Raw genomic sequence first — 144,179 nt, 5'->3', positions numbered from 1 at the left:
CGGAGAAATAGTGAGCAGTTAGATTTACTGAACATACTACAAGGAAGCAGTGGTAACTAGATCAGGTAGGGGCTGACTACTGCTGCTAAATTCAAGTTTTTGAAAAAGAGGCATGTTTATGAGTGTGGTAGTGATTCACAAAATTATATGCAAAATGTGTGCACATATGCATATGTTTTTGTGCTGATGAAGGCTCGTTAGATTTTAATCAGTTCTCATGGGGCCTCTCCTGACAGCAAGAACTCCCAGTCAGCCTGTCTCACTGTCCTTCCCGCACCTACTCTTCCTTGCCTCTCTACAGTCACCAGTGACTTTTCCTTGCCAGCTGTCATTTATCTCTTCCCAGACAAATTGTTCTTTTGTGATATGCCCAAGCAAAGTTGAGCAGAAAGAAAATAAGAGCAGCCACAGGTAAATGATAAGACTGTTGGGAACCCTGCATGAATGATCTCTGAGTTAGGCAATATCACCTGACCAACCCAACCAGGAAATCTCCAGGGCTTCACCAATTTGATGGGGGCGGGGTGGTCATACTTCCATTTCACAGAGGATAACTTGAAAGAGACACTGTCAGGGGAATGAGTGGATTGACAACTAGCTTTCAATTGTTCCCTACTTTCGTTCCCCAGTCTCATATTTATTTAGTCTTTTGGGAAGTTTTTAATTTTCCTTTTCTTATTTCTGTGTCCAATACCTAACTGATTCTCAATGGGACAAGGAGGAGATATTGCTTCTAGCAGGATAAGATTTTCTGCCCTGCTGGATGGCTTAATTTTCATTGAGCACAGTGTGGTGCGAGCAGAGCAAAAATACAAGATACAAATCCAGCCTTAGAAGTTCATGTCCTGGAATAGGTGCTGTGATTTAGTGATTAATGGGGCTGCCCAGGATACCACCATCCCATAGGGCACCAGTTCTACTCGTGGCCATCCACTTCCAATCCATCTCCCAGTTAATGTGCCTGGAAAAATAACAGAAAAATAGTCCACATCCTTCTGTCTCTCCACCAGGAAAACGTTCCAGGCTCCTTATTTTGGATCAGTACAGCTCTGGCTTTTGTGGCCATTTGGGGAGTGAACCAGCAGATGAAAGACACACTCTCTCTGGCTTTCAAGCAAAGAAATGGTTCTTTAAAAAAAAAAGGTATGTCCTAATGAAAATGTGTGACAGTGTTGTTAAAACACCATTTTCTCATGTAAAAAATATAGAGTATCTCAGCTGTGGGACTTTCACAATCCTCCCAACTGGTAAGCAGCCCCAACACATTCTCATTTAGTAACAACAGAGGCTACATACAAGCAGGCCATGCTTGTCTTATTCAGTCACACCACTATTTCCTAGCATAGGAAAGGAAGGCAGAAGGTATATTTGGGATGAATACATTTCCCCAGGGTCCTAGCAATGTGCAATTTTGCTGCATTTTGCTTGAAACTTTTTTTGGATGATAACAGGACCCACATTATAAACTGGTGTGTGTGTGTGTGTGTGTGTGTTGTGGTTTTTGTTTATATGTATAATTCTTTTTTTTAATAAAATTTATTTTGACATTCTTTACATAGTTAACTTGGGTAAGAAGGTTCAAGGGCTACAGGAAAGTGGATAATACTAGTATGTTTTCCATATTGTTACCTTCATGTTAATTCTTATATCACATTTCTCTTATGTTTCTCTTCCCACATGTCTATAACTAAGCCTTATTATGTCTCCTCCACATTTCCATAGTGGATACATTCTCTTGCATCCTTTTTGTTTAGAATGTGCCAATTTGGAAACAACAGAAATGTGTGAGGGGAGGCATGGCTGCAGGTGGTGACGGGGAGCCTGTGCCGCACGGGGGAGTCAGCCCTGAAGCCCCAGAAGCCAGCAGGCTCTCAGAGTACTCCCTTGGTGCATCCAATCTACACGCAGGCAGCCCATCTAACAGCACACAAAATGGACAAAATTTGTTTTTCCAGGGTGAAAATGTGAACTCAGTTTCCCCAAATAATGGCTCTGACCCTGAGGAACTCAGAAAAATGAGCCTGTTACTGAGCTGCCCGTAGAAGTCTCAATCTGGAGAAAGGGTGCAAATGTCTTCAGCAAGGTGAAGTATGCATACTTGATTTTCTTCTAGGTAGTTAAGTATTTTCCTCTAAACATAGAGCTTGCCCAGAAGACAGAGGGTATGTTTGTGGATAGGCAAATAGTAGGGAATTGAGGAATGGACTTATCAATCAGAAGGGTGGATAGGCACAAGAAACAGAGATGAAAGAACACAGTCACCTGTAGAGTTGTTTTCTGTTTAACTTCAAACCAAGGCAGTGCGGCCCTTTCTGTCCATTTGACAGGCAATACTGCTATCTAGTGGCCATAATAGATACCAAATCTGAAACAAGCTACCATAGAAAAGCCTTCATTTTAAGGAGCTGGACTCAGAATGGGGCCTCTAAAGCTAACCCAGAATAAAGGACGTTCCAGAGGCCTGGGGAAATCACTGCAGCCAGCCTTCAGCCTCGGAGTTATTCTTTCCTACTCTAAAGTTCAGGAGCTTTATCAGAATCATCCTGTCCCAGAAACACAGAAAAATTATTTTGCCAAAGGAATTACAGATATTTTTTACTTGAAGCAGGTTGGACTTTTAACCTCTGGTGTTTCATGACTTCTATAAAATATGATAAGAACAGAAATCATTAAAACAAGGGAATACCCAATCCTGTATCTTAAAAGTTGAACAATATAGAAAACCTCTTCAATTTGTATTTCAGCTCCAATGAGATGGCCTGTTGAGGGATGACTAGGTGGAGTCAGAAAACCATCAGTAGAGAAACAAGTGGTCTGCAACAAGCATTCTCAAACCCAAGGTAAGAACTATTTCTCCCAGCTACCACCAGAGTTTGGTATATGGAACAGTTTAGAGCCATGTGCAAGTCAGGCATTTCTAGCTGCCCGGTAGAGGGAAGCAATCTTTCACATTTTTAAGGCCTTGCTGCTTCACTAAGGCTTTGTTCTGGGTTCTGAAGAGCAGCTTCCTCTCTCCTGGAGCTTACATTCAGGGGCTCAGTTGAATGGAAGTGTACATAAATTGTGTGATTTCAGAGAAAATGCTAAGGGACTCTGTAGTATTTGTTAAGTAAATGGATAAACCAGTGAACGTTAGGATTCTCCCCTAAGACCACCTCTGTGCAGTGTGGCAGTCAAGCCATCTGTTTCCATTGGCAAGAAAATTTAGCAAACTTATTCAGTCATTTGTACACCAGTTCCTATAGCATCTATTACATGCCAGTCACTGTACCAGGCATTACAGAAAGAAATGCAAAGTATATATCAAATACTCCAAAGTCTGTTTTCCCCTAAGAATCAACTTTTATTGCTCTAGTTATGTGATCTTCCACCAATTTTTTGGGCCTGAACTCCAGTTAGTTTGACAAAGGACTATAATGCTTTCCTCCCTAACTTCATCCCTCCCTTGGATCCTACACATGTACCTTCTTCAGAGATTAATGCAACCATCTCTGTAGCATGTTGACACATCATGTTAGCCTCTTTGTTTCAGTCTTGGCTAGGGAGCCTAAGAATTACCAAATTAATTTTCTAGATTTGCCTTAGTTTAATTTCTCACCATCCCCCTGCTCGAAGTGGAAAAATGTTCTTTTTAAAAATTATATGTATTATCATATACCACCAATGAGTAGTAATGCAGCTAATATGACCTTCACATTACATAAAAGTATTAGTGATTTTAATTTTGTTTTGACTGCTAAGGAGAACTGAATATGAGTTAAACTCTTCTTCCAAATGAAAAATTGTATCACTGCTAGACAGTCAGTGCTCTAGGCAGAGGCAGTTCAGCTCTTATTTGGATATTGTGACATGGTGTGCTCCTGAATAAAATTCATATGTTGTGGGGAGGAGCATGAGAAGATAAGCACTTTATATGCAATTGCTCCTCCAGCAGTCAGGACTAGAACCAGCACCTATGTGGGATTAGCCCATGGAAAGGATTAGCCTGTTGAGCCAAGGTAATAACTGTTTTTATAACTCATTAGCACAGAGGGAAGAAGAAAACTACTTAAGCCCAAAATGGTTTGACTTGTTGTTTTCAGTGTCTGGTTTGAAAAAGAGAAAACGTCAAATATCAAAATGAGATGCTTGTTTTGTGCTTCTGTGGGTTTTAATTCATCTGTGCCCTCGTTCTCATGGCCCTGAAAGGTAGGAGACTGCCACCTATTGATCTATTTTGTTAAAATTTGTTCTATATTTTCATTTTTACTGGTTTTGCTTTGCAAGACTTCTGCAGGTAGACAGACTTTAAACCTAGGTAGCAGATCTGAAACTATGTTTCCTCTTTTCCTGCCATGTTTCCTGCCTTTTTCTTAGGGAGAGTTGGGTGTCTTTATGTTTTCAACTGCTCCTTCAATATTTAGTCCTACACATTGCTTGTGGAGCTCTTTTACTCTTTGCTTTGTTGCTGTGAAGACTCTTTGGCTTGTCAGGATGTGTCTCTGCAAGATGAGAACTGGAGAGAGAAATTTCTGACAAGAGAAAGTTTTTATTTGGTGAGCTCTCTTGTGAGTTGAAGTTCTTTCCTCATCTTACCCAGACAGGTGATGGAGAAGCTTCTTGGATCTTTTTCTCTTTTAGCAAACTGTGCACATCTGGAGCAAAATCCTCCTTTCTTATCTTTGCCATATTGTTTAAAGCTTTTAATAAAAACACAAACAGCAAAGAGAAAAATTTATTTTTCATCTAGAGATGGTTGCTTTTGCCTTTGACTGTAAAGAAATATTTAGGGGCAGGTGTTCACCTTCATTTGAGGTCAGACAGCTGCTATATTATACTGTCAATTTCTGACTGGAAAGAACATCTGAAAAACACATTTCTAAATAGGAAAGTTGAGGCAGCTTTTAACTCCACCAACTTCCCATCCTGGTCTACTCATGGTGCTGGTACAAGACTGGCAGGTTGGCTTCTCCCACGTCTTTCTGCGTTGCCACTTTCTGATGGACCGCTGTCATCTTTCCATTTTTCACAACTCCACTTCTGTAGGTGTTTTGAATCTTTTACTTTAAAAGTCTAATATCTCCGTGGCAACATTTAAATGGCATTTTGGTCCCTGACGGAATGAATAAATCATCAAATACACCTTGAATTGCGAGCTGAGGAGGGACCTCACTTAGAACGCTCAGTGAGGTCTCAGTGTTGCCATGGAGAGGCATTTCATACAGACATGTCATGGTTCTGCCTATGACCTTGAAGAGACATAAGGTCTCCATTTCCACTAGTCAAAGAGCCAGAGATGAGGGCTCTCTGGGAGGAGGAAAAAAATTATGAGGTCAATAATATGCAAATAACGCTATGAGCTAGTTTTATTGAACAGTACTAGGTACTGTAATGTTTTTGTAAACACTATCTCACTCAATATTCTCATCAATACTATGATTTATTTTTCTTCTTTGGGCCCTGCAACTCATCTATACATGAGAAGACATAAATGAATATAGTAAACAAGAAGTAGATATACACACACAATGTTTGTAGTAGCCATAAACTCGAAATGATTTGTCCAGTAGTAGAGACTGCTTGAGTATATTTTTAGTGAAGAAAATATTTAGAACATAATATTGACTTTAAAAAAAACCCAGCATTTTCTGGGGTAAAATCAAATATAATATAATTGAATATAATAAAAATTAAGCTCAGTGGGCCGCAGGAAATCCAATCAACTGTCTCTGAAAGAAAACAGTTTCTGGTCCTGAAGAAGCATTATGTACATAGTTTACTGTGCTATTAAGCATAGCACCTCTTGGGATACTGATGAGATCAGTAAGCAACTGGCAGTGTAATTCAGTATACAGATTGGTACCTTTGTAGAAGGAAAAGGGGGTTATGGTCAATACCCAGGGAATAGGAACACACCAGGACTATTCAAAGCAGATCAGGAAATACGCTGACCTATCGACAGGAGACCCTGCAAACACAGCTATGATTCTGATCCAGGTCAGAGCAAGCCCATATACAGATATGACTCGCAAACAAGTTCTGCACCTGTGTTAGAGGTGCACCACAAACAATTCCTACATTTTCCAGTGCTCTTTCTTTATGCTTCTCATCCCCTCACTTCCACTCATTTCTTCAAGGGAATGAGGTCATCCTTTGCTGAAAATCATTGAATACACAGACTCTGTCCCATTGATATCCTCTCTGAATTGTTACACAATCACTGCTATCTGCAGTGCACTAACAACAGCACAGAAAAAAAAAAATAGATGCATAGGAACTCCATGAAGAGAATGTAGAATCTACAGAGGGCTGCTCAGAGGACTGAAGACAAGACAAAAAAAGTGGGGTGTTGAGAAGGACACAGAGGAATCCAGAAATGAAAAAGACAAACTGTGTGCCACCCAAATTGTCTGTCACTTGCCAGAAAGCAAGCACAGAACTCTGATCTCAAATAAACAAATTCTGGTTTTATTTTCTTCAAATTGAATAGAACACAGATGAGAGTTATCTACATCTGCCTCAGATCACATTATTAACCAGAAGCTTGCTATATCACATAAAATATTACATAAGAGAGACCAGGCTCATCAATTCATACAGACATATATGAGGTTCTAAGTTGTATTTTCATAGGGTAGGAAATGTCATTTAAAAGCATTACCCAAACAATGTGTTAAATCCTGTTTCTTCACATTTTAATGGTAATTTCTTTGGCTTTGAATTACTTGGTTAACTAGAAACAAATGTCAACTACTTTGTTCCAAAAGCATGATACAGCAGAAGCCGTTTCTTGTGTTGTTTCTCAGGTCAATCATGCAAATCAGATAGTGTTCCTGGGAAAAAGAACCACTTCCTGTGGGACATGCCCCACATATCAGCTTTAGGAAAGTATTTACCCTGCATTCCCTTTGCTCCCATTCTGGCTTAGAAACTCAAAAGTGTTGGAAGGATTCAAGAACTAAGCTGCTTCCTTCAAATCCCTTACTCTATGATTCTACCTTAATATAAACACAAAAGTACACTCCCCATCTAAAAGATCAAATCCAAGAAAACAATCTCTCCCTCGCCCTGTGAGGAAGGGAGGAGGTTGCCAGACATGCGTGACCAGTGCCCACTCCACCCACCCACACACACACACACACACACACACACACACACACACCTCTGTGCTTTATTAACAGTCATAAATCAATAGTTGAGCTGATTTTTGTATTGTTAACCACAACTGGATACAGAGGAATAATTACTAAGACAAATTTAGGTCATAGCTGGAATTGGAATAAATTAAAATTAAAAAAAATTGTATGTCTCCTAGTTGTGTCAATATTTTAATTTGAATTATCCCACAAAACACTGACATCAATTTATTTAGAGTTAATTTCTCTTACATAAAGAAAATAATTTAGCAACATACAAGTTGCCTAGTGTAGGAAGAAAACTGACATTTGTTGAACATTTACTACTATATACTAGCACTACGTCAATCCCTGCATAAATACCACTTTATTCTAAGCTATCCCTATGAGCTAAACATTATGAAACCTAGTGACGGTCAGCTGTGACTCAGGGTATCATGACAGCTGGACAAGACCGTAGAGTACAAGATCCGCTGTGCCACCACTTCATCCTGCTGTGGCAGCCTTCTCCGATATCAGCATACAGAAGTCAATTTTTTTTTTTGGTTTCTTGAATCTATTCCTAGGTCTATTCACCAGTACAGCTAGCCCTAGTAAATGTTGGCCTCAGTGAACATCCAGGCCAATGTGAACATCCAGACAAGCTTTAAAAAGTGTGTTTCTGGAAGAGGGAGTAGGGAGCAGCCTCAAAGATGTTAATCTGTACGTAGAAAGGATTAGCAGTAAGCAGAGAGGGAGAGATGCTTGCTGGACACTGGCTTGACTGTAGAGAGGTTACCAAGAGGGGCTAGAAGGAAATCAGACAGGGGCATACATTATTTGTTCCTTTATATTAAAGCTACTTTTGTTTTTTCCCATTTCTTTATTCTTTTTTTTTTTTTTTTTTACATATCTTACTTAGTTGATTAGGATACAAAGGGTCAAGGGCTACAGGAAAGTCGGTAATACCATTGTTTCCACACTAACATCATCATTTTTTCCCTGTATCTGGGGTCAGAGAAGAAGCAAAGGAAAAAAAAAAAACACCCCATCCTCCCACCCATCCCAGGTCTCCGATATGAGGCACACTTCAAGGCTCCTGCTCAAGCAGCTTTGATAGTTCAACAGTTCTGAATTGTTGCCAATCTCGCCATTGTAATGGCAATGAAATCTATTCAGAATCCTCTGGCTAACATAGTCTCTTCATGATTGGGGTTCTGAGATCAGCAGTTCAGTTAGAGGGAACTCCAAGGAAACTTCGTTTGAGGTGATCCCAGACCTGATTCTACCTTCACTTTTGTATCCTATTCCTACCTGCTGCTAATTCTCACCCTAGGGGACAGCATACAATGCGGCTCTGGTAGGAGTCTCACTGTGAAATCCACCCTGTTCCTGCACCACCTGTTTTGGATCTGCTGCTCTGTCTTTTGCTCCTGATCAAATCAAACAAACCAGCAGGATGGACAGTTAGTTCTTTTTCTAGGTTAACCTGCTGAACTCCTGGTGAACTCCCTTCCCACCTGGCTATTGGTGGGGTTCCAGCCACTGGGGGAACTCAGAATGCTGCTGGCTGACTGCTGCTGGCTTATCTGGTCACTGCAATACCACATCATTGTCTCCGCTGCTTTCCCGTGTCTGTCAGTCTCCAGATGCTCCTCTGTAGTTGGTCTGTGCTCTCCTATTTCCTGGGATGTTCTCTCTGCTTCACCCTGGCTAATGTTTCTCCATCTGTTTAAATGTGTCCCTACCCTATTTCACCAACTTGATTTTTCCAGAATTAAAGCTATTTTCTTTTTCACTTAAATTTTTATCTTTTTCTTAGTGTCAACTAAAATAACCACTTCCTTCAATGAGTCCTTTGACAGTATGGACTATGGACATACTGACGTATGGACAAGTGGACCAACACAGAAATGAGCCTTATTGTAGCCATAGCCTGCACCTGTCATTATAGCCTCTACTTCCCTCACAGTCTCCTTTCGGAACCCTCAGTAAAGTGGCCCCTGTGTGCCTATCTTCACCTTCAGTGCCACAGCTCTAACATTAGAGGCTGTGTTCACATGGGGTAGATGTGGGATTGAGAGCTAATTATTTCTGTCCAATTTAAGCTAGCTTCTGTGGTTGCCAGGAGTCTAACTGCAAATGCTTAAACTATTTTTGAAAAACAAATTGCAAAATTACCAGATGTGTATAAATATATATATCCATAATTAGAAAACATATAAATTGAAGTTTTACAAAGTAATCAAACTTTACATTTATGTATAGTAACAAAATGGCCCCAAGTATTTCCATACTTTCATAGCTTCCCTTGTTTTCATGTCCAAAAATTTTCCTGGTCCTGAAGAAGTGTTATGAACAAAGTTTATTGCACTTTTGAGCATAGCAACTCTTGGGTCTCTCATGACATATCCAGTGAGGTGAGTTGGTAGTCAGTCTCAGGCTATCAGAGATAGGTCAGAAAGGTACCACAAAGCCTTCCTTGTGCCTAAACTTACATGGTCCACTCTGATTCAACATGCGTTTTCTCTAAACTCAGTATTGTTATCTCATCGTTTGATTTCTTGACAAGTGGGCAAGTTTTTCTGCCAAGAACCACTTGGATACTTATAACATTTGTGGGCTATATAAAACTATAACTTTAAAAATAGTTTTTAGTCCTGCCTTTGTTGCCCTGACTCAGCAATACCAAATGATTTCTCACGGATTACATGGCTGGAAGATTTTCCCCAACCCTGGAACCACTGTGCCCTTCCCTCAGCCTTATTCCATAGCATTCTTCATTCCAGATGTTGCAAATGGTAGATTTTACTAGTTTGGAGAATGTAATCACTTACTGAACATACATTTATTGAGCACCAACTATAGACTAAGGTCTGTTGAAACACTGAGGATTCAGCAACAAAAAATGGAATAAAAATGTTTGCTATCATGGCAGCATACATTTCAAGGGAAATCCTCAGTCAACAAATACGGTAAGTAAAATATTATTTGGTGTGTCTGCTAATAAGTACAGAGGGCACACAGAGCACTAAGGAGAGTGTTGATTATTCACATAGAATAGTCAAGATCACGTCATGACCATCTGTTGTACTAAGTAAACCTCATGGTTACAAGTACATAGAGAAAAAATTGCAGATGAAATAAGTTGGAGTGTGGAATTTGCTTTATCACACCAAAGGAGGAAAAGAAGTGAGTTGGGATTTAGATGAAATGTGAAACACAATCAGTTCTAATCAACTCTTGCTCAATCTGGGTTATAATTATTTGCAAGTTCTTTCTAGGTCTGCCTATTTTGGGTACTCAGGAGAAACACTCTCATGAAAAGTTAAAATAAAAGGCCATAAAAAAGGTTGGTTCTTTGAGCTGTTGGTCTTGGGCCTGGCATGATGGCTCCATGGCTAAATCCTCTCCTTGTAAGAACCAGCATCCCATCTGGGCTCCACTTCCCATCCAGTTCCCTGCTTGTGGCCTGGGAAAGAAGGAGAGGACGGCCCAAAACCTTGAGACCCTCCGCCTATGTAGGAACATCCAGAAAAAGTTCCTGGCTCCTGGCTTTGGAGTTCCGGCCACTTGGGGAGTGAACCCGTGGATGGAAGATCTGATTCTCCCCTCTGTAAATCTACCTTTCCAATCAAAATAAATCTTAAAAGAAAAAGAAATTTACTGGTTATGAATAGAGAGGAAAGATCTAGATGTTTCCCTCAAGGGAGAATTATTTGATTTGGCTTGCTCAAAAGTCTCTGCCCTACTAGCAAGCTTGAAATAGGTCTGACACTTTAGCAGGTGGGCAGTGGTGAAGATGGCTTTTGGGATGCCTGCGCCCATTGTGGAGTACCTGTATTCTACTCTCAGTTTTGGATACTATTCCTACCTGCTGCTAACTCTCGCCCTAGGGGACAGCAAGTGATGGTTCAAGTAGTTGAGTACCCACCTATCCATATGGGAAACTAGATTGAGTTTCAGGCTCCTGGTGTCAATTTAGTCCATTTCCAGCTGCTAGGAACATTTAGAGAGTGCACTGGTCAATAGAAGATATCTCTCTTTCTCTTTCTCTCTCTGAACAAAAAAATGGAAATAAATTTTATAAAATTCACCTGATGTTTATTGTATTTCAATCTGTCTGAGATCTATCTCTGCAGGGTTTTTTGTTTCACAAGATGAAAAGAACTATTCACTGGCAAATTAAAAGTAGCAAGAATTTTGGAGTTTTTAGTAGAACACTTCAGCAAGTGGTAGATGATGACATATTTACTATGAACTGATATACATACTGATCTACATACGGGTGGATTTTTTTTAATTTTTAATTTAATTTTTTTTTATTATGTGACACCGTTTTATAGGTACTGGGATTCCCACCACCCCTCCCATAACCCTCCCCCCATGGTGGATTCCTCCACTGTGTTGCATGACCACAGTTCAAGTTCAGTTGAGATTCCTTCATTGCAAGCATATACCAAGCATAGAGACCCTCATCTTACTGCCCAGATAAGTTCAATGGCTTTTTGGAGAGACCTTCTCTGGTCTGAAGGTAGAGCCAACAGAGTAAAAACCCAATCAATCAAATGCCCCAACATTGAGGTGCATAACCATTATAGGAGGGATGTGCAGAGAAATCTTCGATACCTTGGTGAGGAGTACTTGCTGTGTCCTACCTAGCAAAGTATGTGTGAGTCCATGCTGACCAAGCTTTCCTTGTTGTTCTCTGTTTATCTATTCTAATGTGTGTGTGTGTGTGTGTGTGTGTGTGTGTGTGTTTGGAGGGGGGCTCTGGAGCAACCCTGACAGTCACTGCAGAGAGGGTGGAGACCCAACGTTAGAGGAAGTAAGGACAAGAGAAAGCATCTCTCCTTAGTCCTGAAGGGAGTTTACTGTTCTTTTGATTTTAAAACCATGTTTACAGCTTGCTTAAGTACTATGTTATACAACCCTACTAATTCTTGAAAGCATTGCATTAGTTTCATTTACTATCCCTTCACTCTTGCAACATTCTTTTAAGATAAGGGATTTTTTTTATATAGTCTTATTCCAAAAGATACATGTTTAAATAAAAAATCAAGGAAAATAGTAGCTTACAATGAAGAATAAATACCTTTTTGGCTCAAAAGTTATATTCATGTTGAGAACAAAGCTGGCCCTAAACCTGGTCTGGGGGTGGAACGTTTTTATGTGATAATTCACTACCTCCTCTGGGAAGTAATTGGCATTACTGTTAAAATGCATGAGCACTTTTCTGATAGACCTAAATGAGATTAAGGACTTCTGGGAAACCAGGGTTACCCACCCAGCTGACTGGTCAGACTAACAATCTTTAAACAGACATTATTTTTTCTTGTATCCAGTTTAACAATGATTAACCATTCACTTTCCTATAAAACCCCTAAATGGAGTCTTGAACCAGCACACTTAAGATTGCATGCTTTGTGGCTAGCTGAAATTAAAGCTTTCACCCAGGCCTGGAATCCATTTGTCTAAAAAGTTGGTTTAAAAACATTTAGGAAGAAATACTGTATTTTTTTTCACTTCTTCCTATTGTTAAGAGTTATCATTAAAGGTATTACATCCATACATGTACAAAAGAATCCTCAACACACAGAAATTTGGTCCCTTTGAAACCTCAGAAAGCTTTAACTCACAAGGACAAATTTCTTTTCTGGGTAATGTAAGTCAAATTTAGCTGCTGTCATGGAATAAAAGATTCTTTTTCAGATTCTTTTCTATCAGCAAATTGCCTCTTGGACACAACTGCTGGGATTGGGCCAGGCTGAAGCCAGGAGCCAAAAGCTGCATCCAGGTCTCCCACATGGATGGCAGGAACCCAAACCCTTGGACCATCTTCTGGTGCTTTTTCCAGGCCATTACCAGGGAGCTGGATCAGAAACAGAGAAGCCAGGACACAAATTGATGCCAGAATCCCAGGGAGTGACTTTACTACTATGCCATGGCCCAATCATGTTCTTCCTGAATCTTTGGCTCATATATTGCAGTGTGTGTATAAGTGACTTCCCATCCCAGCTTCCTCCCCACAAGACTGCAGGAGAGCTAGGCATCCCTGAAACAGCTCCCTTAGGACAGCTTCAACAACAAACTGTCACAATGTACAGGAGAGGGATTACCTTCCAAATTTTTATTTGTAGAAGTCTGGAAAGTACCATTTGGCATAGAAACAAGAAACTTTATGCACAAGAAATAATGACATCCTTTGCTCTCAGTGCAGTCTCCCCAATCTAAGTTTGAGGACCCATATCTGAAACACAGCAACATTTCTCTGCCTCATTATGGAGTTCACTAACTTATCTCCAGAAGAAATGTTGCATTGCAAAGCTGCACACACAAGCAAGACTACATCTAAATGAATCACCTGCCACTCAAAGGCACTGTACCTCAGTATCACACTTGGAGAAGCTGTTTCTCTCCCCAAGAAAGAAGACCCTGTTTTCATTCTTCCCAGGAGGAGGATATGCATATGCATTTGTTTGTGCCTGTGTGGGGGGGGGGAGGTGGGGGTGGGAAATAAGAGAGGAGGGGGAATAATTACCAGACATGTCTCATAAAGAAGGTTAATCTCCAGTGAAAAAGAGAGGAAGAGAGGAGCAGGTTGGCCTGTGGTTTTATATCAACTCCTGAAAGGAATACAACCAAAAAGGATGTCAAAGATGGCAGGAAATTTTGCTATCAGTACAGTTACCATGAGAACAACTTTTATAAGATCAAGACACATCAGGCAGCTAAAGGCCTTTGGGACAAATCTATAAGCCCAAGACTCAGGGAGAATCCAAGACTATAGGGCATCTTCCAACTATCATAGTATTTGACTATTTTAGAAACATCAATATTCACAAGGAAACAAACACACTTCTAAGAGATTTCAATTGACACATTCCACTGATTTCAGGGAAACCTTCATATTGTACAAAGAGGCAACCTCAGTTGGGGAATTACCCAGTATGCTGAATATCTTCTGCATTTGCCTTCCAGATGCAGTCTCCCATCCTCCTCACCCTTCCCTGTGTTCGGGAGGTATTTTTCCACTCACTGCATTATCCAGCTTTTTTCTCCTCTGGTTGTGTTGCCCCTCTCTTCAGTGCAAGGAGTGGGTATACAGATCTGCTCTGCTCCCCCAAATCCTGCATAACCAAAGTTTGCCAGTGGAAAAAGCCACAGACCCCATCATGCTGTGTTCACTGATGGCTAAAGCTATCTGCCTGGTTCCTGGCATTGTTTCCCTCCCTTTGCTCCTGTCTAGCACTGGTGATAACTCTGGCTGTCACTAAACCTGGAGTACTTCAGCATCTTTTGTTGGCATCCGTTACACTTGTTTATACCTTTATGCATTTCCCTTTCTGAGTTGGCCTTGTTGACTACCAGGATGAGCTTTAGGCATTTTTCTTCTTTGTCAGGGATTTAGTTTTGTGTAGAGAAGCTGACTATGTGCCTATGCTGACCCTGCCAAATCTTTTTGGTGAAGGTTTTTAGTACCTGCCATCTCTGTGTCTCTCTTTACTAACACCTGCTCTTTCATCCTCTGCTGTTTCCCTCTGACTGCTGTTTTGCTTCACCCTGACTTTCGAGACAGACCTCTCCCATCTTCAGACAGCATCCTCTGCTATTCTTGCCCAGGGCATCTTTGGCCCTGTCCTCACTCTGAAAGGCTATCTTTTCACCATGCGATTTCAGTCTTCTCAGGTTTCTGGTTGCTTCATTTTGTTCTGGCTTAGACAACAAGATAAAATAAAGAATTCTCCATTGCAAAAAGGCAGAGTTAATCAGCAATTTTAGAAACAGTAAAATGATGATTCTTGTACAATCCTGCCAACTGCATTCTGAAATTCCTAGGGAAGCCCCTCCAGGTCATTCCCATCTAGAACAAGGATCAAGTTCTTGAGATTCCAGGACCTCCTTTTCAACCCTCTGATGAAGGCCCATACCGAATACTCCTTTCTGAAAAAGAAAAGTCCCCCCCCCCACCTCCAGTGGGCAATAAGAGTTGGCAGAACCAGAAGAGAAATAAAGCAGATGTGTCCAATTTGATGTATCACAAATAAAGATGTTGCCATTGAAGGGTTTTTTCTTTTTTCAACCTGCCTGAAAAAAAAAAAGTGCCACAAGACAACATTTGGAATTATTACATGTGTTCTCATAGTCTCACTTCAGCTACTCAAGGCCATAGATATGCAACAGTTTCATCTGAGCTACAGTGGCCATACAGTGTCTAGCAAACGGTTCTTGTTTTAATGAGAATTAAATAGAACAGTTGTATGAAAAGTCTCCAAATATATAATGTGACACAAAACAGGTAGCTGCCATTGCTTATTCAGACTGAGAATGCATACTCATTTAAAAAGAACCTCATTTAAAAAACAAGACTAGCTACCTACTCTTAAACAAAAATCCTAGTAAAAGCACTGGAAAAAAAGGTAATAATGTATATATATATCCAGAGCAGAAGAATCACCAGAGTTCACTGGAGACCCAGTGGTCAGATTTCAAATGATTAGTTTCCTTGAAATTTCCAAGAAAAGTGTGAGGGGTTTTTTTTTAACTATTCTAATAATTGTGTTACTAAAAATGATTTTTAAGGAAATCACCACATACCAACTTGTTTGATATTTCTACAGTGGGAATAAATGATATCACAGTTTAATAGAGGTTTTCCATTTGGCAGACTCAGCAGGCAAGGAGTAACAGCTGAGCTCTGTCAAGGAGAAACAAATTTGAGTCAGACTGATATGAAAATTAAACTACTGTAGTGTATCAGAATATAGCAATGTGCTTTTAAATCTTAGCCGAGGTGATTTATTGAAAAGAAGGAAGTGCTTTATTGAAAAGGAGGAAGTAAAGAAGAATAGAGTATTGGTAAGAGTTAATGATTATGGAAAGGGGAAAAAAACAATCATGAAACCAGCAAATTCCTGCCTTAAGTTTTTGCACCTGTTTTATTACATTTAAAGAGAAAGCATAGAAGCTGGATCTGTAATATTTTTCTCTTTTGGAAGACAGAAAAACCATTGAGTGTGTAAGAGAAAGTGTGGTGGGAAAACAGAAATGAAAAGTAAAAAACATGAGTAAAAATAAAAACATGAGAACATAATGATTTTATAAAGGAGAAATAAAAATATGAAAACTGGAAAAGACAAATTTGTTCTTCTTATAAGGTATTTTTGTCCATCAAAATTATTTTAAAAAATCATTTACTTTTTTTTCTTCTATTCTGTAGATTCTTGTGCTCCCTTTTTCTGCATTGTTGAACACTGACCACCATATTCTGTCTTTTCTATTCCACTCTTCAATACTTTGTTTCTAAGATCCATGAATCTTGACATCCTGAACATCAGCATTTGGAATTCTTTTTTTTCCCAGAAATAATAAACAATTCTGTGTGGTGAGACACACCATCAAAAATTGAAATAGGCCCAAATTGTCTATATTTGAAATAATTCTTACATCTTAGAAGGAAAGAGCTAACTCATAGACATCAACTTTAACATTGATATAAGCATGTGTAGTTTATAGAGCCGTGAAAGAGTGAAATGAGTTAATGTATATAAATTACCAGAGAGAGCCAGGACCATTGCAACAGTTCAATAATTGGCTTCGAACAAAGGCTCAGTTTTAAAGAGGTATGGTGCTTGAGTTGTCTCAAAAATTAAACTAATTTAAAATTGTTCAAACGTAGGAAACCTGCTTATTACTTCAATATCTGTCCATTCTCCAGTGCTTTCGAAATATAAAATCCACAAAACAAAAGCTACTACAATAGACAAACTCAGATGGTTTCTTTCTTATTAAAATCTGGGTCCTGGCATGATGGCTCAATGGCTAAATCCTTACCTTACTAGCACCAGGATCCCACACAGGTGCCTGTTCATACCCCACCCGCTCTACACCCCATCTAGCTCCCTTCTTATGCTCTGGGAAAACAGTGGAGGATGGGCCAAAGCCTTGGGACCCTGCACCCACATGAAAGACCCAGAAGATACTTCTGGTTCCTGCCTTTGGATCAGCTCAGCTTCAGCCTTTGAGGCCATTTGGGGAGTAAACCAGTGGTTGGAAGATTTTTCTGTCTCACCCTCTCTGTAAAATCTTAACTGCCTTTCCAATGAAAATAAAGAAATCTTTTAAGAAAAATGACTCTAGTCCCACACTTCTTCCTATTTCAAAGAAAACCTATTCTTCGTTCATTTTCTATCTCATGACTTAACAGTCTTTCCTGTGAAGATTTCCAACCATATACTCAGTAACACTCACACAGCACAAGCAATGGAGGCATCTCCCTAATTCTTTCATTCATCATTCAGCTTCTTTCAGTTTTTCTACAAGAGCACAGAATGACAGCCAGGCTGATATCTAACTGTCTTGCTAGAGTAGCACTATGAAAATAAATTCAAGAGGGCAATTTCCTCACAGCAAAGGATCAAAAATGTGCCAAGTAATTTAATTTTCAACATGATGTTAACACAGGAAATTAGAGGCTGGTTTGCAGGTAGTGCTGGAAAGGCTGAAGACTGTGATGAAGGCACAAACCTTACACTGCTTCAGACTTAGCAGGGTTCAGCTCTGGAGGAGAGCTTGTAAGCCCTTGGTAAAACAACATTTTACTTTTAGGCCTCTGTCAGTCCTCCACTCTGGTTAATATCATCAAGGGAATCCTTGTCTGACAGAATGTAATTTAGAATCTATTAAATATGATTACTTGGCCTTGAAAATGATGGATATTGGACAGAATTATGGAATCACTTTACAAAATAGAAGTCTCTTTTACATCTTTTCTTATAGAAATTAAAATGAAGCCTGGGGAAAATCTTTCAGAGGGGCTAGGGCATTTGTAAGGTTAAGTTTACAAAAAAAAGGAATTGATATTCATATTAAAAACTAAAAATTGAGCAAGGTGAAGATAGTGAGTATGCAGACAGCTGTGACGTGTGTATAAAGGGTGAATGGCATGTTGCCCAACTGATTCACTGACTTTAATTATAGTAGTGAGGTGAGAGTCGACAGGATTTGAAGCAAGTGTTTATAATTTTTATCCAAATACTAGCCCCTAGTGACTACTTTTTATGATCCTCTCAAGTTTCAATTATTTAAGTGTTCATCGTTAAAATACTTGAATTCATTACTGGGTTTTTTTGGGGGGAAATGACCTATACCTGAGTTTTCATTTAATTATATTTTTGTTCTGGATTATTATAAAAGTTATGTATGACCACTGAAAAAATCACAAAATAATTGTGAAGAAGAAATTGAAGTCACTAATAATTCTGCCACCCAGAAATTGTCATTAATATTTTTCTATATAGCTCAGATGGCTTTCATATAAATAAATACATACATACAATTATATATATACATTTTGCATTACTAATTGTCATAGTACATATTTAGATAGATATACTTGATTTTATATATTTTAAAATATTTATTATTGTACAGTCACCATAGCTCCACATTTTAAGTATTGCATGAGATATTTAGTGGTTATATACTACTCATTTTATATATCAATATCAAGTTTTGAATTAATCTTTAGCTAACTGTAATTCAGGAGACTTGTTGTTGTTGTTTACTATTATCAGATGAGTATTTGTATATATCCTTAGTTATTTTCTTAGGTCATATTTCCAGAAGAATTACTTTTTCTGGAAGTTTGCAGAATATGAGGGTTTTTGACAGGCAGCTGAATTGCAAATTTCCCTTAGGTAAATTATACGTTACAGCATCTCTTTATTCTATCTTTTATTCATCTTATCTGGACAAAACACAAAGGAGGTGGCAGATGGATTTGGGAATACAACTATTCTATTTCTCATTGGTTGTAAGTTTTGTTTGTGTTAGGGATAAAGTGAGAGCAGGATTTGAATGCTAAACTACTTCACAATACAAGGAAGTTAGAAGGAGAGACTGGGGCACTTGTTGAATGGACATAGTTTCAGCTTTGCCAGATGAAGAATTTCAGATACATGGTGATGATAGTTTCACAGTAGCGTGAGAGGACTCAGTATCACTAAATTGTACAATTTAAAACTAGCTGAAATATAAAATTTTGTTACACATATTCTACCACATATTTAAAAAATGAAAAATGAAAAAGCAAGGAAGCAAATGGAGAAGTCTCCTTTATTTGTGCTGCAGAGGAGCTCATCTGGAAAAAATAAAACAGTCCCCCCTACACCATATGGCTTCAGCAGATAAAGCCACAAGCCTACACTTAAAGGTTATGCTCTTATACATATAATTTCCTTGGCATAACCTTATAAAATAGTTGATATGTTTCATAAAGACAGTTGGGCAAGACGTTGAGCCCCTGGAGTGGTCTTGCTTCTGCCTTTTGCCAGTTATATAACTCCCCCAAGGTTATATAACTGGTAAAAGCTTGGTGGGAGGCTCTTGTGTTGGAGAAAAATCAGTAATTGCACTTGACAAGAAAAATGTTTCATACTTAAACTAAAGGCAAGTGCATTGCATTCACAGAAACTATTTAGGTTAGAAAACCATTTCTTTTCTTATTAGCTTGGTGGTTTAATCAATGATTTTGCTAAAATTAACATGAAATAATATTCTACTGTATACTTTGTATTTTTGTACTTTCAGACCCTGTTTTGATTTTTTTTTAGAATTTTTCATCTATGACATAGTTCTTATTGGAAAGGGGAACATATACTGTGACAATTCTTGGTGTGGCCAGGCTAGGCTAAGCTATTGGGCTGGGAATGAGATGGCTTTAATAATCTAGATGTCTCCTCTTCCACAATAACTTATCCAATTAATATACAAAAGTTATATATTTCCAAATTAACAATGAAAGAAGTTTTTTTAAATATAGCAGATTTTCCTGTTCCCTACATTTTTTCCTTAAATTTTGGGGGGGCAAAGGGTTTGGTCAAAAGTTAAAAGATGTTTATTGGTTCATTGTTATTGAATATCATCTTGAATTGCAATACATGATCTCTCACCAACTTTTCAAAATCTCTTAGATGTTTGTCTTGGGATAATACTCCAGTAATGTCATCTGACAGACAGGGGGATTTTGATGAATAGAAATCTGACCTGTGAGACATGTTTTACCTGTGGACTCACTTGTTTTTGTAATTATCAGCACCATAGAATTCATGAACATTTCCTGCTCTTATACATTGATTAATCACATGCATTCAGTACACATTATTATGGACCTGTACATGCCTGGTACCATATAAATAAATAATAGAGCATCTCAAAGGACTCCCATTATATTACGAAAGAATTAATACATAGACAAATTGCTACAAGGCAATAGAATGGGTACAATAGTAAAAGTACATGTCAATAACCCAGAGTATACTTTTTGTCTATATGAGTAATAGAAAGCTACACAGGAAAATCACAGATGTTTGAACTAAAAAAGTGAAAGTGTTTCATAAGAGAAGGACAGATAATGTACATTTATGAGTATTATTTTAGAGTTTGGCTTATATATTTGCTTTATGGTTAGATACGTTCTTAATAGTAAGGACCATACAAAAACAGATGCTCTGACAGTAACATTCAACATGCCTTTAGATTTCAGTGAATTAATCATCCTTTCATAATGTCTGTGTTGTTTTTACATTGACTAAACTGCTTATTTCCTTCCATTGTACCTACCTTTGAGTACATAAATAATTTACCACTGAGCAATAAACATTAAGCCTAATTATCAAGCCCATTGATTAACTTACCATTGCATTGATGGTGTCAAGATGTCCTGCTCTGAAGAAAGCCATTTTTGTGGACACTAACCATGAGGGCCCTGAAAGCCTTCTGCTTACAGATTTGGTTTGTGGCATTTCTCAGCAACTCTGTCACATACGATTCTACTTTAATGGCTGTACTTTCCAGTTTTTCCACTTGCATTATATCTGCAGTAAAAATTAGAGATAATTACTGCCTTGTGTGCATGCTGACTACTTCCATTACTTTTGTTACTTACTAGAATTGTTTGAATGACTCTCTGATCAGTTCTCTATCTTCATCTCTTACCAGGCTTCATGTAACAAGAATTACTAAACATTGTCATCTCCATTTTATGGTTTATAGAGATGGTCAACTGACTAATCACGGGCTTTTTGTCTTCAGAAATCATACCAGCATTTGGGTTTCTGATAACCTACATTGTGTGGTTTTATTTAACTCCTAATTGCATGGCAAAAAAAATGAATTTAATATTTTTCTAATTTCTACTATAATCAATTAAAAAATGTGTTATCTTCTGGAATCCTGAACATCTACCTTGCTTATTCTCTGCCAATAAATATTTTAAGTCTCTTTAAGATGTACTTGATTTTTATTACAAATTTTAATCAAGTAAATAGTAGACCAATACTTAACTGATTCTTTTGTATAGCATTACTTCCTTTCACAAAGTTTTATTCTAGACTTCTCCATGCCATTGAGTTCCTCTAACTTTGATGAATTTGCCGCAGGATTTTAAACAATGTTATTTTCCCTGTTTTAGAATATAACCCATTAAAGGATATGGACTTATTTTCAAAGAAAAGGAAATCATGTGAACAGAGCATTTTAAACATTCAATATTTGCAAAAATGAGTTACACAGGACTTTCTAGGTTTATAATTCTATTTAGAGAATGACAGGGTGAAAACAACAAACTATAATAATATGAATGGTATCTGTATTATGACAAGGAAAAAACACCCAAGTCATCCTGAACCAGACAATATAGGAGTCCAAAAAATTTTAATAGTGGTAACAAGCCAATTAATTTAAAATTATAATTTTAAGATTTTAGAACATATATAACAAAAATGGACAATGAAAAAAATATTAGCTTAAATCCTTCCAAAGGTTTTTGAATTCCATCCTTTTTAGTTTATTTTGGGATGAATCCTTTGCAGTGTGGATCACCACGAAAACCAGGGCGTCTATGCAGAATCTTGTGTCATTATGCCAACATAATGCTTTTCTAGGTGGTTCCTGCATAGTGATCTGTTCCCTGCAATAGCAAGTGGTCATGGCAACTAAGAAATCAGTGCTTCTGTTGTGAATATGCCAACAGATGAAAACAGATTTGTCTGTCAATGGATTGGTCTTTTTCCAATTTGGACAAGGAAATTTCCTTACAAGTCATTCATGCACAAACTGAGTATCTCCTCATTGCAAAACTGAATCTGTGACTGAATTATTGAAGAACAGGAAGAAAAAAAGTGATTTTGTTGTTCCTGTACCCAGGAAAATGTGACCATTTTCTTGTGATTTGTATGCAGCTGAATAGAGTTGCCTACATTACTCACTGGCAAAACAGTAATGCTTTGATGCTGCAGGGTTAATAAACTACCCAACTCAACTGTTTCATGGAAGTCATGTCATCTTTGTATGCATATCTTGAGATGGGTAATAAAAAGATTCATTTCTAAAAGAAAAAAAAAGCCTGTTTGCTGATATTGGGGTGATAATTGTTTAGTGGTTACAGCTTCCTCCACACCTTTCAGAAATGCCAAATTCTATTCATTCTAACATTGATTTCAGACATTATGCTAATCCTTAATTGACTCATGCTCACAATAATAAAAACCATGAGTTAAAAAGGGAATTTAACCAATGTAGCCAGAAGCTGAACTCATTCTATGTCAAACAAAATAAAACAAAATAAAATCTCTCTTGTTTTATGAGGTTAGGATTTAAGACCTGGATCTTCTATTCATACTGTCCCAATTCTTCATTTACTATGATTATAGCATCAAGAATGATGTATACTAGTCATTTTAGTGCAGCAAGGATCCAATACTGTAAAATACATTGTCACTCAGAATTCTAACAGTTGTTATTATCAGATCTGCTTCTTTTACTTCCCTATGTAAATGCTAATATAGCAAATAAGAGTTAATAAATAAGAGCATATTTCACTGAATATAAGTGGCTAAATTAGTATGACAGTTCTGTGACCAAAAAGTTCTAATTTTTTCTTCTCCTCCTTCTAATGTGGAAATTATTTGACCTGCAGGCCCACCCCTGAATTGTCACCTCAGCTAGGGCAATACTTGATCAGGTATCCTCCAGATAACCCACCACCCAATCCCAGATGTAAACAACTTCAGTTTAGAACAGTTAAGGCTAGGGCCTTGAGCCACCCTCCTAGCTTTCCAGGCCTTATGCAGAGAATTGGACTGGAAGGGGAGGAGTCAGAATACAAACTGGCACCCTTATTGGATACTGGTGCTAACAGGTAGAGGATTGGCATGTTCTGTCACCAGACTGGCCCCAGAACAGATAAGAACCAACCCAGTAGCTGACTTATTAGGTTACAAAAAATGGTCAGTGATTATTTTAAGCCAATAAGTTGTAAGATAATTTCTTATCCAGCAGTAGATTATACAATTAGCATCAAACAGTATTTTCATAGTAAAATAATATGAATATCATGGTTATTTCTTAAAAAGTATGATCTATAAAGTTACACACAAAGTTGTCCTATAGGCAAAACAGATGTGATTATCCTTTTTAAAGATAAGAAAATTGACACACTAAGAAATGAAATCCCATATCCAGCTTTTGTACAGAAAAAGAACAGGCTAAGGATAGATATAAAGAGTAGAATCCTGTTCACCTGTCTCTAAGTCCACCTCAATTTCTAACTATTGGAGCAAGCATTTGGCCTAGCAGGTGAGAGACCAGCTAAGATGCACCTCCTGACTAACACTCTGAGAGGAAGCAGTGATGGCTTAAGAAGTGGCCACCCACGTGGAAGACCTATACTGAGCTTCAGCTTCTGCCCCAGCCTTTGCAGGCATCTGTAGCCTGAATCAGAAAATAAGAACTCTTTTTCTGCTTTTTGATTGAATGAACGAATAATTCTTTTTAAATTTCCAAATACCTGTATGTCCTTCACTGGGTTTGTTGTGAATTTGATTTAAGGATTCAACATCTTGCCATTTTAGGATCCAGTGAGACTACTATGGTGATGAGTTCTATACCCAATCAGGAAAACAGCTTATGACTGCATACAATAAATTTCATTAAATAAATAATAATAATAATTTCCCAAAACCATACACATAATTCAAATTTAATTACTGCTATGCTTGTTGTAGAATATCTTAGGTTTTCACGGCACTTATCTTCACTGAGAAAAAAAAGCAGAGGGAGGATCATTCACATCTTTACTTTGGTGTCAGTCTTCGGACTACTTTTTAAACCAATTAAATTAAAGATTGAGAATGTGCAAATTTTTACCCTGAGATAACCACTCAGCAATCAATGATAATTAAAAGAATCAATTGGTCTTCTGTAGTAATTAAATTTGTCCACTTAGATATAATTGATATTGTTGACAACTAATTATCCAAGGATGGGCTCTGAGGGACTTTTAGAGACTGAAGAAATTGAGCCAAAGATTCTTCCTCATTTGAAATTGGACTGAATGTCATGTTTTCTCAAAAACTGATTAAGTCTTCCCTGAAAACAAAGTATTGAACAAACTCAATGCAGTCAGGAAATCAGTATTTCATTAGGGACAGTTTAGCATAGTACATAATATTCTCTGTGAGACCATGGGTGAATCACTTAACCTCTATGTTCCAGTCCTCTCATCCAATAACAGAGATAATAATTGTGTCAACCTTGTGGAGCTGCTGAAAGCACTAAGTAAGTTAATATTAGAAAGTGTTTAGAACACTGTTTTTAGAAAGGGTTATAATAAAGCCACTAATTACAAGTTTATTCCATTGTTTTATTTCCATCTGTGCCTGACCCCTATAGACATTTTGCATTCAAGGGTCACAATACACTTTTCCCCTTTATGAGATTCTACTGTTCTTGGGGGAAAACAAAGATGGCTTTAAAAAAAAAAAGGAAATAGGAAGCTAACATTTGCTATGTAGCATATCTAGTTACAAGTTATTAAGTCAATACCCAATTCCCTCTCATAAGCAATTCATTTCTTGGCACCAGAGGGGAGGAGTAATAATAAAATAAAACACAGGATCATCTTATCACTGATGCTTAGCATTTGTATATTCACTTAAAAAGGTGGCAGAGCAATTTACTGCAGCCCTCAGGCGCCTAAATGACATGTTAGCAAGTTTTATGGATATGCTATTACCTATTTATTCTGATACTCAATGCAAAAGTGCCAGGGAGATCCCTACTTAAGTACACTAAATTACTGACTCCAGGGGCTGGAAAGTACACTGAGAAGCTATTAGCTATTGAACCTATCCCCCGAATAAGAATCTATGATCTGTATAGATGCAAACCTTTCAAAATCTTAGAGAAAGCTATTAAACTATCTTTTACATTAAGCTCTTCACTCTTCCAGGAAATTCTTTTTAAGGTATTCTGGCTCCAGCTTAAGTATATGTGCATTTATTATATCATTTGATGGAGTGAAACAGCTGGAAAACGTTCTGACCCATTCACTATTTTCTTAAATTTCCTTAGTTCCAAACCTGTATTTCCCAGTACCAACCTGGCTTCCCACTGGGAATAAATTAAGAATACCCAGTTATGACTTCTCCAACTTTCTGAGATGCCTATCAGTCAAATTAGGATTAATGAAAAAAAGTAGTCCAAGGGTCAGATACTTCTCTATTATTACTATCAATGGTAAGTTCAATTATCTAACAAGAATCAAAATGAGAGCCAGAAGACCACTCAAGGCACACTGTGGCCCCTAAGTAAATATAGAATTAAAACAAGTAGATGTTTGATGAAAGACATCAAAAACTAAGCTCTTAAATTCCTAAACCCATTTTTAAATATGAGAATTATATCAAAAAGCTAGTTGAAAATAACCTGATATCTCATGTATGAAATCAGATTTTGTCTTTTTATGGTACTAATAAGGCATCAGGAAGAATTTGTTTCAGACTAAGCATAGCACTGCCTCTAAATTCATATGTATTAGTATACATTGTACTAGGAAACAAGAAAGGGAGCTGGTATCAAACTATAAAGGTCAAGGACATAATAGAGGAAGAATGATAGGATCAATAGGGAAAATAACATAGGAAAATGAGTAGTTCAAACCACCAAAGGTATGAAAAGTCATTTCTTAGAGATGGGCATTGTTAGGCTACTGTCACTTGGGATGCCTGCATACTGCATCACAGTATCTGAGATCAAATCTCACCTATGCTTCCAATCCAGTTGCCTACTAAAGTGACTGCCTAGTACAGTGACTAAACAATTCCTGGCTCCTGACTTTGCTTGGGCTCAGCTCTGGTGTTTTTGATATCTGAAAAGTTAAACTAGTGAGTGGTCCCTTCTCAATTTCTCTTCCTCCCTCCTATCTCACCCTCTTTTTGTGTCATTCTGCCTTTCAAATAAAAAATGCTAAAGTCCTTTATTAGAAACATTCTAGAGAAGGCCCAATTTGGGAACCAAGATTGAACCTGAAGACACTAATCTTCATTAGTGGGACATTCATCTTGCATTTTGAGTGCCTGGGTTTTAGTTTTAGTCCCAGTTTCACTCCTGATTTCAGCTTCCTATTAATGCAAACCTAAGAAAGCAGTGATATTTCAAGTAGTTAGATCCCTGACTTGCATATTGAGTACATGGATTATGTCATTGGCTTGGCCCAGACCCAGATACTGCAAATATATGTGGAGTAAACAAGCAAACGGGAGATTTCCTTCTCTATTTCTCTGCCTGTCTTTCTGCCTCTCAAACTTTAAAAAAAGAAGACTTTAAGTATCTTAATCCCATTTTCCATGAACTTTTGATGTCCACTGATACAAAGTCAACATTTGATCTTTGTTCCAAAAAAAGAAAACCCCACACTTTCAAAATGCCACTCTGGCTTTCAAAACAAACAAACAAACAAACAAACAAAAACAAGCCATAATGGTAGAGGTGGACATTTAGCCCAGTGGTATGCCCTCTGTTTAGACACCCACATCCCATGCTCAAGTGTCTGGGTATGAGTTCTGGCTCTGGTCCCAATTCTAGATTCTGTTTGCATCCTGGGAGGCAGCAAGTATTGTTCAATTAGTTGGGTCTATTCCAGTCATGTGGGAGGTATGGGATGAGTTCCTAGTTATCAGCTGCAGCTCCAGTGAAGGGCCACTGCAGATATCCGGAGAAGTAAACCAGGGAATGGGGGTCTCTCCCTCTCGCTCGTTCTCTGTCTCTTAAATAAAATGCAAAAATAATGTAATCCAGGCAACAAAAATATTTGAAAGTTCCAATTAGAATGAAGATAATGTAAGAAAACATTTGTGATAAAATTGCACATAAATTCACATACACAAGCAAAATCTGAATAAACTGTGTGGGTTGTTCTAATGTCAATTTCCTAATTTTGACATCATCCCATAATGTGGGAGACCCAGGGGGTATGCATTTATCTGTAACTTTCTGTGACTCTGTAACAATTTCTACATGAAACATTTTTAAAAATCAAATTATTATTATCAGAGAGTCAACAAATCATTAAATCTATTAAACAAGAACAAACTGCTTGGGAAGGAATAATAAGACAGCAACAACACAAAATTTCAGAAAATCAAGATTGTAAATTTAAAAATGTAATAATTAAATGAGTACTAAAAATAGTTAATATCAAAATAAAAATTAATTAAAGAAATGTCAGTCTGAAAAATAAACTGAATAATTTTAAAAAACAGGTGATAAGGAAGATACAAGCAAGCAAAATCCTTATCATATGAAGGAGAACCAAATAAATAAAAATCTAAAACAAACTGAGAGAAACGGAACATACGGGAGAAAGCCAGGAATTTCATAATTTTATGGTACATTGACAATTGAAGGCAAAATAATAGAAGAAGTAGAAGAGGAAGAGATTTGCTGAGTTAACAAAAAATTAATTTTCAGGATAAACAAAGCTACTTAGTAACATGTACGATATACAACGAAAAAAATTTGCCCACTTTTCTCACAAAGGTAAAATCCAAAGTGATCAGATTCAGATTGAACAAGACAAGACAACAAAAACAACACCAAATCCCCTATAATTATGGCTTAAGGGGAAAAAAAATTCAGTGTGGTTCAAAATCTAAAGGAAAGAAAAGATTGATAAGTTGATCTCAGATAAATTTAAATTAATGGGGCTATTTCACTTGTTTCTGTTTTGTTTTGTTTTTTAATTTGCAAGGGAGTTAGAGATCTCATCCTCCATGCAGAGGAAGCTGTCTTTACTCACAACTACCCCCCACAGTCCTGGGGCAGTCAAAAAAAGGTACAGTGGGGTACGACTTTGAGCCTTGGAGCTCACAGGATGAGTAGCAGAGTCCTGCTGGGCATCTATCACCCTTTGACTTCCCCCTCATTGCTTTCAGTGTTCCTAATGCTTTGCCCTTAAAACTGACAAGTAATCACCACCTCCGGGTTTGTTCCTCAGGGATCTGATCTGGATTCTTTCCTATATGAAATATGCCTGAGGGTGACAACATCATTGATCAGGGAAAGTCCTGTAAAGAAGAAAAACAATGACACAATGAAAATAACACCATTTTGAAAACTTCTAATTAAAAAATACATCTAGGCAATGATTATCAATAGCTACTAATGTCACAAAACAGAGAAAACGGATCTGTACCTTTTGATAGAAATACACACTGCCAGCAATGAGGCATTCCTGAAAAAGCATTCAATCTGGATCTGCCTAAACCTCTACATTCAACTACCAATTTATAAAGAGATGATAATTCTTTAAGGTGATTGATAACACTTGGACATTTGTAATACTCCTCCTACATTTACATTCTTTTAAATTCAATAAAATATTAAATTAAATTGAAACATTTACATTGAGCACTGAGTAGAGCTAATAAAATGCAGTGCTCAAGATTTCCTATTATAAAGTGGGAAATTGCCAATTAGAATGAGTAGCGATGGAGTAATGGAGACTACCATATTCAGATGTGGGGACACAATGCAACATGCATCCCTACTTCCAAGTCGGGGATGGACTCCCAGTGAAACTGTTGGACATGTCTAGACAATGGGATGTTGGACAATCTGATATTGTCTGTACTAGCAATATTGGGGCACATTTAAATAACAGAATGATAGAATTATAACTCCTTATGAGGGCCTATGCTATTGTGACAATATAGGGAAAATCAGTCAGGGAGTGATAATTGGAGGGGGGAGGGAGTCCCAGACTCTATATAATTTTGCCATAAAATTCAAATTTTAAAATTAAAATTAAAAAATTGTGTCTCATGAATCCAGACATGAGCACAGGAGAGACCCCTGAAGAATAAGGGAGTTGGAGTTAGGATAAGAAGGGACTGCCAGCCTGAGCCCACCAGCATTAAACCACGAGAAAGCTGCGGAGAAGCCTGACACAATGGGATACAGTGCAGTGTCTGACTCCCTTGCGAGTGAATCACATTCCGCGGGGGACTTAGCCATTGCTAACGTGTGAGCACTGAACAAAAAGGTGTGGCCAGATGCAGGAAAATCAACTGCAGAGCAGAAGCTGCTGCTGGACCTCCCAGGCTCTGAGTACATCTCACCCCATGTTCTGTGTAGCTCAGTATTGGACAGAACAGCAGGGGGGAGCTATGCAGAAGATGCAGGAAGGCCTGAGAGCCAGAGACTTCTGCTGACTCCTGGCCAGGTGTCAGATGGGAATGTTACTTGTGCAAAATGGCAAGAAGAGACTGAAAGACTGCAGTGAACCAAGCCCCCATCCTTCATACAAAAAGATACAGACACAGGACATTCCTGGTAACATCAGACCCAGACTACTTTCCTTGTATGCTTTTAATGGATTTATTTTCATTACAAACTAACCAGAAGAACACTTTTGTTAACAAAGAAAGCTAGCAAGCAGGGGTCAATGTTGTGGGATAATGGATGCCAGCATCCCATATCAGCACCAGTTCATGTCCCAGCTACTCCACTTCTGATCCAGCTCCCTGCAAATGTACTTTGGGAAAGCAGTAGAGGATATACTAAGTCCTTGGGCCCCTCTATCCAGCTGGGAGACCTGGATGAAGCTCCTGACTCCTGGCTTAAGCTTGGCCAAGCCCTGGCTCTGTGGCCATTTGAGCAGTGAAGCAGCAAGTGGAAGATCTCTTTCTCTTTTTCTGACTTTCAAATAAATAATTATTTTTTTCAAAAAGCTAGCAAGTAAACAAGCAATTTTTCATTCATCTACCACACGTTCTGTAGTGGGAAAGCAACTTTTGTGAATGTATCACCCATATTAGTTTTTGGTAGTATGATAAAATAACTGAGGCAACCTAATGTGTAACAGATTAACTCAAGAGTTTGGAGGTTCAAGCACAAGATCAGGTGTCCCCATAGGTTTGGCTTCTGATGAAGACGGCAGATGGCAATGGCTGAGCCTACACAGAGGATCCTATAGCAAGCCAAGAAGCAGAGAGTGATTTGGGCCCAAACTCAGGGTTCTATAGGACACTTCCATAGAACCACTTCCCTCAGTACTGCCAACCTAGAGCCAGTGCCTTTAACATGGATCTTTTGGGGACATTCAATACCCACATTAACACCAAAACCATAATATCATCTAGCAATTTCTCAATATGTTTCTGTATGGTTAAATTTTTCTGTGTGCTAAAAATATGTTCATCAGAATAAAATAAAATTTTCAATAAAATATTAAATTAAAACATTTCCATTGAGCATTGAATAGAGTTAATAAAATGCAATGCTCAAGATTCCTCCTTCCATAAAGTGGCAATTTGTGTTCAAATACACAATAATACATAATATTGACTATAACACAATAAAAAAGCTACAGTGATAAGTATTATCACTAATTTAAGGTTAACACATAAATGATCCCAAGAAGTACAGAAAATAATCTAAAAGATAAATTAAATCCAAATCCCCTATAAAAAACTAATAGGTGGTAATTTTGAAGGGCAGTTTAATATCAAAGAAATTAAGTGACAATATTCTATACATTTAAAGGAATGATACTATGATAAATATATTTCTATAGAACACGAATTTCATCTTTAATCATGGAACAGTTAAAACATAACTTAGAGGAAAAGGCCTTTCCATAATGGATGCAGAACACTCAGTTAGATTTGAATTTCACAACAGCAATGAATAATTTTCATTAATAAGTACGTCCCAAATGTTTTTATTTGAAAAATCTGGCAACCCTAATCCTTTTTGCTTGCTTTTGTAGTTGATCATTATTTTTCTCATCACTATTTGACTGCCTGTCCTAAAATACTATTCATTTGGAATTTCACTAAGGCAGCTGCTGTTTAAACCTCTCATATTAAAAAGTAAAGGGAGATTTCTAGCAATGTCATCTTAGAGGAGGCAGGTCTGGCATAGGCATTTAATTTCAAGAGCTCAGCAGAGGAATTACCACCTCCCACCCTCCCCCACCCCCCCCCAGAGAATGAGGAATCTGGAAAGCGCTTTTGACAGATCTACCACATACTTACAGCAGCCAATAGTGCCACTTTTTCTCTGTCCTCCTCCCCTTCCCCTTACAACAACACACAACCTGTATCAATCAGCTCAATAAATGGTGGTGATGAGTGGAGCCTGATGAGGGGTTTTGCTTTAGTGACTCTGTTCACTCCCCAGTTGCATGGCTTGAAGTGGGAAAAACAGGAACCAGAACGTGGCTCCTTAGTCCCAACCAGTCCTTCAAAGATTACCACATCCCTTCTATGCCTTCACAAAAGTTGATTCATATTGGTATTACTTTCAAAGCACATTCCTACACATTGTTCCTCAGGAAAACCCTGATGTTGAGGAAGTTAAACGATAGTTGAACTTCATACTTCTGAAAGAGTCTTGTGTCCCCAGTGTTAACCCAGGACTCTTGGCAAAATTATTTGGATAAGATAGGCACATAATCCTGGCTTCCCCTGGGGTGACAGGAACCCAAATTAATTCATCATCACTGTTTTCCAAACAACAGGAAGCTAGAATCAAGAGTTGCATCTTGGAATCAAAAAACATGCATTCCAATATGGGATGCAGGCATCTTAACTGGTGAGGGCTAACCTCTCACCCTCCTTCTTTCATCTTATTAGTGGCTTCTTTGAGGAAGGACTTCAGTATGAGACTATTTCTTGCTGAGAAGAAGGGCTCAAATTGAAGTCACAGAAAAAGGAATCTGTCTCAGTATTTCCAGCCTGTATCTGAGGTCCTACCTTGGGCACAAAGTGTATAAAAGCTACCCTACAGTTGTCTTTGTTCAATGTTGCTGAATTTAACTTCAAAGGAATATAACTCCTTTTTCTAATTATCCAAAGAACCAGGGTTTGAGTCTCAGAAGCTTCAGTTACAGTTTGGTAGCTGACTCTAACACTAACTTGGAGTCAGACCTTGGGCAAGTTGCTTGTCTCTCTGGTTACAACACATCTTTTGCAGATGATCTGATAAAGATTCTTTGCATTGCGGATACATAATACTTCAAACAGACGTGTTCTCTTAGATGGACTTGTAGAACATCTCTTCCCTTTAAAAAACAAAAAACTTGCTTGACGTTTTATGACCATGAAATATCTTTGCTTACATGCCTTGTATAGGTCCAACCCATGAAATGTTGCCTACAGGAGGGTCCTCCCTCAGTGCCTTGATCCTGTCAACCAGGATTCCCCTCCTGAAACTTCTGCTTTAGAAGACTCAACCCTGAGTGCCCTTTGGTCTTCCTGCTCCCCACAGGGTGATGAGACTTTCTGGGTTTTCACATCTGGAATCTCTTCCCTTCTTCTAGACCAAACTCTTTTTACTTAGAAAACCCAGAGTTCTCTTTCTGAAAAGCCTGCTTTGGGGCCTGATTTAGTGTCTTTCTTTGTTATTTCAAGAGCAAATTATATCATCAAAGTGTGATAAAATGGTGCTGTTTGTGGAGTATATATTTGGAGCTGTGGATATAGTTTGACCATGACAGGGGAATGAAGGAGCACATGCATATAAGCAGGTCTCTTTCAGGTCAATAGAAATAGTACATTGACAGGAGATGGAAAACATATTTCTGCACTTTATCCTTAAGCTTACCTATGAAGGTAATGATCCTGTTTGTGTGATACACTATCTTGCAAAGACAGACATTACAACATAGAAGATGGCTCCACAAAGACTATGAGTTACTTGTGGCTACATAAAAGGGCAGTAGGAAGAGGATACAGAAGCCACAAATTTTCATCTTTGGTTTTATTGAGCTATGAGTTCTGGACATAACAGAATCTATTTTTGTTAAGTACTATCTTACTTAAGAGTCAAAGAGTGATACACTCATGCATTTACACACACACAGACACACATACACAGGGAGTGGAAGGAGGAGACTTCCTTACACTCAGTTATTCCTTAAATGTTTGTGGTAGCTGGGACTATTCAGGCCTTTTCAGGGAGTCTGGACCACAATCCAGGTCTCCCACATGAATTGCTAGAACCTAACTGACATCACCTGCAATTTTCCAGATTGTGCATAAGCAGGAGGCTGGAGTCAGTTGAGCCACTGCGCATCCCAAGAGGTATCTTAATGATGAAGTCAAACACTTGTCCAAAGATGCTTTATAATTTTTGTATGGAATATATACTGACAAACTAGAGCTATGATTGTGTGGGTGAAAAACATAATATTATATTAACATTATTAATAATAGAATATTGATCCTAACCTGATTCCCACATTAACCTATTTCTTTGATTATGTTGGCCCATTTGTTTCAGATTTTTCCTCCTCTCCACCTCCATCACCCAGAAAAAGATATTAGGCAAACCAGAACAATGTTTTAGGCTGATCTAGCCAATCTTCGGTTAGTCAGCACTTCTGAGACCAAAGCTATAATCTATTAAAACACATATAAATGAAAAGCCTCATTTTACTATTTCTCATGTCACACGGTTTGACAGGATTAGAAGTAATGATTTCTAAATTTGATTCTGAAATTATATTATGATGTTTCAAAGGATTAAAATGGAAAAGTACACAGCCTTTATGATTTCAGTTGCAGTCTAACAGATTTCCTTAGATTTGTTTTTTAACTTTTATTGAAAAGGTAGATTTAGAGAGAGAAGGAGAGACAGAAAGATCTTACACCCACTGATTCACTCTCCAAGTGTCTGCAACAGCCAGAGCTGAGCCAACCTAAAGTCAGAAGCCAGGAGCTTCTTCTGGGTCGCCCACTTGGGTGCAAGACTTTGGGCCATCTTCTACTACTTTCCCAGGAAACAAGCAGGGAGCTGGATGGGAAGCAAAGCAGCCAGAATACAAACCACTGCCCACATGGAATCCCAGCACATGCAAGCAGAGGGTTTTAGTCACTAAGCCATTGCACTGGGTCCTCAGTTGTACTTCTATGAATTAATTAATTGATTAATTAACTAATTTTTGAAAAAAATCAAATTAGATTGCAAAAATTCTACTCTCTAGACCAATTTACTGGATGACAATGAATGAGTAAAACAACTCTTTAGTCAATAACACTACTTGATCAAAGCGTTCAATCCCAGCTGTAGTGAAACTATTACAGACAAAATGTACACTCCCTGCCAGAATGGCCTTTAAGTCCTATATCTTCCTGACATTCAGGGCAACTGAAACTATTTGACTTTTAGGAGTGTTTTAAGAATAGCTACTGCTTCAGAAGACTAGGAAGAACAACCATTGTGCTTATACCAGTATATGTTGTTTTATGTGACAAACATCTGTGTAGGGCTTTATGTGCCCAGCTCTGTATGTGCTTTCCAAATAGTTGTGGTTTAATGTTCATAACAACCCTACATAATACATGATCATCATTTCTTCATTTTCACAGATAAAGCAACTGATACACAATGGATGATTTGCCAAAGGTCCACAGCCAGTAAGCAACAGACCCAGTGCATGTGGCTGTCTGTAAGCTCTGCTTATGTTTTCCAACTCTCACACTTTGCTCCTCTCATACAGGGTCATTGTTTAAGGAGAGGAGGTGGGTTAGAAAATGTCCAGCATGGTAGGTATTTTAGCACATCACTTCTCTACTGTGGAAATACCACAGTGAACTTTTGGTAACATCTACTTCTTTATCCTGAAGATTCTTCCTCCAGTCTATGCCTCAGAAACATTCTTAGCATAATGGATACTAGGGAACAAACATCAAAGAATTTTACAAGTAATTTCCACAATGACCTTGCTTAAGAAGTTGAGATAGGTACACTAAAGCAAATCAGCAAGACATTAGTGGATTTTTATTTGCATAACAATAAAATGCCTTTTGTGGGTGTATTTATAGATTAATACTAACTTATTTTCAGATTAACAGAAAAAATTATCAGTTCCTATAAAATACATACTTTACCCAAGGACCTTTGAGATTAATGACCTCTAAGTACTGCTAAAAAGTAGCACAGAATATCAATTTGAAGGATTATATGATATAACAACATCTTTAAGGAACCTTTTTACCCATCAGTAGAAGAATGGGTAATTTAAAAAGCATCCATGCAATGAGATAAAAAGCAATTATTTAAAAAAATAGGATAGGAGGGTAGGCTGCCATCTATGATGTCAGCATCCCATATCAGCATTAGTTCAAGTCCTGGGTGTTCCACTTCCAATCTAACTCTCTGCAGATGTTCCTGGAAAGCAGCAGATGGGCCAAAAGCTCTGACCCTTGCCATCTGTGGGAGACCCAGCTGAAGTTCCTGGCTCTGGGTTTCAACCTGACCCAGCATGGGTCACTGCTGCCATTTGGAGGGTGAACTAGCAGATGGAGCATCTCTCTCTGTCTCTGTCCCTCTCTTCTTCTCTCTGTGTTATTGCATTTCAAATGAAATAAATATTTTAAAAACACAGTCTATCTAAATACATATGCATGGGAAATAATGTGTGTAACATACTGTTAAGCAAAAAACCAAAATGCCTACATAGTATTTTATCATTTCCATGGGAAAACCATTCAAAAACAGTATTTGTTTTTGTATGTCTATCTTATTTGGTAGGGTTTAAGTACAAAAAAAAAATACACACAGAACTTAAAATTACTTACATCTGGAGAATGTGCTGCAAGGATAAAGTGGTGAAAAGGAGATACATTTTACTTTATAGACTTATGCTTGCTTGTGGTAGGTAAAATTCACTAAATACACATGAGTTAAAGCACAAACAAGCATATGGAAACCATTAAGGAACTGAAGAGTGATTAAGAAATCAATGATAAATAAGCAGTGTATAAGTTTGACAAAATGACTCATGAGATATAAATTATTACCACTTTATGCATTGGTTCTTCCATAATTATGCATAAATTATTGTGTCAACTTCTAAGACTTCTATTTTGCTAATGTTATAGATTTGGGGGGTTTCATTTTTATAAAAACTTAAAGGGGGAAATGTCTTCCAAAGAACAGATCAATAACTAATGTAATAGAGCATTCTTTTCTTCCTACATGTCCTTTTTTGAAACTCATACACACATTTATGTGGGACCTCCCATATCCAACACAGTTAAAAAATAAGCTTCAGATAATTTGAAATTTTGCAAGTTCGTTGAGCAACAAAACATTCAGGAATTGAGCCTCACTAAAAACCAGGAGAGGTTCAGGCTGATCAGCTAGCTGCCTGAAGTTGGCAGAAGCTCAACTATGTATTATAAAATACATTGCTAAGGTTTGCTTTGGTTTTGCATTGTTAGGTTGTAGTTTACTACACAGGAAATCAAAAGTATAGAGACAAGTCAATATAACACTGATTGAACAGCAGCATTGCATGATAGAAACAAACAGGTTAAAAGACCAATCCACATGCTACCACTGACCTACTGGGTGACTGCTATCACCTAAATCCTATTTAATCCTCTTTTTTCAATCAATGATTTGGGGCCTGTGCAATGGCATAGTAGGTTGTGCCTCCGTTTGCAGCACCCAGCATCCTATATGGGTGCAGGTTCCAGTCCCAGCTGCTTCACTTCTGATCTAGTTCTCTGCTTATGCCTCTGGGAAAGCAGCAGAAGAAAGCCAAGGTGCTTGTGCCCCTGCACCAATGTGAGACACCTGGAGGAAGCTCCAGGTGCCTGACTTGAGACCAGCCCAGCTCCACCAATGCTACCATCTGGAGAGTGAAACAGCACATAGAAAGTTTCTTTCTCTCTCCCTTTTGCTTTTCTCCATCCCTCTCTCCTTCTCAATAAATCTACCATTAAAAAATCTGTGATTCAAAAACATAAATAATTATATCTTTCTTTCTTGACATGCAGCTCCACTGTTGGCAAAAAGCTTTGTTAAGCACCTTACTAAGCAGTGCTGACAACTGTATCTGGATGTTATCAGTGTCCTCTCTGTGGCTGTAGTGCGTGTTTCCCCCCCATTTCCCTCCACTCTGTATTACATTGTGTAGCCATGGAAGTCACCAGTGGCAGCCCTTCCTCTCTGCCTTCCCTCCACTGCTCTTTCTCCACTGTAATATAATCTGCTTAGTGAACTTCAAGGGTGAACAATCATTGGCCAAAAACCTATAAACAACCCACCATTCAACACTCCTCAACACATGTAAAGTCCCTGGATCAGCCTTGGAAAACTTGTGTGACAATGGGACTCGTAGGAATAATCCCAATGGAGTAAATAATGGGCTGATAGCACTTCTCTCACATATGTTAAATGCAGAGAGAGTGTTAGCTTTAAATTTTCTTAATATTGGGGTGAGCTTTGTGGTGTAGTTAATTAAGCTGCTGTTCACAACACCCACATACTATACTGAGCAATAGCTGGAGTGCTGGGTATTCCACTGTTCACCCAAATTCCTGTTAATGAACCTGAATGGTAGCAGATGTTGGCTTAAAGTCTTAGGTTCTTGCCACCTAGCTGGAAGATCTAGATAGAGTTCTTCCATCCTGGCTTCAGTCTGGTCTGTTGTGAATATCTAGAGCTGAACCAATAGACAAAAGATCTCTCCTCTCCCTTTCTCTCTCTCTTCTCTCTCTCTCTTTCACACACATACACACAATTCCTTTGAAATAAATAAAACAAAATCTAAGAAATTTTATAATATTACTGTATGATTCAAGAGAACAATGTATAAATAAACTCAAATGGCTAAAATTCAATGGTTTTAAATTTTTTATCATCTCCCCATCAAAGACTCTCAGAAATAATGAACAATTATGCACATGTACATCACTTAAAAAAACGATCCTCCAAATGGGTTATGCCAAACACAGTACGGGAGACACAACTGAAACAATATTTATTAACAAATGCTCCTAAACTTAAAAAAAAAATGGTAACTAAGCTTTTAAGCATACTTGAGGGGTTTTCTTAAATCTTTGTACTTTTCCTGTTATTTCCTCCCCCATTCAGTGACTTGGGTCCCTGAGCAGTGGCAGGAATTTCTGCTCAAAAGTTGGATGACATCTGGCTGGAACCACAGGACGTGTGCTCAGACAGAAACCAGAGCAGCTGGCAATCTGGGAGTTGGAGGTGTCTTAGCCAATTTTGCACATTTGGTCACCTTATCTGAGATTACATGTAAACTCACATTTTTCAGTCTTTCAAAAGGCAGATTTTACTGTGTAATTTTAAAGGAATTTTTGTGTTGTTTAATGATCTGAGTTAATTTCAAACAAGGATTTATGAAATGTGAGCTGGTGCTAGGAAAATGTGGATCAATTGTTGCTTCCTTAGGGGAAGTATTGGTGCTTTTAATAATAGATCCTAATAAAGAGTCTATATTTGTTTTAGAACTTACAAAAATGAAAAGTAAAATATGAGTTGAGTAGAGAGTTTTTTGTAAGTATGAAATTAAATTGCACATAAGGAAAAATAATAGACTCCAGCTTGTAGCAAGCAGATATTCAACAAGGTGTCTTTAGAAGAAGATTGGAATTATATGGATATCTTATCACTCAGAAGTAATACTGGTTGTAGGTGACAAAAATTCAAAGTAGTGGTAGCTTCAATAAGACAGTATTTACTTATTTCCTGAGTTTATATAGGCAGTACAGAACTCCATGCTAAAAGACCAACATGATTTTCTGCAGCATATTACTGGAAATCTTGTCAGTGTAAACAAAATTCAACCAACCAGATAAAGAATTAAAAGAGAAACACTTTCCCTTCTCCTAAGGCTATATTCAGAAAAGTGCACAAACCACTTCCAGTGATCACCCATTAAACAGAATATAACCGCAAGGTTATGCTTAACTGCATAGGAGATAGGGCAATGCAGTCCTTAAACCAGAAAGTTATATGCCCAGACAAAAAAGTAGAAGGTTCAACTCAGCATAGTAGCCTAGTGCTAAAGTCCTTGGCTTGCATACAATGGAATCCCTTATAAGCACAGGTTTGTGTGTCCCGACTGCTTCCCTTCCTACCCAGCTCCCTGCTTGTGGCCTGGGAAAGCAGTAGAAGACAGCCCAAAGCCTTGGACCCTGCATGTACATAGGAGACCCAGAAGCTCCTTGGTTTTCCCTATGCCCCTGCAGAATCCTAAAATAATCTCTAAAACATTACTTAGACTGATATATTTTTATCTCCATGCAAACATCTCCGGATCTCTGGTTCCAGAATAGATGCTGATGGCCTCTTACAAATAAACCTGCTTTCACTCGAATGTACTCTTAATAAGCATCCAAAGAAGCAGAACACAAAAACAGCAATAAATAAATTTACAAACACATGTGTGTAAGAAATAAATAAAACACCAAGCACTTTACACATAAAGATGTTTAATATATTTAAATATTAAAGATATAATTACAGAGTTGTGGAGATATATATATATAACTAAATTAAAACGTATGAATTTATTTATTTATTTATTTGAAAGGCAGAGTTTAAGAGTGAGAAGGAGAGACAGAGAGATCTTCTATCCAGTGGTTTACTCTGCAAATGAACACAACAGTCCAGGCTAAGCCAGGCTAGAGCCAGGACCCAAGATCTATAACCTGGTCTCTCCCACAGCTGGGGGAACCCAATCATTTGGCCCATCATCTACTGCCTTCCCAGGCACATTAGCAAGGAACTGGACTAGAAGTCTCAAACCTGGGCTCCTAGGGGATGCAGCCATTACAGGTAGCAGCTGACCAGCTACAGCATAATGCCATCCTTTAGAGCTTTGAGGACTTTCACATTTGTTGTAATATCTGCCTGCAATGCTCTGCTCCCTGAATGATCTATCTCCCTCTGTCATATTTATTTTAAAATTAGAATGACAGAGAAGATTGAAATAAAGATATACAGAAAAACAGATATAGAGATCTTCCATCTCCTGGTTTACCACTAGCTCTTTCTTTTTATTCAGCTTTCAGCTCCAATGTCTCTCCTCACAGAACTAACTCTCCGAACATTTAATCTACAGAAGCTCATCCACACCTCAATGTTCTCTTTTCCACTATTCTGTCTTCACAGTCCTCGCTATCATCAGGGATTACTTTATTATTTGGTTGTTATTTTCTGTTTTCCATTACCTTCAGCATCATAATGTATGTTCCATAAGAAAGATTTTCCTTTTTATTTGCCCGGTATGCAATAGTTTAATAAATGATTATCCAGGGAACAGATTAAAAAAATATTTGGATTCATATTACTTTCTCAGAACAGATAGTTTAAAGTGACAGATTTTTACTTTCTCATCTTTTCTGGAAGCTAAAAGTTCAAAACTCCATGTTAATAGTGCTCAGCTCCCTCCAAAGGCTGCAAGAATTCTTCCTTGTCTCTTCAGCTTCTGGTCCCTCAGCTGGAGGATGAAAGCATCACTCGAACTTCTGCCTTTGTCTTCACCTGGCCCTTCTTCTCTGTGTGTGACTTTGTCCTTTCCTATTCTGACAAGGACACCATTCACTGGATTTAGAGTTTACCCTTAGACCCAGTATTATTTCATATTGAAATCCTAAATTATATTTGCAAAGACTCTATCTCCAAGAAAAAATTCAAGTCACAGTTATCCAGGGTTAGTATGAACACATTTGGGAGCCAGTCATAATTCAACTCATCATATGGCCAATTAAAAGTTTCCATCATGCCTGCTTCTTTTCAGATAAGGTACTTTATTAGGACCATTAATGACCATTATATGCTATAATAAATAAAAATATGCTTAGGTAATATAGAAAGGTAATAAAGAATTTTATATTTTCCTGAAATATGGGATGAATCACTGCCAGAATAATTAATTGAATGTTAGCAGGATGCAGAATTAGGATTTTTTTTATTGCAATGTTGCCAACACATCCCCTGGGGGTAAACAGGGTAGCTGAATATGCAGCAATATTTGAAACTATGGTAAATTGCCTGAGTTGGTAAATCAGATTTTTGACACTGTAACAACTGGAAGGAGAACTGGTCTTTCATTTATGACAACATGTAAGAGAGGTTGGCAAACAACAAATCAACAAACAAAAAATTCTACACTGTTAATAGAAAGCTATTTGGAAAAGCCAAGCTTGTTGGACGAAGTTGCTAGCGTAAGAATTTAAGGAAAAACAACACAGGAGTTCAGAAGCTGCTATGAAAATGAGATAAGTTCCTCAGCTTTTGTTCTTGAAATTATGTAGTGAGAGGAAGAAGACTACTTTCCAGAGAACTGTTCATGGTTAGAAACAAAGGCACCAATTTAGTTACTCAGAGCTGGCAGTGAGGAAATTCAGCTACCCAAGTTCAAATTTCAAACCAATAAGGCTGTCTGACCATGGGATAAGAGGGTGCCTAATCAGGTGGGACAGCACAACACAAACAGCCTTGAATAAAACAAAAACTAAGAGTTTTGGGCCCAGGGCAGTAGTCTAGTGGGTAAAGTCTTCGTCTTGCATGCACCAGGATCCCATATTGGAACCAGTTCTAACCCAGGACGCCCCACTTCCCATCCAACTCCCTGCTTGTGGCCTGAGGAAACAGTTGAGGACAGCCCCAAGCCTTGGGACACCACACACACATGGGAGTACCAGAGGAGGCTCCAGGATCCTGGTTTCAGATTGGGTCCACTTGGAGAGTGAAGCATCAGGTGGAAGATCTTTCTCTCTGTATATTTAACTTTCCAATAAAAATAAAATAAATCTTTTTTAAAAGCCCCCCCATAAAACAGTTGGGGTAAGGAGTAGCAAAGCAAAGCATAGAAAGTTCTGTATTCATCCAATTTGGGAAGAAAAAAAAATGAGAGTTTCTTAACTAGGTAGCCCTACCTTAAATAGGAGAGCAGTAAGATCTCACATATCTACCCGTGGGATCTTGTAGCCAACACAGATTTAAAATCCACAGTTCTACTGAGAGACAGAAGCTAATGACAATGCCTGAATCCATTCTGGATTTTGTGAGAATGAACATTTTTTTTGTAAACTGTACATGTGAAAATAATTTTATTACCACTCTTCAGAGATTGAAATCCAGAAACATGAGAGGATCATGCTCTCCTGAATTCATAAGTAAAAATGGAGTAGATACCAAAGTTCATCCCTCTAACACTGGTTGACCTCGACCAGGATCTTAAAGTAGTCAGAGGATCATTTAGTGCAAGGGGTGGTGAAGTGATTAAGAGCCTCAGAGTAAATAAGTGTGGTCAAAACTCCATGTTGGGGCATAGGCATTTAGCCTTGCAGTCAAGACATCTGCATCTCACATCAGAGAGCCTTGGTCTGATACCTAACTCTTACTTCTGACTACTAGCAAATTCCTGTGAATACTGACCCAAGGAGACAATGATAATGACTCAAATAATTGAATCACTGTCATCCATGTGAGGAACCTAGATTGAGTTTCTAGTCTCCAAAGCTTCAGCCTTGTCCAGCCCAGCTCATTGACTGTGGGCATTTAAACCAGTGAGTAGGAGTGCATGTTCTCGTTTCGTTTCTTTCCTTTTCTTTTCTTTTCTTTCCTTTTCTTTTCTTTTCTTTCTTTTCTTTTCTTTCTTCCTTTCTTCCTTTCTTTCTTTCTCTCTCTCTCTCTCCACACACACACACACACACAAACTAAATATTTTTACTAAGCTTTTGTGAAGAATCTTACCTATTTCCCAGGTGACTCTGAAAGCCCAGTGTTGTTGAATTTGAACCAACGCATAAAAGTGGGATAGAATAGGACAATGCAACTACCTCACTAGACTCCGAAACTAATAGATATTGTCATGAAAGGAACTTTAAAGGATTTCAAATCTTCTCAGAGAGTATAAGTCGCTGGCAATCCACTTTACTAAATAAGATATAGCTCTCCTGTATTTTATCTTCAGATCTCTACTTATCCCCCATTCCCATACACAGACTCACCTCATGCCACAAGGCCTTCAAGAAATTGAAAACAAAATGTAGAAGAAGCTGAAAGTAGTTTTCTTTTGGAAGTATATGATGAGAGGAAGAAAGCTTTATTTACCAAAATATCTTCCTTAAAAGGAGAGCTGGGAATGGGAACCATGACATGCAAGGTTATTTTGCTACTTAAGACATCTGCAATCCCATTTTGGAGTGCTGGTTTGAGGCCCCAGCTACTCTGTTTCTGATCCAGGTTCCTGTCAATGTGTACTCGAGGAAGCAGCAGGCAATGGCTCAAATACTTGGGTCTCTGCCACTCACATGGAAGATCTGAATGGCATTCCTATCTACTGAGTTTGGTCTGACCCAATCCTAACTGTTGCATGCATTTAAGGAGTAGACTAGCAGATAGAATCTCTCTGTGTGTGTGTCTCTCTCTCTCCTCTTTCTCACTCCCTCCATCTTTCTCTTTTATTTCTCCTTCTCTGTCACTCTACTTTTCACATAGATGTCATTTAAAAAGTGGGGAGGGAGCTATTTGTTGGGAAAATCTTAGATGATTTCTTGGTGGCAGAAGCTAACACCCAAGGGATCCAGACCTTGGTAAACTATCTACAGGAGACAAGTGGATGGCTATTGTGGCTACCCTAATTAGGAAGGGGGAAGAAGAAACAAAAGAAGTGAGATGGAACCAGGACACGTGAGTCCCCTGTCAAACCTGATGATGGGAAGTGATATTAACAGCATTAAACTCAATTTCAAAATTTCTTCCTTTGAAATATTCCAGAAATTATACAAAAGTTGCTAAAACCGCAGACGCAGTTCAAGTACAATTAGCTTGAATAAAATGTAGAAAAAGAGGAAAACTAAAAGGGAACCTAGGCATGTAAAACTTTTCCTACCTCTTTGCAGAGAGCCTGATGAGCAGTGTGCATCCAATCCTTTGCCGAATGAATGACTCTCCTGTCATCCACTACTTCTCCCCACTTCATACTTCAGTAGGACTTCGCTACTCCCAGTTTTTCATTTGTCACACTCTGTTTACAGTGTGTCTTTGTGTACAGAATATTCTCTACTCCTCTTCCTTCCCTATCCTCCCCTAACAGCACATCCTCTTGTTCACTAAACAAGTCCATACTCATTTTTGTTCTGCCTCCTGTCACCTTCCATGAAGAGACTGGCTGTCTTATTCCCATCAGGTTTAAACTAAAAAAAAAAAAATCACAGACCAAAATTAAGATCATCTATGACAATCTATTGAACAGCCAACAACCTCTCCCTCCAAACAATAATAGCCATTCTCTATGTTTTACCTTTTTTTTCTCCTATTTGAGATTTATTTATGTTATTGGAAAGATAAATTTACAGAGAAAAGGAGAGACAGAGAGAAAGATCTTCCATCTGATGGTTCACTTCCCAAATGGCTGCAAGAGCAGAAGCTGAGCTTATCTGAAGCCAGGAACCTTCTCCAGGTCTCCCACATCAGTGCAGGGTTCCTTTGGGCTGTCTTACACTGCTTTCCCAGGCCACAAGCAGGGAGATAGATGGGAAGTGGAGCAACCTAGACCAGAATCAGCACCTGTAAGTCACCCATATGGGATCCCAAGCATGCAAGGTGAGTAGTTAGCTACTGAGTTATCCCGCCAATCCTTCCCCTAGGTTTTTATCAATATTTATTATTTGATATATTTTAATTATTGTCTGTTTTCTTCAGGAGAATACAAAATCTAAAAAGGCAAAGATTTTTGTGTAATCACTGCCTAGCAAAGGCTTAAGATCTGTGACAGATGAATGGATGTATGGATATATGGATGAATGAAACAGTGGCTGAAGTATCTGCTCAGGAACAGCCACCTCCTAGACAGATTTAAATGTTCCTTGTCCCTTATTTCTCCAAACATGTGTTTCTAATCATATTGTGCATGTCTGTACATTGTTCTCTAACAGCTGATAACTTTTAAGATGAAAGGTCTCCCTGCTTCATCTTTATATACTTAGAAATACATCCTTTGTTATGGTCCTAGTCAAGGAACAATTGAAGGACTGATTTTGTATTCATTTCACAGATAAGGGAACTTCAGGTTCAGCAAGTGTAAGTAACTTCTAAGGACATAACTTGTTACTTTCCGAGGTAGAATATTAAGGAAGCTTCCATATCAGCAGCCATTGGAAAGTCACAGCCATGGCTCGGTGCTACCATGGCCATGGGACCCAACAAGGGCCACCAGGTGATCAAGAACATGAGCAAGGCAAGGCATAGCCACTGCTGTAGGTGGCTGACCTAGCACACCCTGTTAATGTGGGACATGACCCAGGAGGTGTGCAGCTTTGCCTCCTATGAGTGCCACACCATGATGCTGTTCAAAGTCTCCAAGGACAAGAGGTCCTTCAAGTTCCTCAAGAATAAAGGTGAGTACACACATTCAGGTCAAGAGGAAGAGGGAGGAGCAGAGCAATGTCCTGGCCACCATGAGGAAGGCAGCCACCAAGAAAGACTGAGTACCTCTGCTTGTGCAATAAACTTCTCTGAGCCCTTAAAAAACAACACAAACACACACACATATATATAAATAATATAAACATATATAATATATAAAATAATATAGATTTTATATTGTATATTAATATATATTTGTATATTATATATTATACATTTATACATAAAATAATATCTATTTATACAATATGTTTATACATATAAAATAATGAAAATGTATGCCATGGCACCACCTTTATTTTTACTTGTCACACTACCTTTTTTTCAAACTTATCATCTCTGCCTCTGTCCCGTCTCCACATTTCCTATGTATCCATAATCGACTCACTATTAAGTATAAGCTCAAATTTCACATATTCAAGAAAACTTTGCCCTGATGACCCTTATCCAGATTATTTTTCCCATTTCTAGGAAAGATTCTCAAGTCAGTTCTCAGAGTAAATGGGAGAGTTTAAGAAGTGGGGCATGTGGCCTTAGAGAATAGCTTATTCCAAGTCCTCACCACATTTCATCCTCTGAAATAAGGTTCTTGGCACAGTGGCCTATTTGCTTTGTAGGTAATAGATAAAAGAACTAATCCCATCCTCCATTGAGCCATAATTTCAGGTAATGTCTCTCAGGGTCTAGCTACCTCTCTCAAGCATTTCTGTGAAGGTGACATTTGTCTGTGTTATCCGACTGAGTTGAGTTCCCCAAGAGAAGCTGCAGAATGCAGCAGGTCTCCAAGGACTTCCTGAACAATCCTCACCTTGGGATTGGCACTCAGGGCACCAACAGCTTTCCCCTTCTCTTCTTCATCACTCCTTCTGTTTGAAACCTGGACTTGACTCTCTCTCAAAGCGGACTCCTCCAGGGTTCCTACATTAGAAGCAAAGCTTATTTCATTTTGGGCATTTCTGCATGTTACCACATCCAAAATAGACTTCCTTTTGTAATTGGCCCAATATTTGTTTTCTTAGTAGATAAAAACATGCTAACATTAAAAACTAGCAACTATTGTTTTCAGTGACCTTTGGAAAGTAAGGCAAAAGTTGCTTAAAGTCAGAATGCACCCATGATACTTCCCCTCTTCTCCTTACTGCAATAGACAATGAAAGATAGAACTTTTGAAAAGCTACAGCTCTTCTCTAACGCCTTTTTCTGCTTGACATCTTTAGTAGCCATCTTAGTATCTTAGACAGCAAGTGTGAACTCTACCGGCCCTGTGTCTGCATGAGACACAAAAGTATGTATAGTTTGGAAAGTGATAGTGAATTAGAAGAGCAAATTGGCTATGAGACTAACTGTATTTAGTTTCTACTTCTGGGCTTTATCAGTTTAGTGGCATGAAAGCCCTTAATATCTGGGCTTCATTTTCCTCCTCTTAAAATAGGATCCTGTCGCTTATAAGAGTTGTATTTAATGTAAAAATAGCAGTTAAGTAGCTAAGCAATGCCAGTACCTCTTTGAGAGCCTGCTATATACAGCAGAAGCTTTGTTTAGTACATTGCACGCATTTCGTCTAATTGCCACCACGGTCTGAACACAGAAGTCGTTGACCACAGCGCTTGAACCATTGCAGACAACCAAAATACATCAAATTAATGAGGCCGAGCCAGGCTAACAAGGCCGTGGGGGAACCAAGAGTGGAATCCAGTTGTATGTCTAAGCACAAATCCATTCTCTTGTCAATGACCCTAGCTGTATTTAACAAGGTGCACAATGCTGAAGAGTTTTCTGTCCGGGGAAGCCCTCCAAACATGGCGGGTATCATTATTATTATTCATGGGGGGCATTACTATTATTATTACCCGCTCTCCACAGTAGAAAGGAGTTTACGGAGCTGACTGAAACGCCGACTCGCCTTGGGCCCACTGGTCCGGGCTACAGGTTGCCCGCACTGAGGCCCTTGTTTTCTCCCCCGGAGGGTTGAGGGCCCTGAGGCCGCGAGCGCCCCTCTCCATGCCCTTGTTTTCTCCCCCGGAGGATTGAGGGACGTGAGGACCGCCCTGAGGCCGCGAGCTGGACTTGCCCTATGGGACTGGCGGGAGGCCGCGAGGGCGCAGAGAGGCGGGAACCTGTTTCCAGCCGGACCGCGTCCTGCGGCGCGCCCAAGCGCCGCGCCTGCGCACTTAGCCGGCCTCCGCCGGGGGTTCCTGCGGCCGTGCGCTGGCGGCGTCGGCGGCTTTGGGCCCCGGGATGCGCTCGTCGCTGGCCCTTCCCAGCTTCAGGTGCGTGCGGCGGACCCCAGCAGCCCGGGAGCGAGGTGGAGCGAGCCCCGGGGAGGGTCGGGCGGCGTCCGTCCTGCGAGGTGCGCTGGAGCGAGGGGGCCGCGACCTCGGGTCCTCAGCTCCTCCCGCTGTCGCACTTGTTCGCCTGAGTGTGGCTCGGGGACGGCGGGGATGCCCGAGAGGAAGGCTCGGTGGGATGCTTGCTCAGTTGGGATGCCTTTGCTCCAGAGTGGGTCCTACCACACTTGGCACGTGATTTACCCCTCGGAGTGGGCACTCTTGCCCTTCGTTGCCTGCTGTGGGGTTTTGCGGACTCTGGACTCAGCCCGACCCTCCGGGTGCCCACTGGTTGTGGACCAGCACGCGGAGGACTCGCTGTCCAGGTCCTTTGTCCAGTGTGGTCCCACGAAAGGAGACTGGGGTAAGGGGCCAGTGCACAGCAAGCTGGTTAAAGGGCAACGTCACCAGAGATGATTCCCCAGCTGTAACCTCTCTCGGGCCTTTCTTTTTTAATGGTGTTAACTAAGATGTAGAAGAAAAGAGAATCCTGTGAAAAAGTCAGCAAGCTTTCTGCCGGTGGGGACGGCAACATTGAATTGTTATTGAATCTGTTTTTAGTCAAGGAGTGATGTGCAGCTTACTCGTGGCTAGGATACTTTCTGGGTTGAACTGTTGAGCAGATGTATTGTGTATTTTTTATTTAAGGTAACATCAGAAAGATCACAATCCCGGATTGGGTCTTCAAGATCACCAACAACAGCTACAACGAACATCAGAAGAAAGAAAACGAAATTCACTGACTTGGGATTTGGAGTTCTGTGTGTACCCTGGTGTAAGTTCATAGATGGTATGAACTCATGGTATGGTTCATAGAGCGCCCCTGCGTGTAAAGGAGATCACTGAATGCCAGCAGAGATTCTGGCAATACAGGGCTGCCAGCAAGTGCTTTTGGACAAGGTCGGAAGGCAAGTAAGAGAGTCCCAGGTCTTAGTGCTAGTGATGCATGAACCATAGACCTTACGTGTGGCTGTGTGTAACAGCCAATCTCTGAGACAATCAGAGATGGTTGTTTTATGTGGTTCTACTGTAGGACTTCCTTTTCCAGTTGGTGTTTGTAGAAACATGTATTACAAAGGAGAAGCTACACAAGGAATTGAGAAGTGAACAAGATCCCATGTGTGATCCATGATTCAGACCTAAGCTTGGATAATGGCTGGGCTTTGCCCTCCCGGCCAGAGTTGCCCTCCCATGTCACACTGGCTTCTCGACCATTGCAGTCTTCATGGCTCTTCCTATGCCTGCTTTCCTCCAACTGGGGAAGGTACTTCTCTCAGAGACCCTGGCTGAGGTACTTCTCAGGAGCCTTGCTTTGCTGAGACACTCTTTTCTACCCCTGGTCCTTCCCTCTCCCTCCCCTGGCCCAAGGATTCCTGAGAGAAAGGAGCTTTTTGTTAGCAAGGGAGTTCCTTGTGCAGTGCGTCCCTCAGACCCTCACCCAGAGATGTCGTGTTTGATGGACCAACGGGGAGCCAGTCCCTCTTTTCACCTCTTGCTCACACTATGAGTAAAGGTTATTAGTTTCCATTTGACTCATTGTCCTGATTGACAGACAACCTTGACCTCTAACTGCTCAATAGGAATTAAATCAGCTGGGAAGTTCCTTGGCAATTCACTAGGCCCATGACTTAATTTTTAATGCTCAGTTTGCTCTGTGTCAGCATGTTAGAGATTTTGGAAGTTTTTCACCTGTATCTCTTCTGACTCATTGCAGTGAAAACAGCTGATGGTGGCCAAGATAAATATCTGGGCTATATGGTATATTTTAAAAATTAATATAGTTACTTGCATCTTATTTTGCATAGATATATGTGGCTTTTTCCATTTCACTTTTAGTTAGATCAGTTCTAGCGGGAGAAGTAAATACTTTGAGGTAATGTGGGCCAAGTGAAAAAAACAAAACGAAACAGACCAGCTGGTTCCTTTAGTTGTCATTCTGTGAATTTTGATCTTCAGTCTCCTGATGGGTTCCTTGGCTGTATTGAATCAAGAGACTGATTTTGCTGCAGGTTTCCTGTTGTGTGAGGATTAGGGGCATCTTTCACAAACTTTTTTTAAACCTCTATCAATAGTGGATAAAGCAAAATTTATCCTTACTGTATATATTTTATACTCTGTGTTATTAAGCAAAAATATAGTTCCTATTTTACTAAAATGACTTCACAGACAGAATGAAAAGCATTGTGACCAAGCAAATAATAGAATTAATATGTCTTGTTTCTGGTTTGGATTGCTGAAGGGAATGATGGTGTTTACATTTGTGATTTTATATTTCAGTGTTAGGTAAAGATAATAAACACCATTTGTGTTGGATAGTTGCTGACCAAAGAACTCTGAATTTCTGATGGACTTAGCAGTTCTGGCCTCAAAGCAGATAGATTAGAGTGAGAGTTTAACAACAACAGACTTCCATCTATGAGGGCAATGCAGTGTTACAAGAATGAGAACATAGAGAGCATAAATACTTATGAGTGTCTGATAAACTACCTGTGTCTTACTCGTCACCGTTCTACTTCTGTATTTCTTTCTTCCCTCCAGCAAGACCATAAAATAACAAATCCAGCACTAGAACCCAGGTCTTCTGGGAAGTTTCTCCAAGTTGTCCTTGTTGATGTGAAAAGTAATTGAGAGTAAATAACGTGACATCTAAGAACTACACTTCTGGTAAGCGGGACATTCCTTCATAGAGTATTTGTGTGAAGCGCTGTAATTAAATGCAAATACATCTCATTTTTAGTACTTTTATCTTTTAATTCTTAAATGCTTTACCTTTCTAGCCCAAGTATTTTTTAAGGACAAAAAAAATAAATCTCACCTAAATGTTAACGTATTTGCCTAGTAATAAAAGAGCCTCAATACTAATGCTTAGTATTAAGAAATTTAACTTGGTATCCTTTTAATTTAACATAAGAAAATTAAAAAGAGCAATTAGAAAATAAATAGATTTTAAAGACTTGTTTCTATATATGTGAAATTAGTTTTATGATTCCAGAGTATTAATCTAAAATGGTTAATTTACTTTTAAACACAGATGTCATTTCTCTTTTACCTTTAAACCTCATCCAAAGGACAACTTAAGTGTTTCTTTTCATGTAAATAAAGAATTTAAAGTTAATATTTTTAATTTTTAATTTGTTAGGTATGTGTGTTTAAGAACAGTATGGCAGTCACCAGAATGTATCACTGAAGAATATGATGGCTGAAGGCAATTTAAAAACGCTGAAGACTCAACAGTGTGTAGTAAGCAATAAGCTGCCTAGAAACAGGCCTTATATTTGCAATATTTGCCTCAAACACTTTGAAACACCATCAAAATTAGCAAGACATTATCTGATTCATACTGGCCAAAAGCCATTTGAATGTGATGTGTGTCATAAAACGTTTAGACAACTGGTTCATCTGGAAAGGCATCAGTTAACTCATAATCTGCCTTTTAAATGTAGTATTTGTCAGCGCCACTTTAAAAACCTGAAGACCTTTGTGAAGCACCAACAACTTCACAATGAAACCTATCAAAATGATGTTAAGCAGGTTAGAAGATTGCTGGAGGCCAAGCAAGAAAAGCCAGTGTGTGGAATGTATAATACTTTTAGCACAGAGAGATGGTCATTACATCCATGCTCGAAGTCTGATCCCACATACAGCACTACGAAGAAAAGAAAGAACATCCATGCATGTACAATCTGTGGCAAGATGTTTCCATCACAATCCAAACTTGATAGGCATGCGCTGATTCACACTGGTCAGAGGCCTTTTAAATGTATCTTGTGTGGTAAGTCTTTCCGGCAGTCAACTCATTTAAAAATCCACCAGCTCACACATTCAGAAGAAAGACCTTTTCAGTGTTGTTTTTGTCAAAAAGGATTTAAGATTCAAAGCAAACTCCTGAAGCATAAACAAATCCATATGAGAAATAAGAACTGTCAGACTCTTTCATTAAAGGTGAAGAATCCAGAATCACGCCCCGTGCCTCGTAAACTAGATGCGAAACCGGATGGTTTTGAAAATGGTGAGATGGGTGGCTCTGAAGAGAATAGCCTGCTTGGTGTCCACTCTGCTTACGTCGTCCCTTTCCAATGTCCAGAGTGTGAGGAGTGTTTTGAATCGGAGCAGATTCTTAGGGGACATGAGTGTGTCCCCGGAAGAGGTGGTAACATTCCAAGCAGGCTCAGAAGAAGCTACAACTATAAAACCATCGTTAAAAAAATCTTGGCCAAATTTAAATGCCCTGGGGGTAAAAATCTAGATAACTTCCAATCAGAGAAGAAAGTATTGAAAAGCAGTTTGCTGAAAAATAGTGACTTTATTTCTTGTGAACAGAACTCAGAGGAAACCCAGAAAACACGTCCGGGTTCCCTTGGAACATACAAGACAGTTGGCAGCAAAAAGAAAAAATCATTAACGTTGCCATTTTCTTGGCAAAAGCAACTCCAAAGCCAAAATATGGGGAAAAACTTGAAAAGTACCCGTACAACAGAAAATATATTAACTGTGGAAAATTCAGTGACTAGTAAAGACTTAGCAATCTCCGGTTCACCAGGTGAGACATTGTTTAATAACCCTAAAGTGCTTCAGTGTGACTTGTCAGTTCCAGTTGAAAACGTACATGCTGGACATAAGATGTGTCCTTGTGACAAATGTGAAAAAGTATTTCCTTCTATATCCAAACTACAGAGACACTATTTAATTCACACTGGACAGAGACCTTTTGGTTGTAATGTTTGTGGGAAATCATTTAGACAGTCAGCTCACTTAAAAAGACATAAACTAACTCATATTGAAAAGATTCCTCATCGAAGATCCCTTTGCCAAATGGAATTTGGAAATTTGAACAAACATTTCATTCATCCTGGTGATAGTGTTAGTGATAGTACTTCCCAACAGTATGAAGCTCTTGATTTTCAAAACCATAAAGTTTTAGAGTCCAATGAAATATCGGAAGTGGTAGTTAAGTCAGAACCGGAGGAATTCACGCCAGGTACCCAGTGTGGGAACAGGCAGCTCTGTGCCTCTAGCACACGTTTGAAATCAGAGCAGACTTTTCATCGTAGTGACTCAGAGCGTCCTGAGAGAAGTGATGGCCTCGTTTACCAATGCAGTGTCTGTCCTAAAAGTTTCCGATCTCCATCTAAACTGGAAAGACACTATCTGATTCATGCAGGGCAGAAACCATTTGAATGCTCAGTTTGTGGCAAAACCTTCAGACAGGCTCCTCACTGGAAGAGACATCAACTTACTCACTTTAAAGAGCAATCATAATAGAAAGTGATGGTTTAAGATTCAGTTGTTTAATCTACAACCAGTAACTCATTTGTGGTCTCTGATGATCTTGGATCATTCAGAATGCATCTTTTTTTTTTTTTTAAACCATAAAGACTGCGTTAAATTGATTTTACAGACATCTGCTGCTTCTTGCAAAATAAGGTAAAATGTAGAAGGTAAAGTTTCAGGAAAAAAAAAAATTACTTTTGGGTAGCAGAACATGCTAAGGTACCAGAGCACATTTACTTTAATATAAATATCCATTTTTATCTGTATTGAAAATTGTAAGTCCATGTTATACAAATAATTTAGTCTCAGTTTGTAAAGAAATTATTTCCTGACATGTCATGCTTGGGGTATATGTACTCAGAGGGTGGGCAGGCAAAAACTGGTAGCAGGAGACCTGCTATGTTTTGCTTCATGTATTTTATATTTCACAGTAAAGCATAATTCTGTTTTCCTTTGACTCAGACTGCAAGCGTGATTTTTTTTCCTCTTGTAAACTTACATATTAAGTTAACAATGAAAATGGTTGAGAAATTTAGAGTGTTGTTTTCATTGGTTTTTTTCAAAGCTGTTTATTCAAAGGACTGTGATAATTTCACACCCTTTTTCTTCAAGTAATGATTTTTTCCCCTGAAGCTGCTGCTGTTTTCCCCCAAACAATGTAAAATTAGCAGAGGCTAGTATCATTGACCATGTTTACTTATCAGGAATATATTCGAAGTGCCATAACCTTTTTGGTGATATGTATGCAGTTTTACCTTCAGAGGAGTAAGTGCCATTCATCTAGCTGTTTGTTAATGGTTGAATGCACGGTAGCCCTAAACTAAAGATTCTCATTTAGAAGTCTGTATTCTCACCCAAGTTTCACATTTACTTTTGTAAGCTTTCTTTTAGTGCCTTTTTTTTTTTGAGTGGTCCTATTACTAAGCTTGTGTACTAAGCTTGATCAAATAGCAGTGACTAAATCTAGTTTTAAGTTTTATGATATTGATGTACTGTAATGTTAAAGAATATTGATTTTATCCTTATTAAGTTGTGACTTTAGTTAGTAATTTATTCTCTGTACAGGATTAAGATGCCTATGGAATTAAAGGCACCTTCCTTAAAAACAGAACTGTCATGAAATGTACTTTAATCCTGAACTATGAAAGACTTATTTATACTCAGAAATTGCCCTTCATGTTTGTCATTGTTTATAAGAACTCTAATGACATTTCCTAGCAATAAGTGAACTTAACCACTGTGTTTCTGAAATGAAAAGAATAAGTGGGCATTTAGTCTAGCACATTTATGTATCATGAAAACCTGTCCAGTGAGAATGTAGATGAATGAATAATTCTAAGTTTTGCACTGTATCCTCATAGTTGTTTTTCTGTGATGGTGGTTGGAGAAAGGGGAGAAATGGAAGTGAGTTTTGTCGGCTTGCTGCTTTTACCAAACGTGAATTTCAAGTAACTCAATTTTAGTTTAGAAAGAGAAAACAATATGAGTAAAATAACCAATGATGTACAGATGTGCCTATTTTTTTAAAGGTAACCAACTACAACAGATGCTTTAAAGAACAATTACTTCTTAGGTTTCCTTGACATTTTTTTTTCCCAGTGCAAACAAGAAAAGGATTTGCAGAATTTGATTTAAACAAAACTTTCCAAGACAGCGTCTAATCAAAAACAAAATATACCTTCATGTTTTCCAAGGTTGAGAGTTTAAGTGTTTTTCTCCTAATGTGTCTGAAAGTATACATTTTTGACATTTCGCTAAATGGCTTCTGTAATTTCATCTGGAAAGAAATGTCTTCAGTATTCCTTTTGCAGCCTAACCGGAAGAGTTCTGAAAGTGTTGTGCTTATATGAATATGACACTGATTTCTCTAAGTCACTTTTGGCCCATGCCTTTTTGACCTGTTTCATATTGAAAGCTGAAATATTGTAAAAATTTTGTCAAAGATGTACTGTAGTGCTATTTGAAGTACCTGTAACAGAAAACTTATTTACCTTTGTTATTGCAAGCTTATTATGGAAACTTTATACGAAGGAAGATAATGTATACAGCCATGTTAAAAAAGATTAAATAAATGTCAGCTGCTGCCTTGCTGCATGATAAAACTGGTAGTAATGATGAATCAATTACTTTTTTGAAAAAAAAAATAAACTTTATAAATATCTTAAGAAGATTTTGTTACATGATTAAGTTTTAGCAGATTAGTTACTGAAGCAGTTTAATTGGCAGGCTTGGTTTGTAGAATTATTGTTTCTTGATTTCTACTCTGTCAGGGTCCATAAATTTAAAATAAAAGTGCATATGTATGGAAAAGAAGAAAATAGTGCTTTAAGTTCTTGAAAAATTAGAATTTTGGAGTATTTTTTCGAATTTCAAGTAACAGTTTTTATGTACAGTTTTAATATACTATAAGAACAAGGTACTGATTCACCCTCAACCACTTTGGTAGACCTGATCCAATCCACATCCTACACCAAACTTAGATAATTGTTTAATCACTTCTTCACTCACACACTCACATTGCATTCCTTTGATAACACTTCATCACCTACCAGGATATGTTAAAGCCATTAAATGTCATATGAATTCATATTTATCCATTTATTTTACTCTCTGTCCTTCCTCTCTAGATTTATAGTAAACAAATATAGAATTAGTTTCTCCAATACATGTTATTATTGTTATTGCCTCTTGTCTACCTAGTAGCCATTTTGATTAGCCAAAAACTCTGAAATTATGTTCTGAAATGTTTTAAACTTCTATTATTTTATTTAAAAAATTATTATTATTCACTGGTGAGTGCTGCAGCCTGCCCCAGTCCCTTTCATGTGAACTGTTAGGTGTGATAGCCTAGCCTAGCTCAGCATGACCCCACCCTGTCCTGGTTCCTGCACATGCCAGTGGGCTATGGTTTGGCCTGGCCCTGCCTGGTCCACCTCCTACAGAGCCAACCCACATATCTGCCAACAAACGGAGCAGCCCTGCCTGGCCTGACCAACACCCAGCTCAGACTCATGCTCAACTGCAGGAGTGATGACCCACTAGGGTAGTTCCCAAAGTCCCTGCACAGGCCCACTCCCAGACCCAGATCTCACACGTGCCAGTGAGTGCTAGACTCTTACCAATTTTTGGGTGTGCCTGTGGTGTTCCTGGACCAGCCTGACCTGTTCCCAACCCCAGTTCCATGATGTTGGTGAGTTCCATGGTCATGCCTAGCTCAGTCCATCATTACCCCACCCCTCCAGCAGACCAGCTTTATGGCAGTCCCACAGGGATGGGCCCACAATCCCCCAAATTTGCTCTCATGCCCAGTTCTCTCATGAGCTGGTTAGTGCCATGGCCCAGCCTAACATATCTTCCCTCTGCCCTAATACTCAGCAATGGGTAGTATGGTTGAGCCCTGCCAGGCAGGCTTCCAGCCATGACTTATGTATGCACCAGTAGGTGATGGTTGATACCAGTAACCCCAGCCCAAGTCTCCCACGTGGGCGGCTGTATTGGTTTGTCCCCAAAAGGTCTTTTTACCCTCCACTAATTCACCCAATCTTGGCCTCCTCATTTACTTGCAAGTACAGTAACCATGTTGATGGAAGTCCCCTGTCACCTGTCACATTCTCCCTCAGCAGTCCTCCCCGCAGACTGTCTCCTAAGCAGCCCACAGCGCCCCCATGCCCAGTCCTCCGGCAGTGTGCTGTGTCAGCTGGGGGATGTGCCTGCCTCACAGCCTGTGCGCACTCACAGGCTCCCAGACCCCATCTGCTGGCATGCCTGGTGTCTCCACCACCAACCACATATCTTAAACAAACAAAAAGATAATAATAGGCGACTATCCTGGCACATGTATAGTGAACACAAACTTGGCATTAACCAGGCCCAGGATGCCTAAAAGCTATTAGCTGCTTCTCTCCCAGCAGTGCAACACTTGGGTACGTACAATGCAACCTAAGCCTTTGCTGGAGTTGGTATCTGTTCAGAAATTTAGCTGAATCAGGTTTTATTCCATTTTCTCTTCTTTTTTTTTTGCGGAAGATGACAAGTGCTTAAAATGGACTTTTAGAAAATCCAAGATTTCCATGTACATGTTATGTATTTCCATGTACATGTTATGTAAGACAACCAATTAAAGACATTTTTAGGATAAAACAATATCTAAGTTTGAGAGTTCTTTGTTAGAAATAACATTTGCAAGGACTGTTTTGCATTGCAGAGTAATATTTGCATTTTAAAAGTAAAGGAGAAAGGAGCCTTTGCAATTTTGTTGAAATCTCTCTATTGCTAATTAGAAAGTCTTACAATTTCAGGGCTAAGGCTGGAATTCTATTAGCACTAAGAGGAAAAGAAAAAAAAAGAGCCATAAATGGGGAAAAAAGAAGCAATGTTATGGTATTATTAGGTGGAATATAGAAGAAATGGTTTGCATTTACATTGACAAGTTCATTCATTCTCTGATGTTTGAACTTACATATTTAGAGCTCATATCAGTTCCTATTTCCTCTAGAAGCCTTTTTGCTCTGTGCTCCTGCTGCTTTTGTTCATAGCTATTCTCGCTGTCAATCTTCCACATGTTCGTGTAGGCTGGGCTAATGCATCCTCAGTTTCTGGTAGAGTCAGGGTTTGTGCTCATGAATGTGTACTCACACAGGTTAGTGTGGCTGGGCTGAGACTACATTTTGAACCACTAGGCTGACCTACATGTGAGTTCACTTACAATGTGAGTTTTCTTCTTAGAACATCAGAATATCCCAACTCATGACGGTCATCAGTGGTGTCCTTTGCCAAACACGTGGTCAACTTGAAATTCTTGACCTTTTAGAGCTTAGCAGTCTTGCCTTGGTAATCCTTTCTTCGCTCCCCAGCTCCTTTGCTTACTCTCTGATTTACAAGCATGATATAGAAAGCTTTAAAAGTAAAGAAAAAAAATATGCTTTATAATTCTAGAATTCCAAACTCTTTGGTCAAAAACTGAATTAAATAAAATGATGAAAAGAACCGAGATGGGGACAAAGAGGTACATGATTGCCAAAAACGGAAATGAGCTACAATGTTACACACTAAAACCTGTCACATAGTAACATCACTAGCAGGCTCATGCCATCCCAGACTTACTGGTGCTGATAATCTTGGCATAAAACCAGGAAATAAGTTATGAATTTAATAAGTGCTGCTTATTTTTCTAAACAGGTAAACATATTACAAAATCAGAAAATTAGAAAAGTGTATAAAATGTACAATCAGCCATGGCCACTTACATTTTCCTTTCCCTCTGGTTTTTCCTCCCTTGAAGCGATAGTATTCACAGCTTCTTGCTTGTGTTCTTGCAGAGTTTACCACAAATCATGACTAATTGTTGCATGTATTTGGGATTGGAGGGGTTTATATCAAAATCAGTGAAAGCAAATAAGTAATCGCATTTAAAAATGAGCAGCAACTCTAAATAGAGGTTTCCCCCAACAGGATATAATACACAAATTAAAGACATGAAAAGGTGTTCAACATCATTTATCATTAGGGACATGCAAGCTAAAGCCACAGTGATATAGATTGCATACATATTAAAATAACAAAAGTTTAAAAAAAATGATCATGTTGGGCCTGGTGCGGTAGCCTGGCAGTTAAAGTCCTTGCCTTGAACGTGCCGGGATCCCATATGGGGCACAAGTTCTAATCCTGGCTGCCCCACTTCCCATCCAGCTCCCTGCTTGTGGCCTGGGAAAGCAGTCGAGGACATCCCAAATCCTTGGGACCCTGCACCTGTGTGGGAGACCTGGAGGAAGTTCCTGGCTCCTGGCTTTGGATTGGCGCAGCACTGGCTGTTGCAGTCACTTGGGGAGTGAATCATCCAGATGGAAGATCTTCCCCTCTGTCTCTCCTCCTCTCTATATCTGACTTTGCAATAAAAATAAAATAAATCATGTGGCACGGTAGATAAAGCCATCACCTTATGGCAATGCCAGCATCCCCTTTGGGTGCTGGTTCAAGTCCCAGCTGCTCAGCCAAGACCACCTTCTTGCTAATGTGTCTCAGGCAGCAGCCCAAGACGGCCCAAGTGCTTGGGTCTCCTCACCCACATGAGACAGCTGAATGAAGTTTCTGGCTCCTGGGTTTGGCCTGGTCCAGTCCTGGCTGTTGGTACCCTGTAGAAGAGTGAAGCCTCTGATGGAATATGCCTGCCTCTTCTCTTTGTAATTCTGCCTTTAAAACAAATAACTAAAATTTAAAAAGAAGAAGAGGGGAAAGAATGCAAGGCCCAGTGCAATAGCCTAGCGGCTAAAGTCCTCGTCTTAAATGTGCTGGGATTCCATATGAGTGCTGGTTCTAGTCATGGCCGCCCTGTTTCCCATCCAGGTCCCTGCTTGTGGCCTGGGAAAGCAGTCGAGGATGGCCCAAAGCCTTGGGACCCTGCACCAGTGTTGGAGACCTAGAAGAGGCCTCTGGCTCCTGGCTTCAGACTGGCGTAGCTCCAGTGAGGGAGCTTGGGGAGTGAACCATTGAACAAAGGACCTTCCTCTCTGTCTCTCCTCCTCTCTGTATATCTGATTTTCTGTTCTGATATACAGAGTCAGATATACTGAGAGGAGGAGAGACAGAGAGGACAATCTTCCGTCCGATGACTCACTCCCCAAGTGAGTGCAACGGCCGATGCTATGCCGATCCAAAGCCAGGATCCAGGAACTTCTACCGGGTATCCCACATGGGTGCAGGGTCCCAAAGCTTTGGGCCATCCTCAACTGCTTTCCCAGGCCACAAGCAGGGAGCTGGACGGGAAGTGGAGCTGCCGGGATTAGAACCGGCACCCATATGTGATCCCTGTGTGTCCAAGGCGAGGACTTTAGCCGCTAGGCCATACCGCTGGGCCCAAGAATAAATAAATCTTAAAAAGAAGAAGAAGAATGCTGGTGTAACAAATAATATTTATTAAGGAACCAAGTCTTTGTTTTAACTGTGCTTAACAGCTCTGTAAAGAAATAGACATACAACAATTGGCACAGATTTACAATGTAATAAATTGACACATTGTAAATACATCACCAAAACCATGAGAACCAGCTTATCCAGGGCCCATGAACGCTTCCTGCTGTGCTTCTGCAAGCCTTCGCAGGCAAGTCACTACAGCTTGCTTTCCAAGAATTTTATGTACAAGAAATCACACAGCATGTACCTTTTAAAATATTTCACTGGAGAAAATGATGCTGGGATTCATCCATATTATTGCATGTGTAAATAGCTCATCTCTTCTAATTGTTTGGTGTTCTGTCTTACCAGATACTAGAATCTGTTAATGTATCAATGGGCGTTTGGATTGTTTCCAGTCCTTGGTTATTTCAAATAAGATCTCTATGAACAATTTGTGTATAGATCTTAGGGCTGGGCCAGGCAGAAGCCAGGAGCTTCTTTGGGGGGCTCCCAGATGGATGGCAGCGTCCCAGGAACTTGGACCACTTCTGGGGGGGGGGGGTTCTCCCAGGTGCATTAAAGGGAACTGGATGTGAAGTGGAGGAGTTAAGATTCGAACCCTTCAACCACCTGGGATGTCAGCACTACAGTTTAACGTGCTGTTCCACAGCTTCGATCCTACGGCAGCGCCTGAAGTCCATCTACCCTTCCCTTTTTCAACATGTACCACTGGAAACCCAGTTCCACCACTACTCACTAGTGCCCCGCCAGCAACCTAATTCCATCGCCAGGATGTTTTTCTCCTTGACATCCGTTAGGAGGCGCAAACGTCGGAGGGCCGCGTCCTAGCCTCTCTAGCCCGGCCGCGACGCCTGCCTTGCCTTCCGGCCGTACTGCGTTCCGCTTCCGAGGAAACGCACGGGTTCCTGCTGGGGCTTCCGGCCTGTCAGGGCTGAAGTTGTCCTGCGCGGTGGATTGTTTCGTCTCCGGTGTCCTGCGCCGCCGCGGCCGTTCGGGGGAGAGGTGCACCGGGCTCCCGGAGACGCCCTCCGGACCGTTTCCTGTCCGCCCCGGTGGAGGCCAGGGGCCGTCATGGCGGCCACCGCGCAGCCCAAGAAAATCGTGGCCCCCACAGTGTCCCAGATCAACGCGGAGTTCGTGACCCAGGTGAGCTCAGTCACAAGCCGTGCGTTCCTCACGTCTCTCATTCCAGTCTTTAGTGTTGTAACCCCTGATGTGCGGGGTGAGAGAGGCAGTTGTGGGTGCGGGATGGCTGCGTGGGGTTGGCGGCGGTGGAGTCAGTCGCAGGGTCCGATCAGGGGACTCCGGGGCTGAGCTCGTGCCCCAAGTGACTCTATAGGAGGACTGACGTGTTCTGGGCCCCTACGGGACCTTTTTGTTTGTTTTTAAAATGATGCTTACATCGTTGAGAAGGATGCATGCCCACGTAGATGCATGCCTACGTAGATGCATGCCTACTGCCTCTCCAGCCAGGTCCACCCCAGCCCTGATTCTCCGGTGGCAGGCTCTCCTCCTAGCCCAGCTTACATGCAAGTCAACGAGTGTTGTATTTATGCCTCGCCTGGTCTGCCCCCAGGCCCAGTTCTCACACTCACCAGTGGGAGCAGTGGCCCAGCAGGAGAGTCGTTATCCCCCTGCCTGGCTCCCCTGCCCCCAGCCTGGGTCTTAGTGTTGGTGGGTGCTGCAGCCTAGCCCAGCCCAGCCACCCCAGGATCTGTTTTTTTTTTTTTTTTTTTTTTTTTGGAGATGAGTCACACGAGTTGGACGAGATGGAAATAGAATGGTTGTTTAACAGTGTTCTCCGTGGCCGTCTTGCATTGTAAGCCACAGTTGGCTTTGAATGGGGAAACACCCTTCTCCAGTCTTTGGAAACTTTCCTCATCCTTATTAGCTACCTGGCAAATGGGTAAGAGTGTCAGTGGTGTGCTTTAGGCTCTCGCCCTTTCTCTATCCTAGCAGATTTGTCAGAACTGAAGTCTAGGAATCGTTGTAAGCCATGCTTTTGCTGTAGCCCACCACGTTTCCACAGTCATGATGTCTTCTGAATTCAGCCGCCTTTGGTTTCCGCTCAGACCAAGGCATCCCAGACTTGTGTCTCTCCTCTTACAGTCCTCCAGCCTGTTCTTCATATTGCTGTCAGAGTCATTTTGCACAAGTGCAGATCTGAGCCTCTCACGTGCCTTCTTAACATTTGTAAAGCATTCTCGTCGCCCCGTGTTTACTGATGGGAATGCTTCAACGTGTCGGGTGAGCTGAACTGCGCTTACCTTCACTAACCTCTCTGATGTCATTTTTTTCTTTGCTTCTTGCATTCATTCTCATTCTTCTACACTACTTTATTTCTAATTCTTCTTTTTTTCCCCCCACATTCTCTTTTTTTCCTTCCTGTATCTAGGGAAAGGGGGAGATAAGCATAGAAGCCACAACCAGCCTCCCAAATGCCTCTGCACCCTGAGATAGAGGACAGCCACTCAGTACCATCCCAGGGTCCCCGATGTGGGGCATGCTCCAAGGGTCTTGCTCAAGTGGTTTTGATAGTTGAACAGTTCCAAATTGCTGTTCATCTTGCCACTCCAAGCACGATGAAATCTCTGCAGAATCCACTGGGTGACATAGTCCAATTTAGTCTCCGTTTGCCCAGATATTCACTGCCAGTGCTAGACTAGGGTAGTTGATTAATTTGTTCTGTTCTCCGTCCTCTGTTATGGTACCAGCTATCCTATGCAGACTCCAGTGTAATGTTATATCCTCCATGTGCAACTGGAGGCCTAGCTCTGACACATGCACTCCACTGTCAGACCATGGAATCTTCAGTTCTCTTCATGGTTGGAGTTCTGAGTCCAGCAATTCAGTTGAGGGGATCCCCAAAGAAACCTCATCAGAGGTGATCTCAGACATGACTATTGTGTGTGCTTACCAATAAAGGGTCCAGCACAGTCTGTTGCCCAAATCAGCCTTTGGACACACTGGTGTTTGCAATTGCTGGGTCGGTTCTGTCTCCAGCCCTGTCTTCTACGCAAACCAATGGTTAATGTAGCCTGGTCTAATCTTGCCCACCACACACTTGGCCTTCACGTAAACCAGCAGGAGCTGCAGCCTAGTCAGATAGACCCCCAATAATGCCCACCAGGCCTGCCCCCTGCGCTGGTTCTCCTGCTTGCTAGTATGTACAGCAGACTGATCCTGTCTGTCCCATATCCCTTTCAGCTGTCATACGTGTCAGTAGTCACTGAAGGTTAGTTCAACCCAACCAGCTCCACCTTCCAGTCCGCATTGGTGCCGACGGGTTCCCCTTTCTGTCTAGCCATGGCTGCTCCAGTCCTGGTTCTCATGCTAATCGGTGGGAGTGGCAACCCAAGAGGGAGGTGCCCACTGTTTTTCTACTGGGCCACTCCCACTTCAGATCTTGCATTCTCCAGGTGGTTCTGCAATTTAACTTGACAGAATTAGCCCCCCCCCCCCCCCGTATGAGCATCTGGCAGCTGATGCTACAGCAAAGCCCAACAAACTCACACCCACTCTGACTTATGCATGCACTAATAGGTACAGTCAGCCCAACCTGGCTTTCTAACTTACATGCAGGCCAATAGACCCTCTCTGGCCTGGTCTGCCTCTGATCCCAACTGTCACGCTCACCAGTGGGAGCAGTGGCCTGGTAGGGGAGCCCCCTGCAGTCTCACTACTGGGTCTGCTCCCCGCTCACATTTCTCCTGGGTCTCATGTGTGCTGGTTAGATGCTGTGGCCCAGTCTGGCATGATCAACCTTACCTCAGCATTTGCCAGTGGGTGCTGTAGCCTGGCCCATCCTGGCCCTACCCACCCCTAGTTCTACGTCATGCTAGTGGGGTAATGCAACTTAGCCTAGCCCAGCCAACCCCCAGCCCTAATGTGAACTGGCTGGTGTTGTGGCACGACCTTGCATGTCCCACACATCATTCTGGTTCTCAGATCTGCCAGCGGATGATATGAACTGACCCAGCTTGGCTTTTCCCAGACCTGTGCCAAATGTGTACCTGTGGGTGCCGTATTTTGGCCTGGGTTGGGCTGCTCCCCATCTTGGCTCTTGCATTCACCTGCAGGGAGTATGTCCCGACAAAGGAGTTACCCAAGCTCCTCCATCAGAACCCCTCTCAATGCCAGATTTGATGCACACTGGTAAGTCCAAGTCCCAGCTTGACTTCGTCCACCTCCTGTCTTAGCAGAAACAGTCACCTTTCCTGACTGGCCCTCACCCATTCCAGTTCTTACTGTTGGGTACTATAGCCCAGCTAAGCCTGGCACAGCCAGACACAGCTCATGCATGGCTCAGCAGGAGCAAAGACCTAGCCTAGACTGTCCTATATCTGCTCTGGGTCTCATGAGCACCAGTGGGTGCTGGAGTCTGGCCAGTCTGGGGCACCCCAAACCCAGTCAACACTCATGGCAAGGGACATTGCAGTAATGTCCAGACAAGATCATAGCCCCCACTCTGACCCTCGTGCCCACCAGTGAAAATCACAACCCAGCCAGGGCATTCTCTTAGCTCCCCAACCAGCCCTGTTCTCAGCCACACATCTCACATGTGCCAGTGGATGCTCTGACCCATTTTGGCATAGCCCACTTACATGTGTTGATTCCTGCCTTTGGATGCTGCAGCCTAGCTCAATCTGGACAGCCCCCAGTCCCAACTCATTGGGTGCTGCATCCTGACCCTGCCCAGTCTACTCCTATCCTTGGCTCATGCAAACCAGAAGGTGTGATAGCCTAGCCCAGCATGACCTGCAGTCCAGTCTGGCCCCTGCACTTGCTGGTGGGCTGTTTGCTCAGCTCTTCCCAGTCCACCTCCTTCTATCATGAACACATACTTGCCAATGCATGGAGCTGCCCTGTCCAGCTTGCTGAATACCTAAGCCTGAACCACGTGCTCACAGTAGGAGCTTTGATCCATTAGGGGAGTTTCCAAAGTTTCCCCACCGGGCTCACTCCCAGACCCAGATCTCACACATGCCAGCAGGTGCTTGGCCCTTACCCTCTCCGTCATGGCCAATGTATGAGCTAGTGAATATTGCAGCCTGGCCCGTTTCACACATAGGGTATACATGTGGATGCTGCAGTGTGTGTCTGCCCAGCCTGTTCCAAGCCCTAGTACTCATGAGTGTCAGTGGGTTCCATGGTCATGCCTAGCTCAGCCCATCACTACCCTAGCTCTTAAACTAACCAGTGAGACTTGTAATTCCACAGGGTTAGGTCCACATATCCCCAACACAGTCTACCCCCTGACCTGGTTCTCTTGCATACTGGTTAGTGTCATGGCCCATCCTAATGTGACCTGTACCCTGTTCTGAGATTCACTTTCAGGTGCTATGATCTACCCCTGCCAGACAGGGCCCCAGTGCTAGCTTTCATGTAGGCTAGCATGTGGTGGTCTAACAAGTCCAGGTCATGTGGGCTGCTGCATCTGTCTGACCCATAAGGGTCTTTGGTCTCTCCCCTCTAAACCACATGATCTCAGGCCCTTTGCTTGCCTGCAAGTACAGTGGCCTTGTCATTGAGTTCCTTCAGGAGTCATTCCTCACCTGCAACCTACCCCCATGGCCGTCCTCCCTACCTCACATCCGCTTTATCCTTTCCCTAATCAGTTCACAATCCTTGTGCCCCAGACTGTGTGGGTTCTCCAGCCCAGCCTTCGGAAGCCGAGTGGGTGGTGTACTAGTCCAGTAGCTCTGCTTGCCCACAGCGTCCCAAGCTTCTGACACATGTGCTGGCCTGGTCCTTACCCTTCCATACTCCCAACATCCAGGCCTGTTGAAGTTCTCCAGGCCTGATCCACCAGCACACAGGGCAGCCTGCTGACCTGGAGCTCTTCCCTCCCCTCTCCTCAACTCACCCAGGATCAAGCATATGGGGAAATCCCCAGGTTCGCTCCACCTACCTAGACTTGAGCTCCCAGGTCCCCACATGCCCCACGGTGCTATGCTCCTAGCTCTGCCCCCACCGAATCCCACATCCTGAGGTCTCCATGAGTGGCTGCTGTCTCCCCAGCTGGCCCAGCACAGAAATGGTGGCAGACTGCCCCCTACTCCACACCTCCCTTTCTCCCCACCCTACCGCCTCCTGCTGGCCTGATCTGGGAATCACTTTTTTTTTTTAAGATTTATTTATTTTGTTGGAAAGGTAGGTTTACAGAAAAAAACATACAGAGATACAAAGAGAGATATTCCGTCTACTGGCTATTCCCCAAGTGGCTGCAGTGCCTGGAGCTGAGCCAGTCTGAAGTCAGGAGCCAGAGACTTCCAGGTCTCCCATGAGAGTACAGGGGATCTGGCCGGGCAGTAAGCCCAGACTGGATCAAAAGTGGAGTAGCCAGGACATCAACTGGTGTCCATATGGGAATGCCAGCACTACAGGGTGAAGGTTAGAGTGCTGTGCCACTGAATTGGCCCTGATATCTTGTCTTTTGTGCTATTTTTTTTCTCTTTCTCTTTCAGTTGGGTTTATTTTGAGCAATTTATACATCTATACTTCATTGCACTAAGTGGAGGATGAAAAGTTTGATGAGACTAGAGGGTTTGGGGAAGAACACTATGTGTTTTGACAATAGTGATATCAGGAAAAAGAAAAGTATGATAGATGCTAAATAAATGTTTGTTGTATCTTTAGTATAGATGAATGATAAAGCAGTTTAAATTAGAGGATAAGACATTTTTATTTGAAGTCCCTGAATCCATCAGACCTACTTATTTCCTTCAAAGTATGATATATGGAGATAGTTGAGTTTGTGTAATACCCATTGGGAACAGGCTGAGCAAATCAGGATATCACAGAATTACTGGACTTGAGCTAGACAGTGATTAATAACTTGGGGAAATGTCTTTTAAATACACGGCTAATGTTGTTTTTATCTAAAAAGCAGCATTGATTTATTTGAAAAGTAACAAACAGAGACACATCTTTCATTGGTTGGTTCACTCTCCAAATGCCTCTGGCAGCTGGGACTGGGCTGAGCTGGACAGAGCCAGGAGCTGCAGCTGGATCTCCTATGGGAGTGTCAGGAACCCAGGAACTTGGGCCATTTTGTCTGCTGCTTCCCAGGTGCACGTTAGCAGGAAGCTGGTTCTCTGTGTGGAACATAAAGTCCCAGTTGACACCTGAATTGGTTGCACTACTATGCCTGTAATGCTTCTTTTAGAAACTTCCTCAGGGTCAATATTCTAAATTTACTAGGCTAAAGTGTGTTGACTGTATTAGGGGCTAAGCTAGCTAGCTGTAAAAACAAAGAGAATTACAGGACCTGTTTCTTTCTTAAGTGTTCCAGTTAAACAAGAAAGAAAGATAGCTAAGCAATCAAATAATTTTAAGTCAGAAAGATTAATCTGACTGTAGTTACTAATAAAATGAAGAGAGAGAAGAAGCAGTTATTGCCATTAAGTAGGATTTAAGAAAGCCTCACAGAAGAGGTAGCATTTCAGATTGTAACAAGCCAATTTCTTTATTTTCTGAGGTAACCAGCTAAGAGACTGCCCTTTTTTTTTGAGTTTTGTTTCTATTTGTCTGTGCACGTAATACTCAGAGGTTTATTATTTTACATATCAGCATTAATGAAAATTTTGAAAAAAAATTAATACTTGTGAAGTGTTGTAATCTTGGGAGGATCACTTACACTTTCTAAACCTGGGTGTGTATGGTGAAGATGTTTGACTCTGTGGTTATGAACAGATTCTTCATTTTCTTATAGGTAGCTGGAAAAGCATGTTCTGGATTTGTTTTCTTCTGATTTTTTAAAATAACAACAGCTGCTTGCTGTGACAGGCACTTGGCTGTGGAAGATCACTGCTGAGGCTGCTGACTGGTGTGCCCAGCACCACGGGGCGCTTGTTGGAAGCTCGTCAGTGATGTCTCTGCACAGGGTCCGATGGGCTGTGAGTGACTGTTTCCATTGTTTCTTTCACAGTTAGCATGCAAATACTGGGCTCCCCACATCAAGAAGAAATCGCCTTTTGATATAAAAGTAAGTATTTTGGGTTTGCAACTTGCTTCTGAAAAGTTGCACTCTTTGTGTTTCTTTTAGGGTTTGATTCAGTTTTAGATATTAGTACTTTTTGAATGCTAAAGAATATAGGTTTTTGATTTCCTAACTAACCATTATTCATGTTAGAAAATAGAGAAGATTATACATCAAAAGATAAATACCACTATCCCAAGATAACTTCTTTTATTATTTTGTTTTATTTCCTTTAAACTTTTTGAAGAAAATGCGTGTGCATATACTTTATGTAGCCATTGCCCTGTGAATAGGTTCTTAGGTTGTTTTTCATTTAATTTGTCATAAGTTATCATGCAGTGAATGTATGGGAGGAATATAGGTGTTTTTGACAGTTCAGTTGAGATTGAGTCTGTTGTTTGTGATGTGGTGGTTATTATTGGGTTAGGTTCCTTAAGAGAGGTGTTTAAATGAGAGGGATTGACTGTATTACATGCCATTAGACAGGTAATGAAGATTCTCTCTCTTTTTTTAATTTTTAACTTCTTTTTTTAAATGTTTTGAGGACTCACTTTAAGTTCCTTCCTTGTAAATAGAATTGTGATGCTTTAGGTACCCTTAGTAAAAGCTAAACATTTTAAAGCTAAATATTTAAACATTTTAACGCTGAATTTGTTTCATTGTAAATATGTTTTGTTTTACCAATAATCCAACTTTCTTTGTTCATCAAAAGGCTTATTCTGAATTAAACATCACATTTGTTAATCATTCTTAATTGTAACTAGCAGAGTTTCTTTATTTTACTACATTTTGTTTGTACATCTTCATGTTTCATAGATTGAATCAAACATACTACAGGTTTTTGCTTCTAGAAATTGAATTCTAGATCATTTTAGCACATGTTAGATTAGTCTGTGAAGCTATACATGCCTATTTAGAAAAACTTTATTGGAAGTTAGTATTTAAAGAAAATTATGCTCTTCATTTTGTTACTTAATTTGGATTTTGATTAAAAGAGAAGTTAACAGAATTTCATCTAGGTAAAAAAGACTGCTTTATCACCTCCCACCACCACCGACTGGACAGTAGGCTTCAACTTTATTTTCAGCTGACACTCTACTCTTTTGTTATTGATGGCTATTAATGAAGACTTGCTGTGTGTCAAGATTGTGCTACTTACTTATATGACGTGTCTTCTTGAGGGCCATCCTATGTGTTAATTCTTATTGTTGAATCTACTGAGCCTTGGGAACGTCAGGCACTTGCCCCAGGTCTGGTCCAGAGGGTGACGGTGGATGGCTTTAAGCATGCTTCCAACTTGTAAGTGTGCACCCTTCCTCTGATGTAAGTTAAAAATGAATGGAAATTCTGAGAATTCATCAAATTTTTATTTGGGTGATTGGATATTATTATTATTATTTATTTGTTATGTCATTTAAGTTTCTATTCTGGATTTTGAAAGCAACTGTTATTCTCTTAGTTGGAGTCTAACCAAATTATGCAGTTTAAAATTAAGTTTTGAAAAGAAAATTATGATTTTTTGAATTTTTTTTTTTTTCAAAAGTTCTAAGTGTGCCTGGGCCTCTGTTTTTATAGAAACTGCTGTCTGTCACTTCACAGTTGGAGAAATGTCAGACAGTGCTCTCCATAAAAACAGAACCCTAGACAGACTTGTAACATTTTAGGAGGAAATAAAAATTCAGAAGAGCATGATTTATTTATTTGACAGTTACCCTAAACCCAACTTGTTTTGTATAATGTCTGTAATTGAAAACTGTCAGTTTAGGTCTGAGAAAAAGTTTAACAGTAAATGTTTTATGTTTTGGTGACAGGTAATTGAAGAGATATATGAAAAAGAGATTGTCAAATCAAGGTAGGAACTAGTTAATTTTTATACATTGAGGCTGGGGGGTGACTGAGGTAGGACTCATCTGAGCCTCTGTGATCATAACTTAGAACTTTTATTTTCTGTTGGTCATCAGCTAAATGGTAGAACTGTATAGCCAGGTATGAAAAACATTTGTTATTTCTTTGCCTTCTAATATTTGACTCAGTTTATGTGGTTTTGGAAAGAATTTGAGGAGAATGAACAGGTAGATTACATTTCAATTTAATGCCAGTTTTCTTGTTATTTCTCATAAGTCTTCAAAAATATTCTTTAGCAATTATAGAAGTAAGATACAGGTAATACCAAGCTCAAAATGAAACAGTTTATATGTAAAATATGTGATAAAATCTCATAAAGATATTGTTGAAATATACAGAAGAAAGTTCAATAAATCTCGCTTGTTTATTAACACCTGTTCCATTTCCTCCTGTAGTGTTTTAAACATGAAAGGGTTTATTTTCATATTCCGTTCTCCAAACTGTTTTATTTATTCATTTATAAAATTTGCATATCTTGGGTTTCATTCTATTTATTCATTGGTAGACATTTATGTCTGGTGAGTATTTTGAAAGGAATATTGACTACATGTGAGTACAATGATTGAGAAAAGTGGTAGAATCAAGTATTACCCCCCAAAGTTGTGTTTTTTTTTTTATAAGATTTATTTATTTTTGTTGGAAAGTCACATATACAGAGAGGAGGAGAGACAGAGATGAAGACTTCTGTCTGCTAATTCACTCCCCAAGTGACCGCAACGGCCAGAGTTGAGCCAATCCGAAGCCAGGAGCCAGGAACTTCCTGTAGGTCTTGCATGCAGGTGCAGGGTCCCAAGGCTCTGGGCCGTCCTCCACTGTTTTCCCAGGCCACAAGCAGGGAGCTGGATGGGAAGCAGGGCTGCCGGGAAATGAACACCTGCCTATAGGGATCCTGTTGCATGCAACAAGGACTTTAGCTGCTAGGCTACTGAACTGTGCTCACCCCAGAGGGTTTTTTTTGCTTAAATTGCTTCATGGTTAGAAATGCTATTAGCGGTTGTTGTCTTTGTCATTGGAGGGAATAGAATTGAGCGTAGATGATTCACTTTTCATAATGTTAAATTTTAGTACTTAGGAGCCATACAGATGGACAAGTAGAGTAACAATAGGTCTCTAGACAGAGAGCTCAAAAGAGACTGCATTGAGCCAACTTTGTTGTCATCCACTGTTTCCATGCCAGAGATACACCAGTAAGCTGGGTAACATATTTCCGTTCCTGGATCTTACATTTTAGCAGAAGACGGGCAGAAATCGTACAAACATGATATAAAGGTGGTAGATAAATGAATTATGAAAGGTCAGCTATTTTAGATTATTAGGCAAATGTTCTCTGAAGATCTGACATTTAAGTGGATATGACATATGCCATATTGATTGTGAGTGGGTGTGAGTGAAGTTGCCAGAGGAACTTAAGAATAGGTAGGTAAATTCGAGGATTCTTTTGTTTTTAAGTGTTGGTGATTTCTGGGATTATTTTTATGCCAATCTGAAAATTTGTCTTTGATTTGTAACTTGTACTTGCTAATGTGTGGGTTTTTTTTTTTTACATTTAATCTTTTGCTATTAATATTTCTCCCTCAAAGATAATTTTTGTAACAAAACTAAAAGCCGTGGATGATTTTGAATCCATATAGACTTGATAGCATTTTTAATTGCTGAAAGAAATGACTCATTGGTGGGACTCAGAAGATTTACCTAGGCATCTTTAACATTTTCTCGTCCTGAGCGTATTTTGAATTATGAACAGCTGTAGCATATATACAAATTTAAATCAGCAAGTTTTAAAATTTATTTATTAGAGGAATTCACATCATTTCCCTAAAGCCAGGATCCCAGTACTCTACCTGGGCTTCCCATGTATTTGGCAAGGAACCAAATACTAGAATTATCACCTGCCTCCTAGGATGTGGATTAGTGAGAAGTTGGAATTGGAAGCAGAGTAGAGACTCAAACCCCAGCACTCTAGTATGGGATGTGGGCATCCCAAGTATTGTGCCAAATTCCTGCCAAATTTTATGAAATGTTAATTCACTGGATTAGTATAAGGCACAGTGCATGCTCTCAATAAATATTGGTAACTAACAACAATAGCCACCCCAAAATTATTCTTATGCCTTTCATACTTTAAAGTTATGATGTAATCTGTGGTTCCTGTCTTACATAAACACCTTTGGATAATTTGGAAATCTATGACTCACAATATTGTATCTAGTCAGAGGCTTGACTGGCTTGTACAGTCATAGTAAAAACCTTCTCTTCATTCTTACTAAAGTTGTGTGACATTGTTTGCTCAGTAAAACTGCCCAGTGCAGTGGCTCAACAGGCTAATCCTACTCATGCAAGAGCCAGGATTCCATATGGGCACTGGATCCTGGCTGCTCTGCTTCCAACTCCCTGCTTATCACCTGGGAAAACAGCAGAGGATGGTCCAAAGCCTTGGGACCTTGCACCTACGTGGGAGACCTGGAAAAAGCTCCTGGCTCCTGGCTGCGAATCAGCTCAGCTCTGGTCATTGCAGTTTGTGGAGTAAGCCAGCAGATAGAAGATCTTTCTGGCTGCTCTCTGTAGATCTATCTTTCCAATAAAAATAAACTTAAAAAACATTAGCAGCATCAGAAATCAATGGACATAATAATGGTCTTCTGGGATATTGTAAATCATAAAACATGTACGTTTAATCTGCAAATCTGGAAACTCAGTTACCAGTGTTCTTGTCTGGCTACTTGTATTTCCACTATCATAAAGCCAGAACAGTAGGCGTTTGAACCTAGTTGTGGAGAGATACTCCATAGAAAACAAAGTACTACTGTTTAAAAGACAGTGTAATAAATGGAAATCCTTCCTTTGCATGCACTGCGGTCCCATATGGATGTTTGTTCTTGTTCTGGCTGCCCCACTTCTCATCCAGCTTCCCGCTTGTGGCCTGGGAAAGCAGTTGAGGATGGCCCAAAGCCGTGGGACCCTGCACCCATGTGGGAGACCAGAAGAAGCTCCTGGCTCCTGGTTTCTGATTGGTTTAGTTCTGGTGGTTATAGCCACCTTGGGAATGAGCCAGTGGATGGAAGATCTTTCTCTCTGTCTCTTCTCTCTGTAAAGCTTTCAATTTAAAAATTAATTACAAAATAAAATGAACCAAAATACCTGATATTCCATCCACAGGGTTCTAATATTTAGGCTCATTGTGAAGACCAAGAAGCATGGGGCATATCTGATTCTCCCCTTGGGACATTTCAGCATGTCTGTTGCTTTTTTAGAAGGGCATCATTATTCAACTGAATGTTTGCAGTAGGCTAGCTTGTGATAGCTAAATCCATTTTATGAACTCTGATCTTATTTGACTTAAAGATTCCAAAGTTCATTTGTGGTAATAACTGAAATGTTCTATTCTGTGCAATTAAACATTTGTCGTGTTTTTTAGATTTGCTATTAGGAAAATAATGCTGCTGGAATTTAGGTGAGTTAAAAGTTATTATTTTTGTGGTTAAAGATGACAATATGATTTAAGAGTTAGCTAAATGTTTTGTGTATTTCTGTGAATGCTTTGAACTAATTCTAAATTTTAAATTTGTGTTTTTAGGATTGGTATATTTTGGGATATGTATGTGATATTTTTTGCTTTCAAAGTGATGTTCCATTGTTAGGATGTCTTGTATTTTGAAAGGTTTCCCACTGTTTAAGCAGTAAGTGCTCAGTGATTAAGTGCTAAGCAATTTCTGAACTCTTGCTTGGGTTCCCTAGTGATCAGTGGAAATAGGTTGGAGTATATTCTGTAGTTATTTTTTTCTCCTGCAGAACTGTATTTTTAAGCCAGTATGGTTCCAACTTGGATACTGGTGACTTAAATATTTCAGGCAAAAAGATATGTACAGTTAAATATCTTGAAAATTAAATACTGTAAAACTTTTCAATGTTTAAAAAAGGCTTGCACTCGAGTCTTTTTCTTAGTTCCAGGAACTCGTTTTACCCTGGTATGAGGTGCCTCAGGTGCCTTTATCTGTGAAGTGCTCATTGTTTTTTGTTCTAGAGATGACAGTTGTAATTTTTGATTTTTACTTAATGAAGAACCTTAGGTAAGGGAATATAAGGTTGCTCGATAGGAATAATTATGTATGTTTATAATCTTTAATGTCATTTTACTTCAAGAATAAGACTGTCATTCTCCAAAGTCAAACTCCATCTTTGCATTTAGGAATGTTTGTGAAAGACTCTCAGAGTATAAATATTTGATAATAAATACATTTTCCAGCAAGTTTTACATAATTATGTCTCTCCACAGTGATACATTAAAATAAGTGTTAATAACTAATAAAGTATCTGTTTCTTTCTACTCCTTACAGCCAGTATCTTGAAAATTACCTCTGGCTGAATTATTCTCCTGAGATGTCTAGCAAGGCCTACTTAATGTCCATCTGCTGTATGGTGAATGAGAAGTTCAGAGAAAATGTCCCTGCATGGGAGGTAACAAATTTCAATGATAGCTTTCATATCCTGCCCACGTAAGCAATTACAAAGTAGCAAAATTTTACTAATAATAATTAGTGCTTTTACAGCAGAATTTTATGCAGTAACATAGTGAATACTGAGAAAAGAATGGATATTTGAAAGATGATACGGATTTTCTCTTGGTGTCAGTACTTTCTTCTAACTAATTTACTATGATTGGAAAAATCTGATGTTTCTTTTCTTTTTGCTGACAAATTGTAAGTGAAAATACATCATGTTCAAATGAGAATACCCTGTCTTGCTTCATAATAGGGAGTATTTAATTAGTTTTACATGAACATAGTAGTATTTCCAAAGTTTAGACAGATGTTCACATTGTAAATATTGTTTTCTTTTTGTTCCTAATTTGCAGTCTGATTTATCTGTTTGAAATGCTGATGAAATAATGCTTAGTTTTTGTTGTAGTACAACAAGAGCTTGGGCAGGAGAGGTCCAGAGTTGAGGTTTTCTTTGCTTACCATAAAATAGCCACTCTTAATTAATTTTTTAAATGAAGGAAAAACATGAATATTTATTATTTGTTTTAAGGAAATGATGATCAAAGTGAAAAAGTGTTAGAGTTTTCAAGATAAAGCCGTGATACTTCTGAAGTGACTCATTCTGTGACTGCCTTGTTGGAGTACGTTAGAACTCAGAGTACACTGTACACCTTAAATCATATTGAGAGATTCTAGGAATTTCTGAAACTTGGTTGCTGCTATCATATAAAAAGGGGGAAGGGAAAATATTAAGCCAGAAAATAACTTGATCGGTTTGCATGTTATAAAAGACCACTATTATTAGGGCTTGAAATAGAGAAATGAGAGTACAATACTGTTCTTTTGTCATGGAGCATCTATTACAAGACCCCAAAAGGATGCTTGAAACTACAAATAATACCAAACCCTGTAAGTGCTATATTTCCTTCTGTGTACCTATGATAAAATTTTATTTGTAAATTAGTCACAATAAGAAATTAGCAACATTTTGATACTAACATGAAACAACTATAATAATACACTGGAATAAAGTTACCAGCCTCACTGTTCATGCACTATAGGTAAAATAAAGGTTCCTTTGACCACAACCATGTGGTACGGTAGCAGGTGATTTGATAACCAAAAACTACTGAGTAGATTTTGTAAACATAATGGCTAAGCTGGATGAAGGAATGATCCAAGTGTCAGACTGAGCAGAGTAGAAAAATTGTGAGACTTCATCATGCTATTCAGAATAATCCCCCTTTAAAGCTTAAGAATTCCTTTTTTCTGGAATTTTCCACGCAATATTTTCATATTGCAGTTGACCATAGAAAACTGAAGTTATGGAAGGTGAAACCATAGACAAAAGAGAAAAAGGATAATGCAGATTTAGAAAGTAGAATTAATTAGACTTGATAATTAATTGAAATAGCATTAGGAAAGGAAGGGTGATATTTTCAAGAACTTAGCAGACTTGAACAACTGAATGTATTCCTATCAGATGATGGTGCCATTTCCAAGATAGTAATAGAGGACTGAGAGACACTGGAAGGTACAGACAACTACGTTCAATTTTGGACATAATGAGTTTAAATTCCCTTTGTAGTATCTGGATGAAGTTATCTGGTAGATGGAAGAGTCTAAATCTGCAGATAAGGAGAGAAATTTGGACCTAAGATATATATTTTGAATTATTAGCACATGATAATTGAATTAATATGAAGAAGGAAAAAGAATGAGATTCACTGCTCCTTCAGTTAAAGCAGTCAGAGGAAGAGGCACCAGCAGCACAGCAAAAGCAAGAGGAGAGTTGATGAGGGCCCTGTGCCTTGGTCACCTTAACAGAGCTTGAAGGTGGGTGCAGTGGTTGAAAGTTCGATTTAGGGAAGCGAGTAAAAACAACCAGTGTAGACCACTCATTTGAAGCTCTTTTTTAGGACATTAAATAGAAAGGGAGGTAGATCAAAGAGATTTCATATTTACATGTTAAAAGTAAAGCTGTCCATGAAATTAATTACAGTGTCAAAACTGTGCTCAAAATAGCCTCTTTTGTTTAAATCGGGGAATTAAAACTCTTAGACCCTCAGTAAGAAAATAAAGGCTAAGCTCAATACAGGCATAATCTGCAGGAGGAAAATGAAGAGAATTAAAGTTATTAGTTTATGACCTTTTCTTTAACTCATAGTCCTGTCTGAAACCTGTATTTACCTTGCTGTCATTAATTACAGGTTAACATATAAAGAGTTCTTTACATAGGTAAATCTATTTGTAGTTACTTGGTTTTGTTAATAGACTATTGTAAAGCCTGTAAGTGCTTGTGTAAGGGAAAAGTTGTGAATTAACCAGCTCAAAATATGTTCTTTTGCTTTCAGATTTTTAAGAAGAAGCCAGACCATTTCCCATTTTTTTTTAAATGCATCTTAAAAGCTGCCTTAGCTGAAACTGATGGTGAATTTTCGCTCCATGAGCAGACAGTCCTACTGCTTTTTCTTGATCATTGCTTCAACAGTTTGGTAATTTTACTTTGGTGGGCAGGGGACAAAGGAGGGGACAACACAGGCAGTGAAGGGATTGCGTTTTCTTGTTCTTATAGGTTGAGGTGCAATTACTTTTGTGGCTAATGCTTTGTCCACAGAAGTGGGGAATAAAGATAGTGACAAAACTTACTTTCGGCCACTTTGAATAAATCCATGTTAAACTATATGTTTAGTTCTCAATAGCTTTTCACTTGATTTTTCTGTATAGACTCTAAGAAAAATTATAATGAGAACTGAAACCTCAAGCAGAGAAACAAAATTGAGAAGCAGCAGAGTCTGGTTAATATGAACTTTCAATAATGAAATTTGTGCCAGCAGCTGCATGCAGAAATGTAGTTTCATTACATTCTAGTTATACTTCATGCACAGGCTGGCAGGTGGCAGAAGAATTAGAGTCTGAGGTGACTGATTCAGGCTGATCGTGGGTGGTCTTTGAAAATTGACTGACTTGTGAATGATACATTATAATCTGCCATAAGACCATCTTCCTAAATATGTTTAATATTTAGTGTGAGCTTCCATATTGTGATTAACTAATGGCATACATGTATAAATAAATATATTAAATAAACATGCATATTAACCCAGCCGTAATTGCTTCGAGTCCATAATATTCTAGGACTTATGCAAGGGAATTTGTGGAATGCTATGTTATCCTGAAGACCATACAGTGACAAATGGAAGGTTATTACCAGCTTCTGCAATCTGCCTTACACAAATCTTATAAAAGCATCATAGAGAAATATCTGTGATGATCCCAGTGAATAACACGCTACCTTTTTAACATTAAAGTGAACGAATAAAAATAATTTTAACAAGTTTAAACAAAAATATGATTTAATTCATATAAATTTACTGAAATGTTTTATGTTTTGCAATATGCACTCAGTTCTTGTTGAGTTATTAATTCTATCTGAAAACACTAAGCTAGTGAATACCTCACCATAGCTCCTATAGGAATTATAGGATAAGGAATTGTAAATTTCTACAGCCGTCAGGCACGTTTTATCAACTTAACAATATTTAACAGTGTTTTATGTATGTTTTTGTTTAGAGGCAACTTCGTATATATTGTCGCTTGGTTAACCTTGAATTTTCTGTGAACAGCACCATAACTTGAGTAAGACTTGGGCGAGTCTTATCTATTATCTCCATTTACATTTATGTCAGTATCCATGAACATTAGAAAGCACTTGAGCCTTCTGCTCATCAGAATCACAAAAAGAGAAATTTGGAAAAAAGAAAAGCACTTAATCACCAGAACATACTTGTTTATAATATGAAGTGGGAATTGAAGCCAACTGTCAATTCAACGAGGAATATGTGCATCAAACAACTCAAATTTTTAACTGTTTTGTGCTCCGTACATGATTACGAAAGCTCAGGGAGTATTGATCGTAGGGTTAAAAATGTTTTTTGTGAGGCTGACATGGCATAACTGGTAAAGCCTGCCTGTGACACCAATAATCCATATGGGTGCTGATTCATGTCCTGGATATTCCAGTTCCAGTCCAGCTCCCTGCTAGTGGCCTGGGAAAAGCAGTGGAGGAAGAGCTAATTGCTTAGATTCTTGCCACTGAGGTGGGAGACCTGGATAAAGTTCCTAGCTTCATCCTGGCCTACCTCAGCCCTTAATAGCCATCTGAGAAGTGAACCAGCAGAAGGAAGATCTGTCTCTGTCTCTCCTTCCCTCTGTGTAACTCTGGCTTTCAAACAAATTTCTAAAAAGTTCAATAGATATATTTTTATATACAAAACTTGCAAATCATGAGGATTTTTGTTAGAGTGTTGAACTTCCTAATGTTAAAATAACATCAGTTTGAAAGTATTTTGACAGTTATTAGAGAGGCATTACACTTCTTATGTAAAGACTTGGAAATGATAGTTATTTATAAACTTAATCTTTCTGATGCCTTCAACAGGAAGTAGACTTGATAAGAAGTCAAGTACAGCAGCTCATCTCCCTGCCCATGTGGATGGGCTTACAGTCTGTAAGTATCTAACTTCAGAATCTTATGTGCATGTATGCTATTGGTGGAAAGTAGTTTTAGACTGTGCAGCTGTAATAAGAATGCAAAAATCTCTTCTGCCTAGCAAAGTCGGTTTGCATTAGCCTAGCATTGATATAATTTTTAGTTTTGACTTAATTTTTAGTTTAACCTAATATATGTCTGACTTAATTTCAGTATGGTAAAGTAAAACAGGTGCAATCTATTAAACTTGTTAGAGAAGAGAGATTGATATTTTAAAATATTATCATAATGTATCTTTGCTTGATTCAAATGTGTATGCAGCTGCAGAGATAGATCTGGCTCATGCTTAATATTAATTTGTTATATTTTATCATGAAAATTTTGTTGGATAATATGTGCAGTTAATATGGCCAAATTGACCTATCTCGAGGAGCAAAGTTAAAACTGTCAAATTTCTATGTATTACTTTAATCAGTTTCATTTCTTATGCATAGTGTTTCAGCACACATCCAGATATGCAAATTAATTCAAGGGTACAGTTGGTAGGGAAGGAAACATAAGACATTTAAAATTAATATTAAGTTAAAAAGTATCATGTTCCACAAGAGAAAATACGTTGATGTAGACATTTCCTCATTTATTTTGATAGCTACTTTATGTTCATTATTTTATGTATTTTTCAAAGTTGAATGTTTATGCTTACATAAGTGTTCATACTTACATTTTACAGACCTAAATATTAGAAATATGAACATTTAATTGGTTATCAAGTTTCAAATCTTGACTAGAAAACTGTTTCTTAGATATTTTTTAGTTAACAAATCTTAGAATTAATAACTTTAAAAATATTACTTATTTCTTAATTTTTAGATTTTATCACATTATTCTACATCAGAAAAGTGACTAATAATTGATCTGTATCTTTGTAAGATTTGAGGTTGCTGTTACTTAATATCATACCTTTTTTAGGCACGGTTGGAATTAGAATTAAAAAAGACACCCAAGTTAAGGAAATTCTGGAACTTGATTAAAAAGAATGATGAAAAGATGGATCCAGAAGCAAGAGAACAGTATGTTGGCAAAACTTCATTCTTTATTAGCTTGTTATGCTTACTTATTAGTCTTAAGTGATGTTGACTGGGTTTGCTTCCTTTTGTATATTACTGAAAAATAAATTATTAATATTTTTAAAAATATTTTTATTGGAAAGATGGATCTGCAGAGAGAAGGAGGTACAGAGAGAAATATCATCCTTCTGTTGGCTCACTCCGCAAATGGCAATGATAGCTGGAGCTGAGCTGATCTGAAGCCAAGAGCCAGGATCCTCTTCCGAGTCTCCTACGTGGGTGCAGGGTGCCAGGGCTTTGGGCTGTCCTTGACTGCTTTCCCATATCACAAGCAGATAGCTGGGAGGGAAATAGAGCATCTGGGACATGAACTAGTGCCCATTTGGGATGTCAGTGCTGCAAGACAAAGGACAGTTGCTATTGTGGTGACCCCTAACATTATTTTTTTATTTAAAGGTTTGTTTTATTTTTTTATTTGAAAGGAAGAGTTACACAGAGAAAAGGAGAGAGAGTTTCATCCACTGGTTTACTCCCCAGATGGCTGCAATGGCCAGAGTTGAGCCTGTTCAAAACCAAGAGCCAGGAGCTTCTTTAGGGTCCTCCCATATGGATACCGGGGTCCAAGCACTTGGCCCATCTCCTGCAGCTCTCTAGGGTCATAAACATGGATGTGGATCAGAAGTAGACTTGCCAGAACACCAGTTGGTACCCATATGGGATGTCAGCACTGCAGGTAGAGGCTTAGCAAACTATGCCTCAGTGCTGCTCCTGGAAAATAAATTATCCTTTTATAATATGACTTGCCATTTAGGTAGATTTTAATCTTTCTACTCTGTGTTTCTAGCATGGTTTTTATAATTATTTATAGGAATTAAATACTTGGTCATTTTTCCTTGATTAATTGGCATATCTTGGGTTTTTGAGATCCATACATATTTATTTAGTTGAAGGAGTTAGAGAAGGAGAGACAGGAAAGAGATCTTCTAACTACTGGTTCACTCCCCATGTGCCTGCAGTGGCGTGGACCAAACTGAAGCAAGGAGCCTCATCTGCCTCTCGCACGTGAATGGCAGAGAACCAATCACTTAGGCCATCTTTCACTGCTTTGCAAGGGAATTATCACAGAACTAGCTGTATCAGAAGTAGGGCAACCAGGACACAAACCAACTGTAGGTGGCTGGTGTTTCAGGAGCCAGCCTTATGTGCTGTGCCACAATGCTGGCCCCACTTGGTATATCTTAAATTACTAAAGAATAAGTGATTCTTTAACGTTTAGTGTTTAACCATTGTAGTACTATATTATACTTCATGCTTTAAATATATTAAGGTATGAAATTGCTCATTTCTCTGTAAGATTTTTGAATGCAATGGAGCGGAGAAACAAAGGCATTCACCATCTGGTTGCTTACTTCCCAAATGACTGCAGTGGCTAGGACTGGTCCATGCCGGAGAAGCTCTCTCTGGGTCTCCCAATGTAGGTATCAAGGACCCAAACCCTCTGCCAGTTCCCCTACTTTCCCTGGGGCATTAGCAAGAAGCTAGTAGATAAGAAGAGACAGTGTGTTCAGGATCTGGTTCCAATATGGAAGAGGTGGAATATTTGAATAGTTTAAGAAAGGCTTGTTAAACATGTAACATTTGATGTTCTAAAAATATATATATGATCAGTGCTCTTTCTGATTTCAGGGCCTATCAAGAAAGAAGATTTCTTTCACAACTCATCCAGAAATTTATCTCTGTGCTGAAATCAGTTCCACTTTCTGGTAACTCTTTTTATTTATTTATTTTATTTAGCTCATTTGTGCAGCTTTAGCATATGGATATCCCAAGGAATTTGGTCATGTCTAACTAAAGTCTGTCCTTAGAACAATTTCAGTTTATAATTATTTATTATTTTGTTCAATTTGAAACATGGAGACAGAAAGGGATATTTTACCTGCAACAGCCATGGTTGGACGAGACTGAGGGCAAGAAGTGGAGGCTCATTGTGGGTCTCCCATGTGGGTGGTAGGGACCCAAGTACTTGAACCATCACTGCTGTCTCTCAGGGTATATGTTAGCAGGCGGCTGGCACTCAGATGTGGGATGTGAGTATTCCAAATGGTTTCTTATTTGTTACACCAGATTCCCATCCTTGGAATATGAAATTGTAGTAGCAAAGCATATGTACTCTCCTTTACACGTGTATTACTGATCTGAGTGCTAGGTTGGGTTAAAATCCTTGACATGACTATCAATGTGTTTGTTTTGATTTTTGCTAAGTATTTATTTAACAAAGTGGAAGTGATCTTCCATCTGCTGCTTCACTCCCCAAGTGACTGCAACAGGTAATTCTGGGTCATGCTGGACCTCCATCCATATTCCCAGTTACTTGGGCTGGATTGGAAGGGGAACAGCCAGCACTTAAACTGGCATTCCTTCCAGGAGATGGTAGCATAAGACAGCGGCTTTAACTCTGTGCCACAGTGCCAGCCCTGGAATTTTCTTTTATTTGTATTTATTTACTAGGTTCAGATCTTATATCAAGTCCTGAAGATAAAATAGTGAATTATATAATTATACATCATATCTGTTATGAATCTGAATAGTGGCGTCAAGGAACATCATACTGCTCAAAGGGAAGAGTTTTCCTTTTTCCTGTAAGAGAAATGGGAGTTTTTGTCTTCATCACATTCCCAATTTATTAATGAAAAAAATTAAACACTATATTTTAGGCATTTGCTGTATCAAAATAAGCATGCACATGTTTCTTTGTAATATATACACTAAGAGATTAATTAAATTATGGGTATTTTGTAAGTCATAAAATCTATAAGACCAACTTATATTTATCATATTTATGTTTTGAAACAGAACCTGTATTTTATGTTTATAAACCATTCTGTTATAGTTTAGATTTAAAAATCAGTTGGCAAGTTTAGATTTAAAAATCACCTTGCAAGTGCCTGGATCCCATATGGTTGCCAGTTCAAGTCTCAACTGCTCCACTTCCCTTCCAGCTCCTTGCTTGTGGCCTGGGAAAGCAGTTGAAAATGGCCCCAAGCCTTGGGACCCTATACCCAAGTGGGAGACCTGGAGAAGCTCCTGGCTCCTGGCTTCAGATCAGCTCAACTCTGGCTGTTGTGGCCATAGAGGGAGTGAACCAGTGGAAGGAAGATTTCTCTCTGTACCTCCTTCTCTTTGTAGCTCTGTCTTTCCAATAAAAATAAAGAAGTCCTTACAAGTTGCTCCTTTAAGTTCTTCAAATAACTGGCCTGAGACAGTGTCTTCAAATTAGCTGAGACAGTGTCTCAGAAAATCTGGGTTCCAGTTCTTTTTAGCCATTATTTAGTTCTGTAATTTCAAGTCATTTCTCCAGGTCTTCAGTCTCTCAGCTGGAAAATGAAGATGTACGATAGATGTTCCCTGAGATCTTTTCAAGCTGTTAAATGTTATGGTTCCTTTATTTTGTGGTCTAGATTGTGGTCGTGTTAACTAGAAATGTTGCAGGGAAAGTTCCAATTAACATTTCTATGTATTGACCACAAAGGCATATTTTTTCTTCACGTACAACCTTCCATTTTTTTGTACACTACCAAAAATTAAATAAATGGATTTTTATTTTAAGAATTTGCTTTCTGGATGTCTGATTCTGGATTAGTCAGTGCTGCAAAGTATTAGACTATGCTCTAATAAAAACCCTCAAATTATCTTCATTTTAATTGGAACAGTTTTGGCAGCATGGTTTTAGCTAGTAAAATGGTAGAGCATTTTCTAGCTTTAGAAAAACCTTTATATGCTGAAGTATTTTATGTCATAATGCTATAATTATTTAAAAATCTTATATTCTGAAAGTATTTTGCCATAATGCTATAATTATTTAAAAACAAAAGTAAATGTTTTTAAAATAGCACATTGTGCTCATAATTGTATAAATAAGATAGTGATTTTACTGTTTCACTTGCCGTTGGCATTAAGTTCAAGTTGTTACTATATAGTGGAGAGAAAGCCATAAGAATTCTCTTTAGCTAGATTGATACATGTTTTTTCCACTCATTTCTGTGCATTGAGTGTATATACTTTCAAGCGTATTAGAGATGTATAGTGTAGACCCATATATGCTTATGGTTATGTATGTAAGAGCACTATTAGAAGTTTAGTATGTGAACAAAGTAAGGAAAGTGGACCCGAAACTGCTGCAAACTGCTTTTTTGCTTTGTGTCTCACCAATCTTTTTTTCAGTTTCTAGTCGTAAGTGTTAGTTTTTAAAATTAATACTTTAAGAATATATTTGAAAGCCTGACTTGTAAAACGTAGTTTTGATTTAACATCTTTTAGAATATCAAGATTTACCATTTAGTAATATTTGTGACATTCTTCTTATTCTTAATTATAATGTAGTTTTGATTAGTAAGAGTTCAAGACTTGGTTTAACTTAATAAATATTTCCTAATTTTAAAAAATAACAAAATACCTGCTAAAAAATTTGTAACCTGTGTTCTCTCTCATGTTCAGAGCCTGTTACTATGGACAAAGTTCATTACTGTGAAAGATTCATTGAACTTATGATTGATCTAGAGGTAAGAAATCTGTAATGACTTTGCTCTTAGATAATCCTGAATAGCCTTAAGATTAAACATATGGTTATATGTGAAATATTTCTTTATCCCTTCAAACTGACCTTAGTACCTAATTGTACGTATTTCAAGGCATCCCGCAGGAGAGGAGACACATGTAACCCCTGAGGTTTTCAGATGAGTTTCCCTTCTGGCACGGGCCTATTTGTTTAAAAATAGGAGTTCACCAGTGACAGTTTATTTTATTTCCTGATACTTTAATACCCCTTCGTACAAAGGTTTTCACATGATAGAAATAATACATTTATGAAAATTTTTTTGAACACTCTCGCTTTTTTATGTTTGATTTGTTTGTAAACCTGAGTTACAGAAAGAGTGCTGCTGCTTCACCCCCCAGATGGATGTGATGGTCAGTCCGGGGAAGCCAAAGCCAGGGACCAAGCATTTGTGTCATTTTCTGCTGTCTTTCCAAGCACATTAGCAGGGAGCTGGGTGGAACTTGGAACTGGTGCTTCAGTCAGGGGTCCAGCGTTGCAGGTGATAAAGTCACCAGCAGTACTACCACACAGGCCATTTCATCTCATGCTCATTGTGCCTAGATTGATGAAGAAAGCTAAACTTCTTGTTGTTAAAATTTGTTTGTAAATTAAAATTCATACTGTTAAATGATGCAGCATTTTGATGAAAATTTCAGATTAGTGGGGTATATTTTAAGTTGAATGCATTTTTTTTTTTTTTAGCACAGGAAATAGAAAGAAAATCTATTTGTTACCTAAAATCGGATTCTTTCTGGAAATACTGGCCTGTTAGGCTAATAGTCATGTATGAAATCTTCATTCAAATCTAGCTTTGCCAGTAACTCATTTATATTCTGTGTGAATCTCTTTCATTGCATGCATTAAAATGAGAATACTTGGTTAAATGGTGATTTTCAAGCTGTTACAATCCCAGAGTTTAGCATCACTAGCTTTCTGGCTATCATAAGGGGAAAATTGGAATGAGGAAATATAAGCAGAATTCTCTTACTATTTCATGTCGGATGTGTTGCGGAGCTAATGTCCAGGAAAATCTGTACAGGGTTTGAGTGCAACATTTCATCTTGAAAGTGCGGTTACTTCTAAAACTCGATGAAGTATTTCCACTGGGTTTGTTTGCGTGAACCAGATCCTTCCTATACCTGCCTCTTGGACGTTTGTGAGGAGCCTTGGTGCTGAGTGTCAGTGAACTTGGCCTCCAGTGCTGAAGAATAGTGTGGATTTACTACTTTTCTTCTTTCTCTAGGCTCTCCTCCCCACAAGGCGCTGGTTTAATACCATCCTGGACGACTCCCACCTGTTAGTTCACTGTTACCTCTCCAGCCTTGTTCGGAGGGAAGAGGATGGCCATCTTTTTTCCCAGGTAAGCATTGCTGTAACTGAACCCACTTAATTGTTTTGATTTCTAAATCTCATTTCTTTGCTGCACCACTAGGAACGCAAACAAGGGGGTAGTACAGGGTAGCTTTTTAAAATATTGTGTTGAACGCTGTCAATTCCTAATTATTTTGTTATATGTCATCGTCGACCCTCTCTTTCCATAAAAGATAGTTCTAAACTGATTGCATGCAGGTGCACGTGCCTCAGTCCCCTGCTTGGGTAGAAATACAGATGCACTGAGCTTTGTTGCCTTGTTCACAACTGCAGAGGATTCGTACATCACATTTTCTGTAACATGCAGAGGAAAACATCCTCTAACACATTTGCAATGCCTTTCTTTCAATGATGTCATGATTGGACATAAATTTTATGTGAATTTATACTTTTTATCATATACCTACAAACGTTCCTTTTTCCTCTCTTAAAATTTCTACCTAGGGCTTTGCCGCATGTGTTAAAGTAAAGTGGGCTGTCATAATATGAAGATATGGGGAAAGTGCACCTGAGTGGCCTATGCTGGTCCTGCCACCACAGGGAGAAGCGAGCACCTCATCATCAGCTGAAACTAAGAGGACTTGACGGCCACAGAAATTGATAAAAGCAATGAATAACTTAATTGTGTCCACATCACTGTTTTGTTCCTCTCCCATACTATAAGCAGCACATAGAAAAGTATCTCCAAACGAATCCCCAAATCCTTATTCAGAAAGACTTCAGGAGTAGTGTTGCTTGTAAATTTCCAGTGGTGGGTAGTTGAATGCTAGAATTCTTTTGACTACCTCTGCAGTGTCGCTTAGTCTTGAGGTTACAGGTTAAGTCCTCTTCAGAAGCCAGCCACTAAACGAAATGTATTACATTAACAGAACACATACTTTGCTTTCACATAAATAAAACATATTTGGATAGGTTCTGAAGTATTTAATGCTTATATTTCAGGAAATTTCAGTACCTCTGAGAAAATAAATGAGTTTGTGGGTTTTTTAATAAATAGTATTATGCTTTTTTGTTATGTTTTTTCACATAATTTATTATTTCTCAATGTTTCTTTTCAGCTTCTGGACATGCTTAAGTTTTATACTGGTTTTGAGATTAATGACCAGACAGGAAATGCTCTGACAGAGAATGAGATGACCACAATACACTATGATAGAATTACTTCTCTCCAGGTAATTGAAATCCTTCGCAGCCCTTACTCAGGCTCCATAAGGTTTGGTCATGCCATAAATTAGATGTTTTTGCCTCAGTCTGCATAGTAAAATGTAATAACGTAAGATTCTAATAATTTCATGAAATGGTTAATTTCATAGTCTACGTAAATCAATATATTGATGTTTGGTACTCAGAAATGCTCATTACTAGCCTAGTCTGGTACATATAAATATTGGCTCTGCTGTCTGATTTGTTTTATTAAAGAATATTTCAGTATATAAAAGGTGTATGGAGAGATTTTGCTCATTTTTATAATAATCAGGTAATGGAGCTAGAATTTGCCAGAATAGCTTAGATAAGCCAAAGAATTACCTTGTTTGTTTTCTCTTCTTGAACTCACTTTTCTAAAAGACTTTAAAAAGACTCAGTCAAATGCAAGTTCAAACTGTCTTTGGTTTGAACAAAGTTCTGGCAACTTTGAGGGCTTCTCTGATCTCCCTTTTTCTAGTGTACAAGGAGACACTGAGGTATCCTCATTGTTCGGGAAGTCAGCTCAGAGATCTTTTCTTGCGTTAGTGTGTTAGTCTTTCTGCCTCTGCCTTTGATATGACCCTGGCTGATAATAGCATCTCGTCTGTTTTATTGGCACAGGCAAGTTAGACGGGTCAATCTGAGGAGGTCTTGACGGCCTGCTGTGCTGGGGAGGTCTCAGCTTTGTTCTGCATGTTGCAACATTCTGGGAGCTTTCATGTTTCCTGGTTTAGATGCCCTCCGTTAGCCCTTATGAGACTTGGATCGCAGGGCCATCTTGCTGTTGTCCCTAGGCATCCCATGGCAAGCTCACCCGGAACCTGGAGCACGTGAAAATTTAGGATCTTTGTGTGTGTGTTATCATAGCATTGCTATTTCTGTTTCTCACAGCTCCTCCCAAGTTGATTAAGACTGTTACTCTGAGGTCCTCCCCCTTTGCCCAGAGTTGCAGAGAGGCAGTGTGGAAGTCTCTTCCTCAAGTGGTCCCTCGCATGGGAATTTCCCTTGGGTCTTTAGTCATGGTAACCCCATTCCTGGCAGTAAGTTTTCTTCCCTCCTGTCAGTAAGCTACCTTCCTTGGTAGTCTGCATAGGATATTCCATTTGAGTGATCAAAAATATAAATAAATAAATAAACACTGACTCTGTTTTTGCGAGAACAGTTGTAGTTTTTCCTGTTGGTAGCATGTATCTAACTACTTGAGGCAGAGGGTCATGTATAGAAAATATGCGAGAAATACACATTAACACCTTAAAATTATTTTTCTTGATGTGTAGTGTATAAGTCATAAGTGAGTGTATTAACATATAATTCTTTCTATGTGGTTTTCTTTTCTAGAGAGCTGCTTTTGCACATTTCCCTGAACTCTATGATTTTGCCCTTTCAAATGTGGCAGAAGTAGATACTCGAGAATCCTTGGTCAAATTTTTTGGGCCTCTTAGGTAAGACAACATGAATGAAAAACCATGTGTTCTCCTTTTGTATTTTGTTTTGTATTGTATTACTTTTCTTTGTATCTTTTAAGCATTTTTATAGTACTTAAGTATAATTATTATTCATTTCTAGAACTAGTACTTCCCTCCAGTAAAGTATCTCTGAGAATTTCCTTTTTAATTTTCATTTTGCGAAAGGGTTAAATTTATATTTTTCATACTATGTAATTTTATTAGATCTTAACTTGTTGAGGGTAGAATAGTTTGTCAAACCCATCAGTCATAAACAGTATATAATCAATAAAAGTTCTTTATGTGATTTAGAGGTAGGACCTGGGGAAATTTTTGCATCTTTAAAGTCTACAAAATTAACAGTATTCCTTGGCACTTAGCCATCTGCTCTCTGTTAATAGACTTTTGAAAGCAGTGGTAGAACAAGTGTTGGCTGATTGTTCATTTTCATGTAAGGCTTTAACAATAACCTTTACTACATATAGATGCATTTTGTACATTTAAATGACTTCACAGAGTTCTGTTAAATAAAACTTTTTACTGTATTTTAATCGTTCATAACTTTCAAGTTTTTGATAATTCTGTGTTGAGCATCCTTTTTGACCTTTGTCAGAATTCTTGGTACTTACTCCTAGAAACAGAATGGCTGACTCCGAAGGACTCTGTGTAGCATGAGCTTTTGTCCTAGTGGCCAGGAGGGCCTGGGTTTGCATCCCAGCTCTGGCTTTACTACTGCAGCTTCCTGCTGATGTGTACAGACTGTAGACATAGAGGAGGACTCAGATATGTGGGGCCTTCCCTGCATGACCTGGAATGAGTTGAAGGTTCAGGTTGAAAGTAAACTAGCAGGTTGAAGACTGCTCTTACTTTCAATTTCTCTCTGTGTGTCACTCTTCCTTGTAGACAAAAATAATTTTTTTTTTAAGAAAGAAAAGATTTCATGCAAAAATAATGTGGGATCCAATCATACCTATATATATATATATATACAAGGGTATCATAAAAAGTTTATGGGAAGTAGAATTAAAAATGTTCAATTTGATGGAAAACAATAAGTTCCATACAGTTTTTTCATAATACGCATTTTTCATGAGCTTTTTGAAGATCCCACATATGTGTTAGCATTTGCAAGTTAGATTTGCCCAAGAGAAGTGAAAACTGTTCTCCCAAGAATATGCACATGAAAGCATGTGGTGGCTTTCTTACCTGTCCAAAACTGGAATACACCAATATCCTTCAGCTGCTGACTAGGTAGACACACGCTATGATCTGTCCATACAATGGGACACTACTGCAGTGTGTATGTGAGGCCTAATGCCTTATGTAAAATAAAAACAACCATTGTGAGACGTGCGATTGAGTTCATTTGACCTTCTGGAAAAGGAAAAATGAGAAAGATTGAAAACAGATGTGTAGGTGCCAGGCACTGGGATGGGATATAAAGTAGTGGGCGGTAATCCTGGGGAATGATGGAACTGATCTGACAGAAGGATGTTAAATTCATGATGTTGAGTACAAGTTTTTCAGTGTCTTGTTGTCTCAACTGGAACTTCAGATTTTTTCAGTGTCAGCGAACACTAGCACTTGTTTTCTTAAAGTATAGGTTAATTTCATTTAGTTTTGAAAAAAAAAGAAGTGCTGCTTATCCAACGCAAATTAACTATATCATAGTCGGTCAGTCATTCTTTGAAGTGAAATTTGTGTACCAAGTTGTTATTTCCCATTTTTCTTCATGGAATTTTTTAAGCCTGAATATCCTATGATCTAAATCTAATAATATTAATAATTCCTTAAATAAAACTACATTTTAAAATATCTACCTGGAAGAGAGCAATATAGAGCATTCTCAGAAATTATTGAGAGGGAGTATTTCAAAAAGCAATTGCATGAATTTGTGTCTGCAGGAAGATGAGCTTACCTTTTAGTTTTTTTCTGGTGAACTTTTTGTGATGCGCTAATACCATTTCTGCTTTTGGTAGAGATCCGTGTGCTGCCTGGGATCATGCCAGAATCTTCATCTGCCATTGTTTTTGAATCCTCACTATAAATAAGCATGTAGAGGCAGTGGGGGGAAAGTAATGCTTTAGTGTTTAAACTGAAGTCCTTGCAGACATCTTGTAAGGGCTGGGTACCCCGAATGTAAAGGTTAAATTTTTATTGCTGGTTTTCGGTATTTGGTACTCATGTCATAGGATTGAGTTTACTGTTTTTTTTTTTAAGTGGGTAAGACTATTATTTTTTCCATATTGCTTCCTTCATGTTTAAAGGGAGGGTATTAAGGGAGAAGGCCCACCCAATTTCCCACCCTCACCAGGTGAATTTATTTTTTAAGCTGTCTAGAAAATGCTAAGAATCCAATATTCTTTATTCTGTAGTTCAAACACACTCCACCAGGTGGCATCATATCTCTGCTTGTTACCAACGCTTCCCAAAGATGAAGACACAACTTTTGATAAAGAATTTCTTCTTGAATTGCTGGTAAATATTAATGTTCTGTATTTTGTTCTGGTTTTGTAAGCTGTTCATAAATATATATGTCAGCAAAGATTTCTTCTGGGCCTTGTATATTAATGCGTAGTTGCACCACTAGAAAAATTCCAGGGATGTCTAGAAATACAGCAAGCTATCCAGTCTGGCATGGTGGACTTTTAGCAGGCTAATTCTCTACCTTTGGTACTAGTTCAAGTTCCAGCTGTTCCACTTCCAGTTTTACTGCTTGCTGGTGGCCTGGGCAGGCAACAGAGGAAAATTCAAGGCCTTTGCCCCTGCACCCACACGTGATACCTAGAAGAAGCTGCTGGGCCCCAGCTTCAGACTAACCTAGTTCTGGCTGTTGCGACCAAATGGGGAGTAAACCAGCAGATGAAAGGGTATTTTTCTCTCTGTTAACTCTGACTTGCAAGTAAAATACGTCCACTTAAAAAGCAAATAGCAAAATAGTAAGGTATCGTTGATCCACTGGTTGAATTCCAGGACTTCTTTTTCATCATTTTAGATGATGAAAATTAAAACTTACTTTTAAAAGTTTTGTATCAGAGTTTTCAAATCAAAATACTGTTTGATTTTGTAAAGGAAAACAGTACTGATGTATTTAGGAGTGACCGTCACATTCCTTTCTGATTTCTCAATGTAGTCCTCAGGCAATCACTGTAAACTGTATCCTGGATTTTTAAAAAATTATGATTCTTATTTAAGTGTATAATTCAGAAGCATATTTTGTTGTAATGTAGAAATACATACATCAAAACTAGTTCTTTTAGTATTGTTTTTTCATACGTTTGTAAGTACCTATTTTATAATAGAAATCCAGTTTTGTGTATTTTTTTAAACATAAATTGAGCCATGCTGTATTGTTCCATAGCTTTTTTTTTTCTGCATCTAATATGTTTGGGGTTCAGTTCACTTTGGTAGTATAGAAACATCTTATTTTCAGCTTCTGTATAATATTTTTGTTAGACAGATGAATGTTTAATCATACCATGGCTAGTGAAATTTTAGGTTGTTAACACTTTTCAATTCTAAAGATAATGGTACAATCCATCTGTATGCGTTTTTGTTGTTCATTTGTTTGTTTGTTTTCTTTTGTTGCCCATTTGTGAACGTTTAGGACAGATACCTAGAAGAGAAATGATTTGATTGAGATGTGTACTTATTCAGCATGCTAACGTGATATCCAATTATCCTTCAAAAGATATAATTCCCACAAATAATGTGCTAATGTGTTTCCCTAACATCTTACCAGCTTTGGTTGTTCTACCACTTTCCCAGTTTGCTCATCTAAGGAGTTAAAAACAGTAATTGTTTGTTGTAATTTTTGTTTACTTAAGATTGAATAGTTTTTCATGTTTCAGGCATTTTAATTTTTAAATAAACGTGTGCTGTACATATGGAATCATCCCAGGCTGACTATGATTTATTTTCCAAGCTACTGCTTTTAATAGAGATGTAAAAACAGTCTCACTATAAGAAAGAACACGTGTGCTGATATTGAGGCAGTGACAGAAAACTATTTGTAACAGGTGCTTAAGTGCCATCTGCGGAAGGGTTTTAAGTTAATTCAAATATGGAAAATTTTTATTAGTATACTTGGATGAAGTATGTCTTGGTCCACCATGTTTGCCTGCCTTCTTAACTGTTCATTGTCTCCGACGAGAAATGCCTTGCAAAAATTCCTTGGGCTGTCTTTTGACAAAGTGAAATCTCTTGTGAGATTTTGGAATTAATAATTCTTTTCTAAAGAAATAAGTCAGGACTTTTTTTTCCAGGAAAGTTTCTGATAGAAGTATAAAATTCATCTTGTGTCTTTTAGGGCCTTAGACCTAGACTTCTTTTTTTCGATGTGCAGAATATAACATTAATTTTCATATGTGTGTTACTTTTGAACATTATTAAGAAATATTAGAATTAATATGAAGATATGCATATCTACACCTAGAATTTTATCTCTAAAAGGTAGATAAGGTATAACAAAACAAAATTTAATTTTTAAAATCCATAGTGCTATAGCATGATCTTTTGTTTCTTCCTTTTCCTAAAGGATTTCCCAGACCTTGGATTCTTCTCACACACAAATTATGATTAGTACTTGAAATACAGATATTGTTGGGGCTGCTCTTGTGGCGCAGCAAGATAAGACATGGCCTGCAAATGCCATCATCCCATGTGAGCACTGGTTCAATTCCTGGCTGCTCAACCTCGATCTAGATTATAATATTCAGGTGCAGAGACCATCACTGAAGAGGCTAATTTATTTTAAAGGGGCTTTAACATACTTTTCAAGGGTTATATAACAGCTGTTTAATGAAAACTAATAAAGCATTTAAAGTTTCTTTTTTTTTTCTTTACAATGTTTGATACCAGGTCCCATGTTGTTGAGCTCCTGACACGTGCCTGTAACTTTGACATTGTCTTGCATTACTTTGATTTTCCTAAGAAATGTGAGAGGTGAATGGCACATTAGTTAAGTCCTTCTTGATTATTGGTACCTCTTTGAAATTTGATCAAGTGGGGAAAAAACAAAACAAAACAAAACAAAAAAACCCTCGAGGTGCTGTAGTACCTAAAAGGATAACTTCTTTTTCCATACTTCATGGTGAATATCTTGGTAAATTATTTTGATTGAAAAAAAAAAAATGCTTCCAACTTTGAGTGAGCCTGTTTTCTTTTAGGTATCTCGTCATGAACGTCGAATTTCTCAGATTCAGCAGTTGAACCAGATGCCTTTGTATCCAACAGAAAAAATTATATGGGATGAAAATATTGTTCCAACTGAGTATTATTCCGGGGAAGGTATGACAAAGAAATATAGGATTCAGGCATACATCTTGAAACTTAATTTAGTATTAATCATGTTATCATTGAAAATATACTCCAGTTTATGTACTTAATACATTTGGGTAATTTTCTGGTACTCCAAAGTTGAACTTTAACATCTAGAAAATTTTTTGTATTTTGAAAACCCTTAGCACTAAGGGTTTTTTTTGTATTTTGAATGCTTAGCACTAAGGGTTTTTTTTTTCTTAATTGAGGTATACTTGAATACGTACACTTGTACCTTGACCAAAAAATAATTACGACTGCTTTTAAGGAGATCTAGTAATGCAGGAAGTGTGACTTTCATTCAGACAGATTAGGTAGATACATGTTTTTCAGAGTTTTCTCTTGACTGCTGTTAGAGGAAGTAATGATCACCAGAAAGGCTGTTATCAATAGTTAGGCATGAACCCTTAGTTGTGATGCAAAATGGCTCTAACCTAGTTTATTCACCTATTTATTTTAAATGCTTTTGCTTATTCTCTGAGCACGAGAACTTGCTATGACTGAATATAAACAAAACCATTTTGAAGAAATGAGTCAAAAAAATTCCACAGGAAATCTTTTGAATAATAACATTTTTAAAAATGCAGATATTTTAAAGACGTCACAAGTATGAGTATCGGTGTATTAACTTAAAAGAAAGTAATGACTCCAGAGGCATGGCATAGTCTAATTTCAGTCATACCAGTGCACTGAAATTGTGCCGCATTTCAGGATAGGAAGTCTTCCTATCTTTGTATGTTCATGCAGGGATTAATGTATGGAAATATACACTTGGATGCTGAAAATATAAAATTTTGAGATAGTGATTATTGTAAAAGTTAGCAAATATTTATTTTCAGATATGAGAAGGAACTGTAAGAACAATCAGAGGGTTCTGGGTCAGCTGACAAAGTGGTTAAAAGGGTTGCTTTTAAAGTATCTTCCTGGTATCCGTTTTTATCACTTTTCTTTCTTCCTCTTTGGAGGAGCTTGCTTATTTGATCCACAGGGTTTCTCAGTGTCAGTTTTTTCTGGTTGGATACTAATGGTACAGAGCAGCATATCCACCTCATGCTTACCTTTCTTGTAAATTGGCGCCTGCAAGCAGAGGCGTGATTAGGCCACAGGTTCTCCTTTGGCAACATTCTTGCTGGTGATAGGAGGTACAATTTCTGTTTGCATATTGGAATACATTTTGTTTATAGAGTGATATCACAAAATGTTGATAATTTATTTTTAATTAAAATGTGGTATGGAAAAAATGCTTTCACTTGACCTGTGACCTGAAAGAAATTGAGTCAGTTTACAGGTCAGAACTTGTAAGTGATGTTAAGTATTTGCACACCAGTATTTGTTGCCTTTGAGTTCATTGTTGCTTTGGTGGTATGGATGAGGAAGATCAAAATAATCATCTGTCGGAAAGATGTCTTTGGGGGTTCTTTTTTAACAACAAGAAAAAAATTTGACATTGCTGCAGAATGCTTGATTATTTACTACACAAGAGAAATGGTGTAAAGTGAGCATAATGTAAAGAATATCGAGGTATAGAAGAAGATGTCTACAAGCAATACACGCCTTGTCGTTTAAGCTAGTCAGAGGGCAAATTTAGAGCACAGTAGTAGTAAGTTGAGATCAGTTTATAATGTAGTTTTCATTTTCACCATCTGTTGGGAGTAGCATTATCACTTTAACTTACCAAATAGTGGATGGTTGTTTTACCTAGTAGTTAAGACACTGGTTAAGATGCATGTGGCTATATCAGAGTGCATGAGTTTTAGTAGCTAGCTGTGCTCCTGAATCCAACTTGCTGCCAATGCAGACTCTGCAGAGTATGTAGGCAGCTCGTCACTTGGGTTTCAGGCACCTGTATGGGAGCTCATTCCAGTCCCTCGCCTTGCAGGCGCTTGGGAAGCCACCAGTGGATGGGAGCTTGCTTCCACTGTCTCTGTGACTCTGACCTCTGCCTCTCTGCCTCTTAAGTTAGTTCATTAATTTTGAAACAGTTTTCCCAAATAGAAATTAGTTGCTAAAGCAGAATTTCTAACATACTTGAGGCTATGTTAGTGTTAAATATTTTCCAATACTTTTAAGAAGCACAGTTTGCACGAATCACTGATAGATTGAAAAGATTTATAAAACTCATTCTTCATCTCTAATTCTTGATAGAATATGTTAAGTTCATCAACTGTGTGATAATAAAGACAACATATTAACAAATATGTTCAGAGATTTTAGATTGTTTTCAATTTTGTAGTTAAATTTTTTAAATGTGTAGAACAGATGTCTGATTAAAAGAATAACTGGTATAATAAACACTATTTTTCTTTTCAGGTTGTCTTGCCCTTCCAAAGTTAAATTTGCAGTTTTTGACTCTTCATGACTACCTCCTAAGGAATTTTAATCTTTTCCGCTTGGAATCAACTTATGAAATCAGACAGGACATTGAGGATAGTGTCAGCAGAATGAAGCCATGGTTAGTAAACGAGTTCAACTTACAAAATGGGATACAACAGTGATTGATATACTTCTCTCAGATGTGTATCGAAATACACTTCATAAAAACTTCATAAGTGTTTTTAGAAAGAATATACCTGGCATGAAACTGTCCTCTAACATAGAAGGTATCAGCCCTCTTCTGAGTTCTTTAATGTAAATTAAAATACCTCAAAAGTGTTACGTGTAAATGTAGATGTGGGTATTTGGGGATTAGTATAAGGCTGCAGGGTTGAGGGAGGAGAAGTGAGCCGGACATTGAAAAAAGACAAAGAGGGGAAGGTATGGGCTGAGCAGCAGGCCTGTGCCAGGCAGGACAGTGTACTGGTTGAAGTTTATGGTTGGTATTCCATCCTGGCTGCTCTTGGGACTGCCGTCTCAGCCAGCCTTTCTTGGGGACAGGGAACACTGCCAGCCATCACATGGATGGAGACACTGCAAAATCTTCTCTGGCCCTCCATCTGTAGGTGGCTTAAAGACAGCAAATTATCAGGATTCACTTTTGGGACCATTTGAGTAGGTCTAGTTATGTGAGGAACTTTTCTCTTTAAACATGACTCCCACCTGCTAGCTCATGTCTGGGATTCCTTTGCCTAAGAAAAGTCTTCCATTCCAATTAACATATGCAGTTCTGTATTATGGGATTTCCTGAAGGTTAAATTTGGTTGTTTAGACATGACTGACTTTGGGTAAATGCTCTTTATTCACTACTTTGTGTAAGTCAGAAGTAGGGATAAGTTACATATCACAAGTAATCAGAAATGAATAAAGTTAATTTTGTGAAATGAACTTTTTTTTAAAGATTTTATTAGAAAATCAGATATACAGAGAGGAGGAGAGACAGAAATCTATCCCATCTGATGGTTTACTCCCCAAGTGACTGCAACAGTGGGTGCTGCGCCAACTGAAGCCAGGAGCCAGGAGCTCTTCCAGGTCTCCCACATGGGTGCAGGGTCCCAAGGCCTTAGGCCTTCCTTGACTGCTTTCCCAGGCCACAAGCAGGGAGCGGGATGGGAAGTGGAGCTGCCAGGATTAGAACTGGTGCCCATATGGGATCCAAGCCCTTTCAAGGCAAGGACTTTAGCCGCTGTGCCACAGTGCTGGGCCCGTGAAATGAACTTTTAAAAAATTGTGTTATAATGACATCATATAATACATTATACTACGTTTTATTTGAAAAGTTCAACAATTTTTTAGTATAAGTAGATTCAGGTGGTTCCCAGGCCTCTTCTTCCTCATTACAGAAAGCCACCCATTGGCACTGTAATTAAGCTCTATTTTTTACTTCCATATTTTATACAGAGTTCTATTTTTTTAATTAATTATTATGTGAAAAGTTATTCTGGGTGAGACTATAAAGCACACAGCCTTTAATATTTTGACTTAATAATCAGTTGAGTCAGTAGGCAGGCCAGCACTCTGAAACTTGTATACCCACAGGCTGATCTTCCCTGCCCACAACTTTGCTGGAATTATTGCCCATTGTACTCCAGGGCAGTGCTTGGGGAATTTATTAGGGATTTGCTAAATAACAGTTCAACAAAGAGAATGAGTATACATTTTGCCTAACTTCCTGCACGACCAAAAGAATTCTCATGATCTGCTAACAAAGGAGCTTTTGTAATTTTTACCATTTTATGGCAAGGGAAAAGAAATGTCACTTCTGGAAGTTAGATCTATCACATATGAGCAAATGATTCCAAGTGTACATTTCTAACCCTGCGATTGAAAACTGTGTTTTCTGTACCATGTATCTTGAGAGTAGGGATATTTGTACTCATTGTGTGGTTCCGAGTGTGTTTTCAAGTTGCTAAAGCCACTGAGCAACAATAAGAAAGGATGTGCTTGTAAAAAGCATAAGTCTGTGCTTTTTAGTGCTTTACGTGTCAAGTGGATTTTGTAAGAGAGGAGTAATGTGAGTACATTAGTGATTGCCTAGGGAGGAGAGCGGGGATTGACTGCTGTTGGACCTTAGAGATAGTTTGTCCGGGTAATGAAAATGTTCTAAAATCGGACTTTGGTGATTGATACAAGCTCATAAAATTTACCAAAAATCATTGAATTGAACATTCTATTGCATGAGTTTTATGATATATAAATTATACTGCAATGTAACTTCTTTATGAAGTGATAGAGAGTTATTTCACAAGTATTTAAAGCTAAGATAATGTTCCAGCACTAATCACATCATTGAGTTGCAGAACTTTTGATTAGTTTCTCCCTTTAGTGCTGCAAAGTTCTGTGGATTTTTATTGTGAAACAAAGCATATGCATGTGATGTGATTTATCTTTATAAGTATTACGGTTTGGGCAGTAATTTCTCATTTTCAAGTGTTGCTATAGTTTTTATATTACATATTTCCCATACTGCTTCATTTAAAAACTAAAGCACTAGTTAGACTATCATAGAATAATGAGTATTTTTATGCTGATCTATAGAAGCATCTTATAAATGATTTGAATATTTTTAAAAATTTGATTAAATGATTTCAATCATGTAATGCTTCTTCTCAAAGGAAACATTTGTATAGATACAGTTTGCTTGCTTTAAATTTATTTCAAATCATAATTTATTATAAAATGTATTTGAAGTAACTTATAGTGATACTAAAAATATAGAGATAAAACATTAAAAATAGAGACTATCTTGATGAGGAAGAGAAAAAGGTAAATATTTAAATGGCTTCCCAACAGAGGAGTGTGTCTCTTACTTCCTGCTTTGGACCATGTTTACCTTTTTCATAGAGTCAGAGTGTTAAGGAACACTCCAGAGGTCCAGGAGTGAAGATGAGGGATTAGATCAGCACCACACCCATCTTACCCAAAAGCAAAAGGGAAGTCTTCAACCTGAAATGAAAGAATACTAATTAGTAACATGGAAGACGCTGAGTAGCTAAAAGTATCACACTTCCTGATTTTAAAATATATTGTACAGTTATTATAATCAAAGTTATTGTCATCAAATAGTATGATCCTGTCATAAAAAGATACACAGACCATTGAAAGAAGATAGAAAACCCTGAAATAAACCCACACATATATGATCAACTCTGCCACAAATACACAAAATTTGAAGGATAGTCTTTTCAACAAATGATGTTAGTAAAACTAGATAACCACTTGTGTACATACAAAAGAGAAGTTGAATCCCTTTATTACACCAAACCAAAATAATGAACTGAAAACAGATTAGAGACACAGACATGATATACATTTCCTGGGTGAATACAGACGGGGAAAGCTTGATGATACTGGTTGAGATGATGAATGTTTTGGACCATAAATAACAAAAGCAAAAATAATAAAAAGGGGACTATATCAAACTAACATTTCTATACTACGAAGAAAATGATCAGAAAAATGAAAAGACAAACCTATAAAATGGGAAAAAATATTTGCAAATCATATAGCCAATGGAGATGAATAGCCAAAATATATAAGGTACTTGTGTAATTTAATAGCAAGAAAAACAAAAATACAAAGCCTCCAAATGTTCCAATTAGAGATGCTGCAGGGCCTGAATAGACACTTCTTCAGAGCAGGCATACAGTCAGCCAACAAGTCTTTGATATTTTCCGTGTCATTGCTGGGAGGCCAGTCAAAGCCACAGTGAGATTATCAGCAGACACCTGATGAAATGGCCACCATCAGAAAGTCAAAAGTGTCGGTAAGGTTGCTGCACTCGTAGTGGCGCTGTGACTTTCACCATTACGGAAAATAGTATGGAAGTTCTTTAAAAAAAATATGATCTAACAATCCCACTTCTAGGTAAATGAACATGCAAAAGAAATGAAGTCACCTTTCTAACAAATCTGCACACCTATATATTCATTGCAAATTATACACAATACTAGATACGGAAACTGCGTTTATTAAGAGGTATTTGGCTAAAGTATGTAAATGTATGTGTATACATGAGCACACAATAGAATATAGATACATACGTACACAGGATAATTCAGTCTTAAGGAAGCAGGAAATCCTCCCATTTTGAGCAACATGGATAAATGTGGAATACATTATACTGGCTGAAATGGCCAAATAATGGAAAGAGAGATTCTGATAATCTCACATAGCACTAGAATTTGAAATAGTCAAACTCTCAGAACCAGAGAAGGGTGGTTATTGGGGCTTAGCTTGGGGGGAAGCAGGCAAATGTGTCAGAGGGCACAAATCTGTGCAGAAGTTCTAGACGCATGATATTCAGTATGTAAAGGCTGTAATTTGTTTTATATGTTATTTTGTATGCTAATGCTGTATGTTTGAAATTTGCCAAATGAGTAGATCCGTTTTTATTAGCATACAAAAAAAGTGATTAAATGTGTGAACATGTTTGTTAGCTTGATTTGGTAAGAATTTCACCATGTATATATCTGTGAAATTCATGCTGTACTTCTTGCACTTTTGTAATTCCCATCATTTGTACATCAGTGAAGTGGAAAAGTGTGCTGAAGGAGTTTTTTCTTCACTAAAACGGCTCAGCTCTAGGATACTGTTATTCCCGTAGCATTACCAAGGAGAGGGGGATGTCCTTTTACTCCCTATATACTGGGGTTTGGAATTTTTTTTCAAAGTTCAGAAATAAGGGCTATTCATGTTAGGAAGTGAATACTAGCTAAACATGCATGCTTACTAGTTTTATTTGTGTGAAAGTTGGACTAAAGCTATTTTTTTTGTCAGAGTAATTATCCATTTCTTTGTTTTCTAGGCAGTCTGAGTACGGTGGTGTCGTGTTTGGTGGCTGGGCACGGATGGCCCAGCCCATTGTGGCTTTCACCGTAGTTGAGGTTGCTAAACCCAACATAGGTGAAAACTGGCCCACTCGAGTTCGTGCAGATGTTACCATCAATCTGAATGTTAGAGATCACATCAAAGATGAATGGGAAGGTAATTTAGTATTTTAGAAGGTATACTTGCCTTTTGTATTTTCAGGTTTGAATATTCACTTCGAGTGTTAAGCTGAATTATGGAATGTAAGCTTCTGTTAGATGGTTGTCTTTGAAGTTTGATTTATAGAGTAGCAGCTGGCTTTCTGATTTTTAATAGTAAAGCTCAAGGATCATGCAGGAATATTTAAATCTTACTATCTTGTTAAAAACAGTCTTTCAGAAGGTTTTGAAAATTGCAATTTGCAATGCTGAAATGAGAGCACCTTAAACTTTGTAAGATAATTACAGACTTGTAGGCTCAATGTAAAAAGAATGGAAACATGAGTGTTCATAAAAGAATCTATACATAATTTGCACATATAAATAGGGTAAGTCAGGAAAACTGGAAATAAAGACTGAAAAGCATATTTATTGGAATGCAAGGAAACAATTCAAAGGAAATAGTTTATTTTTGTGATGGGAGTGAGGGAGAAGAAGAATTGGTGAAATCAGAGATACTCAAGGACATCTAGTGATATGTTGCTGCGCTTAGAAGTAAAAAACAAAACAAAACAAAAAAACCTGTTAATTTACACTTATACCAGGTAGTAACTGATGACCTGGTTAAGTGGTGCAACATGACGTGCGGTGAGGTGTAATTTTATGTCCCTTGCCTGCCAGTGTCTACCGTACTTGGGGCTTGGCAGCCGTGGAGTCTGTTAGTTGCACTAAGGATGTGTTGATGCGGACTTTGAAAGGAGTCTGCTGTTTCTTAATGTTTACTTCAGAAAGTTTGCACTATTTGCCATCTGAAGCTACATTCTCAACTATCCTTCTCAAGATGATATCTGTGAATAATACTTTTCTGCCTCAATGAATTATTCTCAAGTAGACCAATTCTAGTGAAATACAGTTTAGACTATATTTAGGATTACACTGATGGAAGCCAAAACTGATATGAGAAACCTACTAAATATACAGACAAATTGTATCTTAACCATATTTTTGATTACTTATTAAGAATGTTAAAAATAAGAATAATGGCAGACATCCCATTTGGAGCTATAGCATGAATTGCAGGGCTTACTCAGAATTGAGTTCATGACATAAAATTTTCTAATTTTAATATAAAAAGGATTTCATTTTAATTATAACATTCAAACATTGGGTATTATAGGAAATCCTATAGTTGTGTAAGAATGCAATTATAAATCTTGATCACTCCTGATATTTTGAATATGTATAATATCTCTGTTCCAAAATAACAGGTTGATAATTTGTCAACATATGTCTGAAAGAAATGAAATTCTAATGCAAAAATGTCTATATTTCACCAGGGCTTCGTAAACATGATGTGTGTTTCTTAATTACTGTGCGGCCCACAAAACCCTATGGTACTAAGTTTGACCGAAGGAGGCCATTTATTGAGCAGGTTGGCCTGGTGTATGTCAGAGGCTGTGAAATCCAGGGCATGCTGGATGATAAGGGGCGTGTCATTGAAGACGGTATGGTGTTCCATATAATGGGGGGAAAATGCATGCTTAAAGAGTGGTACATTTCTTTGCCTTTTTTCCCTTTTTACTTCTTAGGTGGACAGTTTAGCTATTGTATATACTAAATAAAACAAAAGGATTGTACATGAATTACCCCTAAGTTATTACCTCCTAGTTTGAAAAATAGGTAACATGATTTCTAAACTTCTTTGTTAGATATTTGAAAGGACAGGGTCTTTTGAAACCAATCTTTATTCAAAATTGTCCCCTTAAAATACTTTATAATATTAAAAAAGAAAACTTGATCAACACCTCTTATGATTGCTTACACTTTTTGTATTCAATGATTTGTTTCTGTAATTTTTCTTTCTTTGAATTTTAATGCTTTGATTCAATATGACAATGGTTGCTGATTGAAATCAGTACAATTCTATGCTTGGAAATATATGGTGCTATTTGGATAGTCATATGACAGGGCAGGTGGGGAATGACAGGCTGTGTCTGGGCTTGTCTCATTTCCTGTTTAGTCACCCATGTTTCTTTGTATGTATGCTGATGATAGTAGATATGGAATGGAGGCAATTAGAAAAAGTAACCTCTGCCAAGGAATCAAAATTATGTATTAAATTCTACAATACATACACTTATTTAATTTAAAAAGATTACTGTACTTTACATAAGGCAGTAGGAGCGTTGATGACTGACACAGTCAAATTGTTTGACTTCCAGGAGCTCTTGTTTTAGTTGAGAGTACATGCAAATAATGGTAGCACATGGTATTATATTGTAAGCATGACTAGGTATAAGTAATTCCTAGAATTTAGTAAAAGAAGAAATATTTTTTAGCTTCGTTGAACTTTAAATATGTAAGGAGAGGACATTCTGATAAAGGGGAATGGTCAGTTTATTTCTTACACAAATCTTTTGTCAGTTTATTTCTAACACAAATATTTTTCAAAATGTTTAGGACCCGAACCTAGACCCAATCTTCGAGGAGAGTCGAGGACATTTAGAGTGTTTTTGGATCCAAACCAGTATCAACAAGATATGACCAACACTATACAAAATGGAGCAGAAGATGTGTATGACACTTTCAATATAATAATGAGGAGAAAACCAAAGGAGAATAACTTTAAGGTAATCTAGGGACTCTTTATACTTTCTCATAGAAGTCTGAAAACATAATTTATAATTTTTAATACCTAAGTACGTGGATATTGATTAATAAAAATATTTGTTTTAAACCCTTTTTCATTCTTAATATGTAAAAATTAAATATTTGGAAATTGATATGCCAAATCTTTTTTGTCCCTTTAAAGAGTTTAAGAACCAAACATATAAACAAACCTAAGTGTTAATTTAAAGGTCAGCTTTCTTCCTCTTGTTTTTATATGTTAGGTGCTTTGCTTATGCCCGTTGTAAGGGAAAGAGAACAACTGGCTTTGTTATTTCCTGGGGCTTTTCAATGTGTCAAGTCGGTATACTTCTAGATCTTTAGGCATGCATATGTGACACTTTGAGGCTTTGAATGATTCTATGATATAATATCTTTGTAGATCTCTCATTAGTGGGGGGGGAATAGGAGGTTTGGGTACTATAATTTTATAATTTTGTTGGGAGAAGAGTTTTACTAAAGGAAAAATTTTAAAACTTGCTGTCTGAAACTGTACTAGAAAATTTGACCAATCATAGCATCTGATAACATCTAGTTTTTCAGAAAGATTGCCTTTTTTTTCTTTTCTTTATAGTGCTTCTTATATATTTCTATAACTTTACCTTGTTTTTTCCATATTTGTGATTAAAAGAAGAAAACCTCTTGAAGTTGCTTTCCATCTCAATCTAGTCATCAGAGACAAAAATAGAGAAGAACTTTTGATTTTCCATCTCAATCTAGTCATTGGAGACAAAACCACAGAAGAACTTTTGATTTCTCTTTATTTGACACTGCACATCCAACCCATCAATGACCTGCTGATCTCAGGCAGTGATGCCATGTTGTATACCATCAGATCACATCCCTGCCTCACTTGTGCCTGTTCTTCTGCTTATATTGATGTCCATGTGGCAGCTCACTGTCCTTTGAAAATATAAATTATACCTTCATATCTGTTCCTATCACATCAGATAATTCTCAGGCAGACATTTGGTGCGACACTTAAGATGGCCCTTGTAATGCTACATCTCATTTCAAACTGCTGGGGTTCAGGTCCTGGTTGTGCTCCATAGGCCGTGTTGAAAAGACTATCATAATTTGTCCTCACTATCTCTCCAACATCATTTTGTAACATTATTCACTCCAGGATAGCAACAGTGACCTTTTTGCTGTTCTAACAATAATAAAGAAGACTTTATATAATGTATACTGTCTACCTGGATAATTTTCCCCAGTATGTACATGGTTTGTTCCTTCATTTGATGTGGCCAACTCTGCTTAAATGTCACCACTTAAAAGAAGCCTTTTCTGGCAACATTTCTTAGAGTAGTTTCTAGCTTTCTCATCGTTCTCTGTTTTATTAGCCTTATATTTTTCCCTCAAGGCCCTGACAATTATATTTTTCTGATTTCCGTATTGGAATGAAAGCCTTTGAGGGCAATCATTATCTGGCAGGGTAGGCCTAGCACTTAAAACTACACCTGATACATCATGTGTGCATAATAAATACTTACGGAGTGAATGAAGGATGGAGAAATGTTAAGAGCTTCCAAGTATCTAATATATCTAATATGGTTTCACATTTGGTCAGTTATCAATAAATGAATCTCAGTCACTTCAGTAACAACTTTTTCTCAATCAATTTATTTGAACATTTTCTTTAGTGCCTATGGTGCATCTGATGTTGTGCTAAGTTATATGGAGTTTAGTAAGACATAGCTTGTACCTTTGGGAAGCTTGTAATGCTATGAGGAAGTTAGAAATGTAAACCAGAAACTCTGCCATAAAAGGTTACAAGGTGCCCAAAGCTGTAACGGGTGTAGATAAAAGTGTCAAAAGGGGCTCAGAAAAAGCATTCAGATTCTGGTTGAATAAGAGGAGGAATGCACTGAATGTATCATTGGTGCTTCCTAATAGGCAAGACTGGCTTCCCATGCATTTCCTTCTCTGTTTTGCAAATTGTGGGTTTCGCCCATTTACTTATTGCTTGACAGTTGTCTCCCTCTCTTCACTGTCTCCTTACAACCATGAGCCTGCATTACATGAGTTCCTACCATTGTACAATGCTGATTTTTAAAATATTTATTTATTTATTTTTATTGGAAAGGCAGATATGCAGAGAGAAGGAAATAATAGATCTTCCATCCAGTGGTTCACTCCCCAAATAGCCGCAAATGGCCAGAGCTGAGCTGATTCAAGGCCAGGAGCTTCTTCTAGTTGTCCCACACAGGTATAAGGTCCCAAGGGCTTAGGCCATCCTCTACTGCTTTCCTAGGCCACAAGCAGAGAGCTGGATGGAAAATGGAGCAGCTGGAATATAAACTGGTGCCCAAATGGGATCCTGGCACATGCAAGGCGAGGATTTTAGCTGCAAGGCTACTGAGCTGGGCCCATGATACTGTCTTTTAGTTTAGCTTTTTAAAGCTTTTCTTTGACTTTTCATTGATGATGAAATAGATCAAAGCTCCTTCAGAATTCTTTACATGAGTCAACTAAAATGCCATTTACTTCATGAAATGTTTGCTAATATTAATGGCCCTCCCTGCTTCTTTCTCAACTACCATAAACTGTGTTCCTGTTATTTTTTGTAATTTTTTTTGTTTAACTTCCATCTTTTATTGTTGTTGGCACCAGAAAAGCTTCCTACTTTTCTAGAAATTATATGTTAGTGAAGATTAAATGGATGATATACAAGTAACCAGGCACCTGAATAAAGAAATTTCAGATAGAGATAAATATAAGAACAGAAGCCAGAGAACTATAGCTAACATTCAATATCTTATTATTTTTAAATGTTTGATTGTATAACATTTGTAACAAGAGTGGTTGATTTGGTTACTTTATTGTTTGAAATCAATAGCCGGGCTTTCTAATTTCCAATTAGTTAATGAAGGTAGATCTTTTGTTCAAATGATTTTTGAAAAGATGATGACTTAAACTTGATTTTAACATTTGTTTGCTAACTGTTACAATGACTTTTTTTTGTAGCTCTCATTTGTTCTAAAATTTCTTTTGATATTTCCTTCATTCTGTTCACTTTGCTTTTTTGGTTATTATTTTTCACAGTACTAATTTTGGTATTTCTGAATAGTGACATGCTTCATAGTTAAGGCATACTTTAATATGGTTCTGATACTATGTGATGTTAGTGTTGAAAAACTGGAATATGAAGAGGGCAGAACTCCAGGAATTTTTAAGATGGAGCATTTTTGTTAAGGGTTTGTTCCATAATTTCCTCTTACAGTTAGGTCAGCCTGGGTCTGAATTTCATCCTACTCAATAGGAGTCAAATGGTGGACTCATTTGTGTCATTCTGTCTAAGTGAACTCTTGATGGATAAACTGTCCTTGCTAAGTTTGGTGTTCTGTTTAATTCAGTGTATGCTATCAGCTGAAAATATAGCCGTTGATTCAGGCCAGCCAAGCACCTGTCAGCAGAAAATAGCCTCTTGCCCTGAAACGCTCAGGAATTCTGGATTAGGCAGCCAGCTCTGCATTCCAGCAGAGTGCAAATGTTTGAAATGTCTTACTGAAACAATCTTTTTCTGTTCTTTTACTCATAGGCGGTGCTGGAAACTATTCGGAACCTGATGAATACTGATTGTGTGGTACCCGACTGGCTTCATGATATCATTTTGGGTTATGGGGACCCAAGTAGTGCACATTATTCAAAAATGCCCAATCAGATTGCCACCCTCGATTTCAATGATACATTTCTGTCTATTGAGCACTTAAAAGCAAGCTTTCCTGGCCATAATGTGAAAGTGACTGTGGATGACCCAGCTCTACAGATACCCCCTTTCAGGTATATAACCCTTTGAAGCATCCTATGGTCCATCAATTTAGGCCAACAGGAATGTTAGTTAAAGTGAGTTCTGAGTATTACATCAAGATTTGGTTTTGGCAGTCTCTTCCTTTACCATTTAATCACTAGGATAAGCTTATTATAGTTGAATATGTTTGGAATTGTGAGTGTAAAAGCTATTTTAAGAATAAAAATAATCTTAGGTCTTACCAGGGGATCAGTAAATATTTTTTTGTTGGAAGAGAATTACATATTTATAGCATTTGAAGAAATATCTTCACATTTTATGTGTATTCTAGCATGGTATACCTACAGCTGTGTGATGATGAATTTCCTTTGGACTTTTAGGGAAAAATTATTTTGTAATTTTTTTTTAACCTTGCTCTCTCACAAATTTTAAATACAGTTTCAGTACTTCTTATCCAAAATTTTTGGGACCAGAAGTATCCAGATTTTAGAGTTTTCTGGATTTTTGGAATATTTATATACGTATTACTGATTGAGTATCCCTAATCCAGAAATATGCATAAATCCAAAATGTTTGATTGCCATGGTGCTTAAAATGTTACAAATTTTGGAGCATTTTAGGTTTCAGATTTTTCAAATTAGGCATGTAAGACATGTGGATTTAGTTACACTTAATGTTGATTAAGATTTGATTTGTAAACTTGAGTAGAAGTTAAGAACAATATGTGAAGCAGTTTATGGCTGTTACTTGAATTCCCCCATTTAGATTAGGTCAGTATATTTATGTGTGATGACTTAACTCTTATTTTTTTTAGCTGAAAATTAGAATACAGAGCTGTCAGTTGACTTAAATATAAATAAGCACACGCAGTAAAAAAATTCCTGTAACTGCCAAACCTAGTTTTCTTTCATACTTCCTAATCATCATAATGGCAAAGTTAGTCTTCCGATACTTGAAATCTCTAAACTGTTTATTGATCTTTTTTTACTGTTACAACTTCTTATGACTTACATAAAAACGTGTATGTTGTAGATTCTGCCTTAAGGATGGTTTCAATGTGTCCTTGATTGTTACCTCTCTGGTCGATCTGTAGTCTTTATGATGGCAGTGATTTTTATACTTTCCTCACCTCTTAACTATCATAGGTCAGACTTCAAGGGCCATTCACTCCCTAGCCAAAAAGCTGATTGTGTCTGTTGCTTACCAAATAAGGGCTGGCCTCTTAGCCTCTTTGATTCATAGCTTTTTTTTGGTGCTAGCTATTCTTTCAGAATGTGAAAACTGTATAAATGTGAAAAAAATGTACAAAAGTATACATGGAAAATTAATGTTTTATTAGAATTTTAGATTTGTTTACATCTCTCAGGTGTCTGTGGAAAGACACTTCCTAACCCCAAGCTGAGAAACTCTGCTTTAAAAGAGAGTTCATCCAGAGTGCCAGTCTCTGTCTAGTCTTACTTGTCTTTATTGTGCCCTACAAGTCAACAAAGATAAGTTGTTGGTACTAGAAGTATCTTCCTTTACCAATTTTGAATGTCTGAATTCTTCAAGATTCGTCTTAGATGGTACCTGTCCCTGGAGTCCTCTCCAGTTTAACAAAGGACGACAAGCACTTCAGAGTGCATATACATAATATTTAGAGTCGCCCATAACAGCCATTTTAAGTGCTTCAGAGCATAGATATTGGTAGTGAGTATCTATAGGTCTGAATTTTTTTTTTTAAATTAATTTTGATTATCTTCCATGCCATCTCATGCAAAAGGTGTTTACTAATTCTCTTAGTAAGCAAAAGGTAAGTGCTTACTAAGTCTCTTATTAATTATGAAATTGAACACAAGTGTTCTTCTTTTAGAATAACCTTCCCAGTAAGAAGCGGAAAAGGGAAGAAAAGGAAAGATGCAGATGGGGAAGATGAAGACAGTGAAGAAGCAAAAACCTTAATTGTTGAGCCCCATGTTATTCCTAACAGGGGTCCTTATCCTTATAACCAACCTAAACGGTAAGTTTACTACCTAGTTAACTGTTTCAGATGGGTTTAATAATGTTTTATTAGTTTTCCAAATCTGTTAAAACTCGAGGCAACTACTGTTTCTGAACTTTTTCCCTCATCTGAACAACGTAGACATTTTGGACCGTTCCATATTCATACTATGGTAAATAAATGCTAGAGGACTGTCTAATTTGAGCACAGGGCTCTTATCAGTGATACATTTAGAAGTATCTTTTGACTTGTGTGTTGGTAACTAGCCTTCATGTTATTAAATTGGACCTAATTGTTGATGCCATGAATGAATTTTGAGATGGACTAAATGTATTGGTAAGTCAATAGTTTATCCATAGATTTCTTCCATTTCAGTTGTCCATATAAGAAGTAGAGATGGAGGGAGTCATTAAGCACTGATTGGGAGAGCAGGGACAAATAAAAAAGAGGGGTGTAGACCAAATTTGCAATTAAATTAATTATCTATATTTCTAATCTACTTCTCATTTGTTCGTTCATTTTCAGCAACACAATTCAGTTCACTCACACGCAGATAGAGGCCATCCGTGCAGGAATGCAGCCTGGGCTGACTATGGTAAGAGCTACGGTTACATCCTCCTCAGTTAAGACTAGAAGTAAACATCAATTTGTGTTTAAAGTACAGAAACCCAGCTGAATTTAAGTGTTTTTAAGTAGTTCTAGAGTGTTACGCATATGTGTATCTTGGCTGCTCATGCTGGTGTTTCTAAGTAAAGTTTTATTGAAATAGGACCATGTTTTTATATCACCTCTGGCCACTTCTTTGCTACAACAGAGTTAAGGTACTTAAAACAGAAATTGTGTAGCCTTTTATAAGAAAGTATGTTGATAGCTGTTTTAATTTCCAATTATTTTTGAAGTTTTCATGTAATCTTTTACTACTGATTTCTGGTCTGACATTATGTTTTGTTTTTAAATCTCTTTAAGGTTTATGTATTTATGGCTCAGGATATGATTTATCTCAGATAATATTCCGCATGTTTTTACAGGAGTGTATAATTGCTGGCCAGTTAGATACGTTAGGTTGCATTGTTCAGTTCTCTCTGCCCTTGCTGACTTTGCATGTACAGTCTTTATTGATAACTGACAGGAACATTGAAGTCTCCTACCAAAAATGTCCAGTTGCCTAGTTTTTTTTCCACTTCTGTTTATTTTTATTTAATGTATTTTAAAGCTTTTTGGATGACTCCATATGGTTTCAGATTTACTACATAGAGTGTAGCATCCTTTATTATGTATATCTTTTTATCACTGTCGATTTCCTTACTATGAAATATACTTTGTCTTATGTTAATATAGCCACTACACCTTTGCTTTCAGTGGTGTTTGTGCAATACTTCTTCTGTCATTTACTTGTAACCTACTTATTACTGTATTTGAAATGAATTTCTTATATATGGCTTATCGTTGGCCCATTTTTTAAAATTTCCAGTCATTATTTCTTTAAATATTTTCTTCTGTACTATACACACCTTAAGACTGTTTTAGTTTTGTCACCTAGAATGATGAAGAATCTGTTTTATTTTTTTTTTCCTGTTGTCCAAGTTAGGTGCTTTCCATGGATCTGTCTTCCAGTTTTCTCACTCTTTCTATCCTTTATGTTATTAAGCCCTTCAGTGAATTTTCATACTTGTTAATTTATCTTTAGGTTCTAGAATTCCCATTTTCTAACATTGTGATAACTTACTAGTTTATTATACATTCATCATTTTAGGTTGTGGGGCCACCTGGTACAGGAAAAACAGATGTGGCAGTCCAGATCATCTCCAACATTTACCATAACTTCCCAGAGCAGAGGACTCTAATTGTTACCCATTCTAATCAGGTAAGTGACTTTGTGTGTGAAGCGTGAGGTTGCGGGTAGGAGAAAAGGAAGATAGAGAAGAAAAATGAAAGCACAATGGAGAAGAGGACTCTGTATGGAAACCTGCTTTGTTGGCACCACAGAGGATCAGGTTTGCTGGTTAGTATAGTAGTTGTTAGAGCGTTATGCTTAGATTATCTCTGATTATGATCAGATTACATTGAATGATATGTAAAAGCGATCTTTTAGTTTTATTAGAGGGGGTCAAAATGTGCAAAAGCTAATAAGCATATGCAGATATGTCATCAGATATTTGGACTAAATTAAATTACCAGATTCATTTTGCCTCATACTCCCTTTTTGTTCCCTGCTAAGCTAGAGCTTTGACTTGAAATCAGAAGCAGTAAACTGTTCTAGTGGACTTGTTTCTCATTTAGTGAAAGAAATATTCCTAAAAGATTAAGATGTAGATTGTATTAATATTGGACTGAATTAAAGATTTCTGTGAAACATGCAGGTAAGCAGCTGTAGCATATGGGACAACTGTGTTGCATTAGGCATTCTGAAGCTGTCAGGAATGAGAAAGAACAAGTTACATGAGCTGTTGTGATGGAGGAGTACCATGCTTCTAGAAAATGCACTTACAGCCTAGAATTGTATCGATACGTTCTACTTTTCTGCTCTCTCGTCCTCCCAGTGTGTTTTGCCTGTACTGTTACTCCTGTCTCACTGTTCTGCAATTCAAAAATTTGCAGTTCTCTGTAATTTATGAAAATGTTGAGTGGAATGCTGCTTGATTTGGTTGTTAATTTAATTATTTTAGGGATCTTATAACCTGGAGGAAATAACATCCATGTCGATGCCTTTTCATAAATTAGAAACAGAGGCTTAATGAGTAGATAGTTGTTTTAGAAAGTTATTTAAGTCTTCCAAATTCACCATCATTTTTGCCTTCTGCGCCAGGCTTTGAACCAGTTGTTTGAGAAAATCATGGCTTTAGACATTGATGAACGTCACTTACTGCGTCTTGGTCATGGAGAAGAAGAACTGGAGACAGAGAAAGATTTCAGCAGGTAAGCAAATGTGAGTGACTCTTGCAACAGAATTTTTAACTAATAATTAAACTCAATCTTGAATGCATTCTAGTGTAACCTACTAAGACTATAAGCTGTACTATGGTCAGCTGTTGGTCTCTGTCAGGTTGAATTCTGTGTATTTATGTCATTTTAAAGTTGCACGTTGTCATTTTTTTCATTTACTGAGATACTTTTAGTGTGGCTATATTCAAAAATTTATAATGTAATGTGATTCCCTTTCTGCATTTCATCTAAACATTTAACTTGTACTTATTGGATACCAATTAAAGGGTTAATTTAGTGACATGCAAATTAACAGTTTTTGTGGTTATACTTTCAAATACTGCCAATTTAGTTTGCCTTTACGTTTAATATATCTGATTGTAAATCAACCAAGTTCGCAAATCACATTTTTTTGGCTGTTAATATGTTAAATTTATTCCTGCAAGTTTGCTTTAAAAAGTGTCATTTATTTTAAATCATTTTTAAAGTCTAGTTTCAGATAAGCAGAGTTAACAGCTGAAAATATTTAATTCAACCATTATATACTGACAAAACCTTTGACTAAGTTGATCATAGACACTTAAAAGTGATAACTATCTACGGCAATTTTCTGTATTCCAAAATTCACCAAATGCTTAGGTTTCAAAAACACTGTTAGATTGCAAAGATTGCAAGGAATAACACACCATAGGTTATTTTGAGTACATTCTTGATTTTGAAGTAGCCAATTGTGCATCTCTGAATTTTTCCATTGTTGTACCTAACTTACGAAAATTGATTGAAATCTAAAATCTAGTTGTTCAGAATTCAGTGGACATAAAGGTGGTAATGGATTACCTATATATATAGCTAATATGCCATTATATTGCAGTACCATTTACAGTTTTGGTTTTTTTTTTTTTTTAAAGAATACAGGAGATAGGCTGGCACTGTGGTATGGTAGTAAAGCCATTCATTGCCTGGGCACTAGCATCCCACATGAGCACCAGGTAGAGTTCCAGACGCTCTGCCTCTGAACCAGCTCCCTACTAATATTCCTAGAAAGGTAGAAGGTGATAGCCCAAGAGCTTGGGAACCTGCACCCAGGTGGGAGTCTGGAAGAAGCTCCAGCTCCTGGCTTCAGACAGACCCAGCTCAAGTTACTGTGTCCATTTGGAGAGTGAACCAATGGATGGAAGATCTCGGTCTCTCCATCGCTGTGTGTACTCTGCCTTTCAAATAACTAAATATATCTTTTATATATGTATATAAATATATGTGTGTATGTATAAAAATGGAATAGTCAAAAGAAGAATTTTTGAAATTGTTTTAAGTGCTACCAAAATATGGAGTAAAAAATTTTTGGAGGAAAGCAGGGCTCGTGGCATATTGAGTTAAGCTATCAGCTGTGACACCAGCATCCCATGAAGCACTTGTTCAAGTCCTGGATACTCCACTTATGATCCAGTCCCTGCTGATATACTTGGGAAAGCAGCAAAAGGTGGCTTAAATCAGTGGGCCCCCACCGACCATGTGATAGTTCCTGGCTCTTGGCTTTGATCTGGTCCTGCTCCCCACCAGCCGTTGTAGCCGTTTGGAGAGTGACCTAGCTAATGGAAGATCCAGCTCTCTCTATATAACTCTACCTTTTAAACAAATAATTTAAAAAATAATTTTTTGCCTTGTCATACACAAACCTAGTCCTGCATTTTGATAGTAGTAGCATGCTTATTTGATAAGACATGTTCTGTGTCATAATTAAAAGGAAAAATACTAGTTATTATTTCATTAAAAAATACCATTTTCTCTAAAAAGGGAAATTTAAAATCTAGTGGAGTACTTGAGAGGAAGTGATCATCCATAGTTTTACCACCCCAACACAATGTTTTGTTAGTATTTTTCTATGTTCGGCTTATTGGCAATGTCATGCAAAAATAGCTTGAGTATAGAACAAAATTACCTTCAAGAATGTTTGTATCTAAGTTGAAAAAGTCTTTATCCACATAGACCCATGTCATACCTATTTTTAACTCTTGATCATTCTCTGAACTATATATAGTAATGAGAAACATGATCTCTTGTCAAATCTTTAAACATGTGAGCAGCAGTGATTGAAATTATTTTATTCTTGATATAAAACTTGAGAGTGGTATGGGACATTTTGTAACTTGTAGGAAGAGTATGTATAAACTTTGGAATCTAATTCTTAGTTATACTGCTTTCTAAGAGTCTCTTTGGAAAAGGTACTACAGTGTTCTTTGTCCTTTAGCAAATACTTATTAAATTGCTGTATTTGGGTACCAATCTAAAAGCTTAAATTTACACATAAAAAAAGATGGTCAAAACCTTTTATGCTTTTTTTTTTTTAAGAATATGGAACCGCCAATCTGTATGTTCTTGACTTTGGTGAGATGAACCAACCAAAATTACCATATAATTGGTTCATTCATTCATTCATTCCCATGACTGTCTTGTTATGAGGCTAAAAAGAGAGAAGAAAAGAGAGATGTTGAGCTAAGCAAAGCTTGGAGCCAGAGGGTTCTTCTCTGTCTCCCATGTGGGTGCAGGGTCCCAAGGCTTTAGACCATCCTCCACTGCTTTCCCAGGCCACAAGCAAGAAACTGGGTGGGAACCAGATCAGCCAGGACATGGGCTAACACTCACAGGATCCTGGTGCTTGGAGGTGGAATGTTAGCCAGCTGAACCAAGGCGCCTGCTCCTAGCAGCACTTTCTATAGGGTGCACTTTAATTAGCTTTGATGTAAAATAGCCCAAGATATATCATGTCTATTGTTAAATATAAATTATCTTGATTTTCGTTTGTTTTTTTTGGCCACTTACACTTTCTTTGTTGTGATTTTTTTTTTTGAGGTTTCCCGACAGTTTACTTCAAAGGGTCTTTGTTACAGTTTTGTCTTCTTCCCTTATTGAAATTCATAGGTATGGAAGAGTTAATTATGTCCTGGCTCGAAGAATAGAACTGTTAGAAGAAGTTAAGCGATTGCAAAAGAGTTTAGGCGTTCCAGGAGATGCCTCATATACCTGTGAGACTGCGGGCTATTTCTTCTTATATCAAGTAAGATAGTATGCGTTTTAAAGTCATAACTCACCGTCTGTAATACAGGCCTGTGTTGGAAACTGGATGGGTTCCCAAGAGTTTTTCTTGGAAGCTTATTTGTTTGTTGAATAGATTAAATATATGATACTGCTGAAGCTATATTTATGGATGTTATGTATTTGTGGTTTCCATTAGGCTTTGTTTTCTTTGCTAAATAATTTTGCTTGATGACTCATTCAGTAAGAGGCCACTGTTGCCACTGTTTAAATATTTCTTTAGTTTTTGCTGTTGACAAGATCTGCAGTCCTTTTTTTAGTGCTACATGTAGAAATATAATTAAATATTTTAGCTATCAACTGGTATCTAAGTGCAGTTCTACAAGTAATTATGTTAATCAGCTAATGAAGGAAAGCGCGTTCTTTCAAATCAGAAATAAACTATGTCTTGAAACTAATTACAAATGGGACTTTAAGTTAAAAATTCTTTTGAATTCATTTTAAAGATACACTTTTGCATTTGATAAGATTAACTTTTTGAGTATGGAAGTCAATGAGAAATGGAAAGGAAAATAAGTAAATACAAAAAAACTTTTAACAGTTGGATTAATAATCATTTTAACTACGTTATTGCATGACAAAATAAGATTTTTTTTGTGTAATTTTATTTGTTCTCTTTGTAGTAATGTTATTTGTGTGCTTTAGATATAAGTTATACATTGAGACTATTAAATTTGTATGAAAGAATAGGCATGTTCATTATAAGTAGATGCAAAACAAGTTGCATTCAAAATAAGCAGCTTTTTGGTGGATTTTTAAAGATTTATTTTTATTATTTTTTATTGGAAAGGCGGATATACAGAGAGGAGAGACAGAGAGGAAGATCTTCCATCCGATGATTCACTCCCCAAGTGAGCCGCAACGGGCCGATACTATGCCGATCCGAAGCCAGGAGCCTCTTCCGGGTCTCCCACGCGGGTGCAGGGTCCCAAAGCTTTGGGCCGTCCTCAACTGCTTTCCCAGGCCACAGGCAGGGAGCTGGAAGGGAAGCGGGGCTGCCGGGATTAGAACCGGCGCCCATATGGGATCCCGGGCGTGCAAGGCGAGGACTTAACCACTTGCGCCACCGCGCCGGGCCCTTGGTGGATTTTTAAAAAAGATTTAATTATTTTTATTCGAAAGTCACATTTACAAAAAGAAAGATTTTCCATCTGCTGGTTCACTCCCCAGCTGGTCATAATAGCTGGAGCTGAGCTGATACGAAGTTAGAAGCCTGGAGCCTCTTCTGGGTCTCCCACACGGGTATAGGGTGCTAAGACTTTGGGCTGTCCTCAACTGCTTTCCCAGGCCGCAAGGAGGGAGCTGAATTGAAAGTGGAACCACTGGAATTAGAACCAGTGCCCATATGAGATTCCAGTGCATGCAAAGCAAGGATTTTAGCCACTAGGCTACCGTGCCAGGCCCAGGGAAAACTATTTTAAAAATAAGGGTTATTTGAGGCTGACATTGTGGTCCAGAGGTTAAAACAGTGCAAGGCGATGCCAGCATCCCATGTGAGTGCCATGAGAGTTCTGTGAGATGGCTTGAGGTTCTTTCCAGTCTTTATGTTTTTTGCTGAAGAACTTTTGTAATAATAATGGTAATAATAATAGAATAATCTGATTTGTTTGAGGAATAGCTATATTTGTTTTGAAAATTGGCATTTCTTCTTTCTCTAGCAGATCTTATTTTTAATCGGATTTATTTTTTGTTAACGTAATAACTAGCTGGCAAAGTTAACTTAAAGTGCTTTCTCCTATAGGTGATGTCTCGTTGGGAAGAGTATATTAGCAAAGTGAAAAATAAAGGTAGTACTTTGCCGGATGTCATGGAAGTCTCTACTTTCTTCCCTTTCCATGAATACTTTGCAAATGCTCCTCAACCAATTTTTAAAGGCAGAGCTTATGAAGAAGATATGGAAATTGCTGAAGGATGTTTCAGGCATATTAAGAAAATCTTTACTCAACTTGAGGTAAGAATTATGAAATTCTTTTAAAATTTCCTATAAAGGCAAAAATTTTGTCTCTTTTCTTTTATATAGTCTTTAGATAAGATCATGTGTCTACTTCTTTGAGCAGCATCTGACACATGGTAGAGGTTTGGTAAGTATTGATCTGTAGAGAAAAGTGAGTGGATGAATAGTGGGTGCAGGAGTAATAAATACACAGTATGATAATAAAATTTTAAATCCTAGCAATTTTTTATGATTATATAAATAAAAAAGATAAAACTGTGCTCAAGTGATAATTGTAGGTGCTTGGAATGGATACAGAGGTGGATATATTGGGTATCTCTCCTGTATCTGTAATGTTTTAATTATTTTAGAAACAAAAATTCTTACAACATAGATTTGAAGTAATATGGATAATGTTCAAGATTGACAAATGTGGTTTAGTACCTCACCTGGGCCTTTTCTCCTGAGACTAACTTGTGCTTCATCTCTTCTATTCCGTTCTGTTGTGTTGGACACCCTCTGCCATGGTTGAAGCTTGGACTACCCTTGCATATTTTCTTCCTAGCTCTCATGTCAGCTGCCTTCTGGCTAGATTTAGGTATTGAAAAATGTGGAAGTAATTGAATAAAAAAAGATACCAGGTGTATCTTCTCTAGTTTCCTCTGATGTGGGTTTTTATTTCTTCTGTGTTTGCAGTTTCTGCTGGGTTGGCCCACCATGATTCCAGCTTGTTTCATGACTCCGGTGTCTGGGGTCTAATACCACCACTTCCTCTATTCTTTCTAGTCTATAGTGATTTCCTGCTGTTGGCAGTATGTGAGTCACTTGATTATTGTCTTGCTGCCATTTGATCTCCTCAGTCTTCAAACGAGTTACTTGCTTAAATTCCCATTGATAATGAGTACTTGAAATAGTTTCTTTTTTCCTGGAGGATCCTTAAGTAGTATGGATACAGTGATAGTTGATATTTTACTTAATATTCTTGTTTATGTTTTGATTGATTTTCCCTAAGCAAAAAGCAGTCCAAATTGTAGCTTCAATATAAACTATTATTTGAACTCAGTGATCAACTAATAGTAATCAGCAGATTTATGATATATTAGCCTTAGTTTGTGATGTATTTGTGTTAATTTACCAGGAATTAAGTCTAACTGACAGATTGCATGGCTTTGTGCATAAACTGTTGTCCTAAAATGATGTTCCACCACTTCCCACTCCCACAGGAATTCAGAGCCTCTGAACTGCTTCGCAGTGGACTGGACAGATCCAAGTATCTTCTAGTGAAAGAAGCCAAAATCATCGCTATGACCTGTACTCATGCTGCCTTAAAGCGACATGACTTGGTCAAGTTAGGATTCAAGGTAAAAACTTATATTTTCATTAGTTATTCATCTGGTAGCTCTTTGTTTTCATTATCCTTGGAAAATGGCTCACTTCCTGTTGAAGTTCTTATAATTACTTTAAATCCTCTGTTTTAAAAGTGGACGTGACTGTCCCATTTTTATGTTTTGTGAATTTTCAAATTTTTCTTAATCTACTCATTCTAGATTAATTTGTCAAGAAATATGTCTGTTACATAGCATAATCAGATGATGGTGTAACCAAATTCTCATATTGCTAAGGTTTCATTTTTAGTATGTATCAACTTTAAAAATCTCCTAATAGAATTAAAAACCTTAACTCACCTATTAAACATCTGTATGCTTTCATTTTTCATATATTAAATTTGCATCTGATCTCTGTAATTAGAAGATGAAAAACCTTTTGATATAAGGATATGAAACACTCTTATTTGGACTGCAAATGAAATGTTATAAAGGCTACATCATATAATAAAGACAGGAATATCAGTCTGTGATTCAGTTTAAGTGGAATGTCACATTGAGCAGTAAATTTGAATTTATACATTTTTGTGATTCTGCTAGTGAAACTGACCTAAACTGATTTAAATACAAATCATTTAAATCTCCTGCAACTGCTTTTTCTGCTGCTGTTTAAAACAGCTTTTTGAAACTTTTGAAAAAGTCTTAAAGATTTATGCATCCTGAAGAGAAACCAAAGCATTTTGAAACCTTTTGAATTCCAAGTTTGCAGTTCATTTGCTGATGAAAATAACAGGTGATTTTAAGATGTTATGAGCTCACTGAAAAATAGGTTCCAAATAGACGCAGGTGATATAATTGTTGGAAGAAAGGTTCCTCAGTTGCAAGGTAGGACAAATAATGATAACTTATTAAAAGGTAGTGTGAACTTACTTACTGGTGTGAACTTACTCTATTGCATATTGTTACTGAGAATTTTTCACCCAAATATTTTGTTCTTGGAGCTGACACAGAAAATATATTTTTACTTTGGTATTAAATCATGTCAGCTTAAAAAGAATCAAAACAATGTAATCATAATTGGGATTGTATACCTTCATGTGGTTTTCTACATGCATTCTAGAAAACATTAACTTGTATCAAGTTTCCATTAACTAGTCTCTATACTTACATGATAAACATAGCATGAGTGCTGGTAAGTGTTGTTTATCATTAGTTTTGAAATTTTGTTTATCAAACTTGAGTTTAACAGGTCTACAGATCTAACATCTAATAGCTACCTAGTAGATAAAAGGCAGTCTCCCCTCTAGAATTATTGTCTTCATCTGTTTCCTTAGTTTTCTGTTAACCATTGGCTTACCATAAAACATGAAATGTTTCTTGCATTTCATATATTCCTTTGCTTTTGTAGAGTATGTGAAAGGATACATGGAGGGCAGTACTGTTAAAACTTTTCCATGTCCAAAGAATCACATTTGATTAACAAGCTGGGCATAGATTTCTAAAATGGAAATAATTCTCCTTAGGAGTTTTGAGGAATTTGTTTACCTTCCTCTAAGCTTCCAGTGTGGCTGTTAGGAGGCGGAAAGCCATTCTGATTCTTGGTCTCTTTTATTTAATTTTCTTGTTCTTCAGGAAGCTTTATAATTTTCTGTCCTCTAATATTCTGACACTTCAGTAGGATTTCTTAAGATATAAAGACAGGATGAAGATTTGTTTTGTTTTCATTTTTTAGCATTTACTTACTTAAGTGAATAAATTCAGTTATTTGAAAGGCAGAGTTATATATAGAGAGAAAGACCTGCCATTCTCTGGTTCTGGTTTACTCCCCAAATGTCCACAGAGGCCAAGATTGAGCCAAGTCCAGAACTAGGAGTTTTTTCCAGGGCTCTCCGTGGATGTAGAGGCCCAAGTACTTGAGTCATCTTCCACTTCTTTCCCATGCTCATTAATGAGGAGCAGCAGAACTGGAACTAGCATCTATAATGGGATATTGGTATTGACAGCAGTGACTGAACCTGCTAAGCCACAATGCCAGCCCCTGAAGATCTGTCAAGTGGACAGAGTACTTGGGTTACTGTGCATTCAATGAACAGGCATTAAGACTTGCACTTAATTTTCATTTTCTGTGTGGTACCCATTTCTAACCCTACTATCTTAGCTCTGCCTGCTCTACCAAAGTCTCAATATCCTCTGCAGATGCCAAACTTTTTATCTTCTACTGAATATGGGAGAATTTGGTTTCTTGAAATGAGAAAGCCTAAATGCCTCTTTAAATCAGTCCATGTACCCTTAGATTTCATTTTACAGTCTCCAGAGAGAGTGGCAATCTCCGTTCATTTTCCTACTTTTTAACAGATGTTTATCTTTCTAGTTTGAATTTCTATTAAATACCAATTTCTTTCTACACAAAGTTAAGTGGATCAGATTTGTGTATCTTGAATTAAAAATATGTTAATCAAATTGTAGAAGAAAATGTATCATTATCTTACTAATGATACTAATAAATGTCATCATTTGTTGCATATCAGTTATGTGTCAAGTCCTTGTAGACTGGGCCCTTTACAGTGGTTTAATTGCTTTTCACAGTTGCGTTTTGTATGCAGTATCTCCATAGCTGGAAAATAAAATGCAAAGGAGACAATGCTATATAGTCATACCTAGTCAGTAAAACTAAAACATGATATTATAAGAATCCAAAGTCTGAAGTGTTCTTCCTGTTATACTTCCCTAACTATGTCATAGCAGTAACATTCCACTAAAGATCCAGTAGGCTGTGGTAGCAGTGGCTGTAAAGTTTAGAAACCATTTGAAAGGTTATAGAGGTGAGTATCTGGCTCATACTGTGGGATATCAAATGCCAAGGTCAGCGTTTTAGTAGGGATTAGTACGGGTTGAATGAATGAATGATCCAGCTAATAAATACATAGAACAACTAAAGTAATGTAATAACTTTGCCCTATTATTTAAAATCTTTTTAGAAAGGGAACATTTAAATATATTTTATGGGTTAAACTGTATTAGGTTTAGTTGTTGTGTTTTCAGAAAGTAGTCTCTTTAAGCTGATTCCTTTGAGCTGCTCCCACTTTATTTTGGATATTGTGTCTCTTATACTGAGAGTCCACATATGCACTTTAAAAATATGACTATTTGAGCTCTTCCTTCCTCTCAACTCCCACCAGAATGAATCAATCATTGTAAGAGGGAAATTTGGCGTCATAAAACTAGAAGAGAAACCCACCCGCAAACCTAAACATTCAAGTAGTTTTAGTAACAATAATGGTGCTTAATTGGAATCCAGAACAACAACCAATACTGGACAAATCCCCTGCTGCCTTATTTTAATGAAGGTGAATGCAATGGGAACCTGATATGTAAACAGTGTGCTTGAATGAAGAGAGTTAATGATATGTTTATAGTGAATATGCTCAGTGTCTTCCACTTCCATGGGAAGAAAACATTTAAAAACTTTTAAAAAGACAAAGAACTAATTTTCACTTAGTGGGATCTGTAGGAATGATTTATACCACTAAAACAAAAATACGATATCATACCAAGTATCAATCAGGATTGTTAGATGTGGGATGAAACATAAATAAGTAAAACATACTGAGTAGATCTAGAACACAGGCAGACAGGATAGCAGCAATCATCAAATAAAACATCCTTATGTTAGAGAAACACTTGATTTTTCATTCTTTGAAAAAGTGCAGTCCCTAGCATTACAAATATTAAATAAGTGATACACTGATGGAATTGTAAATTGTGGGGCTGGAACTGTCGTTCAGCTGATAAAGCCATTTTCTGTGATGCCAGCAACCTGTAGGGATGCTGTTTTGGGTCTTGGTTGCTCCAAATCAAATCCAGCTCTCTGTTGATGTGCCTGGAAGAACAGTGGAGGATGGCCCAAACTGCTTGGGCTCATGGACCCAGATGGAAGTCCCAGAAGAAAGTGCCTGGCTCCTGGCTTCATCCGGACCCAGCCCCAACCATCAGCCTGACCCAGGCCCAGCCATCGTGGCCATGTGTAGAGTGCACCAGGAAATGTGCGACCTCTTCGCCCAACACACCCCCACTGCCCTGTCTCTTCTTCTTTGTCTCTCTGACTCTGCCCTTCTAATAATTTTTTTTTCTTTTAAGAATTCTAGATTTTGATGTTCCACATCTTGAACAGAGTACTGAGATCAGTTCTGGATTAGAAGTTTTGAGAAAACCTAGATAAAGTGGATAATTAACTGGAGTTTTTAAGGATGGGAAAAGCCACTCAGATGAAAACTGAAATGAATTTAGCATGTGCAAAGAGCCCCTGGAAGGAAAAATTTTGATGTTTTTGAGGGGCTGAAATTGGTCAGTATGACTGAAGCCTTGTGAGCCAGGAGAAAAAAAGTAGGAGAGAAAGTGAAGGGCCAGCTTGAATACAGACTATGTTAAGGACTTTTTCCTACGACAACAGGATCCCAGTACAGAATTTGAAACTAGAAAATATGATCCTGTGCCTGAACACTTCAGTATTTTAGGGGAGATATTACTAAGGAAATTACTGATAGTGATCATAGTGGTGATTTAGAGTAGAGTGATGTTGGTGGTGCTGGTAGAAAGTAAAAGGAAAGTTAATATTTTGGGGGCATATTGAAGATAAATTGATGATAGAATGCGAGGGGTAGTAGAGAAGTATATTGTTGCGATTGATAACATTCATAAGGAAAAAATGTCCCCAATCCTTCCTAGGGAACAATTTCGTTTATAGTTACAAACTCTCATTTTTACAGGATTTAAAGAACTAAATTAATAATACAATATGAAAGCTGATATACATCTCTTCAATGTAGGGTTGTACTCTGAGATGGAAAGTTTGGATTAGAACAGCAGAAACAGACTGCTAAATAAAGCCATACATTTTCTATTTGAATAGTGTGTGTGTTATTTTTATCTGAAATTATTTGGGATTCTTTCGGATTTTTGTTATGATTATGGTTATATAGTTATTGACTTTCTGTCTTTTCAACAAGTGTTCTTCTTTCTTTCTCAGTATGACAATATTTTGATGGAAGAGGCTGCCCAGATTTTAGAGATAGAAACATTCATACCTCTCCTTCTACAGGTAAGAAACTTAGGATCTTAGAAAAAGAAAGAATCTCAAGAATTCAAAGTGATAGTACCAGCTCTGCACAGTTGGGGGATTGGATTTAAATGGACACAGTTACATATTTTTCTGTCTTTTATTTGATAATTTAAGCTTTTAAACATCCTTTTATTTGTTCACTGGTTATTTTTAACTAAGAAATTTGCAGTGCTATCATTTTGCAAATTGTGGAAAGAAAAATGAATTATTTTGTCATGTCTTTTGTTAGAATTATGTAGAATTATGCTTGATGTTCATGGAGAATAGAACTTAACTTCAAGACTTTCTTACTATCCAATACTATTTACTACTGAAAACATTAAAAACAAAATGAGAAATTCCTGATGGAAAATAGCCTATAAATTAAATAGTCCATACTAAATAGATCAATGGAGTTCCAAAAGTCATTTTTATAAGTTAGGCTGTTTGGAACTTGGTGTGTATTTTATCAGGATGTCTTTCAAAGATCATGGAACCATGTGGAATGGTAGAGCCGAAGACTAAAGTATTAGTATAAGAAAAAAGATGCAGTTTTTACTGATTTTGAGAATTGAAACTTGAGCTGAGTATAATCATAGAATTACTTTTACAACTTTTTCATCTCACTTCTTGGGTATTTATTTCTTCCTATGTATTTACCTAATGTACAGCTAGGTCTTCCGGTTTGGGGTGCCCTATCTGTTAAGGAAAGATAATTTCAACCTTGCCTTTTCATTTCTTTCATCTGCTGTCAACCAGGAGCAGTGGTGCCCACAGTTAGTTCACAAGTCATTCTGTAAATTTTCCCAAATCTTCCATGTGGAACTGATGAATTTTTAAGTTAAAGAAATGATCTGATGATGAGCAAGGTACTCATGCAAAAGATCAGACACTAAAACAATAGCCTTTTGAGTAGAATATTTTGCTATTTCTTTGCCTTTTTTTCCCCAGAATCCTCAGGATGGTTTTAGTCGGCTAAAACGGTGGATTATGATTGGTGATCATCACCAGCTACCTCCAGTCATTAAGAACATGGCTTTTCAGAAGTATTCAAACATGGAGCAGTCACTCTTCACTCGTTTTGTCCGGGTTGGAGTTCCTACTGTGGACCTAGATGCTCAAGGGAGAGCCAGAGCAAGGTAAGGAGGCAGGATGAAGTCATTGTAAACGTCTTATATATGAAGTCTTAACATTCCATACTGTCCAGGAACTTGCCATCTGCCAGCCTAAAAACATCTGCATTTTCTTCTGCATGAAGAATAAATTCAGCAAATAAATAGCTTTATTCAGAGATTAATTTAAATGACTGATATTCTTAAGGTTTCTTTTCACCATTCCTTCCCCTTTCTCCATGTCCTCGAAGGATAGACAGTTAGTGTAATCTTGAAAACCAAATCAAAAAGTGAAGGAGGATACCATATCAATTCCTGCTTAATAAGCAAGTGTAGCTGCATTTTCAGTTAACTCTCAACTTGTTCTTTGCTGAAGACTTTCCTGGGTTTTGAATTTATGGACTAAAGATGGCATGTACCTCAGAGAGCACAGTAGAACTGTTATTTTTTTCACTGTCTCCCAATTTTTGGCTACTTGAAGTAGGCAAGCTGAGAATGAAAAAAAAATATTGATAGAAAGATGAGCAAAACTGAGTGGCATAGAAGTTTAAAGAAGGAAAGGAGGCATAGTTTCTTACAAGTCTTTGTATATTAAAAGAGATTTTACTTGCTAATCTTTGTTTGCATGGATTTTGTCTTTGAAAAGCTTGTGCAACCTCTACAACTGGCGATACAAGAATCTAGGGAACTTACCCCATGTACAGCTCTTGCCAGAGTTCAGTACAGCAAATGCTGGCTTGCTATATGACTTCCAGCTTATAAATGTTGAAGATTTTCAGGGAGTGGGAGAATCTGAACCTAATCCCTATTTTTATCAGGTAAGAGAGAAAAACACGAAACTTTAGAATTTATTTTATCAATAATAATTTTGTCATTGATAATTCTTGCCCGACTTAACCAGTTACCTTTATCAGTAATGCTAAACAATTTGATTAGCCTTTGAAAAAAAAGAAAAAAAAATCACACTTCTACAAACCAATTTCAGATGAGTGAAAAATGAAGAAAGAAATGGTAAACATGTAGAATGTTTCAGAAAAAATATTAATGGTTATGTTATGAAGATGATCTTTTTTTTAATCCCCATTGTTTTTAAATTATGATTTTATTATAAAGTTTCCTAAGAAATCTTCATACTATTGTCCCTAGTGATTTTACTAGTTTGTATTTATATTTTAATATAACTATCTGATATTATAGCGCTCAGTAATGTTTATGTGTACCTTTTTCTCCATATCTTCACCAGCATTTGTGATTTTTTTGGGTTTTAGATAATAGTCATTCTAACTGAAGTGAGGTTATGTTTCATTGTGCTTTTTGCGTGCATTTCCCAAAGGGTTTTGCCCCTGAGCATATTGAGAAAGATCTTATGTTTTCTGCTAAAGCAGATACCATAAGGAAAATTTTGATTTGACAGAAAATTTATTTTCCACATTGAACAATGGTTTGAATTCAGAACATACATAGTTGGTTGACCAGCTAGAAAGAGAGAGATAAAGGGTGGGAAGAATAGAGGAAATATTTATATATTAAATGTATGTTTAAATATGTATATAATATATGAACATATAGTATGTAAAATATAAAATATTCATATATTATATAGCCAATTGTCTAATATATAAATAAAATATATGAATTAGAGATCATGATTTGTACATTAGAAAGCATCAGATGTCACTGGCTTAAATGTATATATAAATGCATGCATCTTTTTTCACATTTTACATTTATTATTATCATTTTATGATACAGTTCCATAGGCTCCTGGTATTTCCCTTATCCCAGCCCCAATTCCCTCCCTACTACCTAGTTCCGTTACATCATTACTAAAGTATACTTCTTCATACACAGTCATATGTCCATCATTGCAGGCATGGACAATGGCAGAGTACAGCATTCTATTGTCAAGATATAGTAAACAGTTTCATTATAAGTCCATCTTTGTCTGGAAGTAGAAATGCATACTACATTGTATCCTCACATCTGGATATGTTAGTCTCCATTTCACAGCTACTGTATATACCCTCAAATGAAAAGTCATAATATAAAATGAAAAATAGAAATTTACAATGCCATGAAGTTAAATAACATGTTACTAAATGCCTAACATGTAGCTGAAGAAATGAAAAATCAAAAACCTTCTTGCAGAAAATGATGCTACTGTATGATCTATGAGTCATTGAAGAATTTAATCAGAAGAAAGTGTTTTGAAGACATGAAACTAACAGAAAACATCAAAACCCATGCGATATAGTTTCCGCTAATTTTTGTTGGTGAAATGTATCTGTTCTAGACAACAAATAGATGGGTTTAGTTTTTTATTCCAGTCTACTAATCTGTGACATTTGATTGAGCTTAAGTCATTTACATTTAGGGTTAATATGCATGGGTGGTAATTTGGTCCTGTCATTTTAGGGATGGGTTGTTCATTGGTTTAATCTTCTTTTGTCATTTTGCTGTGATGTTCTTCCCGTTTGCCTTTGGTTTTGGTGGGTGCTATTCCTCTTCTCTTGCAAGAGAACATTTTGAAGTATCATTTGTAGGGCAGGTTTGGAAGAGGCAAATTCTTGTAACTTTTCTTTACCATGGAAGAATTTTATTTCATTTTCAAAGACAAAAGAAAGCTTTGCTGAATATGTTACCCTAGGTCAACAATTTTTTTCTTTTAGACTCTGGAATATGTCACTCCATTCTCTTCTGACCTGTAGAGTTTTCTGTGAGAGATCTCTTGTGAGTTTAATTGGCATTCCTTTATGTGTCAATTGATTTTTTTCACATGAACATTTCAGGATCTTTTCCTTATGTTCAATTGAAGAGGGCTTGATAATCATGTGTCTTGGTGAAGATCACTTTTGATCAAGCCTGTTGGGAGTTCTGTGCCCCTGCTGGATCTTGTTTCCCAATTCTTTTTGTAGATTAGGGAAATTTTCCTTTATTGTTTCATTAAATATATTTATAAAACCAGCTTCTCTTTCTGCACCTTCTGGGACTCCCATAACTCTTATATTTGGCCTGTTAATAGTGTCTTTCAATTCTTAAATACTTTTTTTGGCCTGATCTAGTTCCGCTTCCAGTTTTTTGTTTGTTTCCCCCTGGTGACAGGAAAGATCTTCCAATTCTGAGATTCTTTTTTCTACTTCCTTCATTCTATTTTGGAGATTCTCCATTGTACTTTTAATTTGCTCTACTGTGTTCTTAATTCCTGATATAGCAGCCTTGATTTTGCTTTATTGCTACTATTGCTTGTGTAAAATATTCTTTAAATTTTTTGAACTCTTGTATGTGCTTCTCATTGTTGATCAGAAGTTTTAAAATGAGTTTTCTGAATTCTGTGTCCCCCATTTTCTCAATGTCTTCCTCAGTTAACTCTGAGGTGGGCATATGGTTTTGCTCCTTTGAAGGAGAGTTTTCAATATTCATTGTGCCTTTATCTCTTCTTTTGCTGTTGGTCATTGTACTTCTGGTTAGCAGAGTCTTCTCCTTGGGGCAGGTTTCTAAACTGTGTCACCCACAGGTCTACAGTTTGATTTTACTTATTGCAGTTGGTACACAACTCTTTGCTTGCAGCCAATTGTGCTACTCCCTCCAGCTAGTTCCAGGTCTGGGTTCTCATGTTTAGTTTCCACTGTGGTCTCCACAGCCCCAGCTCCTGGTTCACCACTCTCCACTTCCTGTAATACCGTGCTGAGGCTGCACCGTTGTCTGTACAACCTTTCTCCCACTTCCAGTTGGAGCAGGTCCCAGGATTAGGGAGACACAGGAGTCCTATATAGCTAGGTTGTTGGTGGCGCTGATCTTGCCGGAACCTGTTGAACATTAGGTCTGGGTGCCACACGGACCTATTTTGACCCATATGATGCCACAGTAGGTATTATTTTCCTGCAGGACCAGTGCAATCCACAGAACTCAGTGAGTACTTGCAAGCTCAGCACATGCTCAGTTCACTGTTTTCCCCTGCAGTCCTAAAGCTTCTACTACACTTTACAAAATGGTTCCTGATGTAATACTACTAGAGTTCTTGATCTGCTGGCTGTCAGGTCTGAGGGCTACCCAGACCTGTCTTAGGTGGAACCTGTAGGATGCCACGCTGTTCACTGAGTCAGAAATGAGTTTACTCCCAACTCAGCATATGCTCAGTCCTTTCCCTTGCCTTTGCCTCCTTAGGCAAAATGGCGCCCGGTTTTGCTCTAGTTGGCTGACTGGACTGTGAAATCCACCCTGTTCTCGAACTGTCCGTCTGGGATCTGCTGCTTTGTCTCTGCTCCTGGTCAAATCAAATGGACCAGTAGGATGGACAGCTCTTTGTCTGGGCTCACCTCCCAAACTCCCAGTGAAAGTCCCTTCCCACCTGGTTGCTTGTGGAGTTGCGGCTGCTTGTGGAGTTCAGATCACTGTTAGCTGAATGCTGCTGGAGTATCAGTCACTGCAATACCACACCATTGTATCTGCTGCTTTCCTGTGTCTGTCAATCTCCAGGTACCCCTCTGCTATTGTTCTGTCCTCTCCTGGTTCCTGGAATGTATTCTCTCTGCTTCATCCTGATTAAATGTTTCTCTGTCTGTTTAAACGTGTCCTTATCCTATTCCACCATCTTAATTCTAAATGTATGCATCTTATGAAAATCTTATTTTCCCTCCAAATGTTTGATTAAAATACATAAGTCATATTATTTATATACTTATAGCCTGAAAACAGAAGTGACCTTTAAATAATAACGTGAAAGATAACAGATTCTTGTACAAATTAATGTTGCTTCCTTTTTTAAAAAAAAAAAAAAAAGAGCTGTTTCCTGTACAACCATATGAGGTTATTAAATACTTTCAGTATTCTGTTGATGTTTTCATTACATAATGGTTTTAGAATTTCTCTTTAGATTCTGTTTTATTGCCTGAGTTATACCATAGTATTGTTATGAAACAGCAAGGTAGTTGCCTGTTTTATTCAGGAAGCCTCAATCTGAATAAGCTTTCAGTACTTTGAAAAATAAATATATTATTACATGATTGCAACTATTAAGCATGTGAATATTTCTGAAAAGTCGACAACACTAACTCCCGCCCCACACAAAATGATATTTTTGAAGAAAAAAATGAGAGAAAAGGATAGATGTCAAATGAGTGAAAGTCAGAAATTTGAAGAGAGTTTGACTTATTTGAAGCAAGTTCCACGATGTTTGTTAAAATAGATTTTATTCACCCTGTTTTGCTGTTAATAAAAGCATAATCTTTTAGTAACATACCAAATTGGGCAGTGTTATTTTACAGATGAATTTTCAAAGAAATTGATCCTATTTGTTCAGATCTGGTTGTATAAGTCTTGCCAGAGTCACAAGAAATGTTGAGAACTAGATTTTTCAGTTTTGGTTTCTATTATGGTCATTTCTGTGATTTCCAATTTGTTCTTTTATTTATATCAAGAGGTGGTACTTAGTGTAATGTATTTTATTACTTCCAAAAAGTACAAAGGTTTATATAGTCAGGAGGCTTCTTTTCTCTCCCATTTTCAAAAGAACTAGAAATTTGTAATAAAAGATAATAGATTTTTGTGCCACCGAGAACCAGAAAAGAAATGATATTGCTGAAAGTCTTGTAATTTTATTGCCTTTGCAAGAAATACAGATTTTTATGTTTTTTTTTTTTATTGTGTTTGTGCTCTTATTGTACTTTTGTCTCTGATCTTGTTCCTGTCAGTGTTAACTGAAGATAATTCAGTTTTCTGAAATGCTCACTTGGTCAGGTTATTAGTTCTTCAATACCTGTAGTGTGTACTAAGTTAATAAATTATACCAGATAAGTCATTTTCTTTACAAAGTGGAAACAAACTTTATGTTCAAAAAAAAGCAATAAATGCACAGTCTGATTATGTTTGCTTTGCAGAATCTTGGAGAGGCAGAGTATGTGGTGGCACTTTTTATGTACATGTGCTTACTGGGATACCCTGCTGACAAGATCAGTATTCTAACAACATACAATGGGCAAAAGCATCTTATTCGTGACATCATCAATAGACGATGTGGGAATAATCCATTGATTGGGAGACCAAATAAGGTAATTTTATAAATGTAGTATGCCCTCTTATTTGACATTTAGGCAAGGTAGAAAGGTTTATCTTTATTATGAGTTATTTAAATTGTTCTACTTTATCTTTTGGTTATCTTCCTTTCAGAAATGTGAGAAAATGAAACAATAGGAACTATAAATAATCCTAGCAGTCCTATCTGACAGTCTTACTGATTTGCTATGAGCTTATATCTTAGCTTCTGTATTCAAGATTTTTGGTTAGTCATCTGAAGTAAATGTTTCTGCAAGATTTTATTGATAAAATGATGAACAAAAATTTCATTTTTTCTTATGAAAAAAAAAAGTGGACATAGGTTGGTTCTAGAATGGCTCAATGATTGTTAGCAAGGACCCATGCTCATTTCATCGTTCTGCCCTGTTACTCTTGGTGTGTAAGCCCAGTTCACTATCACCAAATGATCAGAATGTCAACAAAATTTGTAGTTTTAATATCTACCCATAACAACAAAGAGTTTATATGAATTCCCATAACAGAATCTGCTTCAAAATGAACAATTGAATTAAATTCCCACTGCATATAGGAAGATGTACAAATCACAAAATATACAAAAGTGCTTACTCTGTAACTAAAACATCCGGGACAAGTAAAGTTGCCAGTGTATCAAGTATTGTCAAGCAGCTAGAACTCTGGAACTGTGACATTGCTGATGAATGTGTAAAGTCATGCAACAAACTATTTCACAGTTTTATTTATAAAGTTAAGTATATACTTTGAATGTAGCTCAACATTTCCACTCCTAGATATTTATTCAAGAATAATAAAGACATGTCCACAAAAATATTTGCAAATGAGTATTCTTTACAACTGTGTTCATAATAGCCCTGAACAATGCAGATATACACAAGCAGGTTAGTGCATAAAAAAAATTGTAACATGTTCATTCAGTAAAAGAGTAGTCAACAGGAAAACAATATAATCATCTACTATGCATAATAACTTGAAAGATCTCAGAAGCATGCTCAGTGAAATAAACCAGATATTCAGAATACATACTCTGGCTTCTCTCCTTATCTTTCCAAATACAGAAAGGAAAAAAAAGACAATGTAGAAATGGTGATCTCACACATTTTCCTGTAGCCCTTGACCCTATCACCCTGATCAACTATGTAAAAATCTTTAAAAAAAAAAAAGAGTACATACTTTTATGGTTCCAATTTATGAAATTCTAGACCTGGCAAAATAGAATCCATAGTGTCAGAAAACATGTGAGTGGTTGCCTAGGGCTAGAGAATACAGATTTGCTAATGTTGGGATTCATGTCATGGAAATTTTGTTGCTCTGACAGTTACATGGGAGTGTGTATTATCAGAATTCATCAAGTTGTACACTTAAAATATTTTATTGTGTAAAAATTTTATACTCCATGAGATTGACTTAAAGTGTTTTTGTAAACTTCCTGAAAGTATGGGAGCCATAAATTATGATTTGTGTAGGATAAGTAATAAATTGTTCATTTGATGAATAAGAAACAAATACCAGGTGTCAGTATTAGTGACTGAAATCCTAAACGTCTCCGATTGTCCTCGTATTTTCGAATTGTACAAGTAGTATGTGGCTTTCTTCTTTGACAGAGATATACTATAGACAAGTGCTAGATTGTTAAATGAGTATGCTAAGTTACACCGCTGAGCATCACACCAGGATACCAGTTAATAAGCTAGACAAATTCCCCTGTTTCATTATATTTTGCAGTCTAGTGGGAGTAAGATTATTTTCAAAAATAGTAGTATCACCAAACATAAAGATAAGTGCTGTAACTGTGAATAATATAAAAACGTAGGGTGATCTGGTTACTGTGTTTTAAGTACTATGCATTAACTTATTCTTCTAATTCCAAACATATGATTATTACTTTGGGGATTATTTTAGGCATAGGATATCTGTTCCTAGCTCGTGACTTACATGAACTTGGGAGCCTTTTCATTGTGCATTTAAAAACAAGCCATAACACCCATGTTTTCCTTCCTAGGTGACAACTGTTGATAGGTTTCAAGGTCAACAGAATGACTATATTCTTCTGTCTCTAGTACGAACTAGGGCAGTAGGCCATCTGAGGTAGGTGAGAAAAAATTCTCGTAATAATATAGAACCTTACTATCCTTTTCAGGTTTGAGCTTCTGCAACTAAGTAGTTCTAAATTATTTCAAGTTTAATTAATGGTTAGTTGTAGTTAATTTTGTCCAGTTTTAGTGCTTTTTTATTATGCTATCAAATTCCTTCTGTAGTTAACTATTCTGCTGAATTTTTTAACTCTGAAATTTTACCAATTGTGGCTCTTTTTACTCTTCAGTTGCGTTAAGATAACATGCATCATGAAGTCATACTGTGTGCTGTATTTGTTGGAAACCTAGTATCAGAAACTGAAGGAGTTGAAGTATTTAAGCGTATCTTCAGAGTACATTTTTCATTGTGTGGGCTTCTGGTTTTTGCCCTCACACAATCGTTTAGCTTCGGTGTTAGTGGATAACAGAGCCATTTGTTCTCCCAGGATTAAGAATCGTCAAAACAAACAATGATCTATTTTTATCATTTATTGTGGTATGTTTATGTGCTAGAGATTTATGAGAATAATATCTTCTTATTACAAAGCAGTAGTTTAGTTGCATAAAAACCTTCATCTCATAGGAGTTACCAGCAGAACTGTAAGGCAAGTTCATTTTAGTATTTTATTTGATGATATAAAAAGAAAATTCTCCAAGCTTTCATAATGTTGTCATTAAGTCAAGATCTATTTGAGGCTTAACCTAGTGATTACCTTCCATTAGACTGATGACTTTTATGTAAGAGTAAGCAAAGATGTAATGTTTTAAGAAATTGTTTTAAGATAATGATTTTTCAAAATGTAGTTTATTTTTACTTATTTAAGTGTTCAGTATGTTTTTGGAGACATCTTTTCTAAAAAGTGGTTCCTTTTGTCAAGATTCTTAATTGCTGTCAGAAATGAGTGTCCGTTATGGTCTGCATAATTAAAACCTCTCACATATTCACAGTATGAATATATAAGTACTGCCTTCTCCCCTCCCCTTGCTTACTCTGTAGTTCTCTGCCTTTTTCAAACTTCAGTGATTTTGGTTCTACTGTTCTTTGCCTAATTTTTCTGGAAACAGCAGAAAAGAGGATTGCAATGATAAAGTGATAATTAATGAAAGATTGTGTAAAACCTGATTTCAACATTTCCTTGCATATGAAAATTGTTTGATGAGCACTGTGAGAATCTAGGAGCACATGCTGTGACATTGCAGGTGAAATCCCCACCTAGGTGGCTGGTACACCATACTGGAGTGCTAGTTCAAATCCCAGTTGCTCTACTTCCTATCCAGGCCTGCCAGTGCACCTGAGAAAGCAGCAGATAATGGGCTAAATGCTTGGGCTGAGTTTCTAATTCTGGTTTCATCCTGGCCCAGTGGTGGCTGTTAGGAGGCTAAACCTAGGGCACTTAGGAGCTAAACCTACAAGTTGGGAGTGTGATTACTTAGTCATATGGTAACTATTTAGCTTTTTAAGGACTTGTTAGACTGTTTTCCAAGTGCCTACCATATTTCTTGTACCCACACCTGTTATCATTCAGAGGAGTAGACTAACTTTTAGAAACCTGTTTTAGGATGATGTGGAAACCCCACATTTCTGATCCCTTTACCAGCATTCATTGTTCTGATTCTCCTCAAATTTAGATGGCTTAGATACTAATAAAAGTGTTTATAACCAGTTCAGAGTGAAGTGGTAAGACGGCAGCTTTCCTGTAGTAATACCTTATAGTGGATTTTGTCATAAAATTTGTTATTTAACTATACTCTGTACAAACCATCTTCTGGGAACTTAAGGAAGGAAATGATATTCTGTAATTCCCTGCTTTCAATATTCTCCTATGAACCCTGCCCACTTATGCAACTACTCTTTGTTTGCATGGTAGCTTATTATGCTCATAGTGTTTGGTCATTCATTTAACATATTTTTAAATGTGTATTTTATTTGGCATCATGCTAACTTCTTGATTTGCCATGATAAGTCTAACATTTATGGACTCCTACCATCATTGAATGTTGAGTCCCATGTAAGAGATGCCTATCTACATTTGAATCTGAAGATTTGGGTCAAACTCTCCTCATGAGTGGTGGAGGTCTTTATTGCAAATTATAATAAATAAGTAAAAAAGGTCCTTATTGTAAACTATAGCACTGGGGTCTGAAGGAAAAAAGCTTTCTTAGTGGGACTAGTGCAGTGATCATTGTAAAAGCACTGTATCTGTGCTGTGAAGATTGTACCTTCTGCATAGGAAAGATAAAACTGGACATAAGAATACAGTGATTACCATGAAAATAGTAGCTTAAGCCACCTTGTTACACCACTGTCCCTTATTGTAAGAGAACTTAGTGCTGAGTACTGCTAGCACTGTGTTCAACCCCGTGTTGAGACCCTACATATAGTATGACCCCTGGGGTGCTAAGCAAATACTGGAGGAAATTAAAACAATTATTATTGGAAATATTGTAAAAATATATAAAACAATGTAGTCAGGATTATTAGAAAAATAAAACTGAACTTTGATCGAGCATGGGAGTCTAATAAATGAAGTGGAAGATCTGGTTCACACTGACTCAATGGCAGTTGGTAATTGACACCCATAGCTTAATACTAACATGGTTACTTTGTCCTTTTTAATCAGTACATTGATTATTCTATCATCTCCTCCCCCCCCCCCAATGCCAGATAAACAAAAGAGGTTGATGATAAGGTATTGGCTTTTTACTTAATTTTACTAGTATTTGTAACATTAATTATATTTTCTTTGTCAAGATTTCAAAACTTTGATTTTCTGTTGTCACAGTTTTACAGAACTTTTTTGTGCAATATAAAAAGGGGAGAAAGATGCATAAATATGTTATTAATCTTAAAATATATTAATTGTTTGTTTTTTTCCGAAAGGGATGTGCGTCGCTTAGTGGTGGCCATGTCTAGAGCCAGACTTGGACTTTATATCTTCGCTAGAGTATCCCTCTTCCAAAACTGTTTTGAATTAACTCCAGCTTTCAGCCAGCTCACGGCCCGCCCACTGCACTTGCATATAATTCCAACAGAACCTTTCCCAACCACTAGAAAGGTAGGACTTCTTTTTGCGTGACATTTAAAATTGTCTTATAAGTAACTACCTTAGGATCGTCCAATCACTGGTTTCTTATACTCCTTTTAACAAGACCTAACTTCAGTTTTGACATAAAAATATCATGAACTCACATTTGTTGAGTTCTTTTCATGTATTAGATGATGAGCTCTCTGAATACCATCCATTTAATTAGAGTAATATTCCTGTTAAATAATGTTCCCCCATTTGTAAAAACAGAAAAGTAATTGAATATGCATTGAGTAGATGGAGAAGAGTCCATGTTACTGATTGTTGTATTTACACTGTCTCTCTTCAACTAATAATAGATTAACTGTTTATTTCAGAAGAGAGTCATAATTAGTTTGCTTCTTAAGCTTACGTGCTGGGGAACAGGAAGGGAGAACATATATGATTAACAAAAACAGAAGTGCAACCAACCCCTTCTACTGCCTCTGCTCTGTCCCCTTTTCCTACCACCTCCCTCCATAAGAAGCAAATTTCTTAGTTTCTGGTTAATTTTTGTGTTACAAGGGGCCTTCGGAAAGTATATGGAAAATACAAAATATGAGAAACTGTGCGTGGATTTCAAAAATGTTTTTCAAAGTACCTATTTTTTTTGTTAGCGTGTTATTCAATTCTGAGGCTTACTTTGTTTAATGAGATGTCATTAGATTTTAAATAAAACTTGAAAAATGTTCACAATAAACTTCTAATTCCAATCTGTTTAAAAAAAAAAAAAAGGAGGGGGGTTCTAAAAATTCATTTAAAGGCAGAGTTACAGGAAGAAAGGGAGAGACAGACCGAGAGAATGTCTGTCTGCTGTTTCACTCCCCAAAGGACCTCAGTGGCCATGACTGGGCCGAGCTAAAGCCTGGGGCCTGGAGCTTCTGGGGCCGTGATATGTAGGTGTCAGGAGCCAAAGCCCATGGGTGATTTTCTTTTTTTTTTTAAAGATTTATTTTTATTATTTTTTGATTGGAAAGGCGGATATACAGAGAGGAGAGACAGAGAGGAAGATCTTCCGTCCGATGATTCACTCCCCAAGTGAGCGCAACGGCCGATACTATGCCGATCCGAAGCCAGGAGCCTCTTCCGGGTCTTTGGAAAGGAAGCGGGGCTGCCGGGATTAGAACCGGCGCCCATATGGGATTCCGGGCGTGCTAGGCAAGGACCTTAACCACTTGCGCCACCGCGCCGGGCCCCATGGGTGATTTTCTACTGCCTTTCCAGGCACATTGTGGCATACGGGTCCCATTCAAGATTCTGCTGCTTAACCCATTATGCCACAATAATGGTCTCCCAATCGCTCTTTTTAAAAAATCAAATTCTGTTTGTTTTTATACGTTTAATTATTTTTTAGCACTTTTTTTTTGTTTGTTTTTTTGAACAAATGCATTTGTGGAAGAATAACAGGAAAAGGGTAGAGAGGTTTGATGAGTCGAGTCATGTAAATCTTTCAGTGCCAATCTCTAGAACTAGACAAACCCAGACTGGAGCTCTACCATGTGAACCTTCTATACTTAGATTATTAAATAAATTCCTCACTGGTGTTTAGGAGTAGAGCTTAGGTATCCGAGTATTTGCCACATTCTCAGATACTTCCTATGTAAATAGAGATGACACTCCTAGAGAAACCTGGAGCAAAAGGTCTGCTGGTACCACCAAAGAGAAGGCTTGGAAGCTGAAGCTTTGGACAATTCTCAGGGATTCGCGCTCCTAGCGGTTGCACACATGTCTGCACTTTGAGCTAAGGGCGTAGTTGGGGGAGACAAAAAGCTCTGCATCTTAACAGAAGCAGCTCCCAACAGAACTATCATAAAATAAACGAGCCTTCTGTGTTTTGAAGGCAGCATTTCCTAGTAGTAGTTGTAAAATTCTGGCAGTTTTTGCACATTGAAATTGTGATGGTTGTTAATATTTGACCAAAAAGAACATTTTACACACAATATGAGGGGGTCTCCGAAAGTGGTTGAAAAATGTGTAGTATCCAGAAGCTTGTAGATTTCAGATATTTTTGAACCAACATAAACATCTTTTAAATTCATTTTCCACAGATTTTGTGAAGTTCCCTCACACTTCTCAATTCTGAAAAATCCCATTTAGTGTACTAAATATGCTAACTTTATGTGCTTTAGTTTATCACTTTGAGGTATATTTCTTTTTCTTACTGTGCATCTATTTTCTATTATGTTTCTCTGGATTGTTCATTCATTCAGAAAGAATGAAACCTTTAAATATTTAATTGATATTAAGTAGGAATGTTATTCACCTTTATCTAATGGTATTTTAGGAAGAAGTGAAAATGTTATGTTTTCCTTGCTGATGTACACTGATAAAGCAGTGACTCTCAGGTTGTTGTCAGAGGGCCTTCTTTAAGAATCACCCCATCATGCTCTAGCTCTGCATCTGAATGTCTGGGGACCTGCCTTCACACTGGCCCCACCTGCATTGGTACAGGCGTTTCGGGAGTGAACCAGCAGGAAATCTCCATGTATCTGGCTGGCTCTCAGTAGATGGGGAAAAAAAATGATTTCAAGTAGATGGGAAAAAAATTTTCTGCTTCATTATTTGATCAGGTTAAACTCCTGTTTCACTTTCCAGCCTGAAATTGTTTTGTTCCCCAATGTCTCTTACTCTGCTCATCTCCGGCTTCTCTAAACTTGAGTGTAATCAGTGCTCTTCCTGTACTCCGTACTGGCCTCTCACCTTCTTACGTCCTTTCATCATGCTTTTTGCTTTTTCTTAATATCAATAAATAAGTTTATATTGAAATGTTAGATTGAGGGGTTTTTTTCACGAGATGTATTTTTGTTTTGTTTTGGGGCATTACCTTGTAGAATGGAGAAAGACCATCTCATGAAGTGCAGATAATAAAGAATATGCCCCAGATGGCAAACTTTGTATACAACATGTATATGCATTTGATACAGACTACACATCATTATCATCAGGTGAGTTTTCTCAAAATTATATATATATATATATATATATATATATATCTCATACTTTTAGACATGTAGTACATTTTGAGTTAATTGCTTTCTATGGTACAATACAGAGTTTTGATCATTTACATGTGCATATATAATTGTTTTAGCACCATTTCTATTGGCTGGTTTTTTTCTCCATTGAATTGCATGTCACATTTCATCAGAAAATCAGTTGACCATGTATGGGAGTCTGTTCCTGGGCTCTATGTCCCACTCCAATGTACTGTGTCTTTTTGTCATTGCTATACTGCCTTGATTACCATAGCTTTATAAGAAGCTTTGAAATCAGCTGATGTGAGCCATTTTGCTTCAGTCAAGATTGTTTTAGCTTCTTTACTTTTGCATATATATTTTATAATCAGATGATCAAGTTTTAGCCCCAAAATGCAGACTGTGTAGGATGTTTTGAGAACCTTTTAGGATCCATTTGGGAACGATAAAGCTTTCCACTTATTTGATCTTCTTTTAACTCTTTCATCAGTATTCCATAGTTTCATCATGAAAACTCTATGCATATTTTGTTATTTTTTTCCCAAAGCATTTCTTGTCTTTTGTTGCTATTATGAATGGTTCTTTTAAAGGTTTCAAGTCCCAAGGTAAACACAAGTTCTGATGAGAAACTGCACCTTAGCTCCATGTGTGGTAAAAGAGTTAAGCCTATGCGAAAGGTCTTCAGCTGTTCATGGGAAATGCATACTAATTTTAAAAACTCTAAGTGTGCATTTTTATACCTAAATAAATGTCTGTAAAATCAATTTTCCATTTGTTCTTTCAATTGCCCTCACAGATTTATTTAAAAGGCAGAATTACAGCAATATCCACATCATTCAAGGCTAAGGCACGCTGAAACTGGAAACCAGGACATCCATTTGGGTTTCCCAGGTGCCCAAGCACTTGGGCCATTATCTACGACCTTCTTAGGCTCATTGGAAGTGGGGTAGCCAGGATTCCAAGCAGTCTCCCATCAGGGCAGCAGGCTTCCCAAGTGGCAGCTTGACCAGCTGTGCCAAACACCTGCTCCTGCTTCATTTTTCTACTTGGATGGGGTAGAAGCTTGTGTTCTGCCAGGGCATCTTGATTAAAGTTAGGCCATTTTTGAGTCAGTCCTAATGAGCAGGCATTTTTTTTAATCTCAGAAATTATAACAAATCCCTTTGCCTAAAATTTTAACATGTTTTCATTTCTGATCATTTATGAATGATATTTTTGTCAGTATATTTCTTGACACTAGGAGAATATAGGTCATTGTCATCAGAGGTGTTACATCTGTAATGTGTAATGACCAGGAGTGTTTTGGGGAACTCTAGTATAAATAGTATCTATTATAAAAATGGTATCAGTGTGAGAGTTGGACTTCAAAAAACCACAATGATATTTTTCATTTGCATTCTTTTTTGTTAGACCTTCTTACAGCTACCACCTGCTATGGTTGAAGAAAATGAGGAAATTCAAAATCAAGAAACCGAAATGGACACAGAAGAAGAGGCCCTACCTGCTCAAACTGACATCACACCCAGTCCCACAGATGCCAGCGGCGCTCAAGAAACCCCAGCTTCTCAGACCAGTCCCACCCCCAGTCAGACTGAGACCGTGCTGAGTCAGGCAGGGGACAGCTGCACTCCCGAGGCTGTCCCTGCTCACCCTGAGATCCCTGCTGCTGTCACGGGGCCTGTGGCTGAACTTGCAGAGACCAGCAGCCCTCAAGATGCTGCATCTGCCCCAGCAGAGACCAAGTAGCCGAACTGTAGCCTCTCCAGCGGGGGTGGGGGGGAGGGATATATCATTTGTAAAGTTAATTTTTATATTGGATGTTTGCTTCTGCTATTTTAATGGTGTTGGTTAGTGTTTGGTCATTATTTTTGTTAATTGATTTCAGGGTCATGAATATATATTTTAAAATGTATGTATGAAGATAGGAGATTTTCAGAACTTTGTGGAGAAATGAAATTATAATGTGAATTTTTTGTAACTTCTGAAAGCCTTCTTATATGTGAGCTACTGTAGTAGATTTTGTCTGTTTAGTCAAAAGAGCAAATGACCATTCCTTTGATACTTTGATTCATTTTGACGTTTTGACCACTAAATGAATGTATCTGAGGTCATTCTTGCATTGAAATAATTATCTATAGACTACTTAAGACATACCTTCATTTTTTTGTGTGACTTGAAGAAAAGAACATAACACACTGCCATTAACCATGAATGCCCTTAAGCAAATGTTCAGATTGGTAAGGAAATTGATTTTTTTTTCTTTTAAGATGTATTCGTTTTATTTGAGAAGCAGATTTACAGAGAGAGGAGAAACAGATTTTCCCTCTGTTGGCTCACTCCCCAAATGCCCACAACAACCAGAGTTGAGCCAATCTGAGGCTAGGAACTCCCTCAGGGTCCCCCAAGGACCTAAGCCATCCTCCACTGCTTTCCCAGGCTTTTAGCTGGGAGCTAGATCAGAAGTGGGACAACTGGAACACAAACTGGTACCCATAGGGGATGCTGGCACTGTATGCAGAGGATTGCCCTAAGAAGCCACCACACTGGCCCCAGCAGTTCATTCTTGACCATATTATCAAATGCTCAAGTTCCGATTGCTTTTTTTCCAATGCGCTTGGCCCCCTTCTTTGATGTACAGTTTTAACCCCTTAATACAATGGTTTCTCTAATCTATTAAAGATGTTATGCACATTTTCTTCAACCAGAGTCTCAGAATGTGTTAGAATCACCTAGGGTGTCTTATTTATTCTAGGGGCCCAGCTCAGACCTAATGAAGCAAGCTTGGGGCTTAGGAGTCATACCACTAAGTTTGAGTTGTTGGCAAAGCAGCTGGCATAGTGGTCTGGGTGGGAAACAAGATCGAGAGGTGAGTAGTTGGAGTCAGCAAATGTAGCCCCTGTGTGCACAGAATTCTCTCATGCAGAGGTTCTAGGGGTTTTGTGCTGTGCTGGTTTCTGGGTAGTAGCCAGCCACAAGAGGACCTACAGGGTAGAATGTGCTCCCTGTGAGAAGACAGTGGTTCTAGGACCTTTCAGGTCCTCGCAGTGTCAGTATTTTATTCAGGTTTGTTAGGAATACAGAAATTTAGACGCCTCTACAGACCTTTAACTGTGCTTTCAACAAAGTCCCCAGCTGATCTGTGTGCATGCTGTGGTTTGAGAAACACTAAACTGCAATTACTTTGCTTTCCCCACATGAATGAGGCTATTAACAGTAGGTGTAACCATGAGTATGGCTGGTTTTCTGACAGGGAATCTTAGCCTCTAAGGCTCATGGGTATGATGGTCAAAGCTGGGGACGGAGGGTGATTTTATGTAGGTGGTTAGAGAGCAATTTCCCACTAGTTCTTCTCCATTTTAGTATCTGCTAGAGTGCCTGAGGGAAGCCACGTGCCCCATTACTGTACCAGTATACTTACCCGTGTCCAAGGGATCTCGGAAGAAATGATCAGGAACTGCACACTATGAGGGAAAGCCTCCAGATTCCGAAATTTTGATGGAGTGATTAATTCATAAGGGAGTTAAACCTAGAAAAATCAAATCAGTTTCTCTTTTAAAAAGATTTATTTTTATTGGAAAGGCAGATACATAGAGAGGAGGAGAGATAGAGTGGAAGATCTTCTGTCCGATGATTCACTCTCTAAGCGGCTGCAACGGCTGGAGCTAGCCAATCTGAAGCCAGGAGCCAGGAGCTTTTTCCCGGTCTCCCACGTGGGTGCAGGGTCCCAAGAATGGGCCATCCTCAACTGCCTTCCCAGGCCACAGCTGAATGGGAAGCGGGGCTGCCAGGATTAGAACCAGCGCCCATATGGGATCCTGGTGCGTTCAAGGAGAGGACTTTAACTACTACACTATCACGCTAGCCCAAATCAGTTACATTTGTAAGTGACTGGCATATGCTCAGTTCTAGTGGCTGCCATGGTTATAATTCAGGCTTGGCTTACTGCTTCAGAACACCTGTATAAATGTTAGGGAGAGAGCGAGGAGAGTGAGATTCCAAGAAAGAAATACAAGGAAACCCAGGTCTGTTTATTGTCACGGATCAAGCCGCATAGTCTGCTTGTAAGTTCTCTGGTAAGAGAATTTGAGAGCAGGTGGTAGGGGGATCTGTATGGAGAATAACACTTGCAGAATTATTTTCATTTGTGAATATGTTATCAGGCTAAGCAAGAGGGAAAGCAGCTTTGTTGTATTACTGTCTTTCCTGGAAAATAATGATTTTTCTGTCCAATCTTAAGGGGATATCAATTGTGATACCTGCAGCCCAAATAAACAGACTGTTAGATGGTTTTCTCATTAAATAAGCTGTTTTATGAGCACTACATCATGCTGTCTAGCTGGGTTACTGCTTTTCCTCTGCTGCTTCATTTTGCATGGCACATTAAAAAAAAAAAAAATAGGTGGAAGACAAGCAAGACCTTTATCAGAAATTAAAAAGTGGAGTTATGGTGGTAAGATTTTAATTACTGCAAATTGTTTTTTCACTGGAAGTGCCAACAAGTTGAAATTGACGATAGAATCAGTTGTTTAAGGACTCTGAGTTACCTTTTTTGGTTTTTTTAGATAATGAGAAAATGTAGTAAGAAAGACTTAACCACAGTGACAGTTGTGGCAGAGTGAGGCGGAATACAAGTCCATGGTCCTAGGGCAATGTTTTAGTTATTTTTTCCGTCAAGCACATGTACACAATTGCACCATAAATTCAAGAGTTTTCTGCTTTAATGCAGAATTACTACAGAGTGGTACTCTAGTGTTCCTATTGCTCTCCTTTTTCCTAAATGAATGTGTCATGATTTTGGAGTCTATT

At 38.0% G+C, this 144,179-nt stretch overlaps 2 protein-coding genes and 1 pseudogene across 2 annotated transcripts; all 3 read left to right on the top strand.

Moving 5' to 3' along the window:
* Positions 1 to 45,402: 45,402 nt before the first annotated feature.
* LOC121149320 lies at positions 45,403 to 45,703 on the top strand (annotated as a pseudogene).
* Positions 45,704 to 47,839: 2,136 nt separating this feature from the next.
* ZNF770 (zinc finger protein 770) lies at positions 47,840 to 55,531 on the top strand. The gene is made up of 4 exons (XM_040969227.1): positions 47,840 to 47,911; positions 48,617 to 48,743; positions 50,507 to 50,632; positions 51,108 to 55,531. The coding sequence occupies exon 4, from the start codon at positions 51,161 to 51,163 to the stop codon at positions 53,225 to 53,227; it is 2,067 nt and encodes a 688-aa protein (XP_040825161.1). The 5' UTR covers positions 47,840 to 47,911; positions 48,617 to 48,743; positions 50,507 to 50,632; positions 51,108 to 51,160; the 3' UTR covers positions 53,228 to 55,531.
* Positions 55,532 to 61,072: 5,541 nt separating this feature from the next.
* On the top strand, positions 61,073 to 142,062 carry AQR (aquarius intron-binding spliceosomal factor). Its single transcript, XM_040970040.1, has 35 exons — positions 61,073 to 61,297; positions 68,082 to 68,138; positions 69,944 to 69,984; positions 73,453 to 73,488; positions 74,372 to 74,492; positions 76,870 to 77,010; positions 78,957 to 79,025; positions 79,977 to 80,077; positions 81,761 to 81,837; positions 84,569 to 84,633; positions 85,912 to 86,028; positions 87,098 to 87,211; positions 88,563 to 88,666; positions 91,045 to 91,147; positions 93,838 to 93,958; positions 96,299 to 96,440; positions 101,169 to 101,347; positions 102,666 to 102,833; positions 103,789 to 103,958; positions 107,537 to 107,778; positions 109,599 to 109,745; positions 110,253 to 110,322; positions 111,481 to 111,591; positions 112,534 to 112,643; positions 115,569 to 115,704; positions 117,484 to 117,693; positions 118,899 to 119,036; positions 124,027 to 124,098; positions 125,050 to 125,237; positions 125,857 to 126,028; positions 131,087 to 131,257; positions 133,261 to 133,346; positions 136,215 to 136,389; positions 139,230 to 139,343; positions 140,784 to 142,062. The coding sequence occupies exons 1-35, from the start codon at positions 61,223 to 61,225 to the stop codon at positions 141,117 to 141,119; spliced, it is 4,479 nt and encodes a 1,492-aa protein (XP_040825974.1). The 5' UTR covers positions 61,073 to 61,222; the 3' UTR covers positions 141,120 to 142,062.
* Positions 142,063 to 144,179: the final 2,117 nt, after the last annotated feature.

This window comes from Ochotona curzoniae, unplaced genomic scaffold (assembly GCF_017591425.1).
Source record: "Ochotona curzoniae isolate NIBS_2020 unplaced genomic scaffold, NIBS_Ocur_1.0 scaffold_4701, whole genome shotgun sequence".
Taxonomy (NCBI): domain Eukaryota; kingdom Metazoa; phylum Chordata; class Mammalia; order Lagomorpha; family Ochotonidae; genus Ochotona; species Ochotona curzoniae.
The sequence above is the reverse complement of the archived record's forward strand: the minus strand, read 5'-3'. Positions and strand labels throughout refer to the sequence as shown.

Coding starts and splice junctions, on each gene's coding strand:
- ZNF770 (XM_040969227.1), top strand. CDS start 51,161: ATGATGGCTGAAGGCAATTTAAAAACGCTGAAGACTCAACAGTGTGTA.
- AQR (XM_040970040.1), top strand. CDS start 61,223: ATGGCGGCCACCGCGCAGCCCAAGAAAATCGTGGCCCCCACAGTGTCC. Junction 69,985..73,452: donor AAAGAGATTGTCAAATCAAG/GTAGGAACTAGT, acceptor CGTGTTTTTTAG/ATTTGCTATTAGGAAAATAA. Junction 73,489..74,371: donor ATAATGCTGCTGGAATTTAG/GTGAGTTAAAAG, acceptor TACTCCTTACAG/CCAGTATCTTGAAAATTACC.